The 144,179-nt window shown below is 41.9% G+C and overlaps 1 protein-coding gene across 2 annotated transcripts; it reads left to right on the plus strand.

The window, feature by feature from the left end:
* Positions 1-7,947: 7,947 nt before the first annotated feature.
* Positions 7,948-117,640, plus strand: PBX1 (PBX homeobox 1). Of its 2 annotated transcripts, none has more exons than XM_075287383.1 (10): positions 7,948-8,496; positions 28,236-28,309; positions 88,779-89,023; positions 91,310-91,500; positions 92,703-92,838; positions 93,728-93,887; positions 105,155-105,226; positions 108,055-108,167; positions 109,825-109,914; positions 115,504-117,640. In XM_075287383.1, exons 1-10 carry the CDS (start codon positions 8,306-8,308, stop codon positions 115,594-115,596), a joined length of 1,365 nt encoding a protein of 454 aa, XP_075143484.1. In that variant the 5' UTR covers positions 7,948-8,305; the 3' UTR covers positions 115,597-117,640. The 2 variants fall into 2 exon arrangements, with proteins under 2 accessions (XP_075143484.1, XP_075143485.1); XM_075287384.1 differs by having other exon boundaries at positions 93,728-93,776.
* The last annotated feature ends 26,539 nt before the right edge of the window (positions 117,641-144,179 follow it).

The following is a 144,179-nucleotide window of genomic DNA, read 5'->3' on the forward strand; positions in this document are numbered from 1 at the left end:
AGCAATGCAATGCAATAAGAGCAGATTGGCAGCCATTTACTATGACAGATTTCTATAATCCAGTTTGCTTCAAAAGCTTGCAGAATGTCTTGCAGTACCAGATACAGCCCATAGACAAAAGTGGCGCTGTGTGTTGAAAGAAATCACACTATTTTTTTTATAGCGTATAACTCCTTTAAGACTAAGGCCCCACATAAGGAAGACAAGCAAAAAAACACTGTGGAAAAAAACACTGAGCTTTTCAGTGCAATTTCACAGGATTCTCCTTTATGGACTTTCTGTCCTGATTATATCTATATGGAATACGCCAGAATTTCTACAGGTATAATTGACATGCTGCGATTTTCTGCTGCATGTTTTTTTTTTTTTGCAATGTATGGATTGGATTAACCAGAATCTCATCCAGTTTGCAGAAACTGTAAAACGCAGTGTTTTTGCAACGTGGAGCATCGGCCTAAGGGTAAAGTCCCACGTGGCATCCTGCAGCAAAAAAGCATTGCAGGAAAAACTGCTGCAGCAACGCATTGCGGTTTTTCCTGCAATGCTTTTTACAGAAAGTTCGTACAGGTTTCCTCAGTGTGTCCACTGTGCGTATATTCTCGCAAAGAGGGGATAAGAATTGCTAGAATCCCATTCACTTTGCTGTGACTATAAAACGACTTGTTTTCGTTTATACCACGTGGAGCCCTGGCCTAAAGGAGTATTCCAGCTACTATAAATTACTCCCTCCCTACAGCTTGCATTTCTGACCTACTACTCCATTGAAGCTGAAGTGCAAAACACTCCGTTTCTTGTGATCGATATTCCTAATATCCTATAGTCCTAATATTCAGGCCCTCACCAATCAGCTGTATTGTTCCTTATTAGTGGCGTACATTTGACATGGGCCCCCCCCCCCCGACCGACCACCCCCCGACCGGACTGACCATTCTCCCTGAAGTCCCTGACCGACCTCCACCCCCCGCATTCCTGCACACAGTATTATGTCCCATAGTGCCCTTACACAAAGTATTATACCCCATAGTGGCCACTGCACATAGTATTATGCTCCATAGTGGCCCCTTCACACAGTATTATGCTCCATAGTGGCCCCTTCACACAGTATTATGCTCCATAGTGGCCCCTGCACACATTATTACGCTCCATAGTGGCCCTTGCGCACAATATTATGCCCCATATTGGCCCCTGCACACATTATTACGCTCTATAGTGGCCCCTGCACACAGTATTATGCCCCATAGTGGCCCCTGCACACGGTATTATGCCCCATAGTGGCCCCTGCACACAGTATTATGCCCCAAAGTGGCCCCTGCACACAGTATTATGCCCCATAGTGGCCCCTGCGCACAGTATTACGCTCCATAGTGGCCCCTGCACACATTATTACGCTCCATAGTGGCCCCTGCACACAGTATTATGCCCCATAGTGGCCCCTGCACACAGTATTATGCCCCATAGTGGCCCCTGCACACAGTATTATGCCCCATAGTGGCCCCTGCACACAGTATTATGCACCATATTGGCCCCTTCACACAGTATTATGCCCCATAGTGGCCCCTGCACACATTATTATGCTCCATAGTGGCCCCTGTACACAGTATTATACACCATATTGGCCCCTGCACACAATATTATGCCCCATAGTGGCCCCTGCACACAGTATTATTCCCTATAGTGGCCCCTGCACACAGTATTATGCTCCATAGTAGCCCTGCACACAGGATTATGCCCCATAGGGGCCCCTGCACACAGTATTATCCCCCATAGTGGCCCCTGCACACAGTATTATGTCCCTTGTGGACGACTCATCCAAAAAAGTGCCTTATGCCAAATGTGCACTGCAATATTACTCCTCTACGCAGGGAAACTGATTGACAAGTCTCCTCTGGTGTCTTTCAATAGGTCTATGTTTGTAAATAATTTTCTGTTTAGTAAATACAATTAATAAATACAACACATATCTTCTTAGGAAATGTTTACACTGCATATAATACAACACAACCACAGTGGTCACCAATGCAGTTTGTGAAATGTACATATTCTGACTATGGTGGTAACTATACCCCAGTGGTAAAACCAATGTAAATGCAGCCTAGGGCTAAAGGCCCATGTTGCAGGGCGCAGCAAAAAAGCACTGCGGGAAAAACCACGGCAGCAACGCATCACGGTTTTCACCGCAACGCTTTTCACAGAAATTCTGCAGAGGTTTCCTCTGTGGTCTTTCTGCTTCCATTATACCTATTGGGAAACCGCCAGCAATTCCGTAGGTGTAATTGACATGCTGCGATTTCAAAAACCTGTATTTTTTCTACATGGTGTGGAACCTTGACTGCAAAACGCCACTTTTTTTTCTTGCTGTGGCCAAATCGCGGAGTATATATGCCAACATGGGGCCTCGTCTTAAAGGAGGATAGCACAAATATATGGAAATCGTATACAAATCAAATTTTCATTGAATTCTGCTGCTCTGACTAAGACTGTAAAAAAAATCACAGAAACTTGGCGATGGCGCAGAGAATCCCAGCTAATAGTAATGGTAATGATCGTAATATTAACAATAGCTATAACTGCTATCATATCAGTATTTATAATAATAGTAAGAATAAAAGTAATCATTATTATTTCATTGCTTTATGGTTTCTGCTGTGCTGCTAAAAAATCCCCATTGTGTAAGCCGGATTCCATAAGGTGTGATAAATATTATGTATAGACATCTGGACTATCTGTCCATAACCTGTAACAAGATGCAAATGACATGTAAATCAAAACAAATCTTTTATTCTACAATATCACACATGCTGTTTCTGTCACATAAATTATTTAGGCGGATGCATAGTTCCTACATCTTAGCACTGAGTCTTTTTATAGACTGAGCCTACAACAGACCTTACATAAACCTTTTTCATATTTCATTTCTGCACCTTCTGTAACTTTGCACAGCTCCCCTGTCTCATATGAGGTTCCCACCTCCATGTAGCTCCGCTTTTCTCATTTAAAGGGGTATCAAAGTCACAGCTAGTTTCCCCTTATCCACGGCTCAATGTATATTGGCTATCTCCAGAAGTCCCACTGAAATGAATGGAGCAGGACTGTGTATTTCCAACCACCCCTCCATACAAACTTGGGGTGCAAAACACGCCTGTTCTCATGTCCCATCAATCCAACCCCTACCAATCAGAAAATGATCTTATATGTGGTGGTTTAGGAATGACTGGTAGTGACTAGGGTTGAGCCGATCTTGAGATTTCAGGATCGTTTTTAAAATCCGATTTTCGATTATTTTCTAGCCGATCCGATCGTGAAATTTGCTCAATCGCCGATCGGGATCCGATCTTTCCCGATCGCTCAACCCTAGTTACTTTGTTTATGGAGTAGGGTTGAGCTGAACTTGAGATTTCAGGATCGTTTTTAAAATCTGAATTTCGATCATTTTCCAGCCGATCCTGAAATTTGCTTGATCGCTGATCAGGATCTGATCTTTCCGATCGCTCAACCCTAGTGGTGACTGTAATACCCCTTTAAAAATATAATGGAAGTAATTTAGTAAGTGCGGTGTTTCCTACTCCATCTTAATCAAATCCACATCTGATAGGAGATGTGGCCAAATTATTAAGAGGCTCTGGGCACTTAACAATTCAGGCATTCTGTTCATCAGAATAGAATACTCTTGGTATGACCATGCCAGCTTTCTGATGTGAGTTATAGTAAATTTTTCGGCGCAAGGCAACTCCACCTTGGTTTCGGGGCAGAAAGAAGAAAGTAGCGCATCTTTGGCACAAAAAGGGGCCATATTTACCAATATTCTGATGTAAAAGGAATAGTAAATTCTCTCCCCCCCACTGGGATAAATTTATTATTATTACTGTTTATTTATATAGCACCATTAATTCCATGGTGCTTTACATTTGGGGTTTACATACAATACACAAAATATACAGGTAGATATAATACTAACAGTGATAGGCTGGCACAGTGGGGTAGAGGGCCCTGCCTGCGAGGGCTTACAATCTATGGGACTATAAATAAATGTTGGCATATTTGGGCCAAAAAACTTGAATTTATGCTTTGCATCCTATATATTTTTGTTTTACACAGTTTTGTGCCCATTCTGACAAGGGTTGACTTAGGATGTGTCCATTTTGGCAATTTATAATACCCAACCAATAAGTGGTATAAACCTGGAACAGAGATGCATCTAAAGATATACCGGATTTATCCAGCATAAGATAAACCTGGCACACATGGCCTGCCTAAGTTTATACTAAATATTACACAGGATTAGTAAGTCTGCTCCAGTATCTAGGTCATATTAGGTGAATCGTCTAAGCTTACAATTAGGTATCTTATCCAGGGGAATTTTTGCTAAAGTAAGTGAACATTTTTAGTGGTGTCCCCTAAAGTGCAGAAAACTTTATGGGTCACTGGAATCTTTTTGCCATTATTGAGTACAAGATCCTCTAGATGTCTTTTTTCAACCTAAATCAAAGTCCTGATGTACAAAGAAGATCATCCATCCAATATCCTAACCTAACATTAAAGATTAGGCTCAGTTCACATCTGATTATTCATTTTCCTTATTCTGCTCTGTAGCCCTAGCTACAATGGGATGTCTCTGGGGTTTCCACCATCATGTCTGCCATTGTACAAAATAGTCCAGTGTTTTTGTCAGAATCTGTGATAGAGGCCCCTAATGGAAACTGAAATGCAGATGTGAACACAGGAATACAAACATGATGAATATAGTGTAGCTATGTCACATATCCATACTGTCGCTCATCCAAGCTGGAGCCGTGTAGAAATGGATACTTGTCTAGATGGGCTTTTCTCTATATTGCTCAATTACTTTATTCTATAACATTTAACAGTAGGGTTGAGCTGATCTTGTCATTTCACGATCGTTTTTAAAATCCGATTTTTGATCATTTTCCAGCCGATCTTGATCGCGATCGTGAAATTTGCTCCATCGCTGATCGGGATCTGATCTTTCCCGATCCCTCAACCCTAGTTACTTTATGGTTATGGAGTAGGGCTGAGCCGATCCTGAGATTTCAGGATCGTTTTTAAAATCTGATTTTCAATAATTTTCCAGTCGATCCTGATCGCGATCGTGAAGTTTGCTCGATCGCCGATCGGGATCCAATCTTTCCCGATCGCTCAACCCTACTTAACGGATATCAGCGATGTACATAGAGGATTGGAGGGAGAGGGTGGGGAGGATATAGCAATGAAGAAGCCCCTTTCAGGTAGTGACCCCCAACAGAAAGGTCTGGTGCCCTCATTATATTCTCATGACTCACTGCTTCCTTATCTGATAACATTGCCACATCTGTGGAGAACAATTCCCTGTGCAGGATAAAAACAGGGACAAGGCAAAGGCAAAATAAGACCATGTATGTGTGTGTGTATATATATATATATATATATATATATGGTGGTGCTGTAAACTAACCAGTCCTTGTGATATTGCTAACCATGCACTAAGCTTTTTCATATAGTGCCAACAAACAGTGTGATGCTGTACACAGACTAACCAGTCCTTGTGAGAACTCTAACCATCCACCTGACTGGTTCATATAGTGCTAACATACACTCACCGGCCACTTTATTAGGTACACCTGTCCAACTGCTCGTTAACACTTAATTTCTAATCAGCCAATCACATGGCGGCAGCTCAGTGCATTTAGGCATGTAGACATGGTCAAGACAATCTCCTGCAGTTCAAACCGAGCATCAGTATGGGGAAGAAAGGTGATTTGAGTGCCTTTGAACGTGGCATGGTTGTTGGTGCCAGAAGGGCTGGTCTGAGTATTTCAGAAACTGCTGATCTACTGGGATTTTCACGCACAACCATCTCTAGGGTTTACAGAGAATGGTCCGAAAAAGAAAAAACATCCAGTGAGCGGCAGTTCTGTGGGCGGAAATGCGTTGTTGATGCCAGAGGTCAGAGGAGAATGGCCAGACTGGTTCGAGCTGATAGAAAGGCAACAGTGACTCAAATAGCCACCCGTTACAACCAAGGTAGCCAGAAGAGCATCTCTGAACGCCGCACAGTACGTCGAACTTTGAGGCAGATGGGCTACAGCAGCAGAAGACCACACCGGGTGCCACTCCTTTCAGCTAAGAACAGGAAACTGAGGCTACAATTTGCACAAGCTCATCGAAATTGGACAATTGAAGACTGGAAAAACGTTGCCTGGTCTGATGAGTCTCGATTTCTGCTGCGACATTCGGATGGTAGGGTCAGAATTTGGCGTCAACAACATGAAAGCATGGATCCATCCTGCCTTGTATCAACGGTTCAGGCTGGTGGTGGTGGTGTCATGGTGTGGGGAATATTTTCTTGGCACTCTTTGGGCCCCTTGGTACCAATTGAGCATCGTTGCAACGTCAAAGTCTACCTGAGTATTGTTGCTGACCATGTCCATCCCTTTATGACCACAATGTACCCAACATCTGATGGCTACTTTCAGCAGGATAATGCAATGCCATGTCATAAAGCTGGAATCATCTCAGACTGGTTTCTTGAACATGACAATGAGTTCACTGTACTCCAATGGCCTCCACAGTCACCAGATCTCAATCCAATAGAGCATCTTTGGGATGTGGTGGAACGGGAGATTCGCATCATGGATGTGCAGCCGACAAATCTGCGGCAACTGTGTGATGCCATCATGTCAATATGGACCAAAATCTCTGAGGAATGCTTCCAGCACCTTGTTGAATCTATGCCACGAAGAATTGAGGCAGTTCTGAAGGCAAAAGGGGGTCCAACCCGTTACTAGCATGGTGTACCTAATAAAGTGGCCGGTGAGTGTATAGTGTAGCACAGTACACAGACTCACCCTTTATTGTCATGACTCTAAGCATGCACCTGGCTGGATGATATAGTGCCAACATATGGAGTAGCAAAGTACATACAGTAACCACTCATTGTGATTACTGTATTCATGCACCAGTGTAGCGCTGCACACAGACTAACCCAATATTGTGACTAGTATAAGCATGCACCTGGCTGGATCATATAGTGTATACATATAGTGCAGTGCTGCACACTCTAACCCATTATTGTGATGACTCTAAGCATGCACCTGGCTGGACCATATAGTGCCCACATATGGAGTAGTGCAGTACATACAATAACCAGTCATTACTCTAACTTTGCACTTGGCTTTTTCTATAGTGCCAACATATAGCGTAGCGCTGCACACAGACTAACCCATTATTGTGACTAGTATAAGCATGCACCTGGCTGGATCATATAGTACTAACATATAGTGTAACGCTGCGCAGAGAATAACCCATTATTGTGATGACTATGGAATTAATGGTGCTATATAAATAAACAATAATAATAATAATAATAATAATAATGATGACTATAAGCATGCACCTGGCTGGATTACATAGCACCAACATATGGAGTAGCGCAGTACATTTAGTAACCAGTCATTACTCTAACTATGCACTTGGATTTTTCTGTAGTGCCAACATATAGCGTAGCGCTGCACACAGACTAACCCATTATTGTCCTGACTCTAAGCATGCACCTGGCTGGACCATATAGTGCCCACATATGGAGTAGCGCAGTACATACAATAACCACTCATTACTCTAACTGTGCACATTTCTAATAACAAGAAAGGAAAGTGTGAGTAATGTGACTGGTAAATATGGCGCAGGTTAGAAGTAGGGGGATGCCGTCCTGTGGTAAGTTGCCCGGCTGCTCCTTTAAGACGCTGGCGGCCGCTGGCACCTTCTTTCTTCTTCTTCTCCTTCTCTCTTTCACATTCTCCACCTCTGAACCTCCGTGATTGACGGCAGAACGAGAGACGGGGGCGGGGCGTGACCCGTAAGGCCACCAATCCCGATGCGAGGTGGGCGGGGTCATGTCGGTCCGTCAGCCAGTGAGCGCGCGCGCGGGGCGGGCCCCGAGTCTCCATTCTGTGCTGTGTGTCAGCTCTAGAGGAGAGAGGGATAGACGCGGGAGGGAGGAGGAGAAGAAGCAGAGTCTGAGCCCCAAACAAAGCAGGACACCGAGCTGCTGTGCTACTGGAAGTTCCCTGCCCGGTGCAGACCCCACCCTCCGGGAGAGCTGCCGGTGTCAGCGCCTCTCGCCTCCGCTGCCTGGATCCTATTCTTCCTGGTCTGCTGGACTTGTCCGGATCTGGACGGATTCCTGCGCCCTGGGATTTAAAGGAGGGAGCCACAACAAAGGCAGGAGAGAGAGAGAGAGAAGAACAATAAGAGTTCCCTGTGCGCTGCAGGGTGCACGGAGGGTGCTGCAGAGCAGGGCTCGCTCCTGGAGATGGATGATCAGCCCAGGCTAATGCACAGCCACCCTGGGGTGGGGATGCCAGGTCACCCCAGCCTGTCCCAACACATGCAGGATGGCACTGGGGCTACCGAGGGGGAGGGGGGCAGGAAGCAGGACATCGGGGATATATTACAGCAAATTATGACCATCACTGACCAGAGTCTGGACGAAGCACAGGCCAGGTGAGCACACATGTAACATACATGTTCATCCTCCCCATCTACATGGACGAGGGCTTGGGTATGGAAAGTGCCCCAGGTGGCAAATCGCTCCTTAAATTACCCCCTTTACTTGCCCCATAAGCACTTACAAAGTCTGAGACCTTTCTCATTTTCATCAAAAACTTTTGTCGCGTCCTGTTTTTGTGCGCCATACACACACAACATCTTGTGACACTTTCAAGTAACCAAAAGTGACAGCAGAAAATAGGTCCCCTAAGTGTGTCGTGTGCGACCCCATCCTTGAGATGTTTCTGTACATGTGTCCCACAATCTGGGACCCCATAATATTCCTAAAAAAATAAAATAAAAGTGTATGGTTCATTTCATCCAGGACATGTAGGAGGAGGAAGGTAATCCTGACCCCCAGAGCTTGCACTCCACTGCTGAGCTGGACCATACCACCTACGGGCACATAGTTTGGTAATGACCTAGACATAAATAGTTCCATATGTTATTGGCGTGTACAGTGAGGTTACGTGTTCTATGTGTTACCTGCTAGAGACTCGTGTCAGACTTTTTTCCCTGGTAACTTTAGTAGAGATCTCCCAAAAATAAAGTTTAACGTGACCCTTGTACAGCCAGATGTAGAATATATGGGGCGTCATAAAGTTTTAGTGCACCAGTAGAAGTACCATAGAGGTCAAGTTTGCCGCCAGGCCTGTTTGTTATGTGGCATCAGAGTTAGGAAATGTGCTTGTCACACAATGTGAAGTGGACAGGGTGAGCTTGCCAGATATATGTGCCAGGGCAGATTGTATACACCACCGGCACTGCAGTTTTAGGATAGTCGGGTGCAAGGCATTATGGGGCTTTATACAACAACACTTATGTTTTTATTGTGGTGGAGATGAAATTGCGGGCAACTCGTCTGCTGGTATTTTATAGATCACATCTTAAAGGGAAGGGGGATAAACTTCTATGTGTAGGCCATATAGCACTGGCATAGAAATAATAAGATCAATAATGACACACAAATTCTGTTGCATCTGTGATGGCGAAAATGGCACCATACTTTAATATAGGGCATGTTATTTATAGCGTGAGCTCCTATAGCCTGTGTTCGCTCTATAGAAATCTATATAGTGGTGGGCATATAATTGGCACCTATTTTATACCAGGGTCATGTGACATTATAATAGAAATAAACTTCTAAATCCCCGTTATTTTTTTCCTTTTCATGTTGTCCTATTATAAGATACATTATGTTCTATTTCCTACCACCTTCGTCTCCATTGCTAGGCCTAGCTCAGGTACAGAACCAGCCATATGTATACTTCTTATTTATACTACTTGTCTCATGAAGCCGGAACATTGCAACGTTGTATCCGGTTAGTCCCAGATATATAATAATAAATATAAAAAATAAAACGAGAATATTATGGTATATAATAATACTATAAGCCCATGAATTGTATGGTGTCAGATGTTGGGTATTGGGTATAACCCCCAAAAAATGCTGTTATTTTCCATATCCTTTAAAAATATTATTAGTTACAATTTGATACATTGTATTTTCTATATGGAACTGATACATAGTAACGTATCCAAGGTACATGTAATATCAGCAGAAAAGTTGCATTGATCATATTCAGTAATAATTGATCCAGGGGAAGGGGCTGTGTCTGAAGTTTAGTAGAAATATAGTAACTTTTTATTAACAGCTGCTTTTTCACAGGGTGACTGCAACAGGCAAAACCTATGCTGCGGCCTATGATGCTACAACGTAGGCAGCCGAGCGACTGCTCTTTCATTTTTCATCCCAGTGACCGCTGGTTGTGGACTATGTTGTCACTGGCAGCTAAGTTAATTCCCTCACTTCCTCCTGTGTTATTTCTTAGGTCTGGAATGACAGTGACCTCAGAGCTCGGTGTCTTTAGACTAAATACAATGCAGATTTTATTGGGCAGGTAGTTTCCTATGACAATGTCGCCGGCTGTCATTGGAAATGGACGTATGGGCTGATCAGTATTCTATTAACGTGTATTTAGGGGGTGACGGGGTTTATGTCTGTGGTGTATAATCTATTAAATATTCAAGGGTTACTTTATATTATAGAGTGTAGTTTATATTTGTCATGCAGACCTGATATGGTGATGGATATCTTTAATAGAATTAATGGAGATAACCATTGTTGTCATTTATATAAACCAACCACGAGAAAATCTATTGTGATATCGCAACTATAATACCGTATGTTGTGTATATACTCACAGCTGTTTTATCGTGGATCTAGGACAGTGTTGTACATATCTAATATAAGATACAGTCCATTGTTGTGTAGGTTCTGAGATCTGGACGTATACACCAGTGTATACATTGAGTTCTAGGGGTCTCCTTTAGCATATATGACCTGTAGAACATATTGAGGTGCTTATATAAAAAAGTGTCAGAATTCAGTGCTTATAAACTATGTCGCTCATTGTCGGCATTGTCATATACATGATGTTATGAAATATTTTCATGTCATTTAAAGTCTTAGTCTAAAGGGAAATAACCACTGACCTCAGTGTTTACCTGCATTATATATGTCTGATCTATATGAGACAGATTATAGGGATTATACTTGAAATATATATATATATATATTGCAAGTATCTCTGTATGCAAAGCAAGTTCTATTGTAGAGTAGTTACATGACATCATAAGCTTCAGGGCTGACCATGATGTGGATAAAACACTGTTGCTGAGTGATGTTTGTAGTGAATCAGATCTACAGTGTGTATCTTGATATTTCCGCTAAATTTGCCCCATTATAATGCAACAAACATATCCCATAGTCTTACAAGTACTTTCACTTCTTGCTCTGCATTGGATACAACATATTCGGTCCCTATTATAATGCAGACCCCCATCTTTGTCATCTTTGACCTTAGCGATGGTGACGATGACTTGTGTATTTTTACCAAATGCAAGTGCACATTTCTTTACAATGAATTGTGCCGACACTTCAGCCTGGGCGCCATCCTCATTGATAGATCCTGTTGGATCCTCTGTAGGACGAGACCTAGGATTTGTACACGTGTTTCTTCTGATGTTTGGGAGGAGAACTGATCTATTTGCATAGCGGTTTACTAGCACCAGGTCTTGTAGAGGTGCTAATTCTTTTACTGTTTGGTGGTTTATGGTGAATTGGGGGACATAATGGTTTTACAGCTGAAGCAGATGGGGCAATGGTCTGAGGCTGTGTGCTATTGTCATGTGATACGTATTTACCTGTACGTTGCAACTTAGAAAGCTTATAGTGAAAATGAGTGGCTGAAAAAAGGTGAAGCCTGTATAAGTGGGTAGAAAGGCCGCTAAAGACCTGCTATATGAGGGTTAAAAATGGAGAAACGTGATGATTTTGCATATCCCTAAATAATACAGTGATGTGCAACATCGCATAGGGTTATGCCCATTTGGCTATGTGTTGCACTGGCTGTAAATATTTCCTGTCCTGAGATCTGACAGCTATTTGGCCTATCATTTATCGGGGACCCCCATTGCCAAAGCCATCACCGATGAGGAAAGAGGCAGCAGAAGAGTGTCTGTGTCTATTGAAATCATTAGGCCGCCCATGTAACACACGAATGTATGGGTTAATTCACACGTGGCCGATTTTGTTGCAAAATTTCAAATGGGTTTGCAGGAATCTGTACGTGCTCAAAACCGATCCCCTTCAGATAAACTGAACTGACGTTCAATAGCTGAAATTATTGCAAGAAATCTGCTGCGTGTGAAATATCCTCTATTGCACTGGCGCTCTGCTTTTTGTTATAGAACAAGACTGAGGACCTCACTCTGTTATCTCCCTAGGCTAGGCCGAGTTTACACCTGGCAGTAGTGTTTGCTCTACCCTGAATTAAAATACAGGGGTTTGTTTTAGAGGAAATTGTAAATGTTCCCAATGCTAGGCATATAAGATCTGTGATATTGGTTGTCTGTGTAAAGACTGTCACTACATCACATGTGCATTCTTAGGGTGTATCTTAAGGAAATGCTTGCATCAATGAAATCCCCTTTAACCACTGATTTTTGGGTTCGGGCACCTGTTTACAGTCAGCTTTGATGGCTTACTGAATGGAGCAACTGTATTTTACATACTGGACAAGTGAAGTGCAGGTAGATCTCTTGTTGTAACTTATATGAAGTTGCATTGTGTGTATGTGTCGTTCCAGTCATGTATACTCTACAATAGAATGAGCACAGTATGGAAAGTTGTGTTTCGTGAAGGGTCCAGCCTATATGGGAGTCTATCATCAGAACTCAGCATATCTCTTCATTCCCATTGACTCGCGTGACCTTAACATATCTATACGTGAGGCTGGGTTATAGTGACACTGTTAAATATCATATACATTGCATAGACCTGAAAAATTTGCAATGTCAACTTGTATGCTTATAGTGATAGCGGTTGGAAATCCTCCCAGTATATACCTTCAACAGGCACTGCACAGTGTAAAGACCTTATGCACACATCTGCATAGTATGTATATCTGTCAACCACATTTTTCACGGCCTCCAAACGTACTAATTCATTTCAGTGTGTTTATTCAGCGCATGCGGTTTTTTTATTCTTACCCCCAATCAATGAAAGTCTATGGGTCTGTGAAGAAAAAGATTTTTCATGGACCCGGAGATCTACAAACAATAGAAAATAAAACCTAAAAAAAATCTGCTTTTCACAGCTCCTTTGCAGATGGTGTGGTGTCCCTGAACATCATGGACTTCTGTATGAGGCCTTATTTACATAGTATATTGCCACCTACTGCTTAAAGTGTACAACACTGTCTACGTCCACCCAATGGTGGACACACATGCTCAGTCATGGCTCAAGATAGAGCAGCCAATAGGCCTGAGCCTCAGCAATAGCTGTCAGTGTAGCTCAGAACTAATAAATGATTGTATTGTCAGCTGCTAGAGGGGGAAGTAGACTGATTCTGTCCTCAGTCGGCCCTCAGCACCACACTTTAACATCAACAACGAGAGAGGCACAATATATGAAAAATATATGTATTTTGCAAGAAACACTGTAAATAGCTTTAATATAGGGCTTTGTGTTAGGATCACCCCTATGGAATAGAAGATGTAGGTCAGTCTGCTAAGCTCTCAATCACAATTTTTTTTTTTTTTTTTAATCTTATATCTTGCACAGTGTGTATTTACTGATAAGTATGCTGCAACCTTTCCACATTAGAATAAGCAGGTGATTGTTCTGGTTTATATGTGGTCCATTACTTCTCTTATAAATATTGACTTGTGGTTATTTCTGCACTTATTGAGAAGGTCATGGTGGTGAACCTGATGAACCTTCTCCTGGATGAACCTGACAACCTGTGACAAGTTTGTATCGTCTTCATTAGACTGTAAGGACACCATAGTTCTCTAAACTTTGGTCCCGGAATATGAAGCCAAAAGAATAGTAGCCATTACAATACGTACAGGGACAGTCTGTTACTATTACTTGAAATCCTACATACTTTGTGGGGCCTTTGTTACTTGGGTCGTGTTGTATTTCACGTGTGACTGCAAAGTGAAACTTTCATGCGAAAGTTATCCAAAAACATGACAGCCCTGTCTAGTCTTAGTAGCAAACTATAGGACTGAACGGGTTGAAATTGGATCTGTGCAATCCATCCTTTCCCTAATGGCAGATGTCAGAAGATGGTCGTCTAGACCTCATAGACATTAGATTGTCAGCGGATCCCTCTACTAAATTATCCAGTCTTTGACCAGCTTAATATATACTTTCGTGACTTGAGATACAATCTTGTTTGTTTAACTGGTACATGTTAATTCTGTGTCACTCTCATAATAGGACACAATGCTCAGATATGGGGAGTTGTTTGATGGGGTCCAGGGATGCTGGTGGTCATTAGTAAAATTTTCTGTGGTCTACAAAATAACAGCCTCCTATATCTCTGTTTTATGGATTTCTCCATGGGTAGGGAGTGGTATGTTGGTGTATAGGCCATAAATATTTGATGGGTGGAGGCCAGGAGCCATCCCCTGCACTGATCAGCTCTTCTGGGGTGTACCTAGCTTGTGCACTACACAGGAGATTGACTTCAATTGGAGAGGAGATGCAGTAACAGCACCTGGCCACTATAAAGGGCATGGCGTTATCTGTTTCTGACTCTGTACACTGTATAGTAGACATGTGTGAACACCAGATTTTTGTGAGGGCCAACTGCCCCCCCAATAAGAAAAAATCAGATATTTAGGGCTATAAATAGAAAAACAACTTATGGACAACTGCACCGATCTCCTGAACTATCTCCGATAACTGACTTTTCTAAGGATTTTAGTGTTTTTTTTGTTTTGTTTTTTCCAGGCATACATATAATTTTTATATTGAAAAAAAAATTGCCATTCCATACTTACAGGCTTTTATTTGTACACATAATGCAACTTTATTGTTTTAAGGGAATGCATTATTATTATTAATAATAATAATAATAATATCATCTATTATATATTTATTTTTTAAAGCAGATGATGTATATCACATGTTTTTGTTCCGTTTTTATTTTCTGTTTGTACATTTATTTTTATTTATTTTTTCATTCTATTCATGATTATGGGGCTTCCATCTTGCTTGAGCTTCTCCTCTGCTGTGCAAACAGCATTTAGTGATTTGCTTAACAGCATAGTCATGGCCATAGGCAGTAATAGGCTGGAGGTGACTTGCTGAGGTCTGATGGGGAGTTCTCTGTGCAGGAATGGGGAGTAAGATAAGCTGTGCTGTGACCTTATCCATTGTCGGTGGTGGCTGAGGTGTTATCTATAGAGGTGTTCTCTTCTATTGCAATCCTGTCTGTGATGTAAATACTGCTCAGCAACTAACAATCTATTGTTGGACAGATTGAAAATTGAGATTTTTTCTTAAGTACTAAATCTTAAACTTTTTTTTTGTAGTTTTTTTATTTATTTATTTATTTATTTTACTATACAGATGGCGACATGGAAAATATGAAAAAAAAAAAAATCAACATAAAAACTTGGTTTAACAATGGGTCACTTATGGTGACACAGTCCCTTTGTGTGGCTGCCATCGCCAACCTTCACCATTTTCACACGTCCCACATTGCGCTTCGGAGGTGACAGCAAATACTGGGTTTTATTTTCAAATCCTGGTGCGATAATATCTGGAGATTGTTCTTATTTGTATTGGTTTGTTTGCATGACCCCAGCTGGAGGTGACTCTTATTATAGCAAATCTACTGGCTGGTTTTCAGGAGACTGTACTTCTCATTGACGGCATTAAATATTCATCTGACATGGGAAGTTATAGCGCTCAGATATAATAATATAAATATAGTAACTACATTAAGGAAGGTTTCATTTTTGTAGTGGACGTTCCCAGGAGTCGAGCCCACTGTACCATTTTTTATTAACCTGTGTCTGGATGGCGAAACGTTATTACTCTGGCGCCCTGCTATATGGTGCTTATGGGGAATGCTCTATCAATAATCCTATTCTTAATCCAAGCCTGCAAATAAAATGTAAATACTGATTGACATTGCGTGGGGAAAAAAAAAATTAGGCAAAAAATGTTGGATTTAATTTTTATGGCTTTCCCGTCCAATAACCTTTTGGCATAGCCATAAAATATGGCATTGATGTTTGGCTGGTGGGCTGGCCGCTAGGACCCCCCATGAGAGCAGGAGTCCTGGAAGTCGGCCGCACCTATGCGGACTCTCATTTTGTAAATGGTAGAAGTTACAAAAGCTTCTATGTTGTATTAGTATGTGGTACAATGAGCCAGAAGAATATAAGATGGACCTACACAACAGAACGTATCTGTAAGATATGGGATCTCCACTTTATGTATAAAGAATAATGGTAAGTTCACACATGCCACGTTTATTGCAGAAATTTCTGTGACATATATCTAGTTAGAGTTGTTTCTCCGGCTCGTTCATAGATTTCAGAAAATTCCTTAATGAATAGGGTAGTCGCAGAAATCTCTGCAACAATGCTGCAGTGTATGAGTATACTCGAACAGTGAAACGGTTAACCCCTTCTCCATAATAGTTCCTGCACCATGTTCTATTATTATGAGACTGTCCTCCACCATACACACTTGTTAAAGGGATTCCGGCCTCTTAAAATTTTTGGTCAAAAATATCAAAATGAGAAGTACTTGGCTTATTGGTCACCCACCTCCAGGGTCCCCTGGCAATCACATGTTTTAATACAGACATGGCTGCTGCGTTCAGTCACTGGTCCAGTCACATGCCCATGTGGAAGTTTCTTATTTGGAGAGGAAGGTTGTGGCGGAACCAGGGTCAGTGGGTTAAAGTAATACAGTTTATTTTCAACTATTCTGAGCTTTGTTCAAAAACTTTGAGGGCCCAATTATAATGTTTTTTGCAAGCCCACCAGTGCCACACTACAGAGTCCTCCCAATATATTGATGGATGTTATGACAGCCATGTGACTGACAATGACTCCCAGGTCTACTATCTATGGTAGCTATTAAGTTCTGCCTCTGGGTTTATTATCCATAGTGTTGAGCGAATAGTATTCGTCGAATACTTCTCTCCCACAGGAATGCGTGTAAGTGCCCGAACACCAAGAGGTTAAGCGCAGTGAATTTTTGCCAGCCGCTTACACGCATTCCTATGGGAGCGAGGTATTCGACGGATACTATTTACTCAATGCTAAAAAATCCCAACTAAAAAAAAAACGAAAACTTTCTCCTATAAACAGTTGGGGGTGGATTTGCTAACTCCCATTGCGGTGTAAAATATGGCACGTATTTTGTACGTGGCTGGGTTTTTATGTAAGCATTCACCAAGTTGATGGTTCTGTACTTAGTATTTACTCGTCACTCTTTATGGAGACCAAGACAGACTTGACGGGATGCCTCGACCTTACCGTTTACCATAATCCATGCCAGAAAGTTGGCGTAGACGTAATTTCCTGTGCACAAGTCCACACCTGACTTTTTAGTAGACCTTAATAATTCAGGCCTACCTTGCACCATTTCAGAAATTAAGACTGTCGTAGGAAAGCCAGTCTGAATATATTTCCTCCTCCCCCCAATGTTTTATTAAAAAAATTTGTACACAGTGTGTTAAACTCAGTTACTGAATTGCAAGTGTTTTTCCTATGTGTATTTGATGGGGGGAAGAAACAAGTGCAGTAAAAACTCAAAGCAAAATGCTACGAAAAAATATGCAGCACGTTTTCACTTTTTTTTTTTTTTTTTTTTTTTTTTTTTTCTTTCTTCTGCTGCGTTTTTCTTTGCAGGGCCTTAGCCTAAGACAATTTTGATAAATGTGCCCCATTATTTATCCTGATTGATGAAAATAGACAGCTGAAAATCAACGCTAAAACAGCTTTGATTTTACTTCATACGACTATCAAGAAGAACGATAAAAAATTATCAAAAAGTTGTCCCACAAAAAAAAAAAAAAAAAAAGTTTTGTCACAGGTCTTGGAATACTAATAAATTAAAGGGGGACATTCAGAAATTGGAACATGTTGGGTGGAGGCAGGAGAAGGGTGTAAAATAAATTAATAAAAAAATTGTCCGCCAACTGTTTGTTGTCTTGTGCTGGGTCCTCATTTTTGGGAGTTCTGCACCTTGGTGGCCACTGGTTTCTGGTAAGGAACTGGTGATGTATGTGACTGGTCTTCAGTGGCCTCAGCCATTAGGGTCCATTCACACGGAGGAATTTGGTGTGGAATTTCAGCAATGAAAAAAAAGCCTCCCATTGACTTTATAATGGGTTCCGTTTAAAGGAACCCATTGAAGTCAATTGGAAGCTTTTTTTTTTTTTTTTTTTTTTTTTTTTTTTTTCAGGGCTGAAATTCCACACCAAATTCCTCACCATTTTCCTCCGTGTGAATGGACCCTTAATGAGGACCAATGATGTCGCTCACATAGGTCATTGGTTCCTTACCAGTGGTCACGTGAGATGCTGAATTTTTGGCGTCCAGCCCCTGACATGAAATCTAACGTGTGTGGTGTTTGTTTTATAACATCCAATGTCCACTCGTGTTTCTCCAATTTAAGATTTTTTTTTTTATTTCCCCCCAAACAATGGCAGATTTTTTACGTAGACATTGTGCTTCATTTTATGGTTTGACTGAACCTGATGGACCAGATTTTCATTTGCAGATCTCTGCACAACAAAACCTACATTTGTGAATTTATCCTTATAGAAACTCTTTTTGGGGTCATGGACTCGGGATTCTACAACACCTGATGTTCCTTTACTATAGGTCTGGTATAGTATTGCTGAATCACAGCAGATTTTTGCTGCGTTTAGACGTATTTCTAAGATTCTGGATAAATTGCGGCCTATTTGTAGTGCTTTTGAGTAGGTTTGTTAAGGTGTGTAGTGCAGGTTAGACTCTTGCCTGTCTTGTTAGGCTATTTAACCCTGCATCTGCTGGATCTCCAGCTCTATAAATTATGTGCAGTTTGTCTTGTGGAGGTCTAATGGAAATGTGCGAGGTGCTAATAACCACGGCGTGATTAATGATGATTCCTCTCTGTGTGAGATTTCCCCCTGGTATCATCTGCCAATGTCCTGGGGCACACAGCATTGAAAATCGGAAGCACTCTCCTTTCTGTATAACTATCCCTTCCCTGCCAGCCATCTTTCCTACAGTGATTTTCTTCCTCCTGCTTTTTTTTCTTTTCTTTTCTATTACCTATAAAGCTAATGTATAAAATCCAGAATTCCTTGCTTTATTGACATACACAAAGTTTAAGCTAAAATTTTTTTTTAGCAATGATTGCTATTTAACAATTTACGTGGATTTGTTTTTTCTGGAAGCCAAGTTTTTTTTTTTTATATATAGATAGATTAGATAGATAAAATAGCACATAAAAGGCTTCAAATGTCAAATACATAAAAATACCCAAGCCCCCAAAGGTTCCCAGACATTTGCAATAGGTGATGTTCCACCACTGCACTGTTATTCTTCCTGGTTCCCTCCCATATCCCAAATATTCATTGTGTCCAATTCTTAATTTCTCCAACATCATCAGTTGCGTGAAGTTCCTATATATGTAAGTCAACTAGCTGGCCCTGGTGAAATCTGGTTTGACCAACTTTTTCCACATTTTGTATGAGGTCTTTAAAAAAAAATTCTTGATACACTTGACGTTATATATACAGACTTGAGTTGGGTAACAGCTGTATTATAGGCACGCGTTGTAGACTTCCTTGCGGCGACGTTGGATGAAGATGTAACGGGGAACATTAAAACACTAAAAATTGTGATGTAGATGAAAAACCACAATTCGGGAGCTCAAGGGAGTGTATACCAGACCGGTATTCTGTGTGTCTTCTGGAGAGAGGATCCAGGCCAGATTGGTTGGTTGCGTATTTTAATGGGCAGTGATTACCTATGGGGGGACCCCTTGTCACATCCCCTGCAATATCAACAAGGAGAAAGAAAAATAATCAATGGAAGACTGAAGGGAGGTGTACAGGCCCCAAATCCTTCAGTCCAAATTGATTTAAAGGGGATATGCCAAATATATATATATATATATATATATATATATATATATATATATATATATATATATATAATCTTCTACCCATAGAGGATGCTGTTTTTGTTTTTCCCCCATGAATGCAAAGACTTTAATGGGCATCCAAAGTCTGTAAAATTGATGCATGCACGTGTCTGCGTTTTTAATTCTACTGGCTCATAGGACAGATTTACTAAGACTGGCATTTCACATGCCAGTCTTTAATAAAGGGCCTGACAGGCGTAAGGCACGACTAAATAAGAACCTCTGGCCTTTTAATAAATTAAGCCCAGGCCCTTGCCTCTGAATTGGGAAATCTATGCCAGTCAGGAACGATTGTAAATTTCCTGTATAACCATATATTTGGCCAAGGTTTGCCCGCCATGTTCTCTTCCTTGAGAGTCCACATTTGTGTCACATCTTTGTTGTCAAGAAAAGACCAAAGATGTGCTCACCCATGTAAGCCCCTCACACACAGTCCGTAAATCATAAAAGACCTGTTCTGTCCATAGAAAAAAAAATACTGCCCATGTACGGAAAATACGGATGTGTGAATAAGGCCTCATTGAATCCTGAAGATGTGAACGTACCACAACTCATGGGCCCTTACCACAACTGTCTGCTATAAAAATTGCATGTATCATAACCATGAACACTGCTGTATCTATGGCCGTCACTTTTCGGCAGCAGTCTACATAGATGCTTCCATACATGTTACAGGGCGGTGAGTAAACAGTTTTTTACAATGTGTGAATGTGTAATACGCTATGAAATCTGCTGTTGCTAAGCTTTCCTAAGCTCCGTGCAAATGAGTCCCGTATGAAGAAAAAAAAAATCCCGCTTCTGTGTAAAATCTAGTTTCATTTCAAAGCCACCACAGAAAAGTGCCGAGTGATTTTATTCTATTCTTCCTCGCACACATTTAGGAGGGAAAACTATCATTTTCTCTCAAATTGCAGCTGGGCTTTTTACCTCTGGGGGGATGAAATAAAAAAAACTTAATACATGCAGATCTAAATAGAAAAGAAAACTGGAATTTGTAAAACGCACCAGTTAATAGCCATGTTAACACATACCTGCTATATCTTATCATGCATTGGAACTGATCGCCTGTCTTCCGTAGAGATCTTCGTAGACGGCGAGCAGGATTTGTCGCCTGGTATTAAACCGTGCAAAATATAAAGCACGACATGCAGTTCAGTGTGCCACCATATTGTACTGGTGGCGTTGTTTTGGCGAATTTGTAGGGTGAGATTTATGGAATATCTGATCTTGTCCCTTGTGCGCTGGTATTGAATATTCTCATTTATTAAGAATTTGGTATTTTTGACTAGATGATCACATTGCTCTTCTGATTTTGGCTATTGTTGCATAGGATAAAGGTCTTTTGATGTAATATGCTCTGCTTTAAGAATTAGTCATGTATGTCATGAATAAAGATTTTTCTCCCTTTCATGCGCTATTAATAGTTACTATGTACTACTATTACTATATGCAGCGCTTTCATGTGGAAATTACATCCACAATGCATCACTGCCTGATAGATATTTGTATGAATTCACACATTTAAGGGGAGCCTGAGGTTCCGGAATATCGGAAAAAGAAACCTTCCATATATACGTAAAAATCTACTTTCTGTTGTACATCACTGTGCCCTAGTATCACACGGTCCTGTCCTACAGTGAAAAACACCATTGCCACCCGCGGGCAATGCATGATGCAGTTATGTCCATATACAATATACATGTAGTACTCTGCAAAAGTTTTAGACAGGTGTGGAAAAAATGCTGCACAAAAAAGTCGTATAAAAAAATCGAATCAACAAAAGAGAGAGAAATCTAAATCTTATCCATATTTTGTATGACCAAGTCCTGGAGGTGATGTTATGGCCCCTACAGTGTCCTGATCTCAATATCATCCAGTCTGTCTGGGACTATATGAAGAGACAGAAGGATTTGACCAAGCCTACATCCATAGAAGATCTGTGCTTGGTTCTCCAAGATGTTTGAGTTCCTTCAAAAACTGTCTGCAAGTGTACCTAGAACTGATGGAAGGTGAAGGGCAAAGGTCACTCCAATATTGATGGGATCTAGATTTCTCTTTAGGCTCATTCACCTAATAATTTTTGCTAATTGACTAAAATAAACTACCACTTCTATCTTTGAAAGCGGTTTTACTTTACAAAGGTTTTAGGAAACTGTGGGGATAAAAAAACAAAATGTGACACATTACTGCGTGTATGTATATGTTGGGGTGTGTGTGTGTGTGTGTATGTATGTATGTATGTATGTATATATATATATATATATATATATATATATATATATATATATATATATATATATATATATATATAGTCAGTGTATCCTCCAAGAATGTCAAAACATTCAGCAATTTTGATACTATAAATGTAATATTTTTGCTACTACTTATAACTGTAAATGTGCATTGAAATTACAGCTGACTCTAGGTTCACACCGGTGTTGGGGTTGCCATTCCTCGGGGCCACTTGGGGACTTGAAAAATGGAAACCCAATCCACTTTAAAAAGCAGTTCCCCACAGACTATATAATGGGGACTGCCAGGTTTCTGCCCGAAAAATGCAGAGAAAAGTCCTACTTGCAGGACTTCTCTCTGCCCGTTTCAAGCGGATTGGGAGACCGCGTCCCCGAACAATTACCAAATGCAGATGTGACCGAAGCCTGACGAATATACCAGTCAGATCCCAGGTCTCATTTCATCAGGGCTTGTTAGAATATGAAAGAAGACATCTGATTGGTTACTGAGGGCAACTTCTACACTTTGTAGCAATGCATGAACTGTTTTATGTGCACTTGCATGTTTGTGCTTTGGTAAGGTGCTTTTGGTGCGTACAACTATATGTAGGCCCCTGTTTACCTCATGGACATCTAAAGGATGTCCTTTTGGCCTCCATTTTGTGCACTACGTGAGTGCGCCTTTTTCCCGGTGTGTGGCAGTTTGGGTAAAGAGGTGTTTAAAAAAAAAAAAAAAAAAAAGGATCCTATGGTTGACAGATGCTGCTGTGTACCTATACAGTGGCATCTGTCTGAGTTGTACGTCAGGAAATCCCAACGTATACCTCCTATGGACACTACAAAAAGCAATATGAAAGCAGCCTAAGGCAATGTTCACACTGCTGTTCAGGGCTCTGTTGTCAGTCCTGTCAGGTGGTAGCGCTATTCTTGGAAACCACGGCGGGACCCATTATAAGTCAATTTGGTCCATCAGAGGCTACAGGTATCCATTGTACGACAGATCCGACACCGCGTTGTGGATTAAGTTGTGAACAGAAGCCACGGTGTGGCGGTGACGCGAGTAAAGTGTTAACATTGTGTAGCGGAGGCTTTTTTCCCCTCTTCCTCAGTCAGGGCGCCTCTAATACCGTGCTGTTTTAGAGAAGTGTTTTGGACTCCTTATCACACAAGGAATAATTTTCTGCTTGCACCTAATATAGGAATCTGCCTCTTCAATCTGACACTGATAGACAGAGAAAATGACTCCAAGGAGCAGTGTTCATGTCATCCAGGGATCAGCCGCCTCTTGAATAACTCTTTGTTGCTTCTTAGTACTGGTGCGTGTGATAAAACAGACTGTAAAGCCGGCCATACAAGGTTCGATTTCACAAAATTAGGTTTTTCAATAAATACACTACATTGTTTTCTATATCCGAATATTGACTAGCTTAGGGTCATCATATTGTGTGCCCCCACCCTCCGATAAGCTGAAGGGGCTACAGCTGTGAGTTGAGCATTGTGGCCTCTCAATGGTCACCTAGGTCTACCTACCTGGTAGCGGTGGTATTACATCTTCATTCCATTCTTGTGACTTTGCAATACCCTGCACCACCTTTGATATATATAATATGCAGGTAGGAAGGCCCATTTTAATGTAATCGCCACTGTGATCGTGGTGGTGCCTTAAGGCTGTGAAGCAACTCTTATTCCTGACTCCAACTCTGACACCTTCATAAATGGCTCACTGTCATGGTCAGAATCAGTAAAGCTCCTATACTGGTCAAAATAGGCAGTGATTCAATTCTTATGAAAGCAAATATGTAACAAACTATACACCTAATTATATAATATTGATATATAATATTATGATATATCATAAAATTCTACCCAAAACTGGCCCTGACTCCATAGTCCTGGGTGCCTAGAGTCGTACCCCCTTGGTGTGATTATGGTTTATCCAAACATTAGGCCGTCAGTATTCTAAGGCCTTGTTCACATCTGCTTTCCGGGCCATGAAAAATGCAGAGAGAAACACACTGCAATGGGAACCTATGGGTTCCGTGGGTTTCCTAAGGTAACCTCTTTATTATGTGGAATAGGTTCCTGTTTGCAGGGGTCCCCAAGTGGACTCCCTGAATGGAAACCCATGTGCAGATGTGAACTGAACCTAACCCAGAAACCCAGAGCTGTATTCACAATTCTGCTGGTTGTCATTGGAAACTATCAGCTGGTTTGTTTCCAGGTACATCTCTAGATTTATAATGCAGCCCTGAATTATTACAAGATCTGGAGCACAATATTGGTGGACTTCTAGTGAAAGGACCTGTGACGTCTTGGTTACCCCTCGTTCACATCTGCATTTGGTAATCCGTTCGGGTAGTCCACATGGGGACCCCTTCCCGAACGGAATACCAAACGCACTAGCAAGTGTTGTGCAGTGAAAGCGCGTGCTCCCCATAGACTATAATGGGGTCTGTGTGCTCCCCGCGCAGTGTCCGCATGGAGCATACGGACAGAAAAGTTGATCGTGATCTACTTTCTTGTCCACATGATTCGTGCAGAAAACACACTGACCCCATTATAGTCCACACGCTTGCCAATGCGTTCGGTAGTCCGTTCTGGGGGTCCCCATGCAGACTCCCTGAATGGATTACCAAACGCAGATGTGAACGAGAGGTTAGTTGTATGTTGCAGTCATCACTTTCCCAGGCCGAATGCCGTCTGTACACATTAGTCAATGTAAGTGTCTTCCCTCTTTATGTTCCGCTTTTGGGCATATTTTGGGATCTAAATGTTGTCATTGTTCTGTATATTACTATTATACTATAGTGATATTATGGATATAGTCTATGTATAACTTTTATTTAGTATTGAATACCCTGGGATTTCTGAGTGTTGTTCCTTGCGTCTGATCTTTGCATTACACGTTACATAGCAATGGATTAAACCACGCGTTTACTTCCCCCGGATTGTTCAGTATAACCCCTCTGTACCTCACATCTGCACAGTGTTTTTATTGGCCTATTGTGTGCCTTCCCGCTAATGCATTCCTTTTACATTAGCAATCGATAGTAGAGTGAGGGATAGTCAGTAATAGAAAGTCAGAGGGAAAATGCTGGATAATTCAGTGAGCGGGGAGGTTACATGCACCCAGGTTAGTTGCTCATGTAGGAGACTCCATGATCTGTTTAATGGTGACTTTGCTGTGACTAAGTCGCCGTAAACTTCACATGGGGTGACTTGCAAGGACATTTATACTTTTTGTTGCCTGTAGTGGGCATTTCCGGTTTTTCCATGTTAGTGGCCCCGGACAGGCTGGATTTCCCTATTTTCAGGTTACTAGAATAATCAAGTATTTACCTGGAATATAATTGTGTAATTGCCGTCGCTTCCTGTGTTCCTTCATGTAGTCTTTTATTGATGTGTGGAATGATATTGCAGACACCATCAAAATTACATAATTACCAAATAAACTGAGATAATGACAGAAGCCGTGCCAAGGGCAGAGTCGTGTGAAGCTGCTGTATATTATATATTATATATTGTATATTACCTAGCTCTGCTTTGTTCCCCTCTATGTAATCAGACCTACTACTGGTCTATGAGAAGTATAATAGTAACTATGGTAAATACTTGGTGTGTTTGGACTGATACTCAAAATCCTCTCCACTTTCTGGCCCTCCAGCTTTTACTCGCTGATCCGTTTCCAAAAACACGCCAGGTAATCCTTCTATAAGTAACAGGATAGTCATATGTTGCTCATAGACAACTATAAAAACTATGCAGATTATGTTACTTTCTACTACTGAGGGCCAATCCTGACCAGCTTTTGCGGGACAGTACGGCTCCTGGGTAATGTCCACCAAGCGTTGAGCTATACTGCTCACTTGCAGTTCGATTTGTAGCCTGGGTTTAGGTAGTGAAGTCTTTGGGGGCGGTAAACATTACTGGAAGCCTCGATGTCCTGAAACAGCTGATCGGCGGGGGGACTCATCGTGCATTCATATTCAATGTTAAAGAGGTTTTCCCATCTCCTGGTTTCAGCATTTTGCCTGCTGTCTCTTTTTCTTCCCTCCTCCCAGCTTGTTGAACAAGATACTATGAAGTATCACAATACTTACACAGATCAAATAATATGCACAGGCTTGTAGAGAATGGATAACAAACAGGGCTTTATCAGCAAACTGCTATTAGCTGAACTGATTGTCCTGCTGGTAGAGCTGTAGATAACCGTGAGAGCAGTGAGTGACATCACTTGTCCTATCACACAGGTCCAACTCTATGGAAATGCTGTGTAAACAATGGGAGGAATAATGTCACGTGGAAGGCAAACAAAGCAGCATTTCTAAAGCAATATATTTAAGAAAAGTCTTTACTTTACATAACCTATCAGTATAGATAGGATCTTTGAGATGGAAATACCCCTTTAAAGATAGGGCATCAATGATAGTATATAACCTCCAGAGCTTCATTCATAATACTGCAGACGTCTCAGGTGAAATGTCATGGCATAAGGCTAGGTTTACATTTGATGCCTCTGTTACAAATTTTGCATGCATTTCTATTCTTCCTGTGAAAACGATAGACACCACATGGTACCTGACCCCATTATAAATCAGTGGCTTGGGTCTGTCAGTTGCCAGTGATCTTCGTTGTATGACAGATGCGACGTTGATTTATGACGTTTGTTGTAGGTGAAATATTTTCTGCAGGCATGGGGTATATTCACATAATGCAGGTAAAACTAGTTTTTGGTGCAGTTTCTTAGTTTTGCAGGTGAAACGCATTGATCGAACATGTTTCTCAAGCTCTATCACAACTGCATAAGGTCATGGTCTCTTGAACACCTCTGCAGATGGTTATTTGGAGCTCTTTGAAAGCAAAACAATCTTAGATAAAGAGAACCATCCAGAGAACATTGCCCAGTGACCTATATGTTATTTATCTGATTCTTAAAGGGATTGTCCAGAATTAGAAAGTGTCTACTTTCTCATGGAAACAACGTAAGACCTGTCCATGGGTCACCTGGAATTTCAGGTCATTTTCCACTTATGGACAGATATGCTCCAGTTTCTGAAGAAAACTGTCATATTTTTGTATACCTGGCCACTCAAACAAATTGAGTGTTACCTTGACCCAAAAACCACTACAACAACTCCATTGTGTCTGTAGACAGATGTGTGAAGGTCTTTATTTGATCTGTCAGGTTTCACTTCTTCCATGGGTTTTCTCCTCTCAGGATTTCTTCTTCCTTCCGGTCTCCTCTCCCCTCCACTTCCTGGTTTTTAGTCCATTCATGCACTGAGCTGCTTCTTATTGTACAAAATGGTTATCTCTGAATTTACACCGATAACAAAAGAAACTTTACTGTCATTTATCAGTAGAGAAAACAATATATATGGTTGGGGACTGAATCCATATTCTGTCCTGAGTGCAGGTCTCTAACCTAGGCAACCAGCTGTGAAAACTGAGGAGAGATGTAGCAGTATCTCACAAATGAGTAAGGTACCTAAAGCAATGCAGTGGGTAAAACACTTAGCTTAAGCTACAAGTCTATATATGATACTTGAGATGGGACTACCCCTTTTAATGCACTTTCTGTACTGGAATCGTAGAATATACAGTAATAGTGATGCAGACGGGGCCCCCTACAGACAGCAATGGCTGCTACTACTGTATTGCTTATGGTACTACTACTTGAGCTCACTAGCGGAGCTGATTTTGAGAATTTGGCATACTTGCACTTGATATCAGTGTTTTTGTCATAGCAAATACTTTTTCTCACGAGTTACAGAACATCCTAAAAAGTTAATTCTATTGCAATATGTTATACAAGTTAAAGTGAAAAAAACTCATTTAAAAAAAAAAAAAAAAAAGTTTCAACTTAGAATTAGTGATCCTGCCTTCTATTCACATATGTTTGCCTCCAAGTCTCATCTCTTGTTTTTATGTCCAATTTTCAGAAAACATGCCCTGAACTGCCACAGAATGAAACCCGCCCTCTTCAATGTGCTCTGTGAAATCAAAGAAAAGACAGGTAAGAAGCGAATGCGAGCGCTACTCATATATCGGAGACCGCTGTCTATTGTCGCCGTTGAATGTTTTTCATTTTTAAGATATTTGCCCACGGACAATGATGGATTGACTGAGATATAGCATCTGGATGTTGGATGAAGTATGGTTCAACCTCAGACCTTGGAATCAGAGCCTTCATTTTACTTTGGCGATGATATTATAATAAATATTAAAAATAAATTACAAAAAAACCTCAATACCTGACAAATGACATAAAATATGTGTGTGACTATGCATGACATGAGACCTTAGTTTTGCATTGTTGTAGTCAAAATATACCTCCTCGGGTCCCTTTGCAATGCAGCTCTGTTTCTTCAGTTTGGCTTCCAAGTACCAGCACGAGCTCACCGTAGTTCTCATCACTTGTGGATACAGAATATTGTCAAATAACTGCCTCAATGCCCGCTGTAAATTTAGCCTAAAATAGAATTAGTAATGCAGTTTTTTGGGGAAAGAATTTCATAATGGGACACAATCCTGTTTTTGACCCGAACTGTAGTAAGCCCATGTAAATGCATTCTCATGCCCATATGTTTAGCTCCATGGACTGTATTGGAACTATAGGGTTAAGAGTATGGTTTGATATCTGGCTTTCTTGATCTAAAAGGAGGAGGTTCAATCCAGTCTGACACCTGGTGTATACTTGGAGATGGGATGCGGTCATGCACATGGCCTTATATTGAGTCTCTATAGGGGTTGAGGGATTCTGGAATTTCACTTTTTACCTCCTGTTCCAACTTGCCTTACTTTGTACATTCCTGGGTATAGTTGTACTCTCCCTTTTTTATGGGATTATCTGATTTTCCTTGTATTCTTGATCTGTGTTCGGGCTTACATCTTTATTGGTGGTTAGGTACCTATAGACCTCTGAGATGAAATCATACTTGTGTGTGTGTGTGTATAGACAGATTTGGGAAGCGTACTAGTGTTAAACCATGTTTTGTATTGTTTAAGCTAATATTATTTTTTCCTAGACATTTGTAGGAAACTGCCTTTGGCACGTGTCTTCCACCCTCTTCTCTAGGTCTCCGTTTCCATTCCGAGCTGGAGTATTCCTCCTCACTGCCGGCTGCATTTAACATATTTGGAAAGGTTATTTATGACAGAATATCACAGGCTCTGGGTTATAAGCTTCAATGACTATGTGTTCTAGCTCTGTTTAACCTCCAGCTGGGAGGTCACATTTTGTCCCAAATGTCAGGTCTCCCTGCTCCTCTAGTTAATCCTTGTCACAACCTTTAAGTGCGCATTTCCTGGCTTCTTATTATGTTAACCCAGTCAGTGTCAGTAGGTCATAGTAATCTAATGCCAACAAGTTGTCCTCGGCTAGTGATCCCTCTCCTGGTGTGACCAAAAGTGAGAACTGGTTCCATCCCATAGATACTTTCTTTATGGTCTGAATATTTATCAGACCTCCTTAGGTGTGCGGTCAGTGACAATACCAGTGATGGCGAACCTTTTAGAGACTGAGTGCACAAACTGCAAAACCCACTGATTTATCACAAAGTGACATCACGGCAATTTAACCTTAAAAATGTGCGGATCCCTAATTGTGCACAATTACAGATCTGCAAAATATGGTCATACGAAAGGGGCTTTATAGAGCTTTCTGCTCCGCTGTGACCCTCACACAGTATAATCAGCTCCACAGTGGTCCCCCACAGTATAATCTGCTGCACACTGGTCCCCACACAGTATAATGTGCTGCACACTGGTCCCCACACAGTATAATCTGCTGCACACTGGTCCCCACACAGTATAATCTGCTGCACACTGATCCCCACACAGTATAATGTGCTGCACACTGGTCCCCACACAGTATAATCTGCTGCACGCTGGTCCCCCACAGTATAATCTGCTGCACAGTGGTCCCCACACAGTATAATGTGCTGCACAGTGGTCCCCACACAGTACAATCAGCTCCACAGTGGTCCCCCACAGTATAATCTGCTGCACAGTGGTCCCCATACAGTATAATCTGCTGCACAGTAGTCCCCACACAGTACAATTTTCTCCATGGAGGACCCCACACAGTATAATCTGTTCCACAGATGGGTTCCCAAAGAGAGGGCTCCGAGTGCCACCTCGGGCACCCGTGCCATAGGTTCGCTATCACAGTACTATACCATCCTATCCCTTGACTATCGACTAAAGCTTTCCATTGTTAATTGGGCTACAAGACCATTTTAAAATGCATGAAGCCTATCCATCTAAATGGGAATTATTGTAGATTGAGATTGTAATATTAGTGATTTATCCTTAGGCACCCCATGATTGAAGGCACCTTGGCTTTGTGGCCTATACAAGTCAATGGACTGATCTGTAATATCAATCCTAGACCAAGTGCTGCAGCCGCTTATCAGTGGGGTTGGACCAATACTAGTCTCAGGAAGACCATTGTGTCATTGGCCCATGGTCCTTCTATAGGAAACAGGGTCACAGAGTGTTCTTTGTTTGTTGGCTAAAATTGGAACGTTAAATTTTTTAAAAATATAGATATTAATTTGGAAAATTAACAAGAAACAAAAATTCTTGTTAAACGCTTAACATAAAAATGTGATTTAAACTGCAGGGCATTTCTTGGCAACCCATTCCCTTTAAGTCAAAGATACATGGGGAAGGGCGGAGGTGGTGGTGGGGAGGGGGTTCATATATAAAATTTAATATTTTCCCCACAGATATTGGAGAATGGCAGTAGTGCTCCTCTACAGATTCCTTTGTTGCTCTGCACTGTATACTTGTTAAAGCTCCATTATCTGCACATACCTTCAGGCGGCCATATTGTGTCTCCTTTTTTTGTATTAGGACTTGATAGGACTGTAATACAGGTGTATTATCCCTATACTTTACGTCCTGTGTAATATGTTATACAGAAGATTTTTTGATTCTGTATCAAAATGTCTTGACGAAAGGTCCTTGTGTTCATCAGTCCCTGTAGGTGCGGAGGTGTTCTCCTCTAGGAACAGATTTTTTTTTATTTTTTTTTAAGTGTAGATTGTGAGCCCGATATAGGAATCACCATGTACATTTTTTTTTTTTCCCTCCCATTTAAGTTCGTCTTTTATAGAATGGTAGGAAATCCACGCGAACACGGGGAGAACATACAAACTCCTTGCAGATGTCATTCCTAGCCAGATTCGAACCCAGGACTCCAGCGCTGCAAGACCACAGTGCTAACCACTGAGCCACTGTGTTGCCCCTTCCTAGGAACAGATTTGTGACAAATGTCTGAATGTGAATTGGTGTTTGTTGGCCCATATCAACCAACCACAACACAGCTTTCATTTTTCAAACTCCCGATCAGAAATATAAGCTGCGCTGTGATTGGTTCCTGTGGGCAATAAAAGCAGAGGCCTAGTCGGGCTTTATGCTGATTTTGTGCACTTTTTGTCACCGTTCTGTGTTATGGACAAGTACTCTAAGTGTTATATACACTGTATATATATTTTATTTTACTTCACCCCTCTCACCCCAATGTTTATCCAGTCTCCTTTTTCTAGCACCTCATGCTATCCTATAATGCCTATCCCTCTCTTTCTCCCCATCCATCCTCTCCCCCTGCGATTGCTAATAGTACGGCCATCAGACCATTCACGTCAGGCATGAATTAGTGTGTGACAGGCAGCTTGCAGGAAATGTTACCTGTTCCTCTGCATTCCAGGCAATGGCTTCGCCTCCAGCATGGTTAACCCCTTTTCTGCCAGAACATTAAGCACTAATGACTAGTGCGAGTGTAATATGCTGAAATGTGTGCTTTAATATAAATGTAAATCGGAGCGACGCAACATGGTAATATGGTAAATTTGCTGAAGACTACTAAATCACACATGCCTTACATGGAAGAAAATAAATGCATTACTGCAGAATGTGTAATATGTCTTCTGCTCAGATCTGCAGCATATGTGAGGGCCTTGTAGTCACATAGAACACTACTGCCAGGGTGCAGATTATCCCAATTGTGATTTCCCTTTTCCATTGTATTATATGGAGTAGAGTTGCAGTAGTATGACATTGTAGACACAATTACTGTATATATGTTCTGTTAGTATTTATTATGCTAGGTTCATGACTCCGTCATTGGGGTCCACATGGACGGAGTCCCTGTCCACTTAAAAAGCGGTTACCTGCGGACCTCGTAGACTATAGATGGGTTACAGTACAAAACCGGTGGAGAGTACAGTCCTCCTACGGAGACTCCAATGCAGATGTGAACCCAGCCTGACCCTTGTTATTCTTTTATACTATTTGTACCTTTCCTAGGCAGCCTGTAGATTGGGTTCACACTAGCACTTGCTCTCCGTTGTTTGGTTCTATCATGGGAACGTGAACAATGGAGAGGTAGACCGCTAAAACAGTTACACATGGAGCCTGGTAGACCCCCTTTTTACTAAAACAACGGTCAGTTCGGTGTCCATCCATGCAGGACTCTGACACCGATGTGAACCAGATGTGAGCATGTGTTGTCCTTTTACTATAGTTCATTTGGAGGTTTCTTGCAAAGCCTTCTGTAGTAGGTTGAGTGACGGCACGCGGAGTCCCCTATGCCTCTGTGTGATATTGGGTGCGTGATGTTGGAAATACTTTTGGGGAGAATACATTGAGCATGCTATGGAGCGAAAAACTAGAGAAATTAATAAATCGTGATTTTGGATTTTCATTAGAATTGCAAAACCAATGTCAGCCCTGGCCCAGAGTCCGAAAGCCCATGCAGGCTTTCGTCCTCCCACTACAGACTATGATGGTTAGTTTCTTTACTGTAGTAAATGTTTTGGTGGTAGGACAAGGATGCCTGTATCAAAGATCTGGTGACTTCCCCCTGTGCCAGTTCTTTGAACTTTTTCATCTCCTTAAGCAAAAACTTGGAAATCGAGATAAAAATTGAGAAATGCCCATAATCTTGAATAAGTGAAGACACATCTCTTTTGTGACACATCAGCTGAGCCTTGTTACTTTGTCAGGAATAGACAAATATTTTGTCTGTAAGGGGGCCCTCAACACTCTCCTCAGATAATGTTGGGGGACAAAAAAATTTTGGATTTCTACTGCCATTTGAGCTGCTGGCAAAACCAATTGTACAAGTGTATGGGGGAGTTGGGAGAAATGGCTGTATGCTAACTGAACCATGTTGGCCGATGGCTGATGAAGGTGTATGGGCATGTTAAGGACGTCTACAGATGTCTAATTTGTAGACTGGGAAGTAAATCTACAGCTTACTCCTTGTCATGAATTAGGCGCCAAAAACAATATATATATATATATATATATATATATATATATATATATATATATATATATTTTTTTTTTTTATTTTTTTTTTTGCTGTAATTTATACCCCCAAATTGTCATAAATGATGATCAATGTGATGACCCTGACCACCATGTCTCTTCCACGGTCTGAAAAAAACCACCACTTATTACAATGTTGGTTGCATGTGACGTTAAATAGCAGCAAATCATCGCTTTCTGTTTTCCGCCCAAAAATTTGCTTAATGAATTCCCCCTACTGTTTCTCTCCTGCTTTCTCAGCAGCATATGTGTAGAAATCCTTTTTTTAAGGAAAAAAAATCAACTTTGTGAACTTGCCCTTATGCTATTGCCTTATTGTCCGTAACACTTCTCAGTGGACTACGACCCGGCTTTTCTTTAGGGTCAGTGACTCGTGCATATACTCAGCTCTTCATGATTATCTGTCTATTATTTTTTATTATTATTATTATTATTATTATTATTATTATTATTATTATTATTGCATTGTACATAGAAGGGTGCAAACTTTGCTACTTTTTTTTTTCTTTTGGCTTCTGTCTTGGTGCAGAACGTGTGTCCGATGTGTTATGCTTTGTATGTATAGTTGAAGCTTCAAAACAACACCTAAAAACAGACGTCAGATTTCATAACAGTACATAAATAATGCAAAACATGAAAGTACATTAAGGAAAAAACTACCGTAAATTGACGGTGTATTTTACTGTTATGTCCAATATTTTCCTGTGCTGTGTACACACTGTATACCTTGTTTTTTACCCCTTCTTTGCCGCCCCATGAGAGGGAGCTAACCGTCCATCTTCTACCCCCCAGCCGTGTAGTTTTACATATGGGGATGGGGAGAGATTTAGAAGCTGTTCTTTCCAAGCTCCCAGACTCTCCTCCTCTCCTAAGTTCATCCAAAGTTCACTTGTGGTGGTTTAGGCTTTTCCCTGACTTTTTCACCTTCTGTCATCATAACTCAAGGGCAGACAGAACTTCATCCAAAGGAGGAGGAGAAGGAGCCATTGCTGAGAACATTTACCCTGCACATAGTACCGGAGCAGTTCAGTCCCAGCATTGCTGGATGGAGAGGGCTTTCACTGTGTCCAGTGGTCTAATATGAATAACTACTAGAATAATATACACATACGCCGCTCATCACGAAATATTACAAAATTGCTTAAAGTAGATTAAACCAGCAACACAAAGTGTCCTGTGAAACTGAATGTCACACTTTTTACGCCAAGAAAATGTGTGCCTCTGTTGCTGAGATTCATTTATTTCACAATATGCAAGTGAGCAGTCTGGTGCACCAGTGTTGACTTGGTTGCGCCAAACTACTATTCTCATGTTACTTAGAAAGGAGCGGCGCTGCATGTGCTACCATCCATTTCTGCAGCACCTGGAGGCTGCCGGATCAACTGATCTGTTTGGGTTCTGGGTATCTGACCCCACAGATCACATACTGATGAACCATCCTGTGGATAGGTAATCAGTTTAAAAACACCATTTGGGACTTCAGGCAAGCTTCATACCTTTCTATACCTAGTGACACGTTTGGGTTGGTGGTACCATGCTACTCTCAAAACCTGCACCATGTATGTTCACATCTGCATTGGAATCCCCGTATGGAGACTCCATCGCAGTTTGTATCCAAAATTGCTCAACAAAAAAGTCCTGTAAGCCTGACTTTTTTTTGTCCGGTTTGTTTAAAACTATGGACACTGGATGGATCCCATTATAGTTAATGGGGTCCATTGGGCTTCGTATGTGACAGCTGTTGTAGATATCCTCCTATCTGTTGTTCTGATCCCCCGACAGACCAGAACTATGGGATTGCTAATGCGTGTGTACATCAGTAATAACCTTCTGCAATCATTTGCACGTTTCTAGTACCATTGCCTCTCAGGACCCTGGAATTTGCACAGCCCTCCAGGAGCCCTTTCTTTGTGATATAAGCCATGGAACCAAACTTCCCTGCATTGCTATAGCAGTCATGCATTGTGGCGCTGAGGAGTCTGCCTAACCCTTTCCTGAACTTCTCTGTCAAGATTTTATGACCAAATTTCAATTTATAGAGCAGACAAATTCCAAGGCAGCAACAGAAGGGATGCAGAACCCAAACCTCTCAAACTTTCCTTCAGACTCCCCCACATGGAGTCATCCCTTAACTCCTTCAGGCCCTTGCTTCCCGATATACATATTAAACACGTTTAACTGTGTTTACTGACAGTGAGTTCATGTTCACTATTCACACATGCAGCTTAAAAGTGGGTCAGAGCGAAATGTGCGAGTTTTAATCTGAACTGTAGTTTATACAATGGATGAGCAAACAGTTTATGTGCAGGCGCTGGTGATTGTAGCCCCTCCATTATATATGCAGTGGATGCCTTCCAGTATGTTTGGAAGAACCTTGTGAGCGCATTCTGCAAATAGTGTTTGTCGGAATGAGCTGAGTTACCTGAATTTGCTTCTCACCAATTACTAGGGTCTAGGTAAAAATATAATACATTTCTATTTCTATTTATTGCAGATAAGACTTCTTCTTGGTTCATATAAATATATTTATATAATATAATATATGTATATGTATATCATTATCATTCAGTGGGGCTGATCTGTGGGTTTTTCACATAAATAATGAACATTCAGTGAATATTGGAATCTATAATATGGTTATTATTTTCAGTTTTTTTTTTTTTAAAGGGGCTCTATCAGCAAAATCATACTGATAGAGCCCCACATATGCGTGAATAGCCTTTAAAAAGGCTATTCAGGCACCGTAAATGTTATATTAAGCTAACCCTCCCCCTCCCCCCATTTTAAAATAATACCCTAAAAAAGAATGTGATAAACTTACCCATCGTGCACGGTGGGCGGGCATTCAGGGTCCGCCGTCTTCTTCAGCCACGCCTCCTCTTCCTGCGATGTCCTTGGGTCCCGTCTTCCTTCTGCGCTCGCGAACTGACATTGCTAAAAAAAAAAATGGCCTGGGCGCATGCGCAGTAGCCGTAGTAGAAGCAGCATGCTACTGCGCATGCGCCCAGGCCATTTTTCTTTTAGCAATGTCAGTTCGTGAGCGCAGGAGGAAGACGGGACCCGAGGACATCGCAGGAAGAGGAGGCATGGCTGAAGAAGACGGCGGACCCTGAATGCCCGCCCACCGTGGACGATGGGTAAGTTTATCACATTCTTTTTTAGAGTATTATTTTAAAACTGGGTGGGGTGGGGGTGGTAGTTTAATATAACATTTACGGTGCCTGAATAGCTTTTTTTAAAAGGCTAATCATGCATATGAGGGGCTCTATCAGCATGATTTTGCTGATAGAGCCCCTTCAATCTTTACATGTCAATGGGGTATAAAATAATTCATTAGCTGCAAAAATCTGAACATGTGAACGTGGCCTCATATATTAGTCTGTAGAAAGGTGATGGATGACCCCTGTGTGCATGGTCATGGGTGCTACAGGGCTAAGGCTACACAGCAACTTTGGTCCAGACATGTATTGTTGACTAAAGATTGCCATACCGACTTGCAACTCCATCACCATTGCAAGTAAATGGAGTAGTATTGCAACGCCAAGGGGTTGTGACTTCTAGTCACAAAAAGATCAAGTGGATTGAAGTTGCAGTCGCAACGCCATGGGGCTTGCAATTCTACTCATAGTGACAAAGTAGTTACAATATGGCATGGAGCTCTTTGGTCATGTGATGCGTCATGGCTAAAGTTGCTACATAGCCATAGTGGTTGTGGTGAAGACCAAGATATTAATGTTCATGGCCCTGTCCATATGCATAAGACTGGGTTCTCTCCTTTAGGATGCCCCTTTATAAACCAGAGCGGAGAGCAACGGAGACAGGCCTGTACTGTCCCTGTAGCACATGAAAACCCATTAATTTAGCAGGAGGGTAAAAATGGGGTTAGATAAGTTATTGCGGCGTTTAAAGGGTGTTTATGTTCTTTTTAAAGGTGCCTATCCTAAGGATGGGTTATCAATATCAGATCAGTGGGTGGCCATTCTCATGTGGTGTGTTTGTGGCTCAGGTTCATTCAATTGATTGGAATTGAGTTGCAATACCAAGCACAGCCACTATGCAATGTGTGGCACTGTTCTTAATCCGTAATAGAGAGACAGAATCATTCATCAGAACACCCCAGTCTGGGGGGTTTCTGGTTATTTGAACCCCACGGATTTTATTGTAGAAGACCTGTCCTAAGATTAGGACATTGAATATTTTTTGTGTGCTGGAAAGTCTTCTAGAATAACTCATTTCTTTATATAGTGTTACATAAAGGATTATGCTTGTAAGCCTCTTGTATTTTGTGAGAGTACATGAACTTTTAAATACTTTTGTTAGTCAGACATTTTATTTCGGGTTTATTGACACAATGTCTTGCCCTTCTGTCCTTGAGCAGAATTGAATTGTTGGTCTTTTGGTTGACTGAGCCATCATTTGTCTGTCAGGAATTTGGAGCCTTCCATCATCCATCTGACCCCGCCAGGAACTGAGCTGTTATTCATCCTCTCTTCCCATGTCGGCCTTACGAACTTGTCTCCACTCTTTCCTCTCTTGTGAATTGGTCCCGCGTTCTTTCCCCTCGCAGTGTTAATAGGGTTGGCTGCGTTTTTACACTAATGATGAATATCTTACAAAGAAACCTTAGAAGGTCGTAAAACGAATGTTAAAAATTAACGAAGCCCCTTTTTGGTTATGAATCCATTGCTTTATCCCGCCAGCATGCTCCACAATTGGGAGGCCTAAGCCCGTCATTTAGTTCCTAGTCTGTGGTTAGGACTCAGTGGGAGTCATTGCCTTCGCTCACACACGATGTAATTCTGCAGATCAGGAGCAGAGCCTGATGTATAGAATGTGCTCGGATAATGGGGCTTGTGAGAGAGGCAGCTCCCGATGCTGCATTGTTATGCTAATAGGCTCTCTGCAACACTCATTGTGAGGGCTGAGTGTTTTATTAACACCATAATATTGTTATTAATACATGCAGAGAGCGGCCATGGAGAGGCTCGGATCCCTCAGGCATCAGATCAGTATTCCAGCTGTGCCAGCCACTGAGTGAAGGAACACAAAGGAGAACACATCTCCCATTTCTAAGATTCGGAAACTTCAATGCACTCAAGGGCCCGGTCCAGGGTGCTATGTACCTGCCTCCAGAGACCTCTGTATAATAGTCTATAGAATGACGCACAAGTAAATAAAATCTTGCACTTTTTGGCCTGTTTCTTCTTCCTTTTATTAAAGTTTTGATGCATGTGGCAACTGTGCCCAAAGTAGTATCACCCCAACCATGATAAAGGGGAAAGGGGTCGACCGGAGATGAAGATGAAAAACCAATAATGCCCAGAAGAATCTGCAACAAATGTATGGCACAATGCAAAACGCCATTGACACCTTGCAGATTTTTGGGATTGTAGTCTTGAAGGCATGCAGTTGATTTTTAAAGCCACAGTGTCCATTGTACAGGGTGTCCCATTCGGGAGTACAACTTTAAAAATGTGAATTGCTCACGAATGCATGAACATAAAGGCGAGCTGTAAGAACTGAACATACCTGTATTTGGTAGAAAACAAGTCTACATTACAAAAAGTGCTGAAAATGTCCTTAAACCCCCCCCCCCCACACACACACACACCCACACACACACACACACACAGTCCACACACAAGGAAATGTGACGCTCCATACTTGAGAATGTCCTCTGCAACATGTCACAGTCGATGGCAGCAATTTCAGATGTGACGCGGTATGGCTTGATTTTTCCCTTTCTTGGCGGCTCGGTGACAGGTCGACTTTGAGTACCCGGTTTCTTGAGCTAACCGACGTAATGATTTTGTTGGGGAATTTTTCAAATGGTCCGTAACATCTTGCACAGTCTCATTTGACCTCCAAGGTCATCCTCCAGAATGCTGATCAACCAGGCTTCCCATCGCCTCCAAATTTTTGTCCAACTTTGCGATTGTTTTGAAGGTAGGCGGGTTTCTCCCTCCAAATTTCTTCAAATATTCCCTCTGACACTGTTTTGCTGACTCGGTGACCCAGTTGGCCTTCACAATGAACACTCTTTTTGTGATACATATACTGCATGCTTGCTTTCGTCACTCCGGGCCACCATTGCGGCAACAGCTATAGTGCTCGCCTGTTTATGCTTTCTTCATTAAATAAGGAATATGTTGAACCTTGTTGCATGGGGATACTTGCACGCCTTGCAAAGTTGTAGTCCCGAGTGGGACACCCTGGTATTTTCTCTGTGGATTTCTCCCCATATGATCTTAAGGGTTAAATCCATAGGAAGTCCACATATCCTTTGTATGGGTTTAGCTGCAGATCTGACCCCAACTCTGGAAATAAATTATTTATTTGTGATCATTGGATTTGGCCCAGATTTTAGTGATTCCAAGTCAATTTAGCCTGATCCAAAACTATAGATATTAGTAAGACTCTGTTTTAGGACAAGTTTAACTTTTTTTTTTTTTCCCCCTCTGTAGAAGCCCAAATGTAACTAATAGGATAAGAGGGATAAGTTGCTGAGCGCATTGTGCGGGTCACTCTAGTGATAGTCTAACCATCTGCTCTATAAATAATACAAGTCTTAAACTGGTTGTATATACGTAATCTTTCATTGTTTACGACCCACCGCACACAGCAACTCTTTATGTAAGCCCATAATATTTCATTGTAGCATACCTCACATTGCAGTCTATCCAGATGATACTGTCCTTGTTCTCAGTCGTATTGTCATCCGTTTGGTTTCTCTGTACACGTAGCTCTCTAGGCAGCCCATATATCTCCAAAATGTGACTTGCTTAAATTGCTCTTCTTTTTCTTAGTGTTAGGTTTTCGTGACCTCTTAAACAGTTTTTATGTTTAAAAGTTGGGTTTTTGTTTGCTTCCTGATACGATTCGATAAGGCATGAAACGTAAGTTTTTTTTGATCTACTAGCTAACTGTATCCTGACTTTTTTATGGGATTTGGACATAGGTACACAAGCCGTACCTTCCATAAGGTCCCTACGCAGAACTGACGGGATATTCGCCCATTAAATCTGCTTTTCTCGCCATTATTCGCAGGATAAATCTTTTGTTCCCTTCACTTGTTTAAAGTTTGCTTTATTCCTGCTCACTTCTTATTGTTAAACATTCCAGGAATTCAGAAGGCAGAAGAGTCTGTCCTGGAATTATAAACCATCTGCTTCCAAGTTTCTGAAAGCATTTTTGGAAGAAACAGATGGGTGCGTGTGTATTGGTGTATGAGCGCGTGTAAATACCTAGCTAACTGAAGAGTCTTAGGCTGTTGACTGGGGCTAGGAGCTTTCTTTACACACACGGGTATTTATTCTGGACTTGCGCTGAGTCTGAAATAATGCATTGATGCTATAGTGATCTAGATCATACTCCAGAGTCTGTAACTTATAGATTTGGTGATGAAATCCATGCCATGATTCCTTTGTTACACTGGATAGCGTATAGCTTGCTTGTATAGTTGATATATTTTGTGTAAAGGAGTATACTTTTAGGATATAACTGGGAAAAGAGTGAGGAGACGAGAAGAAGCGCATGTTCATAATCTCCAAGATTATTATAGTCAAAACAAGGGTGTGGACAAAATGATCTAAATTTGTCTTAGTTGTGGATTTCGTAATACAATGTTTGTACTTTTGCATGTTGTCGTATCGGTGAAGGCAGCATATAGTCCAGGACATTATTAAAAGTGACCCTGTCCAGTGATTTCTGCTGTCCTGTCCCAGAGCAGGATATGATGGGGGGGAGGGGGAGATAAGCTGCGCTGCGTTCGGGTTTACCACCCCGAACGGAAACCTAATCCATTTAAAAGCGGATACCCGTACAAACCTGCTTACCCCATAGACTATAATTGGGTCCACTGGGTTTCTACTCAGTTTGCAGCACTTTTCTCTCCACGTTTTTAAAGTGGAATGGGGAGCGGAATCAGCCCGCGCAGGTGTGAACCTAACCTGATATGATTTGGAACAGAATATATGATTCGAAAAGTTGGGAATCCAGACAGGACTCCTAGGAGAGACATTGGGAGTCCTACTGGCCCTGCCCACACAGTGATTGACAGCCTGCTCAGTACACACCCTGATACAGAAAAAGATGTTATTCATTGTGGGTGGAGTAAGCAGGACTCCTTGTCTCATTTTAAGAGTCCTGTCAGGGTTTACTTTGCTTTTTAGTTAAAAATCCTGCTTTTAAGTCATTTAAACTTTTGTATCACCTCTCCCTCTATATTATATGCAGGTCTGAGATAGGAGATCAGAAGTCACCTGTGGAGTTTGTTTGGTACACCTGAGGATCAGAGATGTTACTTTCAAAGAGGAGAGAAAACAAGTGTAATCTCTTTAGGATAGAAGTGGTGTAGTACAGGCGTAGTATTATCTCCAATGTAAAGCCTTGTGTTGATTGTGGTGCTTGCTTTTAATAAGGGGTGTTCACAGTAACACTGTTGTCCACCCTTTGCGAGTCTGTCGAAAAGCCAGGCAAAACTGCCCGGGGACGGCTTGCCAGTGGTCAGATTTTTTAAAACTCATTCATTTCAATGGGTTTTTAAAGCAAACCGCCAGTGTCCGAATGCAGCCTCTCCGCGGTGACACCGTTGGACACAAAGTCGGACATGCAAGACTTTGTGTCCATGTAAAAAACAAAACAAAAAAAAACAAAACTGGTTTCACAGCGCAGAGGTTGCGATATGGATAGCAGAATGAATTTAACAGAAGGGAAACGTATAAGTACTTTCATTATGTTTCCTATTCCTTTTCAAGCCATTTGTGACCTTGGATCAAAAAACCTCAGCAAAATCTGCAGCAAAAATCTCTAGGTTTCCACAACGTGGGACCTTAGTCTAAGATGGGTTTTCCCACACAACATTTGATTAAAAGCCAAGTCGTCTGCCCTCACTTTGGACTGAGAGCACCTGAAGGCGCCCATATGAATTCATGGAAATATTCCAAATGCAAGTGGCTGACCAGTTTTCCCAAAGTAAATCGCGCTTTATATAATCCACAAAATTGCTGTAATTGCCTCCTACAAGGGTCCGCGTCTGCTATAATGCCACATTAGAGGTTTTTATATGGCTTAAGTAAAAGCCTGACTATCTCTTAAGTGTTGACTTTTTGTAATGGCTTTTTAACCCTTCAAATAACAACAACCCTTGATGACTCCTAGGCATGACGTGCAGTCACTGAGAGTTGGCATTTCTTGTGTTGACATACGGAGACGTCTGGCACTTTAAGATGCGTTTTCATGCAGTTGAAGGGAAGAAACACATGGAATATGATACTTGCTTTTAGTCTGCTTTTCCAATATCCAGTTATTTTGAAAACTAGGTCTACAAAAATGTGGTTCCCAATCACATAAGAAAAAAAAAAAACTAGCAGAACCAGACTTGGAGTTGGATCGGCATTGGATCTAATAAGTATGGGAGCCATGTGACCCTACTAAATCCCTTCTCATTATGTGCAGGAAAGCAGAATGGGACATGCTGGACTTTCAACAGGCTTGATCTTTTATTCACAAGAAATATCTGTCATTGACTAATTCCTTTCATCCGCATTGGGGAACTTTTTTTTTTTTTTTGCCAGGTTCATTCCAATGTTGCATGTTTATGGGAAAGTTGAGAAAAAATCCAGATGATAAATTTTCACGTGTTTACTATTCTTTTGTCAAGTAGATGCCCATTAGGACTATGTTTCTTTTTCTGTTTATTCTCCTAATGAATTTGCCATTGTTGACTTGACTTTGTCATATTAATATCTTCCAATGGTGGTCTGTGACTTTATGTAACTATAACTAGTCCTCTCAGCTTATGAATGGAGGCCTCTTGAAATATATAATGGGCTGCACGTGTCTTGGCATGATCAGGTACATTGGGACTCGGATAGTGGAGTTCTGCCAGTTCTTACCCCAAATCCATTGTGACTTTTCTGGTGTAATATACAAGAGAGGATTGCATAGCCTTGGGCTATATGGCTAAAGGTGCCCAAACATCTTTAATAGCTGTTGGCTAAACTCTTATTTGGCAGAAAGCTTTTCTTTTTGCAACATTTTTTCTTTAGCCAAGCATGCATGTCTTCTCAATGGGAAGAGGGGAGCAAGCCGCTGCTAGACACTTCTAACAGCAGCTTATCTCGCCCGAGAACAAAAGGATGGGGCGTTGAATTCAACATCCACAATCCTCCTTCCTCCCTTTAACATTTATTGGGTAGAGATAGGAGAACCCCATACACAGAGGGTAGTTGGCTCATCCCACCAGAATTGTTGGGTTCAAACAACTTTTATGTGTATGGGAAAGATAATGTAGATTAATTTGGTGGAAACTCAAAGCAAAACCTGTACACTAGTAATGTTCTTGAGTAAAAAAAAAAAAAAAAAAAAAAAAAAAAAAAAAAAATCGCTTATGGCGGGTTCACACCTGCGCCCGGTCTTCGCTTTTTTGTCTTCTGCCGAGACAATCTGGACAGGAGACAGGAAACCAGGCAGTCCGTTTTCATACCTATTCACTTGAATGGGTTTGCAAAGTGACTGCCCATGTGTGTCTTGTGCCTCTCCGTGGCGAAAGTTTTTTTTTTTTAACTGGACACAGTGTCGGACATGCAGTACTTTGTGTCCGGTTAAAAAAAACAAACTGTTTTGCCGCGGAGACCAGAAGACGCTCATGGGCAGTTACTTTGCAAACCCATTCAAGTGGATGGGTTTGAAAACTGACTGCTGGGTTTCCATCTTCTGTCCAGTTTCTCTCGGCAGAAGACGGAAACCCGAAAGCGGAGACCGGGCGCAGGCGTGAACCCGCCCTTAAATGGCTAGAAGTATTGGCTGGTATGCAGGGTTGGGCCTCATCCCATCAACAGCAGTCAAAGCAGGGTGGAAAGTAAGTTTTGTCATATTGCTGAGTATAGCAAGTTTTCTATTGCTTATTGACGCTCTCAAATTTGGAGCAAGGCCAAGTTTTCAGCCCAATGCGCCAACCTTTGAGAACCGAGAACTCGAGGAAGGCCCAAATAAAGCATGTAATGGCAGTTTACAAAAATTTCTGTCCAGATCAGAAAGAATATAAATGAAATGTATATTAATGGAAAGTAGCTACAAAGGATGGTGTGTGTGTGTGTGTGTGTGTGTGTGTGTGTGTGTGTGTGTTTTTTTTTTTTTTTTTTTTTAATACAAAGTACTAGCCAAATACAATATGTAAGCACATTTCCCAAACTCCCATTCTCTGGTTTAGTGTTGTATAATGGACCATTGGATTTTTTTTATTTTTTTTTAAATTTATTTATGGATTTATTTTTAATTTCCCACAGATGAGATTTTCCCAATGCCTAGGTTTCATCTCCGGAGATACAATGGCCACTTAATTCTGCCCATGTCCCTGTACACCCTGATCCCTGGTCATATAGTTGTAGGCTTTGTGTGCGGATCTGGCTCCATTAGATTGTAAGCTGCTCTGAGCAAGCTAGGACACGTGCCCTTGTGTTTTCACAGTGGTGTTGTGTTACACGCTGGGAGAGGGGGGTATGATATTCACTTAATCTGTAAGGGGCCCCTCTATTGAGCTCAAGGGGTTTTTCGTGTCCTATTAAACTGTCATCCAGGTTTTGACGCTATAAATGATCTAGCTGTCTCTCTATTACACACATGCATATGTATATATACGTATATATATATTTGCTGTTGGCCTCCGCTTTTCCACAGCAAACAAGATGGCATTATGAAACCGTTTTTCGCTTCTCGCAGTTGTCATAATTTACACTTTAATGTGCTACGTCTCCATACCATTCATTTCCTCTGTCATAGGTCTCGGGGTCCTGATGCATGTTGGGATTTTTGCAATCCCTCTGTCTGAATTTTCATTACCCACTTAACAAACTCAAGGCCTGTCTAACCAAGGACGCCTCATACATTATGCTAATGATCAAGAGACATGTTAATGATATTTTAGGAGCCTAATTAGTGGAATATATAACTATATGCAATTTGGTAATGGGCTGTGAAGCAGTTGAGAGGGCGGCAGGAATCTGTGAGGAACGCAGTGTGGGGGGATGGTAGGTGAGAATGTATTCTGGGTGTGTTCCAGGTCATGTTCAGTTTTAATACCTCTCTGCCCAAGATGCACGGCAGGGAATTGCTCGCAAGGTGAATAACTGGATTTTTTATAGGATTTTGTAGCGACACATTCTGTATTTGTGAGGAGCAGAACATGGCTCGCCATCTAAATTGTGGATCCAATTCTATTGTGATGTGTGTGTTCTGATCAGATAAAACGTTTGTGGATTTGGTCTAGAATTGAATTTATAGATGGAAATTTTGATGGTGCAAGTTTTAAGGTGAGCTCTAGACTAGAGATGAGCGAACACTAAAATGTCCGAGGTTCGAAATCCGATTCAAACAGCTGCACACTGTTTGACTGTTCGAACGGATTTCGAACCCCATTATAGTCTATGGGGGGAAATGCTCGTTTCAGGGGTACGCAAAATTTGATAAAATTATACTTACCAAGTCTACGAGTGACGGTCGGGCTGGCTTCTCCTTGAAGTCTTCTCCCGGCGCAGCATCTCCGCGTCTTCTTCCGGCTGGAATTCACTCTGCCTAGGCATTGGGGCCTAGGCAGAGCCGACTGCGCATGCACGGTCGGCTCTGCCCGTCCTGACGCCTGAGCAGAGCCGACTGCGCCTGCGAGGGCATGCCTGCGCATGCGCAGTCTGCTCTGCCTAGGCTGGATACCTAGGCAGAGTGAATTCCAGCCAGAAGACGCCGCGGGGATGCTGCACGGAGAAGACTTCTAAAGGTAAGAGAAGAACCAGCGTTGATTGACAGAATGTATAGCATTCTGCCAATCAACGCTGGTTCTGCATCGAACCTTAAACTTCGAACAGCTGGTAGTGTTCGATCAAGTACAAGTATTTCGAATACCGTAGTATTCGATCAAACACCTACTCGATCGAATACTACTCGCTCATCTCTACTCTAGACCAGTTTATTTGTAGTTTCCTTGTTTTTACTAGGGGGGGGGGGGACCTGATCCACTGATCTTATGTGTTATGACGCCCACTCAAATTTGAACAAGGTTGACCAAACCCATTGATTTTTAGTGCAACTGGCCAACTGTCTTAGGTGTATTGGGTCCTGCTGACTCTCCCCTAAGTAATGAAGTCGGGGAGATCAGGATGGCTACCTGTAAAAACTGCATGCAGCTTTGATCCCAGTTTTGATGCGGTTTCTTATTTTTACAGGTGAAATATGTTTCATGAATGTATTTCCCCTGTAAAATTTAAGAAACTACAAAAACCCTGCTTCAAAACAAGTCCGATTTTGCCCAATCCAGTTTTTGTCTGCACTCGGCCAAGCATGCATGTGTTGTCAGTGTGGAGAGCCAGACACCTGCAGCTCATCGACCAAATATTTTATTTTTTTTATTTTATGCTTACATGTATAGCGCCATTATATTCCACAGCGCTTTACAGACATTGACCGTCACTGTCCCACAAAGGGCTTACAATCTACATTCCCTATCAGTATGTTTTTGGAATGTGGGGGGAAACCGACACAAAAAAGACCAGTCACTTGAAATTCTTTGAAGAGGCTATTATGGAAACCCAGCTAAAAACGGTTGCGCAGAGGGAAAAAAATTGCACTTGTACATTCATTTCTGCAGTTTTTTCAAATGACACCCTGTGTTTTTGCTGCCTATTTTCCCTCTCCGTATAGTCAATGGTAAAAAATGGGTTTCTTTTAAAGGGGTATTCTAGTTAAAATAAGTTACCCCCTATCCAGAGCAACTTGATGATTGGTGGGTGTCCCACCACTGTGACTTGGATATCTATGTTCAAGTAAACCCACAATATAAAGCTTGTTGGATTCCAAGAACCACTTCTATGGCCTCTCAAAGGTCCGGTTCATATCTGTTTTCGGGCTATTGTGTTGCCCTTACGCATAAAAAATGCGGAGAAAAAAGTCCTGCAAGCAGCACTGAGTGGAAACCACACGGACCCCATTAAAGTCTATAGAGTCCGCGGGTTTCCTTAGGTAACCATTTTTTTATGCAGATTAGGTTTCCGTTCAGGGGTCCCCAAGCAGACTTTCCGACCGGTAACCCATGCGCAGAAGTGAACCCGGGCATAAAGGCGTATGACAAATCGCTTGGTCTGATAAGGTTGTTGTTTTGAAAGGAAACTCTTTACATGACATGGAAGTGACATCAATGCACTGACTGATGTCTGCCACTTCTGTGACCAAGGTGGAAGCGGCAACTGTTGATGAAGTCACAAGTGGAGCCTGCCCTTTGACATGAACGACTTTCCAGTTATTCCATCGCCTAACCCCAGTGACTATAAAAAGCCAACTAGTCAAACCAAGTTTTCCATAAATATCTATAGAGATTAGCGAGTAGGTATTCGATCGAATAGTCGAATATTGAGGGTCTATTCGAATCGAATTTTCGAATATTTCACTACTCGCTCACCTCTATTTTATACATTTTTTTTTTAATGCCTATGTTGTCCTAGCTCCTGTCCCACCTCTCCTGCATAGTTATTGGTGTAAAAAAAAGCGCCAGGGAAGGTGGGAAGGGAGTCGAATTTTTACCGTGTGGTATTCGACACAGTACGAGTACTTCGAATACCATAGTATCAAATACCTACTCGATCGAATACTACTCCCTCATCTCTAAATATCTACCATCAGTCCAAGGCTTTCGCTTCTACATGTCGCTCTGGCAGATTATGGCCTTAATGGCTATTTGGTTGTCTATATAACTAGTGTATGGCCGTCTTAAAGAGAGTCTAACACTTTGTACTAAGCATACAGCATGGCATTTTTGTTAACTGTATGCAAATAGCAACATTATTATAAGAATTCACCATATTCACCACTGTTTGTATTGGCACCCACTATATGAAATTAATGGCGTATAGTGATACACTATGGGCCCCATACTGGGTGCCATATTATGGTTCACTACAACTTGCATCCCTCATATTGTGAATGGGATTATTGAAAGCTTTATGCTGTGTTTATGCTTGATTTATATTGTCTCCCGCAAGAGTAAATCTGTGAAATTAAATGTTCCAGAGCATAAAAGAAATGTTCTTTTCCCCATTCACTGCTAGAACTGACTTCAAAGGATAAGAACACTCTGACTTCAGACTGCAGCAGAATGTGCATATATATCAGCACAGCTCCCCTGGAATGGCGCGACCTCCTCCTGGTACAGCACCTAGATGGTTAAACCGTAGCCATCCCAGAACCTAGAATCACAAGCGTTCAGGAATGTTTGCCATGCTAAGCCAGCCGCATGCTGTGCTTTTTTTTTTGTGTGCCGTTTTGTTCCTGTTTTGCAATACATAATGCTTGTGCGTACCCTTCATGGTGATGTCACATCTACTCAGGTTTAGAGTAGCAGGTTAGCAATAGGCTCACTGTAGCAGATAGATAGATAGATAGATAGATAGATAGATAGATAGATAGATAGATAGATAGATAGATAGATAGATAGATAGATAGATAGATACCTGTATGAACTGTATCTGGTAATTTTGATTCCAATCAGTAAAGATCCTCTAATTCATTACAAAGCTGGTGATTGAATTCCTATGAAAGTAACTATGTAACAAATCATGTATCTAATTAATTAATTAATTAGTTGTGAAATATAATTAAAAAAATAATCCCTTTATTTTGAAGCTGGAGACACTAACATGTCTCTGAGTTCAGCTCCGACTCCACAGCCCCGTGAACGGCAGTTTAATACACGATCATCTGGTGGCCAATTCCTTTCCAGATGTAGCCATACACATTTTAGGCCATAGCGGCCAATATAGCCTTTGAAATTGAGCCTACGTTTTCCATGCCATTGGGCAAAGGACGAATACTTATGCTGAGAACTTTCTTTCCAAGAGACTTTTTGTCTGCGTGAAAAGAATTGGTCCAGTTCTCAACTCTTGTGTTATCACAATCCTTTGTTGCTCAATTTCATCCAGTAAATGTTTGTTCTTGAATTCCTCCATTTTCATCAACTTTAGTATGAATGGACGGAGCTGAAGCATGGCCAACTGACCAATGGACGTGATACCACTGGTCCGAAAAGGGGATGTAGGACTTTGTATGGAAGTCTTGGGCAACCTCTTGACTCTAAAGACTTGTTCACATTTTTGCCGATGATTTCTGTTGCTCTGTGATGAGAGCAGAAAAATATAATGTTGGGAATCTTGGCTCTGTGACATGATGGATAGCAACAGTTCCAATGGGGACGGTTGGGTTTCGGTCATGGCGTCCATTAAGTTATCAGACAACACTCTGCTCTATTTTGTCTTAAACAGAATCTGAAATATGGGCAGATCAGTGGTTAGCATTGATGCCTTGCAGCACCGGAGTCCTGGGTATGTTCTCACCATGTTTGCATGGGTTTCCTCCAGGTTCTCTGGTTTCCTACCACACTCCAAAGACATATAGATATGGAATTTAGATTGTGAGTCCTACTCGGGACAATCTCTCTCTGTTGACCGTATCTCTGTAAAAGCGCTGTGGAATATGATGGCGCTATATAAGCAAAAATAAATAAAATATGGCATCTCCAACACAGAGGGCGTTGAGTCTGAAACATATTATGACTAAGAACATTGATAAATATGACGGAGATACAAAAAAAATGCACATTTACGTAGCTGAATAATGGTTTCAAAAACAGCGGCAAATGCCATCTGTAGTCTTGTCATTACAATTACGCCATTTTTGGAAACAAAGGCTGATGTAAGTGACTACGTATTATTTCCAGTATGCCCCCATATAGTTCCTGCTCCAGTCTATTCTGCGTGGTGTTTTTCTACGTAAATTGTCTGGTTCTTTTCCGTGGTCTTTCCTCTCCGTTGTCTTCTGTTCTCTCCTCTTCTTCTCTCATTCCCTCCTTTGTCGTCCTCTGTCCCCCACAACCCCCTCCTGTTGTTCAGTATCAGCGGCTCTTCTCCCTCTAGGCCTTTTATCTGCTGCTTCTTTTTGTTCCTTGTAAAGGAAATGTTAATTTCTTAATCACTGCGTCCCCCCTTTGCTCGTCGTTGCTATGCCAACACCCCGGGAGTGGATTTTGCTAATTCATGGGAGCTTTGTGTTGAGTCCTGAGCCCTCCTGCTGTTTCCATTTGAATATCCCCGTGGTCTGGATGCGGGAGGTGGGGGGTGTGTGTGGGGGGGGGGGAGCGGAGCAAGAGCGAATCTATAACCGTCTCCCTACGACTTAGTAAAAATGACACAAATTAATATACAGTATTTAAACCAGAGCGAGATTAATGGATCCCTTCACTGCATCTTAGCTTAACTGTCACTCGCTGGGTGTTTGAGCCCCTGGGTTTCAGAAGGCTGGGAATCCCTGCACACGAGCGGCAACACTGACCGCTTTTATATCTGACAGGAAATAGTATCAAGGCTCATATTTAAAGAAAAAAAACAAAAAACCCTACAAATTACCCTACTCTCCGCTTTATGCACGGCCTATCCAAACAACGATGTATATAATGTGTAACGCTGATGTATACAGTATTGCAGGCGCCCACTATGTCTGGCTCGTTGATGCCTAGGCCTCGTAATATATATTTATTATGTATATTGGTAGCGTTACAGTGCATCATATAAATAAAATATATATATTATAATTTATATGATACATTAGCTAATATAAGTCACTATTTTGTTATCTTTTTGTAGATTTGCACATTTTTTTTCTTTAATATGCAATTGTTTTACAATGCCTTTTTTGTTGGAAAAGTTTTCATATAGAATATTTAATAGGCAACTTATCCTAGCAGATGTTTGGCTTTTGTTCTCCATTTGGCGTACATGTTAAGTCACACTATGCTGTATGCGGAGTAATGACAGGGCCACACGGTCTTGGTACAGTTTGGTTTCCCAGGGCTCCAGTAGACAGGTTGCAGATGCAAACACCGTTGTCCTGGCATACTGGTGCTTCCAAAGATTTGCAAAGTGACTTCAAAGTTAACTTCCCCCTCAATCTTCTCCAGACTCCTACTCCTACTCTGACTCCTGACGTGATCAGACAGATACAGTAAAACTTTTCGATTCACAAAAAAATATAGTAGTTGCATTCCAATGAAAGTACACGTGAAACAAACTATACATCTAATTATATAATGATTGTATAATATAACTTAAAATAATGAATTTTGAGTATCTTTTTTTCCTGATTCAACCTAAAATGGGCCGATCCACATGTCTGACTCCATCTCCACAGTCCCGTTTTCAACCTTCATTCTTCAGCCTTTGTACACGATGGATACAATGAGACATCTCCAAAGATGTCTACCAGTGGTTTGTCTGCTCTCTATTCGGAGAATGGGCAGGGATAGCTATCGTCTGGAGCAACATTTGGCCGACGGCTATTGAATGTGTTGTCAGAACATTTAGAAGACAAATGCGTTAGTCTCGCCATACACATGTCAGTCAGGTCTAAAGATGGCTACACAAACTCATGGGTTAGTACAGGTCATGTAATCTGCCAGTATGCCCGGACATGATTAATGACCGAATATCTGCATGGGGGAGGGATATTGGGAATACACATGACTATGTGACCACTTGGTGACAATTGGTTTGACGTGTCCATGTTATACCTGCTTGGCTTAGTAGAATAGGGATGCCCTAGACTTTGTGCGTTCATTGGTGAGGTTATTAATCTTCCTATTAGACCAGTATGTTTCTTGCCACACTGCTTTCTTCTAATGCAAATGCTTGTATGGATACATAGTTATGTAATTCCTTGTACACAGTCCAGTCACATTAATGTGACCACCTGTCAAAATCCAGAATAACCCCCTTTGGCAGAGCGGACCGCTGCGAGACGTGCAGGAAGAGAGGGGATGTTGTGATGATGGTCACTGGGATGTTGAGCCATGCAAACTCCAGTGCCGTGGCCAGCTGCACCAGGTTACGCGGTTGAGCGTCCATGGCATGAACAACCCGATCGAGGTGATCCAACAGATTCTCGATTGGATTCAAATCCGGGGGATTTGGTGGCCAAGGGAGTACGGTAAACTCATCCTTGTGCTCCTTGAACCACGCACGTACACTGTGAGTTTTATGACACGTCGCATTGTCCTGCTGGTAGATGCCATCATCCTGAGGAAAAACAATTCGCATGTAGGGGTGAACATGGTCCGCAAGGATTGATGCATACTTGTGTTAATCCATCGTGCCTTCCACAATGATGAGTGCACCCAGATGGCTGACGACATGTGCCTTCTGCGATTGGTTATTTAACATTGACGTCAAAAGTAGGCGCTGGTCACATTACTATGACTGCACTAGTATATCATTTAATAACTTTTTGTCTTACCGAGTGTTACCCTATGCTTATCAATCCAGCCCCGCAGATAGGTTTGGGTCTCCGGTGTTGAAATATCGCCCATTTTATTAGTCGGCAAACGAGCTCTTCAGAACAAGCCTTGTTGTTCCAAGCAGTTAACTTGCATATGGACAGATCCAACCATGTCTCGTCAACAGAGGTACCGATTCACAAGCGAAAACTGTCTGATTCAGATGACCCTGGTTTAGGTTGGTATGCTAGGATCTGGTGACCCACTCCCTTTAACCTTTACCCAGATACTTCCCAGATGCTCTTAAAATTATTGGTTAGGTCATAAACTTCTAAAGAGGTTGATCATCTCTGGCTAGCTCTTTTTAAGTAGAGGGCTCCTGCTGGTTGGGGTCGTGGCAGTCAGCTGTTATTAGCAGGGGATATACTCGGCATATTGATGCTGTAAGGCCAATGAAGCATGGCACTGTGCCTATCGGAATCAATGAGCCATCTATATAAGGTACAAGTGTCCCAGGTTCTCAATGGGTAGTGCCATTTTGTACAGTGGTGCTCCTCTCTGGGTTGTATATCGGGATTCCTATTTTGTTGTACCTGCAGGTCCATATAGGCCATATGATTCCTTGCATAATTTCTATAATGGTGGAGAGGTCCAGACTCGCATTTTTTTTTTCGTTTTCTGCGCACTAAAGATGGTGTCGTTCTTCACTGTCCATGTAAAGAGGGTTGATGGTGGAACAACCATTAAAATATGTCAAGTATCTGTGGGAGAATGAAAGTCTTTCAGTCTAGTCTACTATATAATATTATTTTGGTGCTTTCACCGATGCGTTTCCCTGCCTCCATTCCTACCTCCTTATAGTCTTGGGGGATGGGAAAGGCTCCTCATTAAGCGGTACACATTTTGTGCTTTAATTTCCATCTATTATGCCTTTCTGGTCCTCAGGAGACTCCTGAATGTCCTGTCTTTACATATTCCTCAAAAGATGTATGTGCTAATACATCCCACAGAGCCTATTGCTTGTATATGCCAGGGAGCCGGCACAACATCATGGCATGTAGGGCACTTAGTGTATGCACACTGCTGGATTCTGGTAATGCATTGCCTTATGATGTGATCCCGTGTCAGTCTTGGCTCTGCTCAGCTACTATTCAGCCTAGGGCTGCAGGGACTTCTGACAATTTTTTTTCCCCCATAATTCCTTGCAGACTGTCAGGAGAGGTGATGTCCATGTCACCTACTGAGGGAAAGGAAAGTTGTGCTTCACCTATGGCAAATATTGAACAAGGTTTTGTTGTCAAGGTGTTAGTAACAATTCCATATACGCAGAGATTTATGAATTTGAGCATATACCTGTTCTTCTCCGGTTGGATTTCTGCGCACACTATTGATTATAGCAAAGAAAATAGCATCGTTTTTAGCGCCCCCACCATGTTTCTTACATACACTGGAACTTTTTGCAATATACTTAAAAAAATAAATTATATATATTATTATTATTATTATTATTATTATTATTATTATTATTATTAAATATATATCTATATATATATCTAGTGTGTGTGTGTGTGTATGTATGTATGTATATATATATATATATATATATATATATATATATATATATATATATATATATATATATATAATTTGCGCACATCATCATATTGGAGCCTATCCTTTATATACTTGAATCTATTCATTAGACCGTTAAAGGGGTATTCCCAGGAACATAGCCATATGTAAATTTTGTTAGCAATTAATAAACATTTTTTAAAAAATATAAAGAATTCAAATATTTTTTTTAGAATTTTAAAGATTTTTTTTTCTAACCACTATTATGGTTAGAGAAAATCTTTTACATGCTGCAGAATATTTAATTATATATTGTTTATAAATTTAATATATGGTTATGTTCAAGGGAAAATCTAGTTTGGAAATCTAGATTTAAATTTGTTCTCCTTTATTTGCATTGTTGTCCCCAGGGAGCATTATCGGTAAGGCTAGCCATACTCATTAGATAGCTGGTGGTCAGCAGCTATTTTTTCTGACCCCTCATCTTGCACATACATGCATGCATACATACATACATACATACATACATACATACATACATGCTTAGTAGGGGGAGGGCTGCCATATACCTCTAGTAGTTTGAGTGGGGTTAGGCTTGTTGAAATCCAGGTGCCCATTTCTTCTTTTCACCTTCATGTTCCAACAGGGCAGAGCCAGAAGACCCCAGTACACATTATAGGGTCAGTGGGTACGTTCAGCCAACTTTCATCTAGTATTAAACAATTCTTGATGTAACATCCACATTTTGGTATAGAGGGGCCAATTCATGTAATGCTAAAAGTGGTTGGAGCATATTTCCTGTGTCCTCTTCAGCTGCCTGTTATGGTCTGTGGTCTTCATGACCCACCAGGAACAAACTAATAACTAGGAACCCACCAGGAGCTACAGATAGAGCATGCTGCTGCCAAGGTCTGAGCATGAAGCTGGCTGTAGATGTAGCCTACAAGAAGACTCCAAAGGAAGTGGTGTTACTTGTAGATTGTAGGGCCCATGAAAATATGTATTCCCCCCCCCCCCTTTCGAAACATATACTTACCATGTGCTATGTATAATACTGTTGTCTCCTATTGTACAGGACCCTTTAGGCCCTCTGAGGCACCAGGGCCTAGTAGCTATTGCTACCTCTGCTTCCCCTACAGCTATGCCCCTGACTAAAGAATCCCGTGAATGGCAGGGACCAACATTGGCTCAGTGGGTCACTTTAAAGCGGCAATGTCAATGTCTTTTGAGATGGCAATGAATTCCAGACTTCAAGCTCTTGCAAATGGGTGTTCGCTTATGGTGCCATACAACCTGACTTGAATAACAAATAGGGTATTCCTGACTTGTTTATATAGCCTATCCACAGTTATATGGGTCCACCTCTATCCCCCTACCCATGGTCAGCTGGCCGCAGCATACAGATGGGGAATGAAAGGAGAGGCGACTGCGCATGTGCAGAGCTTTCACCATTCACTGCTATGGGAGTTGGGGAAACAGCCGAACACATACATCATAACTGTCAAAGATGCCGCTACTAAACACTGACGTGACGGGAGTAAATAGTTACGCATTTTGTCAATTTGGGTTTTAATAAGTGGTAAAAATGTACATCACGTTGCATAGTAGGTATCATAAATCCAGTCCCTGGGGTTGAATTCTTGCACATTGAATGAATGTGTTGCTACTGAAATAGTTAATGGGAGAGAAATGTGAGTTCTGCACAGTCTGGAAGTTGACATTTCTTAAGCAAGGGACCGTCGCTGGTCGATATGACTACTAATGCAGTGAGATTTCTGGTGCTGCTACGATTGTAGCCGTGAAATGCTGGAACAATAAATTTCTTAATGCAGGAGAATAGACTTCTTTAGCTGACTCCTACATTGCTTAATGTGCTCTTCCACTTGCTTAACCAGGCATTTTAATCCATACCCTTCTGTGTCTGATAAACAGTCCTCTGCACCCCTCCCTTCCAGACCTGTTGAACCCCCTCCCTCTCTTTTCTGTGGAATCCCTGCACCCTCCCCTCACCCTGGCACAGCACTGCTGCTCGTTAGAATGAAAGAATGCTCAGTTTTAATTAATGATATGTAAATATCCTTGAATGGGCCACATTTGCATATTAAGAGAGATTTGCCGAATCTGCGGAGTAATATATTTTAATTAAGGATTAATTAAAAATAATGTGGATTTCATTCTGCCTGGCAGGAGCATTTGGGCTGTGTGCATATGTGTGTCCCCCTAATTCTCTGGCTGGTGGGATGGTGAGTACACGCATGGTCCCTCTAATCCGGGATCGGTGCACTTATCCTCATGGGTATGTGATTTAGTGCTGGTTTGGGATTTAGTTTTGGTTTTAGTGTGATTTACCTTCTTATCTAGTAATGGGTATCTGAAGGATCTCTATGTGCTGGGCACTTGCTGAGTGAGGATTTGTAGGCATGGGGGCGCCTTGTATGCAAACTGAGCAGTAGCCTATGGTGACCTCTTACATCTGGTCTTCCTCAGAGTTTACCTTTAAGGAGAACCAGCTGATGTGTGTGTATATACAGGCAGTGCTTCATGGGAAAAACGATGCAAATTGGCTCTTGGCCAGAGTTAAGAAACTCAGCAGTGTCACCTATAGGTAGCTACGCTGTAAAGCAGCATTTGATCCATAATAGAGCCTCCGCTTACAGGGGAGCCCCCAATAGGTGGCACTAGAGAGTCAGTTTTCTTTCTAATTTGCATATCTTTGCTTTCTATAATATTTATACACACTTGCAACCATTTATTTTTTATTATTGCTCTAGCGTGTCTAAAATGCCAAAATGCAATATATTGTGATGTGCTTGGTTACAAAATAAGGTTCATGCAAACACATCCGGTGTGAGATATGATCCTGCAGTACCATATATTTGCTGGCACACACTACACAGGGTTTGTCTGTAGTCTGTTACCATGGCGAAACATATGACAAGGTTATCTATAACAAGAAACGGAAAACAAATATTCATATGTAAGTGGTCTGAGTCTCTAGACATGTTTCTGATGACCTCTTATGCAGGGCTGTGGAGTCCGTAGGACAAATAGTGGACTCTGGAGGGGCAAGACGGTGGCTCAGTGGTTTGCACTGCAGTCTTGCAGCACTGGAGTCCTGGGTTCGATTCCTGCCGGGAGCAACATCTGCAAGGAGTTTGTATGTTCTCCCCGTGTTTGTGTGGATTTCTTCCCATACTCCAAAGACATACTGATAGGGAAAAATGTACATTGTGAGCCCTATATGGGTCTCACAGTCTAAATAATTAAAAAATAGTCGACTGACTCCTCTATTTTTCCACAACCCGACTGACTCACTTCTTCATAAATGGCCACAATCAGTCAGAAACCATAAAGATCCGCTAATTTATTAAGAAGCCAGTCATTGAATTCCAATTAAATATGCAACAAAATATCCATCTAATGACACAATATTAAAATTTGTATAATTTGGTGAAAGATAACTAATTCATTTTATTTTGAAGCCTGAGCCAGTAACGTTTTTCCGGTTTCAACTCCACCCAAAATAGGCCTGGACTCCACAACCCAGCCCTTGCATCTCTTTAGCGAATGATTGACGCTTCCTGGACTTGGTTCTTGGCTTATGTAGGAAAACCAGAAAAAAATTCTCAAAAAAGAACACCTTTCTTTTGTTTTATCAATTCTTTATTTAACAAAGGCAAGCAACAAAAAGGATCATTTTATGTTTTTAGTGAATTGAATCCATGGAGTCCAAACGTTAATATAGCTACTACGTTTGCCTGAGACCCAAGCTGCAGGCTCCTTAAACCTACAAATTTGGTTAACTCTTGTGACCCATTCTGGGTGGGCGCAATGGTTTGCAACCACATTTGGGGAATGAGAAATTTCACTGCAGAAAGATGTGTCATCAGATCTTGTTTGGAGGGAGCCAGATGTGCATCAGGCAAAGCTAAGGGTAAGTTCACACAGAGTTTTTTTGGTCAGGATCTTGAGGCCGTAACCGCCTCAAAATCCTAACCAAAAAGACGTCTCCCATTGAAATCAATGGGAGCCACTCAGGAGTTTTTTCCGGGAGCTAGCTCCCAGAAAAAAGAATCGAGGTGCTCATTCTGCAGGTCGAGTCGCCTCGCGATTCGGCCTGAAGACACTCCCTCCTCTGGACTAGGCCCATTCATTGGGCCTAATCCGGAGTGTAGTGCACAGCTGAATGCGGCTACCCGGCTTTTGAAAAAACCCGTTGTGAACTTGCCCTAATACTAGTTGAGGCAAGGAAATCCTTAAGCTCGACTTGAGAATAGATCGAATGGAGGTTTCAACAGCTTCCCCAGTATGAGCTCAACACCGGGCAAGACCACCAAATATGAGAGAGAGAACCGACCTCCTGTCCACATCTCCAGCACAGGTTACTATCCACTAGATTATAGGCATGTAACCACTCTGGGGTCTTGTACCAGCGTGTCAGAAGCTTATAATGATTTTCATGTAACCTCACACAGGTAGAAAAACCATGAGATGTTGACGGGATACGCTTGATATGGTCATCTGTCAGGGACAGTCCAAGCTCTCGCTCCCAGGAAAGTATGAAAGTGGGCCTAGATGGTTCCTTATTCTCAACATATGCGTGAAGGACATGAGATACCTTCCTTAGCTTATGCAAAGGAGCCAAGATCAGCTTTTCAAAAAACAAAGAAAACTTTCAAAGTGTAGAAGTCCAGGAAAACTTGAATGTATAATTTTATATTCTTCATTTAATATGGAGGTGTCAAACAGCGCGTTTTTGGGAATGTACATCTCCTTTAAAGGGGCTGTATCAGCATAATTTTGCTGTATGAGACCTACATATGCGTGAATAGCCTTTAAAAAGGCTATTCAGGCACCGCTAATCTTATTTTAAACCCCCGTCCTGTTTAAAATAAAACTATAAAAACATATATGTAAATCATACCTGAACGTGCACAGTGGGCGGTCATGCACGATCCGACGTCATCTTCTGGCACGCCTACCTCTTCTTTCTTCTTGCAGCGACGTCCTCTGGTTCTTCCACACCTTCAGCGTTCTCTTCTTCCAGTGTGATGGCTTCAAATCCTGCACCTGCGTAGTAGTGCTTCCCTCCGGAGCTCTACTGCACAGGCTTCGGCGCCATTTTTAGCAATTGGCTGTACGCTCGTGAAGTTGTAAGGGGAACTGAGCATCCTGAGCGCTGAAGTCTGCGCAGTAGAGCTCCGGAGGGAAGCACTACTATGCAGTCGCAGGATTTGAAGCCATCCTGCCGGAAGAAGAAGCCGCTGAAGGCGTGGAGGAGCCAGGACCAGAGGGCGTCACTGCAAGAAGAAAGAAGAGGTAGGCGTGCCAGAAGAGGACGTCTGATCGTGCATGACCGCCCACCGTGCACGTTAAGGTATGATTTTACATATATGTTTTTATAGTTTTATTTTAAAACGGGACAGGAGTTTAAAATAAGATTTGCGGTGCCTGAATAGCCTTTTTAAAGGCTATTCACGCATATGTGGGGCTCATACAGCTAAATTTTGCTGACAGAGCCCCTTTAAGTTTGAGAGATGATGCATTCATTAATGCATTTTGGAGAATGTAGCCCCCTTTGTCAAATCTAATCTCTTGAACTTGACAAAGGGATTCTGGGGAATCTCCCCGAAACGTACTGTTTGCAACTTTCATATCAATAAAGAACATTTATTCTCCACCCACGTTGTCCTGGACGTCTGCGCCTGGAAGCCTGTATTTCATAGCAGAGAGACAGGTTAGCTTTGACTGTTTCCTTTGTAGTATGGCAATGCTAATGTTGGTAAACTAGAGATGTAGACCAAGTGGCCATGTTTGCAGTTTAGCCCTCATTGTTGTCATCGGGGAGACGATAATGACCTTGTTTAGTGGCGGTTTTTCCTTACGTTGCTTATTATTATGCCCTTTCTGCTTATTTTCCATTGTGTAATAACATCTCCAGCTCTTTGCCCTTTATTGTAGATTTCGCTCTCCCCTCCTGCTGACCTTTTCTTCCCATATATTGGCCCGCTTATTGCCTATACACTCCCTATAACCTCATCTAACCTTTCCTATTCCATCTTCATTGATTTTTAACTTCAATCTCTCGTTTTCTTTTACCTTAACCTGACTTTGTCCCCCTCCCCTCCCGTCTGTTTTTCTTGCCCCTGCTCCAGCTCTTTTGTGACTTGCCCGCGTCTTGCTGGCTGGCTCATTACATTAAGTGGCAATAAGATAATGACGGGGAGGTGATGCAGCGAGCACTGCTTTGGATTTGCATGGTTTTGATTAGCTGTGCGCAGAGGAATCTGTCTTATAAAATACAGGATGTTGACATTAAATATCACAGCTTTCTCCTTCTCCGTTTATTTATCTGATTTATGCAACATAAATCAGCGCTTTTGATTAATGGCGGAGATCAGAGCGGCTGCTCCAGACCCTCTTTCTCTGTCTTTGGTTACATATTGTGCCATGCAGATAATTCTTGTCAGGCTGAGTATGTGATATGTGAATAGACACGTGTCTTATAGTATACAGTCATTAGAATTTGGTAATAGAAAGTATAGGATTAACTGCACTGTCTTTTTTTTTTTTCTTCTTCTTCTTTAATGTGCCACAAAAATATCAAGATTTTGGGGGTTCCTTTTCAAATCCACACCTCTTCCCGCCCCCACTGGGCCATAAAAAAATTGTCTTGCTGAAACTGGTCCCTGGTGGAAAAAAGGTTGGGGACCACTGCTCCAATGTATATATCGGTATGTGTTTTTGTTAGTATTGAACAAAAGGACTGATAACCTGAGTCCCTATATATTTCCTATACAGTGGGCATAAAGCTACCCTCCACTTCTATGCAAAATGTTGACACAATGTGGAGAATGTATAGTTTAGAGTACATAACGCCTTCCTTTTAAAGGGTATGTGCAGGGAAATCTAACTCTTAACCGGTGCTGTCTTTGTAATATAGAACCATGTTCCCGAGAGTCCCATTTATTACCTTTACAGAGCGCAGCGGGTGAGGCCAGAGTCTTGTTCCTTTGTCTCCCATGCTGTTGCTCCATCTCTTGGTCACATGGCTGACTCCACTCTACTCGATAGTCCTGGAGTAGAGCAGAGTCAGATGCAACCTGTGCACACAAACTTTCAGCAAATGCTGCGCTCTGAGTAGGTGGTAATTGGAATTTTGTGGGACCTGGCTATTTAGTAGAAATAAAGCTCATCCAGAACAAGGAATGCACTGGTAGGCTTTGTTTCTCCCTGCATAACCCCTTTAAGACCTTCTACCACGTCTTCAGATTTCTAGTCAGTTCTGAATTCATCCACAATGGCCACCAGTTGCTCAGACTGCCCCATGCACATTGTGCTTTTGTAGTCTGTGACATTGCCCTGCTGATGTCACTGGCACCGACCAATCCAAGAGCAGTGGGAGTGTTTCAGACTCTTACTGAGGGAACTGGGGAATTTGCAGTAGACTAAATAGAGGGCATCCTGTTCCCCATGTTATGTTAAACTTTAATGGAGAAGTGGAGGATCACTGTAAGGGTTATTCCATGGTCAGGCAATGCAGATTGTGTATAGTGAGGGAAACATATGTTCCATTATACATATTATCCGTTATGTCACTCGGCGGAGTCATACCGCCATCTCCACCTCAGGGCGCACAGGTTTTTCTGGTCATTAACATGGCATACAAGCCGATAAGAAACCCCAGCCAGCAGTGGTGAAATGTTCGCAACCACCAGCTCTACTCTACCAGTGCTTGTTTGTCAGCTGAGAACAGATGCGTTCACGTTGCTACTTTTTAATATCTTTCCAAAAATCACTGCAGCATATCCAGCACAAAGACGGTATGGTTGTTATTGTCACTCTGTACACATGGACCACTGACTATTCTTCTTATGCACCCGCATCCCCCCTCTCTCTTCCTCCTCCCACACTGTCAATGTCTCTATTCCCATAAACCCCAAAGACAGTTAATATCCTGACTGAAGCACCTACAGTATGGCACCTGTCTGAAAAATAGGCACCCCACCAGGTCATACATGGCGAGGAACGCACCTTGGCATCTGTGTGCTTTATTGCATGACGGTGGCGATACCATATTGATACAGAACTGCTATATAGCCTTTGTATTGAATACATACTGTGCATTTCACTCCTTTACCTTATCTGACACTTTCTCCGCTCCGTAGGTTTTGTGTAATCTTCTCCCCCTCCCTTATTTTCATCCGCCAAATATTTCTTTCTGTTTTTATAATTTTTCTGTCTCCTTCCATCTTCTCCACTTACTCTCTCTGTCTTGTCATCTTTCTCCATTTCCCTGTTGCCTGCTCCTTCTACATTGTTGGCTGTGCTTTCACCGTTTCGAAGCTTTACCACCCCCGTTACCCTTCCTGCCCTGGCCTTGCCGGTCTATATTTCGCACCTCGTGGCCCCCTCTCACTCAACCTCTGGCTCTGCTTTAATGAGAATCCCTCCTAATTATTTCTTGGGCTGCTGCAGAGAAGCCGCAGAGCTTCAGATCCTGATATCGGGAACGTGACTGTGCTACTGATGGGGACGGGGGATCAATAATTTAGGACGCTGCTTTAATAGCAAAACTGACAGAGCTGGAGGAGGCAGCGATCAGACCCTGCCTGTGTCTCTGTTCTCAGTCTGAGGCTGCCTACTCTCTAAATAAATGTGTGTTCTCGTATACGTGTTGTCTTTGTGTGGATATAGATGGAAATATATCTGTGATTTGCGCTAGGCTGTGGTTCTCCTTCTCCTCCGGGCTGTTGATGGAATCTGTCCAACTGATATTATTCTAGATTACATCTTTACTCTGTGTGTGGAATTGATTCAATTATTATAATTCATACATTCGCCGCGCGTCTCGTGTTGTATTTGTAGGTGTAGACCTAGAAGTTATGTCAAATGATCTTGTCTCCATGAATTAGGCAGTTTGTCACGTTTTAGGGTTTGATGCCATTGTCATTTTGATGTCTCGTGACACGGCCTAGAGAATGGTGCCAGGTCGTTCTGACCGTTTTCGGCGCCGTCGTTTTAAAGTACATGTATTTAATAGCATGTGTCTGATGTTTATTTCCACTCTCTCCGGTGAGCGATGGGGAGTCGGTGACTGGTTAGCAGGCACAATTGAAATGAATGGGGTGCGAGGTCCAATGTGCTGACAGGACATTAAAAACAACACCCGTTCCAAGAGGAATGGATGGATCTAAAGACACATGGAATATTTATCACAAAGTGGGTGTAATGTGGAGGCCTAATGAAAACCGAGTGGAAGGGGAGGAACACCGCAGCTGGGGCAGGGAAGGGGCACCGGGTCACCATCGTGCCATTTATCAGCACTTAATATTTGTGAGAGACGTTACGCTTTTTATAAGCAATCTTTCCACCTGGAAGTGTGATTTTAAAAGTGTATTTTTGTATTTTTTTTAAAATGTTTTTGGCTTAAAATTTGTAATGTATTTGTAAGATTTAATAATTTAATTTTTTTTTATACTTCGATGGAATATCTTATGCAGTACCACGAGTTTTCCAAATGGTAACCATTTGGATTGTGATTTCCGAAGTTGGCAGTCAACATGAAATATATTGTTACAATCTAATACATTTTTGGGTATGACAAGCTAATGTTGGTATGACAAGCTAATGTTTCTCATACCCAAAACACAGGCTATCAATGGACCCCATTAAAATAGGCTTGTGGGCGGATTTTCCTTGCACCCACTTCACAGTATACAAAATAATCTACTTCTGGCCTTGTATGCTGTGCCAGCCTTAACATGTGGCCCCTGCTAACGGCTGACTGATGGGGTGGTGGGTGTCGGACCCCCACTGGTTTGATATTGGTGACCTATCCTTTTGGCACTCCCCTTAAGGATATGATCACATGGCGGAAATCTTTTCCGCTGTGTGAGTTCTCTGAATGAATGAGCCTAATCAGGAGGGAGTTTTGAGCCGCCGACATCGTGGCGGAATCCGTGGGAAGATAGGGCACGTCACTTTTTTTTTTTTTCTTTTTTTTTTTTTCCCCCGCTAGCTGAAAAAAATCGCTAGCGGGGGAAAAAAAACAAACAAGGGACTCCCATTGAAATGAATGGTAGTCATTTTTGTAGGCGGATTTTCAGGTGGTTTCCGCATCAAAAACTGTGTGAACCCTTGGTCTTAGAAATGGTTGGGTTGGGCCTCCTTGGATAACTTGTGTGTTGTGGTTTTTTTTTTTTTTTTTTTTTTTTAAAGCCCATCCACAAGTGCGAAAAAACAATTGAAATTTGGGAAATTTAGAAGCCAAGTCAACACCTTGAAGTTTTTGTTTTGTTTTTTACAGTATTCCCGGACATTTACTTTCAGCAATTTCTGCAACAGTAGCTTTTTGGTAGTATTGGTATAGACAGGCTAACTTTTGCTTTCCATGCACATCAATGAGTGTAGGGCATTGTGTTTCATTGGGCCATTGCATTTCAGGACCACCCCATAAGACTTGATGTTTTTGAGATTTTCTGACCCGCTCTTCTAGCTATCAGAATTTGGCTCTTGTCAAAGTCACTCAGATCCTTTGCCTGCCTTTTTTTTCACATATATATATATATATATATATATATATATATACTTCTTCCAAGACTTCAACCTCAAGACCTGACTGCTCGCTTGCTGCCTATTATATTGCACCCCTTGACAGGTGCCAGTGTCACCGGATAATCAATGTATTTCGCTTCACCTGCCAGTGGTTTTAATGTTATGGATGATTGGTGTCAATGTCTTTGAAACCTTTTTTGGTCATTTCTGCTAAAGATGCTAATACTGTGTATTAACTTTTTCAACTCTTCTGGTGCTGCTTGTAAATGGTTAAAGGGATTCTATCATTAAATTGCTATTTTTTTCTCACTAACATGTAGGAATAGTCTTAAAGGCTAGTCTTCTACCTTTAGTTGTCTCCTCCGCGCCGCCGTTCAGTAGAAATCCTGGTTTTCTTCGGTATGCAAATGAGTTATCTTGCAGCACTAGGGGCGGTCCCCAGCACTCAAACAGCACTGGGGGTGTCCCCAATGCTGCGAGAGAAATCTCCAGCACCGCCTCCATCTTAGTCTGGAATGGCCTCTCTCTGTGTCGTCTTCCGGCACTGGCTTCAAACATCTTCACATACGCAGTCGGCTCTGCCGACGGGGCTCAGGCAGAGCTGACTGCACAAGCGTGCGGCCATTTTTCTTGTGGCCGCTTACCCCAACTTACTGTGTAAGCGGCCACAAGAAAATAGCGCTTACACAAAGCGGGCATGTGCAGTCGGCTCTGCCCGAGGCAAGGCGGCAGAGCTGACTGCACATGCCTAGAAGTTTGAAGCCAGTGCCAGAAGAAGACGCAGGTTGAGGCCACTCCAGAAGAAGATGGAGACGGCACTGGAGATTTCTCTCACAGCATTGGGGACGCCCCCATTGCTGCGAGAGAACTCCTTTGCATACCGAAGAAAACCAGGATTTCTGCCGAACGGTGGCGCGGATAAGACATCTAAAGGTAGGAGAAGAATAGCCTTTCTTAAGGGTATTCCTACATGTTATCTAGGAAAAAATGTTGTTTTAATGATAGAATCCATTTAAGATCAAGCAGCAATAATCCACCATGCCCAAGGTAGAGGTCTACTGACTACTTGGGTCCCCTTCACATTACCGCAGTCGTTTGTTTGCTTTGTAATTTACGCAGTGTAACATGCCAAGCCTTGTGACCTGATCCTTGAAATGAAGGAATGTTATTGGAATATCTTGAGTAATTCCATTAATAATGCTCTATTTGAGAGTTACCATTTAAGCAATTATCTAATATGTCCATGTAGGTTCATTGAAGGTGACTATTTAGGTGTCCAAATGACTGTCTCTCTCCTAGCGCCTGCGTCACATGAATTCTTTGGGGAGTGTAAAAATTGACAACAGTCTAATTAGCCAAAGGCCACAATTTAATTAACTTTGTATCTAGGGAAACCTTGTTTCTGACTTGAATTGCTCTATACCTGGATTATAGAAGCTTTTCACTGTCTATTTAACCACACTTGATCCGAGAGCGTAAGGGCTCGTTCATATGGGGCAAGAGGGAGCGGATTTTGACGCTGAATCCACCTCAAAATCCTCCCCCTGACAATAGAGGTCTATGTAGACCGCTATCGTCTTTTTAAAAAAAATAAAATAAAAATAAGCGAGCTGCCCTTTCTTCAGGCGGCCCTTTCTTCTCGTGACTGCACCCTCCAGACTAGGACCATTCATTTGGGCCTACTCCGGAGCAGAAAGCTGCGACTGTTGGAAGCCGCGGCAGGTGCATTTTGGTCCTATTCTGACACGGCTTCCCGTGTCAAAATCAGGACCAAAATACACCGTCCCTAGCCCCGTGTGAACTAGCCCTAACATTTTCTCAATGCACTCATGCCCTAGACCGTATCTGGTAATGTGTCCTCCATACTGCAAATATAACTGACCACTGGAAAGAAAAGGGAAATCTATTGTTGGATGACCAGTGTGACAAGATCTCCTCTGTCCCCAATGGGCAAAGCACTGTTTGCATCGATATCCTCGGTCCCATATAGCTGTCATAGAGAGTCAAAATCATTTGCCATTCTTTAAAATGATTGTGATGAACATCTGAGGCTTTGGTCATATGGAAGTGTTTTCTTTAGATATGGTACGATTACCCGTAGTGTAGAAGATCTCCACCTAGGAAAATGTCACAATAAGAGGAATGGACTAAACCTTTGCTCCAGTTTTATGGTGTAGTTGGGTGTGAATGTGGCAAATCTTTGGCGCACAGCCCTATCTTCTGCCAAAGATGTCACATTCTTCCTTTTGCGCCATGTTCACCACTTTTTATGAGGGTGAATGATATGGAGATCAAGGTGTGGCAGGGCAGAGAAGCCTTGGCCTACAAGATTCTCTATAAGCTGGCCCCAGTTATACCTAAAATCTACACCAGATCCTGGCTGGCAAAGGCCTGAATTCTGGGAGTCCGTCTTAATTATTATGCGGTCGGAGTCTCTTTAGGCGCATCTTGTGCTAGCTATGGACTTCATTAAGACTGGTGTATGGAATGCCAGCCTTTATAAATCCCCTCATTGTGCATATTGCTTGGTATATATAGGCACGACTATATCACTATTGTAAGCAGGAGTATATAGGGGTCACGTGAAGCTTCCACTTGTGAGTCACTTTGTATCTGCACCCCTATAGCTCAAATTTGTTGAAATGTTCTCACTCAAAGTTGGTCTCTACCTTCTTTATTTTATTTTATTTTTTTTCATATTATAGACCTAAAAAAAAGTGGTCTCGAGACAGGTTGCAAATTTTGTGTTTCAGTATTTAGCCTTATATAGCGTGTTACTATTTTATGGTGGCCATACCATTGGCTGAACCTGCCAGTATTGATGGGACCAGTCAACCCTATGGAAATGTCCTGGGCATGTTCCAGTGCCAACCTACTTTAATTCTTTTGGTCTGCACCTGAGGTGTCTGGTATCTGCGTACTCCCTTCTTGTTAAATGAGACCTTATGCTGAGCCGCTAGGTCGGGCGTAGGTCGGAATAGCAAGTGTTAGGTCAACAGCTATGTATAGTGCGCGGACACTTTTTACAGGTTTAATGAAGTTTTTGTTTGTTATGGATTACGTGGTTTTCCTAATTGTGGTATTTTGCTGGTCGTCACACATTTTTATTACTACTTTTATAGACTTGGGTTAAAGGAGGGTGTTTTATGTATGGGGCCTTGTTATTTTTGTTTTCCTTGTTCCTTTTCTGTTTGCAGCACTTTGTCGCACCGTGTCTTCATCCGGTTTTGTTTTGAGACGCTTCTTCTCCATAAATGGTACTGTCTCTTTAAATACAAAAAAAGACTGCCTTTCTATGAATTGCAAAAATTGCATTCTATTTTGCGAGGATCTTTCCCTTTAAGGATTTGCAACCTAAGATGAAATGTGCTCGGTGACACTGGTGTTGTGTATTTTTATGTAGAGGTGTTATGCTGACTTTTCTGACTATTCTGGTCAGACCGATCACCGTTGCACAGGAGTGGGGTTCTGTTTGTACCGATGCCAGGGAAGAAAGGGAGGCACAAGGGCAGTTATGCTGTATTTATTTCCCTCCCTGCTTGTCTTGCTGATAACTCACAGTAAAGTGGGGAGGGGAGGGCCTGTAGTGGGGGTGCAAACTGCTGACAGCACAGAGGTGTCATGCGAGAGGAATTGACACTGGCCAAGGGGTCTTGTGGGGAATATGATAATAACAATAAAAGAGATATATCGCTCCCCCGCCACAGCCATTCAAACCTTTTTACAGTCAGTTCAAACATATAAAACTTTATTGCTCCTGCGGATAACGGGAAGACTTGGAGGCAGCGTAGAATCTCGGGGCTGGCTGGATACGCTCGCTCTTATAGCTCTGTAGTGGCATTTTAAACTTTATTGAACAAGACTTTTAGAATTGAAGGAAGTATATAAAACCGTAAATTTATTAGATTCTGTTTTTCCCCCCCCTCTCGCTCGCGCTCTCTCAAGCTCTTCTCTGGAAAGTGGTTGGTTTATCAGCGCTCAGATCCCAGAGCCGCCTGTTACTGAAGTGCTGACATTTTGGGTTCTTGAGTTAATGTGAAAGGAGGTGACAGACATTCCATTAGAGTCAAAGCTGTTTAAAGGGATCATGTAGCATTTACAACTAAACTATGGCGGAGATTCGGATTGAGCGAGGCGTGAATAAGACGTATTATTAACTGTTTATTTACATGGCCATTGTATAGGGATGATGGGGTTTCAGCGAAAACCGCTTGGCAGTGCTCCATCTTTTGTACATAGGTCACCAGCCATTGGAATAACGTTTTCATACATTTATCTATACATTTGACAAATCCAAAAATTATTTTTCTATACAACTTTACCAATTTCCCACCCGTCAACTTATTCATACAAAATTCTTACCAGGTCATTGCCTTTAATGGAAGGCCGGTCATATAAGCAAATGACATCTCCGAAAATAACAATCTGAAATAAAGTGATCCAATGAGAGCCAAAAAACGTTATGGGATCAGCATGTCGATTTGGAGGAGGGGTTCAACAACCTGCCAATGGCTGTTATATGTCAATTATGCGGATTAAAATAATGAAATCCGACTGATAATTGCTATAAAGTTACAAAATAATTAAAAACACCGCAGGTGTGCTGTCCAAGAAAGTAACCAAGCTGACTTGCAGAATGGCAGGAGTTCTAGTGGCGCTGCCTAATATCTGCGTGGTGTCGCCCAGCCCCCTCAGTACTTCATTTCATTCTATAGATTAGGCGTTTGGAAAGGAACATCTGCATCAGTTACAAGTAGTATTGGTGTAATAGTACAATGATATAATAATATAATAATTTATTATTATTATTTCATGTGTTAGATGGATGTGCACTTGCATGACCTGTTCTAGGTCCCCGTGACCTCTCGTAATAATTATCAATAAAATATTAAAAAAGGAAAAACGGAGATTTGGGTTGTTAGATTGTATATCATATGGCCGCTCAGTCATAAGAATAAGAACAGTCTGAACATGGATATCGGGGATATAATGTGAATAAAACGTGAGTATTAGTAGTGAAACACTGTATCTAGCTTTGGGAAAGTGGTTCATGTACCACGGAGAGGGGATTCAGAGAATATAATGGGAGCTGTGCCATCAGTACAAATGTAAATAAGTAAACTGATATAATGGCAGTAGGCAAACTGACTATACATTTTAAACTGGCTTCACATTACAGTTATTTAATGTTTATTGTTCTTATCCGTCACGGAATGAGAGCAGAGGACATTAAATATCAGATATAGACAGAGCCCACTCCATTGGCTGTCCATCTGTATTTTATTTTATTATTCTTGATACCCTAATGTAAAATAAGGCCCAGGGGGGGACGTAATCAAACATAATAAAAAAAAAAAAAATTCTTAGGCTGAGGCTCCATGTTGCGGAAACACAGCATTTTTTTGTTGCAGATTTTGTAGCGTTTTTTTGAGCCAGAGTCAGGAAAACATTGAACACAAGGGAAAGGTCTAAGAGCTCCCTATATATTTTCCATTCCTTTTCTGGCCATTCCTGGCTTTGGCTCAAAGAACCGCAGCAAAATCTGCAACAAAAAACGCTGAGTGTCCACAACGCGTGGCCTCGCCCTTTCTCTTCTCTCCTGGGCTTTGGTATGACTGCCTGATGTCTTCTACCTTAGCCAGTGCTCATATACTATGTGTCAAGAGGAACCAATGGGGGCAGCATTAAGTCAGGAGTGTCGAAGCGTTGTTGTGTTTTTTTGTTTTTTATTCTATTCTGAGCAGTTTCCAAGAATTGGACTCATTGATAATCCCTTTAAGTGTTTTATCTGCTAAGGATATATTGACCATTTTCACTGATAGACCGAGCACCATCTTTTCTCTATTCTGGTCATGATCTGGCACTGTATTGGTTATCAGGTTTATTATACTAGTTTGCAGCATTATTTTTTCTCTAGATATAATACATAAATGGTTTTTTAGTCTTGACTATCTGTACTACGCTAAAGGTATCTGTTGTCTTTCCTCCACATGCCTCTGTCTATTTTTTTCCCATTCCGACGCCTGCTGTCCCCTGATGGAGCGTTGTGTGCCACCTGGACGTATAAAGGCATGTGGCACACGCGGAGAGACGGATGTTTGTCTAATGAAATATAGTGTCTTGTTAGAAATGATGCGGCTGTCCTACTTCCCTGCACATGGTACCTATTTCATTCTCCATAAGGGTGATAGTGATTTTTTTTTCCCCTTGTTCGGGTGGTGGGCGCTGGCTCATTGGGCTGAGCGTAAACAACGCGTTTTAATGGCAGCCCTCGTTGGTAGTGGAAGAGTTAATGATGGTTATTGTCTTCAACTTATTAATATTCCCGTCTTTCTGTGTGTCCTGGGCTGACGCTCTGTCTCCTGGTCGGGTGAAAATCATTTCCTTGCCCAATTCCCTCCTGAGATTTATTTGTCTGACCCACACAGGAGCCAGAGCAAGGGAACAAAACAGAGAGAGAGAGGAAGGCGAAGCTGGAAACATGAACGGAATAGCAAAGAGGCTGATGGCACTGTAGAGCGACTTGTACCGTGGACTTTTCCTTCTCTCCCCGTGTAAAGCGAAGAGCGGGAGAGAGATTGTCTAGGGCAGAGGAAAAGTCAGTATGTGTTGAATGTTTCATGAGGTGGATATTCTCATTGCAGCTCCTCTGACAGTGAGATCAGAATACAGATTGTAAAATGGGTTTGCCTGTGACGTCCTCACCCATCTATATACTCCTTTCTTTGTCTCGATTCCCCCCATTTGTTTATGTGCTTCTGTAATCCAAGCCCAGGATGGGCCCTCCCTGCTCTCCTCCTGCTCTAGTGTCTTTCCACGGCACATAAATTATCCGTCTTCCCTATGTTTTATGATATAAACATTAGTCCACAGCAAACACTTGTGGGCTGTAGGTTGCCCAGTGGGAGTTTTAAAATGGCTACATCGTTTTTCAGTGAAGGAGAATTGGCTGCTCCATGTGGTCCCCTGCTTCTCTCTGGCATCCTCCATCATTATTCTCTCCTCTGTCCATAGTTCCGCTCAATATCTCCAGCCCCTGAGCTAATTTCCCATCCATAAACCTGCTGAATTACTCCCGGGAAGCTGTGTGAGTGGAGGCCTCTCTGCTGCATCTCAAGGCTTGGATTCCCATTCACCCAGCGGACACAATTACTGCAAACACTTACAGTGGCAGGGCACTGATTCCTAACCATTCCAGAGCGTGACCACTTACTCATTTATCACAGGAAATGGGGGGAGAGAAGGAAGAAAGACGACAAAAAAAAAAATCTGGATTACCAATAGATTGGTAGAAAACCTAAAAACAGGTTTAACGTAAAGGTAAAAGGTTATAACGTGATTAGGAGGTGACATTTTGTATCCAAGTAATGTAGGAGACCGGTAAACTAGTTGGTCCATCCTTGACTACAGCAAAAATTTGCAAAATAGGTTGGTATTCATGACTCTTTCCTATTCCATTTATTTATTACGTTTAGGGTTTCCATTTCTACGGTGTACAATGCAGCAACAAAAATCAGCATGGAAACTGTCAACAAGTTCCTGTTGACTGACCTGTTTGCTTTGTGTTGCCTTTTAGCGCTTTAAGTGCAAGTTCTGCTGGAGATGCTTTTTACAAATGGCCCAATAACTCATTAATTACGTCATCACTTGTACAAATTGTTACAACCTGTAGAGAATTAGAAAAAAATATATCGGTTTTGCCATTTACAAACTTTCAGAAGTCTTCATTCCCTCACTGTTGGCTTGTGTGACTGGCCACTGTCTCTGGACCTCTGTAGTGTTCGGTCTATGTAGTGTAATATCACCACATCTTCCAAGGTTGGACTGACTTATTTAATGATAATTGGAGGACAAAATCACTTGACATAATTTGGCTTGGATTAAGCATCACCGAGGTTAAGGGACTATATGGAGGCACAAACTTGTGGCAGGAGACCAGTGAAAAATTTCTAAAGGTGCAACCGGTTATGATTTTATTTTATTTTTTATTTATCTATTAGACCAGTAGATTAAAGGGAACTTGTCACCTTGATATAATGCCCCAAACACCATCAGCACCATAGTGCTTCTAATGTGCTGTTCCCTGGTGTCCTTTATAGTGCCCAATCATTGCCGCCATCTGCTGAAAAATAACTTCTTCTTTATGCAGATGAGGTCTTTCAGGTCAAGGGGGTGGAGCACTAACAAAAGAAGTCAAGCTCTTCACGCTTCAACCAGGCCCCACCGCCATGATTGACATCCCTCAACCCTTCTAACATCAGCACATTTCAGGACTAGGGCTGTGGGACATAGGGCGTCGTGTTCTGCTCCTGTATACAGAGGAGACATGCACCTCTGTCCAGGCTCACAAGTCCCAGTGAGAATGGCGTGAAAAGCAAAAAATAAAAAAAATTATCATTAGAATTGGTTTTCATATAGCAAAATAAATTTTAATTTCTTGCTTCTATCACTGGGGAATACAGCACCATGGGTATAGACCTGGCCACTGGTAGAAAAGGAGATGTATTTTTGAAGGGGTGGTCCACCATGTAGCTACATCCCACAATCCCACTCTACTTTCCAAGCTCTGTGACATCCATAGTTTCTCAAAATGGCAGCTGTTCCCTCTACTGGGCAGGCGATTGACACGGGGTTATAGCAGGTCTGTATCTGCGTCTCTGCGTTCTGTCACTGCCATATAGACACAGCGACCATCTTGAGACGCTATGGATGCTCCGACTGGTTTACATCAGTACCTATGATCACTGGCAGTGAGATGGTTGGTCTTCTCCATAGCTCCATAGGTAAGGCCTAAAACAATATAGCGATGATGTTGACGACCACTTCAATTTACGTTGCACAAATATAATACTTCACAATAACTGACACCTCATGGTGTTAGGAAGGTATATACCAGGATGATAAACTCGCTCAAGGCTTTATTTACAGTATTTGTAAGAATTATACATTGCTTTTTTTTATGGCTATGCGGTTATATATGTTTTTTAAAGAGAAAATGCACCCATAGGCTATTGCTAATGTCTCCTAGACCTCTCTCTGTTATGTAGATGTCTTCTGGCTAAAGGTAGGCATACTCATGTGGTTGTAATAATTTGGTGACCGTAGGTTATATTGTTTAGATGCAGCCCGTGTGGCCTTGGCTGCTTTACCATAGACAAATGCAGAATGCTTTTTCCGATGCCAATGCGTTGTGCTCATTTTGGAATGGGATTGTAGCCTCCACATTGTGGTCCCTGCGCTGATACCGGCTGGATTATTGTGTCACCGGGCCCCTGATAAGAGCTGTTTATAACCTTGGCTCAGACCATGGCCTAATCAGACAGCAGCACATTTCCAGTGAGCGGCTGATAAGAAGTCACTCTTATCGCTAGCACAGAGGCAGCATCAGAACAGCATTATTATGTGGAGATGCCCCTGTCCCTCCATCCCATCCCACCCCTTCTCCAGCTCCAGGGAGATCTTCCAAACATCATCAATCTGCTGGGACAGATGGGCTGTGAAGAGGATAGACCCATTCACAGCCAGAAATTCACAGCAGAAATGTATCTCCTGCATAAAACGTGCATAACATTGACCCCGGACCAGAATGGGTCACATGAGAATAGATTGCACAATACTGCATTAACCTGCAGCTGATTCACCGGCCATGGTTATTTATATGATCTGCTCTAAATATGACACATCACCGCTTATTATGCCACAGTACCAACGCTCTACATTCTTGCTGAAATGTACTTTGTAATATTATAATGTCCGGCGACTGATACAGAGACTGATAATAAAAGGGTTATTTATAAAGATGCAAGAAGGCTCTTACAGACAGATATCCCATCCTTATGAAAGAAGAAATACAGTTACCGGGGAATTTTGTGAATGAGGATTCATAGGCTTCTGTTTACTAGCGTGCGGCTGCCAAGGTAAAGCATAAAACCGATATGCCACAAAACCGTGCTGTAGTGCTAAATGGATCTGTATACCCATTCTCATATCTCGCGTCAATGTTTTTGGCCATATTGCAAAAACATATTCCTAGACCCATCTTGCATGGGATTATAAAATGGCGATATACAGTATATAGTAGACCAATCCATTAAAGCCTGAATACTATGTACATAGTGACATGTCAAGTGTTGGACCTTATGCACACTGTGCATCTGTAATGAAGTATGCAGTTTTACTTATTTTAAGAGTAAAGGCAGGGGTGTATAGATTTGCTGTGGTGTCAACTATGCCAATTTTTTCGACTTTTTTAGTCCTTACTTTTCCTTGCTTGGTTCCAGCTTGGACTCTTATAAGGCTCGTGCATAATAAATCATAATGCCAAATTTACTGCAATAATGTTAAATGTAATTTTTTTAAAAAATGATTGCAAGTCATTTTATTTAGACATATTGAAATGGTAATTTTTTTTTAATTTTCCCGTCTTTGTTGATGGAGCTTTTTCCCCACTCCATCCAGAACGGACTCCGACTCCTGTTACTCCAGGACTCCATTATGGCTACATGAGGTGTACTTCAGCCTGTATGCCAAATTTTGTGGGTTAAGAGCTACTGAAGCAAACTTTTTTGGGGGGTTTTGGGCCTAATTCATCTACTTGTGTCATAAGACACAAAAAGTAGTCATCCTGATTGTTATTTTACAAAAAGGATATCCATTATTAAAAAAAACTATAATAAAAAAATTGAAAAATCCAAGAAATGGAAAAATAAAAAGTACTGAGTTGTTGTTACCCCCACAATCCATAGTGCCTCAACTTTCCTCCTGGTCTTGGTTTACAAGTGTTTAGCATGTGGCCTCTACAGCCAATCTACTGGCATCCTGGCTTCCATTATGGATTGGTGACCATTACAGCTGCTGACTGGCAACAGTCATATGGCCATTTGTAAACATTGGTTGGGAGGACGGTGAAAGTGGCAGAGCTTGATCTGGTGGTGGGCGGGGGAAGAAGAGGTAAGTATTTTGGGGGTTTTTTGTTCCTCTCACAGATGTTTTTTTTTGTAAAAGATGGATAACCCTGGGCTCGTTCACATGGGCACGGAATCCACGTCATAATCCGCCCCCTCACAATAGAGGTCTAGGTAGACCGCTAGCGTTCTTTTTTCGGCTACCGGAAAAAAAAAAAGTGAGCTGCCCTTTGTTCAGGCGGATTCTGCGGCAGAATCAGTTGCGGCATCCTCCTTGCGGCAGCACCTTACGGGTTAAGCCTATTCATTTGGGCCTAATCCGGAGTGGAAAGCCGTGACAGAATGCCGTGCACTGCACCGGCATCGCGTTGCAGCTACCGCAACTGAATATGCACACGCGGATTTGCGTGTGAACTTTAAGCCTTGATCCGTCATGCATGTTGTGATTTGCGGTGGTGGGTTGACTATGGTCATTGTCCAGTATTCCATTTAGAATTTTTGTGAAATGTCACATTTCTTTTGATGATGACATGTTTGTCTGGTCTATCTATCTATCTATCTATCTATCTATCTATCTATCTATCTATCTATCTATCTATCTATCTATCTATCTATCACTATAAATTACATTAAGAAGCGGTCTTCTCAAGGAACATACCTAGTAGACTTAATAAATGGATGAAGGGATAGCTTTAAAATCCCAAAAGCTCGCAATATGTCATCATTTTTTAAGTTAGCCATTAATAAAGGTATCAACTACTGAGGACTTCTCTCAAACAATTTTTTTATTTTATAATAAATGGAGGAACTGGAAATCTCTCGCAGAAAATCAAGCCTGGATAAGTTTGGGGTTGGAGGGGGGCGTCTTTGGTCTTTTGGAGAGTTCTTACTCTATGTATAAACGGTATACATGAATTTTCGCTGACTACATGCTTCCTCAGTATGGTGACAGTCAGTGTCACTTTTCCTTCTCGTTGACTACTGACTGCTTTGTGTCTCGCTGCTGTGCAAGTTGGGTATGTTTTATGAGGAAACCTCAGTGACTTGGCATGTTCATGGCTACGTATATTTATTCGAGTCTGTGTATTCTTATAGAGATTTATATTGCTCTCCTAATTATTGCCTTAGTTGCCAACTAATTATTTTCACTTGAAATGAGCAATTAAAATTAGTAAGTAATTACATTTTGCGTGTAGTTAGCATGTATGTAAATCCCACTCTGGAGACACTTAAAGACAACTGCCGTTAATGTGTCATTATCAGACGTAATGCTGTTATGTAGTCTCGGCTGTAATCTGCACAGTCACAGTTTTGGACCTAAACTTGGCCACTTTCTTATGAATTTGTACCAGAATGAAAGAATATAAAAATATAAGGATTCAAGAGGCCGTCACGTTTTGGACGCAGTGCATGCTGACCACTTGTAGCTTTTATTTTCAGTAGGGTATTGTCTGTATATCTATATTCTAGAGTGTAAACCATCCCACATGACCAGTCCCAATATCCCAAATTGTAGCAAATCTTTTGCGATATCTTAAAAATTTAGATTGGAAAAGCATTTTTATTGCGGGATTTAACTTAAGGGGTACCTGAGTTTTTTTTTTGAAAAGTTGAAATATCTGCAGGGTCTTGTTGGGTAGTGTGTTCTCTGGCCTATAAGCCTTCGTACATTTTACCTTATAGTTGCAGCACATCCTGCATTTCTCTCTGAGGCAGGGGGTTTGCATAATACAGACCCCCCCCCCCCCCCATTTCAAATCCATTATTACTCTTGCTTAATTGGCATATACTTCAATAACTCAAGCAGCTAGGCAGAAGAAGATAGACTCTCCTTACACTCGCTGTAAGGTGCGGACTCCTCTCTGGGCAGTGTACGGGCACAGAGCAGCAAAGCTGTGTGTAAACCTGCAGAGACTATAAAGAGAGACTTGTCCTTAAACTTGAGCCTGTTTTTTTTAAAGACAGACCTTTCCTAGTAACAAAGAGTGAGTGGCAAACTAGGAAGGAGGGACACACCTTGTGGTGCAAATTTTAGAGCACTTTTTTAGGCAGAAAATGGAAACTTTTTTTAAAAAGTGCATTGCATTTAATCCAGAATCACACGCTTTATCAATGAGGCCAAGTTGTCCGAAAAGTTATTACCATTTAAGAAACCTGTTGGAGTCCCTCTTGGCTTACCTGCCACTGCCCACTGTATTGGTAAAAAGATTCTAAGATGTCCAAGCCCATTGACCAAAATTACCTTGTTCTGGAAAGCAGTGTCCTTGAAGGAACGTTCATATAGAGGTTGTTTGTACTTCTTTCGGTGTCCATGAACATGTATGGCCCTGTGAATGACTGGGAGTTCCAGTATGGGCTGAAATGTGGACGGCTAAATCTGCCAATCTGTAAATGTTTGCTCAACCATCAACATCCTTTTAGCTAAATGTTAATGGCTATCCTAAAGGGGTTGTCCAGGAGAACCATTTTTTTGCCAAGAGGTTGGGTGAGATGGAAAATTATAACAACCTATACTCTTCCCCAGTGCTCACAGATGACACATTCGAGTTTCATCCCATTCCTTTACTTAGGCTTCTGATTGGCCTCAGTGGTCACTTTTGAGGTGGACTTCCACCCAAACAAGACACCGGAGCAGCAGGACCAAACTGAGATGGGAGACTTCAGAGTACTGGGAACAGGTGAGCGTTTTTTTGGGTCACCTTTCCCGACTTCCTTGCAAAAAATAAATAGTTATCCTAGAGAACCCCTTTAAGGCTTGCCATTGTTGTGGCCACTATGTGAAAAAAAAATAATATATATATATTTTGATCTCCGATACCTTAAAGGGAGGGGGGATATGTTCAAGAAGGTATTTTCCCCATTACGAATGGTTTACAAAATGGGACCCATACTTCAGTTTGAGTATTATGGCCAGGGGGTAATGCAATCTCTGTATAGACAAACTTCCAAAGAGACAGGAAAGGGTACTGGGGATGATCGGAGCGCTCCCTACTTTAAACAAGTCTTAGGCCCTGTTTCCTATGCAGAAAAGGAGGGAGTGGCGCCTTCTAGTAGTGTCACCATTGGGCACTAGAATAATGGTTTTATTGCGATAGTAATACACCCTTTGTCAGTACTAGTTTGCACACCAGTCATTCTTCGAGGCCGTTAATAAACCAATAAATGCCATAAACTGTTCATGTGTTGCACCATATTTGTGTAAAGTGAAGAAGACTCTCATAACCATCGTCAGTCCTAACCAGTTTTCTTGCTCTGCTGATCCAGAAGAAGGATCTAGAATTTAGGTGGAGCTAGACAGGGATCATAAATCATTGGACCGGTCACACATATAAAGGTTTACAACGTTATAAAATGTGTCTATGCACTTTATTGGGCTGATGTAAAGTATATATTAGCATTGTGTTAATTCATACATGGAAACAGTCACAGAATAATAATGTGATTCACCTGCAGATCTTTTCAGGGTAACGCTGTATTTGGTCCTTTAGTAAATGTCCTCGGTATGTTTGTGCCAGAGTTTGTGTAAAGTGCACGGGTTCTCACGTTGCTGCACCATTATAGCCATAGCCACCCACCCCATTATGGCCTCTCCAACCAGAACAATAACATTGGCATCACTTTCTTCTGCGCTCTTCTAAATCACTGGGTCGTGATAAATGCAGAAGCTGTGCCAAGAGCCAAGCCTTCTACAGTAGTGGAAAAATTTCCATCAAGGAATTGTTGCATGTTTTTGTTCCGGTCGGGTTTTTTTTTTTTTTTTTTCCCTACTTTTGTAAATTTGAACGTTATTTATGTGTAAGCAGAACAAAGGCCGATTGTAAGGAGCTCATGGTCTACATCCACGGCTTAATGGTTTCCAATAAGGGTGTGTGAAGTCCATGTTGTCCCCAAGAGCTTACATGGTAACCCACCACTCATTTTCTCCTAGTCATCTTTGAAATGTCTGTATATGATTTGTGTAATGAGTATCCGCAGCCGCGTATCGAGTGAGAGCTGCATCCTCTTTGGGCTCTGACCTTTTCACAGCTAGTTATAATCAGACGTGGTTGTGTCAGTAACGCCTCCTCACGGGATGTCTCCTACTTTAATTGTGCTACTACCCCGAGGCTGGGATTATAGGGACGATTCATTCCACACCTCACATCCCAGGAGTCTCTACACGCTCGCAGTATCCTCAAAAGGATACACACCATGAAAGCCGCAGTGACACTTCCAACTTCGGCACTCCAATAGATTGCTAGCTTCTCTGCCTTTGGCTTGGATGACTTTAATAGGCTGTGACATAGTCTTGCTGAATAAAATGGGTCACCGCACAAGGTCACAGCAATTCTAGGGTCTCACATGACATCTGTCATTCCGGGCTATGGTGGTCTCTGAAGGCGGACGTGGCAAATGCAGATATTAACATATTTATGGGTTGTGGGCACATACTGGAGATAGCACTCTCCTGACCCGGGTCAATTCACAAGGACAATTAAGATATAGGATGGTTTAGACTGGAGCTGAAGGTTTTTATGTTTACCGAGTCGCTCCATAATACCCGTCCAGAATCGGGATGACTGGCCACAAGATGGCAAGTTGTTTAAGTTAGCCATACTCCTTACTGGAGATTGCTGTGTAAAGGAATAAGCGTAATAGGAGCATATTGTGTTATTGAGGCCTGTACTGGGTATTCTCTGCCAGGGAGATAATCTGATTATTGCTCTCACTATTTAATGCCGGTCTGGGAGGCAGCTGGTGATGTTTTAATGAAGCTGGAATTGTATAGTCGGCAGCGCAGGATAATCAGAAGCTGCAGAGTCAGAATCAAATTAATAATTCATGTCATTAAAGTGTGTAATTAATTCGAACAGTCCAGATGAGGGAAAACCTTTTCAGCTTTAGAAATGTATCCCGAGGGTTCGGAGAGATGTGCCAGGCGGACACGCAGTCTGTGCAGGGGTGGGGGTGTCTGGTGCTAAAAACACTAGCCCCACTCCTTTTGTTCTGGATGTTACTTCATAGATGGTACATTCCTTCAGTTTACAGGAACGGCTCCTGCGTTCACCTCTGCGAGCACTGTCCAGTGTCCTCTGGTGTGTCCTCTGTGTAGTAATGTGAAGCTTGTCGCCCGCCGCACGCTATTTCCTAATAAGCTCTACCACAATGGGGACCTGGAGGCACTCGGATTCTGCTGCGTTTTTCATTCAGAAATATCACAGGAAGGAAAGTTGGCATTGACGTGATTGGGATGTGTAGATCATAAAATAGATGGATCATATAGTTTTTTTTTGTTATTCATAATCCTTATCATATCAGAGCTCCATAGGGACCGGTCAAATATCGATTCATATAGTCCCAGGTTATAAGCCATGGCTGCTTTCTCTCGAGAACAGTGCCACACATGTTGATGGGTTGGATCTGTTATTGCCTCTCATCTCCTCTGTTGCGTATTGGATTGAGCTGCAATACCACACATGACCTGTGAATATCAGTGGCGTAGTTTTTGTAAGCAGTTATGTTTTCCCTTTTTACAGCCATCTACACTTATTTACATTGCGTATTTCAAGACATATGAACTAGTAAAGATTTCTGATCTGGTTTTGGTAGACCCAAAATATGTTTTCAGGCTTCGGAACCTACAGGTCAGGTATAGGTGGAACTTATAACCCTGAAACAGATGGCTACGTGTAATGCCTGATTTGGCTAGAGCCATGCATGGATTTTCTGCAGATGATCCACAGTAGAAATCGGCCGGGTTCCATTACAGGTTTAACCCATTGGATGGGTTGAAAAAAAGCTGCAAAATCTAAAACAATAATTTACAATAATGAACATCCTTTCTGCTACAGATCTTTATCTGCAGTGTGTGGATGAGATCTATTGAAATCCCATGCACTTCATTAGATCTGTAATTCAGGAGGGTTAACTAGTAGCGATTCCACCGGCAGCTAAGGGTGCATTCACACGATGTAACGTGCAGCGTGATCTGGCACGTATACGGCGTGTCAGAGTTTGCGCGCCGTAAAGGCTCTCATTCATTTCAATGGGAGTTAGGATCGTATACGGCGCGTTATTTTGTGACCATGATGTTGTGGCCGCAAAATCACGGCCGCAAAATAACGCGGCGTATACGATCCTAACTCCCATTGAAATGAATGGGAGCTTTTACGGCGCGCAAACTCTGACACACCATATACGTGCCAGATCATGCTGCACGTTACATCGTGTGAATGCACCATGCTGCAAATTCGCAACACGTGGCCCTCAGGGTGTATGTAGACTGTGCCTTTAAATCTATATTGGGTAGGAAAAAAAAAACGCCTCACTGTGGTCCAGTTTGGGTGGATTTTGGTTGTATAGGGGACATGTTAAATAAATGTTTCACAGTAAAAAGCTCAACGAAAAGATGTCGCCATTTAAATTGGTTTTATCTGCGCCATCTGAATACAATGAGTATAATGATACCATAGTGGAAAAGTTTTAGGCTTTGATCTTGCACCAAGGCCCAGCAGTGTGCAGCATGTGACGGCGGGGCTATTGTGTTGATATTTGGTGCATTTGCTACCCCCGGCAGCAGTAGGCATTATCACACTTTGCTGTAGTGTAGTAAAGTGGTCTCCGAGGAAACTGCAGCCTTGTTGACCAAACCGACCAATCACAGTTCAGGTTTTCATCACTTAAACCTCACTGGAAAATGAGACAAGAGCTATGATTGGCTACTGCAGGACTACTTTAGTCCCTGTTCCATGTTCATACGTGAGGTCCTTTGTGTATGGCAAATTCTGATTTTTGAGAAACCATGTGGATGATAAATCCGTCTTGTGCTTGTATAAATATTTTTGCCCACCTGTCAGATGATCTATGTACCTTCCGTAGTGTCAGCTCCTCCTGCTCCTTCCTGTGCTCCAGGCTACAAGGCTCCTTACTTCTCCTGATTCATATCTTCCTAGGCCGGCATTCCAGCAGCTCGCAACTGAGATCCCCTCCTCACCTAGCCTGTAGCATCCATGCCATTCGGAAGCCCTCATCTGCTCCAGATGTGGCTTAATTTACTGCGACTCTACTAATTACTGTAATTAAGGATTAATTACTGTTAATTACTTTCACATAAACTCAACGCCAGTCAAAAGTGCATAGCCTTGTGAAGCTGCCACACACACATACATACGAACACATGATGCTGCATATTACCCATAGCAGTAGAAAGGGTTCCGGCAGCTGGGACATGGTGTCACTTTACTGTCACCTCCACTTGTCTTGTGCAGTGACTGGTAACAAGAAGGCCTCCCCCAGTGTCTCCACTCAAATGCCAGGAAACTACCTTTGCTAACAAGGTGATTGGCATTAAAGAGCCCACACTGAAAGAGAAGACCCTGTGCGACACATGGCATAGGGGACTATAACCCATCACTAGATATGGAATGGAAAATATATAGATGCAGTTTTTCTTTGCTTATTTTGTATTGCACTGCACCTAACATTAGCACTACTTAACAATTTAGGGGGTGGGGGTACAACTTTTCAGGTCCTTATGCCATAGCCTTATGGTAGGAGATCACTGCGAACAACCGTCGGCATCAGAAAACATTTACTTTTTCAGATTTATGCATTTGTACATTTATACAGACAAGCAACAACAATCTCTAACTTCTCTCTATCCATGGACAGTGTTTGGATACCTGATGCAATAATTGTACGTTTGGGTGGTATCTGGTCATTTTATTAAAGTATTAGTGATTTCTATGGCTTCTGCTGAGAATCTCATGTGTGTGGCGATTGGCAGACCATCACATCGGTTGGGTTTCAACCCAATCTGTACATATTCTTTCAATCATAGGTGTCTTGCACATCATAGTGTCATGCCCATTCTATGCTGTAGGCATTCACTGTTGGCTATATATAATCAGTTGTGCCATCTTAAATGGGTTTTCCGAGACTATGATGCTGCTGACTAACCTTTGATATAGGTTGTCAGATCAATGAGGGTCTAACACCCGGTACCCCTGCCAATCAGTTATGTGAAGAGGCAGCAGAGCTCAGGTGGGTGCCGTTTCCTCTTCACAGGCTGGTGATATTGTGTCCACATGGAGCGGCAATGACAAGGGCAACCACTATATCAGGGGTAGGCAACCTTCAGTACGCCAGCTGTTGTAAAGCTACAACTGCCCACATGCATACTTGTTCTGCAATTCTTGGAACTCCCATGGAAGTGAATGGAACATGGTGGGAGTTGTAGTTTCACAGCATCTGGAGTGCCGGAGGTTGCTGACCCCTACACTATACTGGTGAGTGGTGACGAAGCCATAATTCTCATCCAAACGCTGCCATCTCTTCAAACAGCTGATCAGTGGGGGTGCCAAGTGTTGGACCCCTGCCTATAAGATACTAATGACCTATACTAAGGATAGGTCATCCATATCCCAGTCCTGGAAAACCCACTTTAAGGCTTACTCCACATGGTGACCCTACAGACCTACAAGAAGTGAAAGGGCTTGGGTTAATCACGATATCCGGATCTTCTGGTTTTCAGAAGCCCTTGGCCTATAGAAATGTTAGGTATGGCCACCTTAAGAATGAAATAAGGATATGACAAGAAATCGTATCACTTTAACAATAGGCTTCTCTAAGGCGACCATGTGAATAATGCGACCGCGTGTTTATCCTTTGCTCTAGGTGTCTGAAATTTCGGGCCTGCTGGTAGAGAGTTTTGTTGGTGATGGAAAGTATAGGAATATATCGTAACCTTGGTGTCTTTGTCTGTCCGTTCACGATCCATTTCCATATCTGTGTCCAGTGATCAGATCTATGTATACACCGCTAGGAGTCTGTGGTCGTTGGCTAAGCACATCACAGTTTGTTTGTCTTCTTTTTGTCTTCCACCGCTCTTCTCGCTCCATCTTTCTTTCTGTTTTTCCGTCTTTCCCCTCCTCTTTTATCTCCCTGCTAATCCCCCATCTCCCTCCCTCTTCCTTCTCCTCTGGCTGGATATTTTCCCAGCAGACGCCAGTAATACAGTATGTAGAGCTGTGCCCCAGCTCTCAGCATGCAGCAGACCAAATTATTCTCATGTATTCATGAAAAGCTGCCACCGATCCGTCCCTAACACAGAAATGGCCTTTGTTAGTGTTTCTCAAGTGGATTGGCACAGAGAGCGACCCATGCAATTTGGCTTCAAAAGAAAGAAAAGATTTAACCGCGTCACCTCAAGGAAATTTTATTCCTAACACGCAAAAAATACAGATATAGCAATTTGCCTAAATTGCTGGGCTTTTTTATTGTACAATTATGATTTTTTTTTTTTTTTTTCCTCCCTTTTGACACCAACACGAAGAGTTTCCTGCAGGCGGTGGCCGTTCTGTTCTGGTATGTTATTGTCTTCAGATACACGAATGAAGGAATGGATAATGACAGGAACAGAGCGGTGATACCGTTTGGGGGTGCGGCAGATTTCCATCCATTAAAGGACCTGCTTTCTAAAAGAAATAAACAAGCAGACGTGACGTATGTACATCTGGCGTGCGCTGTCTACCCTATAGTTAAAGGGAGATTAATATTAGAAACATTTCACACATACCCAGGAGTGCCAGCCCGCACCGTATTACCTCTAGTCATGTGATCAGAGCTTCCTCATGTGACTAGTAACATGATTATGTGAATCCCTGTCTATGTACACAGTGTCCTGAACGGACTGTAAAGGGTTACGCGAATACCGCCAGACCTTGTGACACAGGCCTGGTTTAGTTAACAATGGCAAACTTCAGCTTGGATACAAGTTTATATCTATACCTGCTACTAAGGGTTTGTGATCGTGTCCGTCAACCATATAGCGATGCGTTTATATGGAAGAACAATGGTATGATTCTGCAGAATTTGGAATGGCTTTGTGATCTCTTTAAGCCTTCTTACACCGCTGGTCTGGAGTATTTAAGGTTAGCTAGTGGGTATACTTTACACAAAGGGATGTATCGCCGAGAAATGATAATTCGTCAAGGACGTGACCCACGGACGTGACCCAGGTACATTGGTGATTAGAGATGAGCGAGTAGTATTCGATCGAATACCTCACCGCCATTGGAATGCGTGTAAGCGGCCGAACACCAAGGGGTTAAGTGCGTCGGATATTCGATACATTTGACCCCTTGGTGTTCGGCCGCTTACACGCATTCCTATGGCGGCAAGGTATTCGATCGAACACTGATAGAGATGAGTGAGTAGTATTCGATCGAATACCTCGCCTCCATAGGAATGCGTGTAAACGGCCGAACACAAAGGGGTTAAGTGCATCAGATATTCGATACATTTAACCCCTTGGTGTTCAGCCGCTTACACGCATTCCTATGGCGGCGAAGTATTTGATCGAATACTACTCGCTCATCTCTAATCACCGATGTACCTGGGTCACGTCCGCGGATGAGAGTTCAGTCCTCACCAATGTTTGGAAGTGGTAGAAACCAATACACTTGATGCAGTTTTTAAGCGTGCTTCTATTTAGCTTTCATGGCTCTCCAACCTCGCACCAGTTTTTAATGTCCATTGTCAGTGTCGCTTATTTTTTATGGCCTTATCTCAGTTTTTAACATTCATTCTGCATCCATTTTTAACTCTATGAAAAAACGGGTGCACTTCATTTGTTTTGTTTTGGGTTTTTTGGGAACTAACTCACTTTATCAATATTTAACGTCCGTGAAACTGATATATTGTCCAAAAAAAGGGCCCTAAAAACTGACCCCATAGATTTGTATTGAGGCCAAAATAATGGGCAAAGTCCTAATATCAAATTAGGCTTTACACCGTCAGTAAAAAAAAAAAAGTAGATGGAAATTTCCATGAACCCATTGACTTCTGTTGTTCTAAAAAGGCGCGTTATAGATTTCAGACTCTTTTTTGTTTGTTTTTTTCACGTGTACATGGGGACTTACTGAGGCTCATTTTGTATGTTAGTTTTGGGTTTTTTGGCACTGTTGGTTTATAACAAAGTAGACAATGGCTTACTGGCTAGGTAGTAGGTCTGTGCTTTTGCATAGCAGCCCATGTAAAGAAGCAGAGCCGCAGTGTAAAGCATGTAGTCTTGAGATTACAGCATTAGTAAGTAGTGGAAGTAAACTGTCAACCGACAAACCTGATAGAATAGTGTCACTCTAAGCATTATAATACATCCCACATTGATGGTATATAATACTACGATATATAGTCATATCCGATAATGCTGCACAAATGTATTAAAGGGGCTCTATCACTAGAATAAAGGCTTATGTGCTAAAGATATGTGCTAAAGGCTATTCAGGTGCTGCTATTAGTTTGTAAAAAGACCCCCTGTTTTTTGTTTCTTAACATGTAAATCGATATGCAAATGAACTCAATCATGCACGGTCATAGCTTCGGGACGCCCACCGCTGCCTCCAAGCCCCCTCCTCCTGCTCCATCTTCGGCGGTTTATATTAAAATCATGCATGTGCGCAGTAGCGCTCCCTCCGGCACGCTACTACGCATTCTCCAGCGCCAGCTCGCAGTGTTCTCTACGGGAAAATGGCGCTGGAGCATGCGCCGGAGGGAGCATAACTTGTACACCTAGTGATAGAGTCCCTTTAAATCCATGAAGAGTTTATACTTCTAGATTGGGGCGATTCCGTTCCCCTCTCCGCATTAAAAATTCAGCAAGTCGCACTTTCCTCTCCGTTTTTTTTTTTTTTTTGTGCGGTAACCAAACAGACCCCATTACATCTATAGGGTCCACGGATTTCCTTAGGTAACCGCTTTTTTATGTGGATTAGTGAGGTTGCGGGTACTCAGATGTGAACTGGGCCTAACAGCTGACACTGTGATATAGTTGGATCCAAACTGATGTCGGTCCTGTCTGATCTTTATACTTTGTTTCATTACTTGGTTAAAAAAAAAAACCTATAACAATAAGCATCATAATCCATCCTACATTTATAATATTATATGATATAATAATAATATAATAGTAATAATAATAATAAAAAATAATTATTATATTATATATATATATATATATATATTTATAATATCCAACAATACTGCTCATAGTGATGCCATAGAAAGGATTTATTCATGAGCATATATATTAATATGGACAGTAATGATAATGAACAATTACAATAAAATCCATATGTTGGGCTCGTTGTATTTTGTTCAGTATAGTTTGTGTTGCTTTTATGATCTTTGTAAGAAAAATTCCTGTATAAATAAGTTTCTCCTGCTGTGTTTACAACTATGGTGGATAAGATTTTCGGTGTGTTCCGTCATCCAGTAGCAGAGGGGACCCCTAGTGGATACACGTGGCATAGACTTAACCATATGTTTTCGTATCTCGCCACACAAATACCATTATTAGCATCTATTCTTTTCATGGTAATTCTTTGCGCTTTGTTCAGTAGAGGTGTGTACTCCTAGTAATTGTGTGACTGCCTAGAAAATCTAATGCATGGAACAATGCCTATTTTCCTATGGAAAACATACTGTGTGTAATAAAAGGTGTATCAGAATTTTTTGCAGAATAGTTTTATATCATTTTTAACAAACAAACATTTATGTTTTATATTTTAGTTATTTAATCTATAAGAATACCTGCCGGAAACATGGTGTGATTTTTTTTTTTTCTGTATGTAAATGAGTTGTATTGAATGAGCAGAATACGTGTAACTATTTATTGTCTTTTGTTTCCAAGCAATTGAAAAATTTTACACTTAAGTGGATGAAATATTTTTGAAAATTGGCCCCACGAGAACAATAAATTTGATTTATTGATGCTACATCCATTAATTAAAAAAAAAAAAAATCCTTACTCGTGTGTTTGTTTCTTTCAGTACTCAGTATTCGGGGAGCACAAGAGGAGGAGCCCGCAGACCCTCAGTTGATGCGATTGGATAACATGTTACTGGCTGAGGGGGTAGCAGGTCCAGAAAAAGGAGGAGGTTCCGCAGCAGCTGCAGCAGCGGCCGCCGCGTCAGGTGGAGCTGGGTCCGACAACTCAGTGGAACATTCAGATTACAGAGCCAAATTATCCCAAATCCGACAAATCTACCACACAGAGCTAGAGAAATATGAACAGGTAAGGGGAATTAAAGAATAACCAGAAACGCTATCTGATAAAGTGGAGTTAAGGGTTTTGACATTCTCTGAGTTCATGGTGAAGCCCAACATTTTGGGTGTGCACTGTAGAGAACTGTAACCTGGATCAAGGAAATTTTCCAGTTATAGAAATTTAAATTTTAAGCTTTTTTATTTTTATTTTTCACATTATTAACGTATCACTTATTCTTTGGAGGGTACCAGATACCCAGAGGACAAAGCATGAGGGCATAGGAAAAGAGTGGTAGTCATGATACACTCTGATACAACCGTGGTCAGGCTGTATAATCAACCTCAGGCTAAGTGAAGATCACTCCACACAGAGAACTAAATGATCCTGAGTCTTTCTTTTTTCTTTTTGGTTGCTATGACTGCTAGTATCTTTTCTATCTGCTATGCTGAGCTTGTATGTGTTCTTTCTTGTAATTTATTACTGTATTATCCAGGCTGCTGTAACACACTGAATTTCCCCATGGTGGGACTATTAAAGGATTATCTTATTTTATCTTATCTTATCTATACAAGATCTGTGGGGCTGATGAAGATAGCCAAGTAATGTAATTGGTTATTTCCATTAGTCCCATAGATACTGAATGGAGCCATAGTGTGCATGTGTGACTGCTGCCCCATTCAATCAGGGGAATAGAGAGAACCCATTATTGTGATCAGTGGATTTTAGTGGTGGATGGGTAATATGTTACTTTAAAAAACTTCTGACGTGTCAGAGGTTTTGGTTGGTGGGGGTTACGGGTACAGAATCGCCCACTTAGTACTGAAATGAAAGCAGTGAAGGCCCCTGTCCCTGTTTTTCTTCCAAGTACAATGTATCCAGTTGAGTCCAGAGTAGAGTACTGCCTAGTCTGGATACAGCTGTATGGAACTCTTATTGGTTCACACCTGCGCTGGGCTTTGTTGTTCAGGTTCTCCAGCAGACGTGAACAACTGAAAGCCCAGAACTGGACTGATGAAACACCCGCACACCCCATATATTGAAACCAGCAGAAAGAAAAGTTCTCCGTGCAGGACTTTCGTAGGTTTCTGCTTTGGAGACTCTGGCACACATGTGAACCTAGCCTTACCTGTGAGAAATATTCGGCTTGTTTGGGCATTCACTCAGGAGATCTAAGGCTCTGTGCACACTACCCTTGAGGTTTCTGTTTGTAATGGAAGCCACAGCATTCTACCTGATTTGCCTTATGACATTATACAGACCTCACAGACTGATATCACTGTACATTGTGGTTTTGTATGCAGCGCTATTCTTTCTTTTGAGGTAGACTACAAATGGAGCCTCTGACAGCGGTGTGAACAGAACCTAAATTTAAGTTATTTAACCATCTACAGGCATCAAAAAAAAAAACAAAAAAAAAAACACAAGGGGGAATGTAACATAAGTGTATTCTGAAGTCTGTTCTGCTGGAGGCAATGTTGCAGTTATTTGCAACAAATGTATCAGAATGTCACATAATGTTGATAAATTTACTGTTTTTTTTTGTTTTTTCTTAATGTCTGTATATTTATTCAAATAGTAAACCACCCACTTACTGGTGTGAGAGACAATTCATAAATGCCCACATCTTACTCCATTTTGTAACAAATGGTTAATAAACATGTCCTATAGCAGATTAAACCCCATCATGGAGTAGGACAGCAGAAAAGAACTGCAACTATATTAATAAATGTGGACCAAAATTTATCACAAAACTTTTCCTAAATTAGTGTTACTTATAACCATGTGGTTATTGGGTCTCCTGTAGTTAAAAATAAAAAAATTTGTATTGGGGGTCTGTGTACATATCCAGATATAAGAGGATGATCGGTGCTTGTTTAAGGGGAGTCTGTCAACAGGGTAAGGCATATTAAACCAGCAACACAGGTCACACTCACCTGAATGTTACCTTTTTGCTCCCAAAAATTCATGCCCCCATTGCCAAGGTATTTGTTTATTTCAGAATATGCAAATGAGCAGTCTGGGGCACAGAAGGCAGTTCCATTGCTCCAAACCGCTATGCCTCATACTACTCTATTACGCATGGTGCGTGTAACTTACATGTTATGCCACATAATGGTCATGGGAAACAAGACTTGAGGTCATCTGAGATTTAGTCAAAACTTTTGCACATGGTAAAAAAACAAACAAAAAAACCTGCATTTTAATGTGTAGTATTTCAACTTAAGAGGACAGGTATGAAGTAACACGATGAATAAATCTATGTGAGATGGCAGAGAACAGACTCTAAATTTTAGCACTCTCTTTCACTTCTAGGCCTGTAATGAATTTACAACACATGTGATGAATCTGCTGCGGGAGCAGAGCCGGACCAGACCCATCTCCCCCAAAGAGATTGAACGCATGGTCGGAATTATCCACAGAAAGTTTAGTTCTATCCAGATGCAGCTCAAGCAAAGCACATGTGAAGCAGTCATGATCTTGCGGTCCCGCTTTTTAGATGCACGGTAAGGCCACGTTTTCCCTTGATCTGTTACATAAGTGGACGTAACTTGGCATAATCATTGTCTGAGCTTCTAAAGAAAGTTTCAATCTGCGTACTGGTCTCTATTTACTCCTTAGAAATCTCATGTGTCTCTTCATCTTCATCATGGATAATCCACTTTCTGTGTTTAGATCCATTGTCTCCAGCCTAGTTCTAGGATTTATGGTCCCATGATTTGGAGACTATTCACCCCACAACTACAATTCCAGTAGGCTGAGGTGTGAGGACCTTGGTGGCTCCTCCACTGGACCATAGCGACCAGTCTTGGGTGCTTGGAACTACTGTTCTACTAGAGACTTTTTATCTTTGCATTTTCTTGATGGTTAAAATGTTGAAGATAAGAAACCAGACTTGCTATAGATTAGAGGGGGTACCGATTCCCCCAAGGATTCTGGTTTTAATTTCAGTCCCAGATGAACTCAAACTTCTAAACCCTCCAATATCGAACTGAAATTGAAGTGATGCAAAAATTGTGCAGGTTTTAGTTTAGTAATATATACGGGTTATATTGGTTTAATATTGCACTTTGCTTAGATCTTCAAATATGTAAATTATTTACTTATGTAAATTACTGTGACTGATAACTTTTACATTAATGAGTCTCGATATTCCTGGACAATCCTAAAGTACGTCCTATAAATATAGAGATGTGACTCCTTCTCCGTGCCATAAGGAAATTTTTTCCAGCGATTAAAAGTTCTATAGTATTGTAGATTTAGGGCAGGTTCACATCTACGCCCGGTCTCCGCTTTAGCCAATCCGACGGGTTTCTGTCTTCTGCCCCGGGAAACTGGACAGGGGACAGAAACCTGGCAATCAGTTTTCAAACCCATTCACTTGAATGGGTTTGCAAAGTGACCGCCTGTGAGCGTCTTCTGCCTGTCCACAGCGAAACCGTTTTTTTTTTAACCAGACACAAAGTCTGCGGATTTCGTCGCGGACAGGCAGAAGACGCACATGGGCGGTCACTTTGCAAATCCATTCAAGTGAATGGGTTTGAAAACTGACCGCTGGGTTTCCGTCTCCTGTCAGTTTCTCAGGGCAGAAGATGAAACCCACCGGATTGGCTAAAGCGGAGACCGGGTGCAGATGTGAACCCGCTCTTATGCTACATTTTAATAGTGGAATTTTATATATTTCTTACTACTTTTTTTTATTTTCTAGACGGAAGAGAAGAAATTTCAACAAGCAAGCTACAGAAATTTTGAACGAGTATTTCTATTCACACCTCAGCAACCCATACCCCAGTGAAGAGGCCAAAGAGGAGCTAGCCAAGAAGTGTGGCATCACCGTATCACAGGTAGAGTATGTCAGACACATCAAAAGTGGTTAGTCCCTCTGACTCACAGCTTTATCATAGCTTGTACTATTTGGTACTGGACAATTTGTTACATGGTTTATGTCGTATACGATGCTTGATAATCCCACTGTTAAAAATCCAAGAAGACACAGCGTACGTATAAATGGGTCTTCCGGAACCACAATTCATCCTCCTTTAGGCTATATTCACATGACCTTGCAGATTTTCAGCCATGTTTTTTATGGCTGATTTGCACAAAGTGTGGAATTTATTTTTTCATATACCCATTCACATCAATGGTTAAATGCGATCTATGAAAATGGTCCTATGAAACTGAACCATGAAAAAAAAATTAATTTTTATTTTTTTTGGATCATGCACCCCACAAAGCTAAACTAAGTTGTGTGAATATAGCCTAAGTTAAAGCCAGGAGTTATGTCAACACCAGTTGACTGGTATCCATTAAAAATAATGGCCAGTCATTGACTTTAGTTTGGCCAGTACTGTTTCATTATACCTGCAGTGGAGCAAATCTGTAACCACTCCTTTGATAGTGGTAGGTAGAGGTGACACAATATTCCCAGAAAGTCTTGTTGCCCTGATAGGAAAATCCTCCATTGAATAAAATTTAAAGGAATCCGGCATTAAGAGAACGAGGTTGGGGAGTCCAATGTACTCCTTTGAACAGATCAATGTATGCTCTGGCTTGCTGCGGCTTTATTCATGTGCAAACGCGCATGCGCAAAGTTGCCCATATCCCTTAAACACCGGCACGTGGAAGGCTTAGTTACCACTGTTTTATTGAAGGATCCCATCTATACAGTATGTATGTTAAACTTTACAAACTTCTCTTAAACTTGTCTCCCTGTCTCTGTTGCACATACTGCAGGTATCAAACTGGTTTGGAAATAAGCGAATCCGCTACAAGAAGAACATAGGTAAATTTCAAGAGGAAGCCAATATATATGCTGCCAAAACAGCTGTGACTGCTACCAATGTGTCAGTTCACGGAAGTCAAGCCAATTCGCCCTCAACTCCCAGTTCTGCTGGTTAGTTTATGTTTTTTTGTTTTCTTTTCTTTTTTTCTTCTTTTTGTTTGTCGCTATTTTAGTTTTCTCCTTTACCTCCAGCGTTTCTTTACTATAGTCTTTGTTCACTTTATCCTCTCCCCCCCATCTTGTCTTGATGCCATTGTGGTTCTCGTCTTACCTTCTGTCTTGTTCGTGCCCTCTCTTTACTCTTCTATGTCGTCTCTGTGTTATTTTCCCCGTTTTGTTTTGCTTTCCCTCGCTTATTTTCTAGATTAGCTTCCCGCTGTCTGTGTTCAGATATTACCATATTCTCTGATGTCTTTTTTCACACCTATAATTACCTCAGTAATATTGGGATTTGAGTTATTAAAGCCTCTTGAAATAGCCCTCAGCAGCTGCCATTTTGTGTACAAAGTTCTTCTTACACGCTAAAGATCCTGATAACTTGCACCTTCCGATATTGTGGCCTGTATGAAATGGCTGGTCTACCGTCTCTAAAGGGTGGCAGCACGTATTACTTATATAAAAGGGTTGAAAGTCGAAGAGGTAATCGCACCGTGAATCACTATGCCGATACATCCTATTGTTGCAATTGTTCTGAAATCTTCCTTCTTTTATAGTGTTGTAGGACCATCGGGACCTTACCCAAATTTTGCGGCCTTATTCATGTTTGTTGATCTAATGTATTTGCTGGTTGAACGTCGTAATTCACTTTTTATTTGTTTTCTAATTGGGTTATGTGATTTCATTTTTTATTGTGTGTGTTTGCCTGGACACTTTAAAGGGTTTGCTACTGGTTTTACCATTGGATTTACGAAGGTCAAATCCGTAGCAGGTTACAATACAAGGCAAGAGGATGAGATTTTAGAATGATTTCATCACCTTCAATGTAGCAAAGGTTAAATCCAAGGTAAATCCGCAGCAGAAACTAAATTATGTTGTGGAAACGGCACAGAATTATTCTGCAGCCTTTGGATGTACCATTAACTAACATGTATTGGTTTTTGGCTACTTTATTTTAGCTTTGAATTGAAAGGCCCCGTTGACACGGGGCACAGGACCGCGTATTTTGGTCCTGATTTTGACGTGGGAAGCCTCGTCAGAATAGGACCAAAATGCGACTGTTGCGGCTTCCAACAGTCGCGGCTTCAAATGAATGGGCCTAGTCCGGAGGATGCTGACGCGAGGCGGAAGCCGTGGCTGAAGCAGCCATGGAATCCGCCTCAAGAAAAGGCAGCTCGCTTCTTTTTTCCGTGAGCTGGAACATAACGCTCACGGAAAAAAAGAAGCTAGCGGTCTACGTAGACCTCTATTGTGAGGGGACGGATTTTGAGGTGGATTCAGCGCCAAAATCCGCCCCCTCTTGAACGATCCCAAAGAGGATCTAGTAAGATCTCCTATCACAATCAAAACCATAAAAACATATTGAACAGGAATATTTTTTTGCTTCGCCATTGAGTGCAAATGAAGTGGGGCGTCCCAGAAAACGGGATATTTGGCTACACCACTGGTGGCCATACACATTAGGCTAAAGTTGATGAAGATGGCCGATTTCCACCATAAGAAATATTTATAGGGTGAGAATTAACAATGAACGGTAACTTTAGCCAACCTGTGACTCAACGTTATCGTCTGGAAAGGAGTTGGCAGAGTTTGAAATTTTTACTTAGTAGTCGAGCAAAGATTCTTTTTCTTGAAGAGGACCTTTCACCACCTCCAACAACTACAACGTATTGCATCCTTCAATAGCTGCTGCTTCACAGAGTCTGTCACAGTTGGAATTTTTTCTGTAGCCCCCAACCATTCCCAAGTAATCCATTTGTTAGTTTCGGTTCAGTTATATTCTGTCAGGTGGGCAGTCCTAGGCTGGAGCAGAAAGACAAGGACCACCCATGTGACAGTAGAGAGCTTACCTGTGCTGAGACTACAGGAGGGGGCCAGTATAAAGATTTTAACTGTGCCGGAATCCGGGAAGCAGCACCTAATGGTGGTTGCAAACCGGTGGAGGTGTTGAAAGATCCCCTGTCTGTTATGAACAATCTTTGCTTGAAAGAATATTCTTAGTGAGATTGTTCATCCCTCACCCGGTGTCTTGAACATGTATGGCCAATTTGTAAAACTTTTAACGGCCAATATGGACTTCAATGCCTGTAAAATGACCGATGACTAAATGCTGGTTTGGTCAACAGTTGTTCCAACTTGATCCTACTTCTGTCTAATGTGTATGGTCACCTAAAGCTTAAAGGTTTTTTTTTTTCTCCTGAACATAACTATATTTAAATTTGTAGACAATCAAATTTAAACATTTTTGAAAATCTAAATTATTACAAATTTTGTTGAGTTTTAAAGATTTTCTCTAACCATCATAGTGGTCAGGGGATAGTCTCTTACTCTGCCAAATCAGTATCCCTGCGCTATGCTGAGGAGGTCCAAAAGACCGAAACAGCGCTGTCCATAGCTGGGAATCTGTCCCTTTTGGAATAGAAATACTAATTTGGCAATTAAATCCGCATCATGATAGTAGACTTATTAACGGAGTCATGCATGATGTTAAGGAGGCTGCCCTCTAGAGGGTGGCATACAGAGTGCACTGTTCTCCTAATTATATCCTGGAGAATAGATTTGCATATTTTTTTACCCATCATAGTGGTGACAGTCTGTTGTCTTGATCAGTTGACAAGGTGTACAACCATGAAAGCATGAACTTTATACAGTATACTCTGAAACTCAGCCATGAGTTCCTTATTGTGGTCATATTATCTTCTCGTCTGTAGAGAGAGCGAATACTATTCGAAACAGCTGTTTCGAATAGCACGCTCCCATAGGAATGAATGGACGCAGCCGGCGCACAAGGGGTTAAGCGGCCGGCGCCGGCTGCATCCATTCATTCCTATGGGCCGTTTCGAATAGTATTGGTTCATCTTTATGTAGTAACTGTCCACAATAAGGAAATCAATGCTAGGTTTCTGACCAGTGCCAGATCATAGAAAGTTTGTTTCCATTGGCAAAAGATTGTGACCACAAAGATAGTTGGAGAAAATCTTTGATCGTCAAAATTTTTAATGAACTTATTTTTATAAAGGTGTTTACGGTAGTTTTTAATTGTCTATATATTTAAATATGGTTAAGTTCATAAGAAAACCCCTTTTAACTCAGTCTTTTAGTCCCCCCCACTCAGTTGGAGGGGGCAGGGCTTACAGAGAGACCCAAACCTGCATTATATGCATTCTACTTCAGATATGGTTATGTTTTATAGTGACTTTTTTTTTTTATGACCACCATTTTCTGTACATTGGCGAGACCCCGTTGTCTGATCACAAACTCATTCTTCCAATACAGAGTTATTTTCCCATATCCACTAATGAGTTTAAGAACCAAGAATGAAGGGTGATATTACAGAATCCTCCATAAGATGATCTTTTATTGTTTTGCCACATACTCCATTGGAATGATCTGTATAATTTATTGCCATGGGCTGTGCAATAATTAGATCTCTGTAGTTGATCACTTGTTGATGTCATCATTAAGTCATTTGGCTAATGAAATCTCCAGGAATTGATTCAGGGATAGTTGGCAACACTCCAGGAAAGAGATTAAGGATGAAGCAATGGGGAATTGAGCAGAAGAGGGATAGAGGTTAAGAATGATAGACGAAGAGGAATGGAGATTGGGGCAGAGCTAAGGGAAAACCGTATAATGACAGCATGGAATAAAATAGATCAAAAATTAAAACCTTAGTAAGATGAGGCTTGATAACCTTTGTTCCGGTCCATGCCTACAAGACTATAAATTCATTGCCGTCTGCCACTTCATTATGGGTTTGATCCAATGACTAGTTTTGTCACGTTACGTAACCTAATGACAGGTGGGAGGAGGATATTCCTTTTATTATTCTCTTTGTGATCATTAATTAAACTTGTAGATTGTGTAAAATATTTGTCATCTTGCTTGTGAGACTATAAAATAATATGATCAATGTAAAATTTTATGCAGCTATGTTCTCTCAATTCCCATCAACAGAAGGAAACGTCCATAAATTTTATTTTTTTTCTTTATTGCTTTACACGTACGGCGTTGGTAGCTGATACATTTTAGACTACGGTGTTCTAGCGTTACTAAGATTGGCCATACACATTAGATATTGGTTGAGTGCTTGCTTGGATGACTATTTTTCCTGACCCTACAAGCAAGTAGCGAGTAAATGGCTCGAGACATTTGGGACAAAAGATCAGGCATGTTGGAATCCAACAGCCTGATCCGTATCTCTCCCAAGGTTAGCCATCCGGGAAGAGTTGGGAAGGCAACATATACATTGCATAGGCAGCTGGTCCCAATGAAGTTGACATGTTCAGCTGATAACCATCTAATATGTATGGTCAGCTTGAAAACTGATGTCTAAACTTGACCGTGACCTCAAATCTTAAGGAAAGTTTTTTGTTTTTTTCTAGCCTTATGTATGCAACGTGAGTCCACTTCCTGGCCTGTTGCCCCCTGCATTCCCCCTGCAGGTAGTCTCCGATCCTTTTCTGTGAGCAGTCTTTCTTTGAGTCGGATGGTATTTAACTTTACGGGCACATTTCATGTCTTCATTTCTTTCCGAGGAATAAACATATGCTGTTTGCAATATTCCGTTGTGTTTGTTAGCTGGATGACAGGTATATGGTACTTTAATAAACATAAAGTGGAATTTCCTTCTCTGAAAGCGCTTACATTGTAATTAGGAGCATAGACAAATAAAAGAAACAGGAGGGATGTATTTAAATACACATTTCTGCTTCACATGAGCCAGCCTGTTCTAGAAGCTTTTCTTTGTCATTGGAATGGTTGGTATGAGACATTGGCAGTGCGAGGGGGGATTGATATTGTGAGGACAGAACAATCGGAAGTTGTACTTTTGGCAAAAGTGTTGACACAAGATAAGGAGAAAGACCACAAGGAGGAAATGTCTGGAGTGGAGTGTTGGCGTTGTGTCAGGTCTGGATGACTATCTTATATTTGTGGGGTTTCCAAATAGAAGAATTGGGCACGTTACATTTTAATGGTCCGTTCTTTTGTTTTCAGGGAAAGTGTTAGACAGGCTCCTACTTCCCTCTCCTCATTGACAACAAATTCATGTTCATCAAAATAGGCTGTACATGTGTATGGGAGAATTTGGGGGACAAAAGAGCAATCCGTTGACCTCTATTGAAGGTGTATAGTCTATATACCGACCAAAGATGGCTGCTTTGGTGGATCATGTCTCTTCATGGTTGGTCATTTATTTTAAGACCAATGGGGGCTAGACAAACCCAATAGCAGTGTAGTCTTTTATTACATTATATGTGCGCAGGACTATTCCTTCTGTATCCAGTTCCTCTCTTGTTTAGTTTGTTATATAGTTGTTACCCATCTTATCACATTGTAACCATCACAGAAGATGGTACCACTATATACAAATATAATATAAATGTTAGCTTAAGGTTCTTATGTGTATTTGTAGGGCATATGTTCCTAACCACTTTGGGTTTTTTGGTTTTTTTTGGAAGGTGTGCTATAAGGATAAATGGGTTGTGCTCTTTGGACACTACATCTCAATATGCTCCATTAGATATTTTCCACCAAAGGGGAAGAATGGGAACTTTTCCATGATTGGCCTTTGTGGGCTTTTTATGGCTATTCAATGTTATTGAGTTGACTGTCTTCCTAAACTAAAGCTAGCCATACAAATTAGATGTATGTTGGCTGACCCTACAGATTATCTGATGCGTATAAGGTCCTCCAACTCTCCCCATTGACAGATGTCAGTATCGAGCAGTTGTATTTTCGACTGATCCTGTTCTCTTGACAAAGGATTCCGGCACTGGCTTTTACCCTATACAGCAGGGGTAGGCAACCTTTTCTGTTCGGTGTGCCGATTTAAATTAAAAAATCAAAGATGAGGTCCTCGGAGTGCCGGGCAATAAGTGTAAAGCTGACGACACCTACACTAAAGTCATATAGCACAAACCGCAACATAGGGGTGCTGTCATACTGCGCTCCCAGCCACATGCGCTTACCGCTATTTGCCTGGATACACATGTGCTTTTCCTTTAGAAGCAATGTAAGTACATGCGTAACCCACAATTAGTGGTAATGTATGTGATTGGGAGCAGAGTAAGGTCATACCTGTAAAGAGCTGACACACAATGTACCTGGATGCTCCATCCAGTCCTTGGCCGTTAGTAACTTCAATTTTCTGTAAGGGAGCGTTCACACTACCGTCGATGTCCGACAGCTAGTGTCCGCTGCTAATGTCCGTTCAAAATCTTGTGCGGATATTAGTATCGGACACTAGCTGTGTCCGTGACATTTTGCATTGATTTAAACGGACACCGGGTGCGTTCTTTTACTGTTCGTGGGTGTCCTTAAGTGTCCGTTCCCAAAGATGTCCGACTTTTCAAGCGGACAGCAAAACCCGACATGTAGGTTTTTCTGTCCGCTTGAAAAGTCGGACATCTTTGGGAACGGACACTTAAGGACACCCACGAACAGTAAACGAATGCACCCGATGTCCATTTAAATCAATGCAAAATGTCACAGACACAGCTAGTGTCCGCTGCTAATGTCCACACAAGATTTTGAACAGACATTAGCAGCGGACACTAGCTGTCGGACACCAACGGTAGTGTGAACGCTCCCTAAGTGAAACGCAGATTAATTTCAGTCACTTTTAGTTCCTGGCGATGCAGTAACAGCAAAACCCCAGCCAGAAATAAATGGGTGTCACACTTTCAACAAAGTGGCCGCACTGGTGCCCAGGAACTGGATTTGGCTATAATTGCATCTAGTTACAGTGTCACCACCCAATAGAATCACACGAAGGCTGAGGCCCCACATTACAAAAATGCAGCTTTTTTATTGCAGATTTGGCTGCGTTTTTCTTTCCGTCAAAGCCAAGAATGGCTAGAAAAGGAAAGGGAAATATATAGGAAGCTTCTTATATGTCTCCCTCCTGCTCAATCTACTCCTGGCTTCGGCTCAAAAAAACCAGCAAAATCCGCAACGAAAAAAAGCTGTTTCTGCAACGTGGGGCTTTAGCCTAAGGGTGCATTCAGACTACGTAACGCCGGGCGTGTATGAGAGCCGTACACGCCGGCATTACGGCAGACTGCCGAACACTTCCCATTCACTTCAATGGGAGCGCTCGTAAACGCCGCTGTTACGAGCGCTCCCATTGAAGTGAATGGGAAGTGTTCGGCAGTCTGCCGTAATGCCGGCGTGTACGGCTCTCATACACGCCCGGCGTTACGTAGTCTGAATGCACCCTAAGGCCCCCACGTTGTTGGAACACAGCTTTTTTTGTTACATATTTTGCTGTGTTTTTCTGAGCCTAAACCAGGAGTGGATTGAGCAGAAGGGAGACGTATAAGAATCTCCCTATATATTTCCCATTCCTTCTGTAGCCATTTTTAGCTTTGGTTGAAATAAACCGCATCAAAATCTGCAACAAAAATGCTGCGTTTCTGCAACGTGGGGCCTCAGCCTTAGGCCTCCTGCATACAAATGGCACGCATGTGGTTTTCACTGACCTACATGTTAAAAATGAATTGACAGGGCTGCAAATGCAGACAGATATACGGGATGTATAGGACACATATAGGAGATGTATAGGACAGATATAGGGGATGTATAGGACACATATAGGACCTGCTCCATAGTTTTCAGTTCTTCAATTTGGCCCAGATACACAGACACAAAAAGAATGGCTGTATATATGGGTCAATTGAAATATATAGGTCTGTACTTTATCCACAGTTGTAGATAAAGAGTCTGGTCATGTATATTGCAGGTTAACAACTCAATGTGCCTCATATTAATAGCAGTTAACCCCATCATGTCCCTCACATTAAGCCCCTGTGTGCTTTACATAAGGGACACGGATATGTGAGACATATGGAGGTAATAAGTGAATATCTTCATTATATAGGTCCCTTATTAGTACCTCCATATCTCTCACATATCAGTAACCCTTATGTGAGCCACACAGGGTTAATGTGAGGGACATGATGGGGTTAACTGCTATTAATGTGAGGCACATGGAGTTACTAAAACTAAAGTAATAACCCCAAATGCCTGACATTAATGAGAATATTTAGTAACACACACGTACCTGGTGTTTTTACTTTCACTTTGCTCCTCTCCTCCTCAGGGCTGCAGACGGCAGGAGCCTCTCACATGTAACAGCAGGTCCAGGGAGCCCTTATCCTGTGCAGTGAGAGGCTCACCTCTGATTGGTGGGCAGTGAGAGAAGGGGGCGTGTCCTACACCTCAGCTCTACCAGAGCACTGAAGGGACGCTCTCTCTCTAAATTTAGTGTGAAGTCTCAGGCTGGCTGCCGTGCCAGCAAAATATGCCTCGCGTGCCAGTCTTGGCACGCGTGCCAGGGGTTGCCGACCCCTGCTATACAGGATACGGGCACTTCTTAGCCTTATGTACATGTGAATGGAGATGTTGGGAGAGATGGCTTTTGCTAATTTGTGCATGTCTAAAGCTGGTCAAACAACTAAGATGGCCATCACCAAGCAAGTGTTCGGTTGAGACCTATGCACGCTCAACCCCTTAACCCATTTATGCCGGAGGTTATATATTTTTCAGTTCCAATATTGGAACTCTAGGCATAAATGGGTTAAAGGAGAAAATGGAAAAAAACTGCTGCCAAAGTTATCTTCCCTAGAACAAAAGCATTGGGCAATCCTTAATTTCCCAAGCATCTGTCATCTGAGGAGAGTCAGGAGGATCCAATACACATTGGCCGCCAAGTTCCAAGGCTCTAATGTGTATGGCTAGCGTAAATGATACTAGAGATGGATAAATTAAATACTGAGACAAGGACCTGTATATGTAAACCATATGTACAACGCTATAACTTATGTTGGCGCTATGATAGAGTAAGAAATGGAGGCAAATGAGATACCGTACTAAGAAATCAAATCAAGCCTAAAAAGAGAAGTTGGATAAAGACATCTCCTTCAGCGAGGGGATAAGTTAGTTGCGACCATTCTCTGTCTTTGATTTATTTTATTTTTTTTGATCACAAAATCTTTGACATAAGATGTTTTTGAAGAAAATTTTAGCGAACTCCAGTGATGAAAGCCAATAGAATAAAGACCCGCTCGAGTTTTCCAACAATAAGATTTAAAGGATTATTCCTTTATCTGTCACATGCATCAGCCAATGACTCATAATCATTTATTAATACGGAACTTTCCAGAGTTAAGTTTGCCACCTGGAGATGTAAGATGAGAGACCTGTCTGAGAAAGAAGAGAGAAAAAAGAAAGTTTTAAGTGTGTAGTGTTTGAAGAGAGGTCCAGTCACTTTTAATATCCTACTCTAGTTGAAGTCTATGGCATGCAGACTACAAACATAAAATAAAATGTTAATGTTCAAAAAAAAAAAAAACTTCAATCCTCCATGATCCATGGTGTGTGTTCTGGTGGACCCTGGTGACCTTTCGTTACGATCTATCGCGATCATGTGCGGTATGTCATGTACATCACTATTGGCTGCGATAGTCATAGGTTTGCAGAGACCACTTGGGAATCCACAGTGGATCAGCGGAGGAATGAAGAGTTGAGTATTATGTTGTGGGTGGTTTTTTTTTTTTCTTCTTTTTAGAAACTGCATACCCCATTAAAATCTCTGTGCTGATTTTATGTTTTTTTTTTTTGTTTTTTTTGACTTATTCGGACATTTACTTAAAGGGATTCTATCATTAAAATCACATTTTTTTTTTTCTCGATCACATGTAGGAATAGCCTTAAGAAAGGCTATTCTTCTCTTACCTTTAGAAGTCTTAACCGCGCTGCCGTTCAGTAGAAATCCCGGTTTTCCTCTGTATGCAAATGAGTTATCTCGCAGCACAGGGGGCGGTCCCCAGCGCTCAAACAGCACTGGGGGCATCCCCAATGCTGCAAGAGACATCTCCAGCTTCTTCAGGAACGGCCTCTCCATGCGTCTTCTTCCGGAGCTGGGTTCAAACTTCTACGCATGTGCATTCGGCTCTGCCACTGGGCCTCGGGCAGAGCCGACTGCGAATGCCCACCTGGTGTAAGCATCTATTTTCTTGTGGCGCTTACACAGTAAGCTGGGGTAAGCGGCCACATGAAAAATGGCTGCGCGCATGCACAGTCGGCTCTACCAGAGTCCCGATGCCAGAGCCGACTGCGCATGTGTAGAAGTTTGATCCCAGTTCCGGAAGAAGACGCACAGAGAGGCCATTCTTGAAGAAGATGGAGGCGGCAATGGAGAGTTCTCTCGCAGCATTGGGGACACCCCCAAGTGCTGTTTGAGCGCTAGGGACCGCTCCCAGTGCTGCGATAGAACTCATTTGCATACCGAAGAAAACTGGGATTTCTACCGAACGGCGGCGCGGAGAAGACATCTAAAGGTAGGAGAAGAATAGCCTTTCTTAAGACTATTCCTACGTGTGATCAAGAAAAAAATGTGATCATAGAATCCCTTTAAAGGATTGAGACTGTATCCGAGATGCCTTCCAAACCAAGAATAGTAATAATAGTACTGTGTAGGGGCCTTAAATAGGAGCAGAAGTAGACTTTTGTGCCCACAAACCGATGAAGCCATGCAGGGATGATCATCTTTTTGTGGATAGGTAACATCAAGTGTGTCAGGGCTGGGACCTTATTTACCCAATTTAACTACAGACTAAAAATGTCATACATGGGTAAAGGGACCGCGTTGGACAGTGATTCCAAGGAGATATGGAGCACTTGTGACTGTCTATAGATAACTCTGGCAAACCAGGCCCGTACATGATCGGTAAATGACCACCAGTATATGTTTGTGTTCCTATTATAGGTCCATACATGGCTATATTATTGCATTGGGAGGCATTTTAGACCTCACGGGATCTCTTTAGAGCTATATAACATCTATATGAGATTGCTAATTATTACAGCCCTTTATGAACCTTTTTTTTTTTTTCCTGCCATTTTTAAGTATTCTCCATTTTGAAAATCTAGCTTTTGTATGTATGACTCTTGTTGACCTTCTGCTGTGCTAAGCTGTATGAAGTAACCACGGGTCTGCTCATTGAAATGGAAGATAGGATGAACATGTCTCATCCATATCGCTCCTAATTTACACTGACTGAAGATCACATAAGGTTCATGTAAAGCCATTTGGTCAACCAGTCTCCAGCTGCACACATCGCTCGCTAACCCTGCAGTTAAATGCTTCTCTCTATGCCGAAGACAAGCTAAGGGCTGATATCCTTGAAATTGCTGGTTTTGTGTTGTGTTTCATTCAGGAAGCAAACAGACGGAACGCGGGGCAATGGCACCACAAAACAAAATGCAGTTCCTGTCACCACAGAACCTCGGTTAGTACGCATGGTCCTCCGGACGCGTGCACGTGACTTTGGCTATAGTCTTGTGGTTGTTTTGTGGTATCTATTATTGGTGGTGTTCTTATTTTATTTATTTTTTTCCTTTAGGTGCTTATTAGTTTGATCTTTTCATTCATTTGTCTCCATGATTCTGCCTTTGTATTAGGAGGATACGTGTTTGTGGTGGGCTTCTGGTGTTACACTTTCCTTATCCCTCGGTGACTCTGTGCTAGTGACATTGATCTGCCTATATGGTCCACAAGAATATATAACAAAAGTCATCAAGGGTCAGTCAGGTTTTACTAGCTATACTGTAATTCCAGGTAAATACATTGTAAGGAACTTAATCTGCCATGTATATGGCAACACTGCAGACAGAGTGACTGAAGGGGGGGGGCAGCTCCTGCTGCAGTCAGATCTCTTCTATCCAGTTACAGAATTGTGATTATAGGAAAAATTGGGTAGAGGAGGCGGAGGTTTTTTTTTTTGTTTGTTTGTTTTTTTGCAACATTTTGCTTTTTTTTTTTTTTTTTTTTTTTGTTATGTTGTAACATGTATGTTTCTTTTTTAGAATTGTGATCTAGAGGTGCAGCAGAAAGTAGTTAAAAAAAAAAAAAATCCCTTTAAGGTAATGTGCCACTTCTGACTCCTTAAAGTTGCTGACAGAACTACATAGAAAATGGGGAGGACCGTGCAAACCTGCCCTCTTGTCTGAGTGATGGCTCTAGCATCCACCAATGAATGGATTTTGGAATGGATATTGATCTATTTTCCTACCATACTTGTAAACCCTTACAATGGCAGATACTGTACAGTCACATAACCTGTAGATATCTGGTCTTGCACTCCATGAAGGACTTGATGTAGTGTACGGCACTGTAGAATGTGTACTCTTCACACTCACTCCCGTTGTATTAAATGATTTGTGTGCACGCTGACCGACCACCATTCATTCACAATGGCTGACATCCCTCCATTCTTCAATAAATAGGGAACAACTTGCCCATATGGAAATACCCCTTTTAAGGCTAAAGCTCAACTGCATTGACTGTGCTAAACCGTGTAATTACTGTGCCACTATTTTTCCTTATGGCTGAAAAATTGCAAGGTGGCGGCAGTATTTTTTTATTTTTACTTTCTATAAATAGAAACACTATTGCTATGCACGGACAATGCTGTTCAGCCAAGACCATAAGATTATTTAAGAAAAAAAAAAGTGACATAAGAGCAGATGTAGGACTATAAAAACATAACTTCCATTGTCCTATTCTCTTTAGTGGAGCTGCACTGCAACACCGGATACAAGTCATTGACTATATACACAACCTTTTGTAGGAATAATATAATGGCCCATCACAAATATGGGCGGGCTCACACCTGCACCGGTCACCGCTTTGCGGGTTTCCGTCTTCTGCCCTAGAAACTGGACAGGAGACGGAAACCCGGGGGTCAGTTTTCAAACACATTCACTTGAATGGGTTTGCAAAGTGACCACCTGTGAGCATCTTGTGCCTCTCTGCGGCGAAACCGTTTTTTTGTTTTTTTTGTTTTTTTTTAATCTGACAGTCCTGCATGTCCGACTTTGTGTCCAGTTAAAAAAAAGTGATTTCACTGCGGAGAGGCAGAAGACGCTCACGGGCGGTCTCTTTACAAACCCATTCCAGTGAATGGGTTTGAAAACTGACCACCGGGTTTCCGTCTCCTTTTCAGTTTCTGCCCACTAGATTGCCTAAAGAGGAGACCGGGCGCAGGTGTGAACCTGCCCTATCTGACAACTACATGTTTTATAAAAACCTGATATGCATCCAGTGTACTGCCAGCCTTCCAGTATGTGATGTCTATACTATAAAGTCTCTTCTGAGGTTTATGGTTATAGTTTATCAGTTGTCGGCCATGGGTGTAATCTTTTGCTATGTGAAGTGAGAGCGGCCACACTAAAGCCATTGAACAAAGTAGGTTTTAAGTTGACTTTAAGAACCTGGAAGCATTGACCCCGGATTTTTATAATCCACTTATTCTCCAGATTGTTTTATGGTAATATTATTCCTTATTGGATTTTTGGCATTTTTAATGTAACTTCATCTTTCTCACTTGGATTCACTGTTAATGGCCGTGTACATTGAGATGTTATAGCTCTGGTATTGTATAAATGTTCTGACACCAGGAGTGGATTTATTGGATATGTAACACATTTTTAGGTTCTCTTTATAACTACGGTAATAAGTTACAGTGTCATCGATCATATAATATATATATACCTATGTCCTAATGCAGTTGCTGAGCCTTTTCAGCAGTCGCGCGTTCTGTCATTGCACGGGTAGATACTTTTTGGCCTTATTTCTCCATTGTTTGACGTTGTGATCAGTAACTAAATTGTGTCCAAAATTTAGTATCAGAATATAGTCAGATAATAGAGTGATGACTTTGTGGTCCTTCACACCGGTCTTTGTGACACACAAGTCGGCCGTATACCATGTTGGCATTTCTAATTCCGGCACACAGAAACCAGACCTGTACACCAATATGTGATGCATATGCAGTGAACAAATCCTTCCTACTAACCTAGCTCAGATCACCCAGATAATAACTTATCCTCCTCGTACTAAACATGGGCTCTCTCCACTCGTTGCTTCCTCTTTCCTAACGCTGCAAGTTTCTTTTTTCTCATTCGAATTTCCTTTATTATTATTAGATATTTAATCTTTTTGTACTAACTTCTTCATCTGCCTGTCTCGCCATTTAACTATGCATGTCAGACCTCCTCTCCGGGGTTTGAGCTTCCTTCTTTCTTTGATTCAGGTGCCTCACTCTTTCCTTTCCAGGTTCTTCCAGTTCTTTTAACATGTCAAACTCTGGAGATTTGTTCATGAGCGTGCAGTCTCTCAATGGAGATTCTTACCAAGGTGCCCAGGTTGGAGCCAACGTACAGTCACAGGTAGGGACCTTCAGATGGTGACATATTCATTTATGGAAGAAGCTGCTGCTATGCCAACTTATGGAAGGTTCTAGATGATGGGTAAAAAAAAGACTGAAAAGAGGTGTTTGTGATATTCCAAAAGACTGTTGATGGTCTTATGACTTGGTCAAACCCAAAGTTGTCATATTCTTGGAGAATGGTGGTATCTCTAGCAGCCACATACAAGAGACTGTTTCCTGGGAAGTCTTAACCTGCATTTGTTTGGACTGTTTGAAAAAAAATGCAAGTGTCTGAAGGAACTTGAGCAAATTTGGGGGAATATTAAACCAAGGTATGGTTGAAATAAAAGAATAAATCCATTGCCTTGGGCTCTATTTCGATGTAAAGGTGGCCATACACGTTGGACTAAAGTCAACCACAGTTGAACATCGTAGTAGTGACCAATGACACACATAATAATCGTTTGGAAAGAAGTCAGCCATCTTTAAAAAAAAAATTAAAAAAATTCCTCTAAGGAAGGGTGGAAAGATCTATATTCTTGTAGGAATGCTCCTATGAGGAATTGGTCCTCCCCATGGTGTCATTGAAAATGGTATGGCCAGTCTAAACAACTATAATGGCCAAAGTAAACTCAAACGTGTACGACTGTGTCAACTAAATGAACATCCGCACAAAAATTATCCAGTCAACAGATATTCACATATCTAAGTATCTAACCATCTACCATCTATCTAATGTGTATAAGCCACCTTTAGACATGAAGTGCTGTTTTTCCCCAGCGTGGCAGCACCTTTAAAGAACCACCACATAACGCGAGACGTTAATGGTCCTTACCAAGGTGAAAGGACCTGCAAAGTAGGAATTCTAGCTCAATGTGTTAACCAAAACTTAGACCACAAACATCCTGGTCAAAAACCAAAGTGGGTTGTGACTGTTTGGAGGACTCTTTGGGATTGAGTTGTCCTGATGTTTGGAGATGGTCATATAATCTTATAGGACTCTGATAGTACGACTGTCCGATCTGCGTGCTTTTTTTTTTTTTTTGTCAATTTCCTCGAGGAAGCCTAACTCTTCATTTCCACATTGTGAAGTCTTAATAGACTACGTTGTTCTTATGGGATTGACCTGTATACAAGACTGTCATTAATCCGATGCTTCTACAATGATCGCCTCTCTCCTGCTGAACAAAAATGACAAATCTGCAAAAACCTCCAAGTTGGTAATCCACCCCTGCAGGAGCGATCCCATCTAACTGCCCATTTGATAGGGTCTGACAGATTGGTTGCTGCTGTTGGCTGCTTACAGAGGACGAATGAAAATCTTAGTTTAACCCTTTCTCATTTTAAGCAGTTTAGTTCCTTGGTTTCAGCATATCCATATATTGTTTCTATATATATTTTAATGGTTCTGCATTGGTTTTATTTTCAGTATTTCCCTTCCCCCCACTTATTTCTGACTATACCTTCTACTTCACCCGTTTTCCTTCTTCTTCAATGGCTGAATTCCTTGTTTTACTTGATCATTTTGTTTCATCTCTTCCACACTTGTCCTTTCAGTGTCCCTACCATTTCCAGAGTATTTTCTATGTCTACTCTATGTCCCACTCTATGTTGTGTCTCTATCCTCATATTGTCATGGTACCTTCTCTTCACCATTAGTATTGTCTGTCTTCCAGGTGGATACCCTTCGCCATGTTATCAGTCAGACAGGCGGATACAGTGAGACTCTGTCAGCGAATCAGATGTACAGTCCGCAGGGCATCAGTGTAAGCAAAGAAACCTCTTGTTCTCTCTGTCTGTTTCCCAATTATTTCAAGTCCACAGGGCCCCGACTGCCACATTGCACACACTTCTCTCCCTTTCATGGTCACCTATTCTGCTTTGTGCCGGTGAAGCCAGCGGCCAACGCTCTACCCACAAATGATGCTCGGTGTAGGCAGCTGGAGCCCAAGCCTGTCACACGAAATCAACTTCCTTGTGCCACCTGCGGCCACTTACAGTCAGCCGAGGGAAGCGGCCAAACAGGTGACACGTAGCATGGCCACAGCAGAACAAGTGTGGAATCCATCTGTGTTAACCAATTCTGTGCTCGGCAGACACGTCTCCATTTGTAAAGCCGGACAGGAGTACGGGGGGGGGAATGAACTACAAGACCCGTTGTCCGATATGGAACATGGCACTAGAGCCAAATGTGAAATATTCTCCGCTCGCTATATTGTTCCATTGTTGCAGTATATTTTACAGCCGCAGCCGTACATGCATGGACATATTTGTGTGTTTGTTGGAGGGCGGCAGAGAGGAGCAAACATTCCTGGCAGTGCTTGCGGCTGGGAATGACATGTAAATTCATAGCGACAAGCCGTGTCGTATGGAGTGAAATCAATAAGACAGACACAGGGAGAGCGGCTGCAGATTTGGGACAGCAATCCAAATACATTTCTCAGATCAGCCATCCACCATCCAAAGGCCGTGACAGAGGAAGGGAGGAGGGGGTGAGATCTGACATAAACACAGAAATAACACAAGATGCACACAGTGCTGTGGGAGGGGAGAGCCGCAGGCTCACATAGGTATACAATTGTTTTGTTATTTTCAGTGTTACAATTGCTTGGTGGAGGATATATCCACGCCGTAACGACTCCGGATTTAATTATACACATATCGCAACATGAGGCTCTCTCCGCGCATTTGCATCAGAGCGTGCAAGCCTTGTGACATTCTCAATAAGCAGAGAGCTCCGGTAACAGGTATTGATTCATTCCATCTGTTATCAGAGCCCGTTTACTTCTCCGATACCTTGAAACTGCAAATCTTTCTTAATAACAGAGAAAAAAAAATGTCCAATTTTGTAAGTAAAACATTCAGTTTTCGCAAGTACTGTTCATTTCTATCATAGCACAATCCCTGCTATTGCCTAAAGTAAGTTCTTCATTGTGATCAGGGTTTACTGGCTGCAATTGTGGAGATAATGGCAATGGTTATTACTGAAAAAATAACAGGTCAGATCATTAGCCTCCAGCCCCCGCAGCCCACCCTTCACCCCCACCCCCGATGGATGCAGCAGTTTTGTTCATGTATATACAGAAATCGCCATTTGAGTTTTCAGAGAATAATCTGTAAATGTACCAATAATCTATAACTCTGCTCTATTCATCTTCTCTCTGGTTATTAATTCTTACTACATTTTTAGCAGTTATGCCACCTAATCTATAAATTTATCATCTGACCTATTTAACGCTTCCTTATATAAGATTAGTCAAAGACTAAACCCATATTCAACGTTTACCATGGTGGTGGTATAGTATCTAAGGCCCTGTTCATACTAGCGTTTTTGACCGAAAAATAAACTGAAGAATACAGTCAAAGCTTGCTGGACCCCCATGTGCAGAGAACATAAACCAGATTTGCTGTCAGGGCTTATTCACATACACGCTTTTTTCTGAGTGATCTAATAACTCTTAAAAGAACACCATGAATTCAAAGCATTTTTTTTTACATATTTAATTCTCTATTTTTTTCTCTGCATGCATTTTTCTGAAGTTTTTGAAGTTCTATAAAGAAGTATATGGGGGAAACAGCAAAAATGCAGAGTATGCTTCTGTGCTGGAAGAAAAATGACCACAGACCACAAAACTTTGTATGTAGTGTGTTTTATATTTTACAATAGAATAGTGTAACATCTGACTCCAGAGCTCAAAGCCAAAAATAGTTTCTTAGCATATATATATATATATATATATATAGATATATACTGTATATATGCTATTATATATAACACCTACTAGATCTGAATGAATGAAATATTCTCATTGAATAATTTGTTCTGTACAAACTTGAATGTGATAACAAAATCACACAAAAATCATCAATGGAAATCAAATTTATTAACCAATGGAGGTCTGGATTTGAAGTCACCCCCAAACTTAGTGGAAAAACACCCTACGGGCTGATCCAACTTTGATGGAATGTCCTTAAAACATGTCAAAATGAGGCTGAGTAGTGTGTGTGGCCCCCACGTGTCTGTATGACCTCCCTACAACGCCTGGGCATGCTCCTGATGATGTTGTGGATGATGATCTGAGGGATCTCCTCCCAGACCTGGACTAAAGCATCTCATTTTGACATGTTTTAAAGGGATCCTATCATTAAAACTCAATATTTTTTTTCACTAAAACAGAATAGCCTTAAGAAAGGCTATTCTCTTACCTTTAGATGTCTTCTCTGCGCCGCCGTTCGGTATAAATCCGGTTTTCGCCGGTATGCAAATGAGTTCTCTCGCAGCACTGGGGGCGTCCCCAATGCTACGAGAGAACTCTCCGGCGCCACCTCCATCATCTTCACGCGTCTTCTTCCAGTGCAGGCTTCAAACTTCTAGGCCGACTGCGCATGCCGTGGCCACAAGAAAATGGCTGCTTACACAGTATTTTTTTGGTGACTAGAAGTCAGTGTTGTGGCACCCTCAGGATTGCCTGTAAAATTCACTTACATTAGTGAAGTAATCACAGGGCGACATGGCAATCTTTGGTCACACTATGGGCCTTTCCAACAAACCATATTTGTCACTATATCATATATTACTAAGGAACCCCCTGCTGATCACTAGCACAAGAATTCTCCATTCTCCTTTACTGCACAAGTGTAGTACTCTGCTCTGTCTGTCAGTCCCTTAGACATTACATAGAGCAACATGGCACATGCTCAACCATCGATTCATTCAACTCCTGACCCATGATAAATGTGGTCCCCAGTGACCAGACTGTTCTCACCTGTCCTATGTAAAAATTTTAAATATGGGGAACTGTGTTGAAAAACCCCTTCAAAGGTCTGTTTTAAGTTGATACCCTCGATCTATATGTTCTTTTCAGGCCTATTGACATTATTGAGGTGGGTTCCCTGAATGGATCTTCTCTATTTCTGCTAGAACAGAATGCCACCTTGTCTAAGCAGCTTCTTTTCTGGCAGACCTATGCATTACATGGATTTAAATGTCTACCATGCAATGCTACAATACATTGTTGAAATACAGTATATGCCAGCATTATGGTTACATCTTAAGATCATAGTAAAACAGGTTCATGGAAGGTCCATGGGTGCAATGGTTGGTCCCAACCCTATATAATGCTAGAAGTCCACTCTCCTGTAAATGCTGCTCATTCAGAGTTTTCTTAAAGGGCCTGTCCATGATCATTTATTATTGATTCATGAGGTTGGGTGAAAGTGAAAAATGAGTGTCCCAGGCCACTGACTGGTCGTCATACACGTGACCACTGAGCTTAATCCTAGGCCTAAGGAAAGGACACGGGACATCACAGACATTGTGGTTCCTTTCTTTAGTCCAGTGATTTTCTTTTTTCTTTCCCGTCCTCCTGCCACAATGCTAAAATACTGGACAACCCCTATGACGTCAGTCCAAGTTTTGACATTTTAGTCCTTTTGCACTACAGACCGTAAACAGAATTGGGAAACAATCACATACCAAAATCCCATCATGTATTACCTATAACCAGCACAGATTTCCTGTTGTATGGTGCACAGGGTGTAAGGGTATAGCTCCCTGGTCTACTAATATTACAGATATGTAAATTGCAGGCCTGGAAGCACAAAAAGCTGCATATAATTATGGATGACCTATAACAACTTGTAATGCTCTTGAATACTTTCTGGTTCTCTGGCGTCCCTAGCCATCACTTTGTTTGTTCACAGTGACCCCACATAACATGAAGTGTCATTTGTGTGCATTAAAGAGATGCCGAAGGGACAGGAACAGATGATCTTGTGACATGGCAATTACAGTTCTGAGATAGATTGGACGCAAGAGAGGAGGGGACAAGACCGGGCCACTGTGATTACAGAGAGGCCGCCACAAAATCATAGGCTGGGAAATAAAAGGCTGCCAGGTTCTGCTTAGAGGTGGATCCAGAAATTCAAGCAGTGTCCTTGAATCAAGGAACAGACAGCATTAAGAAGAGGGTCACACCTTCTATACAGCCTGGATGGCATAAAAGACTTGCTGGATTCAGAGTTCAGAGAGGACAAGCCGTGCTGCGTCGTGCATGTGTAAAATGCTAGATCTCATCCTAGAATCTGAAATGCATCATGTCGTGTACCGCACGGGTCTAGTGTGCGTTCATTGGCGGTTGTGGTTCTAGTGTCACTAGATGTGACTGATCGGTCCACACTGTAGATCCATTACATCCATTAGTTTGATCATTGCAATGTATGGCCCCTGGAAAGAGAATCTGCCAGGTTCCCAATGTTTCCTAAACCAATAATAGTGGCTAGAAAGAAATTTGTCATGGTATTTTTATAATGGTATGAAGAAAAAAAATATTCAAATCCAGTTCTATTGCGTGAAGATTTAGATTTGTTCTGGATATCTGTCAAAGGATTTTCCAAGAACCCATCTGCAGCAAAACATGTACAGATATCTCCATTGGATACTAGAAAGAAGCAAAGCTCCTTCTTGAAAGCATTTATTATTTTGATCAATAGTAAAGAACATTTCTTAGCTGGTTTGTTGAAGGAATCAATAAAGAAGTGCTACAATGTATTGTCCTCTTCTCCACACTCCTCCAATATCTCTCGTATTTCCCATTGTCTGACTATTCTTAGCATAGGCCGGCAACGTTTGATAGGTTGAATTATGATGTTTGGGGTCCCATAGATCTACAGTTGTTCCTACAACCACTATGCATTGTTTATACAGTAGCTTTCACCATACTGCAATTCACCTCATTTAGGTGGTATCCACACTTGCACCCGGTGTTTGCTCTGTGCCACACTGCCAAATTTCCATCCTCAGCCCCGGGAAACTGGACTAGGGACGGCTTCCGGAGGTCAGCTTTAAAATCCATTCATTTAAATGGGTTTTTAAAGGTGACCGCCGGTGTCCGGCTGCGACCTCTCCGCCAAGGAACAGTTTTTTCGGTCGGACATGCATGACTTTGTGTCTGAACGAAAAAAACGGTTTCCCCGCAGAGAGGCTTCAGGCAGTTACCCTTAAAAACCGATTCAAATGAATGGGTTTTAAAGCTGACCGCCAGGAAGCCGTTGCCTATCCAGTTTCTTGGGGCTGAGGACGGAAACCCAGTGGAGTGGCACAGGGTGGACATTGGGCGCACGTGTGAGCGCCCCCTTACCTGGTTGAGACTGAGCTGCAATGCCAATTTGAATGGAACAGTTGTTGTGCCCATGGAAAAATAAAATGTTGAGGTCTCCATTGTGCATACCAGCAGAGAGAGACGGCTATTTCTGTAAGAGTAAACGTTCTCGCTTCACTTTCCTACTTAATTATTGCCACCTTTATTGAGCAACTTGGTAAAAGGTGTAAAACATTGTTTTATGTTTTGTTTCAGGCTAACGGAGGGTGGCAGGATGCGGCCACTCCTTCGTCTGTGACTTCCCCTACGGAAGGACCTGGCAGCGTCCATTCTGATACCTCCAACTGAGCAGCCGGCTCCTGAATTTCTACTCTTGAAAGCCAGAATCCATCCCTTCCCTCTCACTCCAGATGGCCACTGTGGGAATGCAGCGAACAAAGCAACCTCTTTTGGCATATCCATTAGAATCTCTCCAGTCCTTCATTAATACATTGACTCTTTAATCCATACCTACATTTCCGTCATCAATTACGGTTATGTAGGTTGTAGTCTTCGCATATTTTTTTTTTTTTTTTTACCAGTTAAAAAAAATTAGTTTGGGATGAGCAGGACCTAGCTGCCAGTATGAAGCATTACTTATACCATTGATTTAAACATGGCTGCACCAATGCACACAAACAGCCATTTTTAAATGATCCAGAAAAATGCTTTTGCAAACCTATAACTGATTGTGGATGTTCCATCAATTGCATTCGGCTTCTTGCCCACTCTGAACAAGCTCAAATTTTAGCCAAAAATCTTGACATTCATTGCTCCCTCCTATAGAAATGTTTTTTTTGCAGCATGGGACTAAACCATGGCTACTGCCACACACGTGACCCTCAGTTTCTTCAGTATGTCCTGCTTTGGTGACATCTATCCATCAAACTTCTGGTTAACTTGTTCCTATCTTTGAGAAAGAGACCATCTTCAGAAATTCCTAGAAATACAGGAACACAAGGAATCCCTTAATAGATGTGGATTAAGTATACTAACCAAAGGCTGTACATTTTAAAAGACAATAAACTGGAATACGTTGTCCATGATGTGGTTCCAGCTACGTATATCGTTAAAATGTCCTTCAGCATTGACCTTAGTTCTACTCTTCAGACAGCGGTTCTTCTCCAAGCACAGAAGCAGATCATCCGTACAACAAATATCCGTAAGCCTTGTTATCAAACCAGGGCTCCGTCCATTGCCTGTAGACTTGGATCTGGGCATTGTTCGATAATAGTCTTCGGTATTACAGATTCATGAGGATCCATTTGTAGCCATCACTCAACAGATATGAAGTCCACGGTTCTCCAATCGTTCAATGGTCCTTTGGTCACCTGCTACCGGTTTTTCCACATGGATACTAATTCTCACCATGAATTGACTTTATCAAGACAGAATAATTTCGTAATGCCTATCCGTCCCAGATATATGGCTGCTTTTGACCTCAGACCTTCCTTTCGTCCTGTAAACTATGATTTGTCCCAAGGAATTGTTTTGCCCAACATTGGTCACCATCCTGGACGTCATTTCATTACCCATAAATCTTGTCTGGCAGTTCTACCACAAGCACCTGCACAGGGTGTCATCAATCCACGTTTGATACCAAAAATCCGCATGTACTCGCACAGAGGAAAGACGGACACAGAGGGAAGTGCTCAGCTTTATTAACATTCACTGCAGTTTCACATAACTTGTGTATCGTCGATTGTTATATTTGAGATAAACATTTGATGCTGGATGTTCTTGTATATTCTGAAGAAAACAAAAAAAAAAGACACGATAAAAAAAAGACAGAAGAAAAAAAAAAAAAGACATCAAACAGCCAAAAAAGTTGTCCTGGGTTTAATAATCTTTATTACTAAAAACGTAAAAAAAAAAATCTTTAAAAAAAAAAGTCCTGTTACAGAGATCACACCCGTTTAGCATGGAAATAGGTTGCTGATTTCTATTTTATGTCTTTCATATTTCTTGCTTAGTTTTAACACAAAAAAAAAACAAAACTACCTACATGTGATTTTTATTTTATTTTATTTTTTTTTAATTTTTATTTTTTTTTAATTCTTTTTAACACCGCGCGTTTGTGAGTTATAACGCAATGCTAGATAAATGTAGTTGGGCACCTTTTTAGTTATTGTTTTAATTTTTTTCTAAGGGATGGGGTGAGTGGGCGGGAACAGGGTTTGGGGCAAATTCGGGATTGTTTCAGGGGAAAGGGTGGGGGCATTTTCCACATATGACCCCCTTTATGGCCAGAGTAGTCTGACATATATGCTGTTATTTGCCCCTCTGGCAGAAACGGGAGGTTAAACAGGCAGACTCAAAGATTCTGCTGGATAAACCCATTTTGTAAACTAAAGTTAAAAATAAAAAGCAAAAAAATTATGAAAAAAAAATGTTGGAAAAAAAGTTGGAATAGTTAAACCTTAATAGGTACATCATAAAATGTACATTTAATAACTTTTCTGAGAACCAGAAATAAATTCTTTTTTTCCTGTTTTCAGTTCTTATTTGTTTCATACCACGTGCGATTATTGAATGTGACAAAGTGGCAAACCTTTCACTGCTGAGGCCAATGACCATCCTAGGGAAATCAGAGGTGTAAGGCAATTTAGGTAATTTATAGGTTTATTCAACCCTACTTACAAAATTTTTACAAAATGGTAAGAGGAAAATTTGCCCATCCCCATCTTCATAGTTATCGGTATTACGTTTTGTTGCGTATCCCAATAGTCTTTAACAATTCATATTTCCTTTTGTTTACTGTGTCCATAATCCAGATACAGCAGAGTTAACCTAAACTTTTGCATATTGGTTAAACTAATCTTGGCACAGAAGACGAAAAAAAATTGCAGAAATTTGGGTTAACGCTGCTACATCTGTACCTCCAATACTATGGACAGCATGCACGGCTAGAGTAAGAAGTGTCCCCGGGCTAGCTCAGCTCTGGCCTTTAGCTAACTGGCTAGGTCTGTCTACTGGTATATATGGAGAGCACATGTCTGGGTTATCTTCAGGTAACCTTTATAAACCCGTACATTTATTTTAAAAGGTTCTTTACTTTGTACACACCCTACCGGGCTAGTTCACACTGGGCTAGTGACTGCGTATTTTGGCCCTGATTTTGATGCGGGAAGAATCAGGATCAAAATGCGCCTGCTGCGGCTAGCCACGACTGTCATGGCTTCCGGCAGTCACGGCTTCCCGCTATGGAGTAGGCCCAAATAAATGGGCCTAGTCCGGAGGTATTGACGCGGACGTGCCATGGCGTTCCACCTTAAGAAAGGGCAGTTTGCTGCTTTTTTTTTTTTTCCGCGAGCGGGAACAGACCGCTCGCAGAAAAAAGATCGCTAGCGGGCTACATAGACCTCTATTGTGAGGGGGTGGATTCTGTGCCAAAATCCGCCCCCTCTTGCCCCGTGTGAACTAGCCCTTAGAGTTCCTTCTGTGAATCGTTGCCTGTATCGCCAATATATTGTGATGGTGCCACTTACCTCTTTGGAGCAATGGCAGCACTACTATTGCTCCAAATAGCTCATTGCACAAAAAGGCCAATATCTTGCCAATAGAGGCGCGGATTCACAAGGGGAAAACAGCTTTTGATTCAGGTGATCCTAACCTATCTGTGAAACTGGGTTGTGTGGATTGAATCCCTTTTAACCTCTGTCAAAACTTGGCAGTAAAATAGTGTGTGCAAGTTCCTTGTCGTGCCGCCACAGAGGAAACCGTGCTTGTTGAAGTCAATGGCTTGTCTGTTATACAGGACAGATCCTTGAGAGTGGGAAGATCCTACAGAGTGGGAAACTTTGTAACTACTATCAACTGTAACAGAGATGAGGATTCTGAACAAGAGACTCCTCTATTATCTCATGCTCCTAATGGGGTATAAGAAAATGGATTGACACGACAATGGGGCAGATTTGTTAAAATTGTGCAAAAGCAAAACTGTCTTGGTATTCTGCTCCTGAAAAATGAAAGCTGCATTCTGGTTGGTTGATTAGGGCAAATAAGATTCTTTTGCTTTTAGACTATTTTAATAAATCTACCCCAGTGCCTTTAGGTTCAGATTGTTCGGCGTGCCCGAGATACACTCATAGGAAATCAGTTCAATGGCAGAGATGTACAAAATGTGGGACAATTCTGGTGTAATTGGCATCAAAAATTGCCTAAAATGTTTTTGTTTCTACATTTAGGGAAAAAGCAGGTGTGGTCTAAATGGCTGGTGTGGTGAAATGTCCCTGAAGGCTTATATCTTCAATGGCAGTGTGTAGGATCAGACCAGTGATCTTATTAATATGTATGAAAATAAGTGTTCTCAACAGAGGCGTAACTTAACGGGGTGCAGACACACCTGGGACCAGGAGTTATAGGGGGCTCATAAGGTGTGTCTTCCCAATATGAGGAGACCAGTCCTATAACTGATACATTATACAGGGTGTCCCACTCAGTAGAACAATTTTAAAAATGTGAATTACCCGTGAACGTAAAGGCGGGCTGTAAGAACTGAACATACCTGTATTTAGTGGAAAACAAGTCCACATTATAAAAGGTGCTGAAAATGTCCTCCCCCCAACGTCCGTGCACAAGGAAACGCGATGATCCATATTTGAGAGTGTCCTCTGCAACATGTCACTGTTGATGGCAGCAATTTCATGCTTGATGTTTGCTTTCGGTTGCCTCCAACTTTTTGGCCAATATTGTGAAAATTTTGAAGGTAGGTTGGTTTCTCCCTCCAAATTCCTTCAAATATTCCCTCTGACACTGTTTGCTGACCCAGTAGGTCTGCACAATGGACACTTTGTGGTACAATATACCGCATGCTTGCTTTCGCCACTCCGGGCTGCCATAGCGTGCCAGCTGTAGTGCTCGCCTCTTTATGGCACAGGATCAATTCTTCATTAAATAAGGAATATTTTGAACCTTGTTGTATGATGATACATGCACGCCCTGTAGAGTAATTCACATTTAAGTTGTACTCCTGAGTGGTACACCCTGTAGTAGGGGTCCTAGTATACATTTTGCACTGGGGCCATAGAGCTTCATGTTAAATCTCTGGATGTCAGTACAATATATTAATTTCTAGAACTGTCCAAACAACCAGGACACATTTCTACAGCTTATGTATTGTCTGGTGAAAGTGAAGGTTAAGAGGTCCCATACACAACGCACAAATTGTTTTTACTCTGACGAACAAAAGGGTAACAATGTTTTTGAACTTTTGACTTTCAGGCTCCATATCTCACTATCCACTACAGCTTCGAACAAGAGACTACAATCATGGTATAGACAATCATTTTGGCTGTCCCATACATAAATGTGACTTGTCCTGTAACTGCATTGTTACTGATTTGCTCTGGTGGTGGAAAAATATTGTATACTACACATTACAGCCTGTTCTCACATTCCCTAATAGCTCAGTGTATTATTATTGAGGATTTATCAAATTGAGGATCAGCCATGAAGATTTCCCAAGAAAAGAGAAACCTCATCATCCACCTCATCAATGTCAGTCTCTATGCCAAGAAAATTGCCCAACTGAATAATCCGAGTGTCATGATTGCTGGAAGAATATGAAATGAAGTCCGTCCATCCATTCAAAAGCCAAGAGGTGGATGTCCAGACAAAATATCGGAGTCAACAAGACGGCTCATCATAAGGTCTATCAGTTCTGGCACTGTAAACACAGCAAAGGAAGTGGCTTGTATGCTTCGTAATAATGAGATCACAGACGTCCATGCAAGCACTGTGCGATCGGCGTTACAAAAGTCTGGAATGGGTGCCCAAAAAAAATGAAGAAGAAGCCTCGACCTGCAATATCGTCGTAAGAAGCGTCAGTTCAAGTTTGCAAAAATAAACAAAAAGTGGACAGTAGAAGATTGGAAATGGGAGATTTGCAGGAGATGAAAGTCAATAGATTGGGCTTTGATAAGATAAAATGGGTCTGGAAGAAATTCGGGAAAATGGAGCTAATGGATTGAGAAATTGAAGGAACTGCCAAGTTTGGAGGAAGCCTGATGATATGGAGTGGTTTCACAGCTGTTTCAAAGATGTTGGATACTTGACTAGGATCAATGGTGGTCTCAATGCTGCGTTCTGTGAGTATCCTACAAGATGTTATTTTGTACACTCAAGTACTATGGGTATGAAGAGGACAACATAGTGTTCCAGCAGGACAATCACCCAAAACAAACGTTGAGCTTAGCAAACAAATGGGTCAATGACAATGAAGTAGAGGTGCTGGATTGGTCCCCACACCTCAACCTAATTGGACAATTGAGGTAGAGTTGAAGAAGCGGCATTCGTACCCATATGAATCGACCAGTATGCACCAATATTGTGAGCCTGTAAAAGAGACCTGGGATCAGATTTTAGTAAGGACTTGCTTGAATCTGATCGAGAGCATGCCCAGAAGGATTCAGGCCGTATTGAAAGCCAAAGGTGGATTTGCAAAATAATTATAATTCAAATTTAGATTTTTAGGAGCAAATTGGTAACACAGTTATGCAGTTACATAACAAGAATCTGCAGAACTAATCATATGCTAAATAGTTGCAAGTCAAATTTATGAATGAGGTAGAATTGTCTATAAAATGATGGTCTCCTGGTTGAAGCTGTAGTGGATGGTGAAATATGGAGCCTGAAAGTGAAAAGTTCAAAACATTGTTACCCTTTTGCTTGTCAGTGTAGCTCTGAAATATGAACCTGTTGAGATCCCATGTACTACCACACAGGGTCCATGCGCATAGTATTGTGCTGTACTATTTTGGGTAGCTGTCTTAATTTTTAATATTTTGACTTGACCATGACATAATGTCATACTTTGATCCTACTAAACTACACAAGTGAACATTTCTATATGTACACACCAGCCATTGTTCAAAGTTAAGACTTTTGTGAATATGGAGGAAATGGAAAACATCCTAACTATTGAATACAATCATGGGTGACTTTCAATATAAAGCACCTACACCTAAACTACAAGAATGAACACACATCTGTATATAGCAGAACAGGCCACCTATGAGAATAGGACCATGAGAATTCAACAAAGTACATTTTCCTTAAAGTGAACTTGACTCTTTGTGCAGGTTTTTGTTTTTATGGATAGAGTATTACATAGTGATGTTATTATGACATTGTGAGTGATAAAATATTTGCCTTCTTACCATGTACCTCTGATGAAAGGCTCCATGAAAAAAACACACACACTCTGCAATGCTTCTGGTTTAAGTCTACAGTCAACGGACATTGTTTTGGCCCCCATCAGGAGAATGGAGGTTGTGGGTGTTTGATATATATTTTAGTTTTCCTGTTGCCTGTGACAAATGTAAAGGGGGAATGGGGGAAAGTTAACGCTTCCACTTGCCATACACCTGTGGTTGGTTGATGAAGATTGTTGTTTGCCTCTGCCCATGATCTTTGGCCCAGGACGGTCTTACGTTGATGGGAGACAGACAAAGGAACGACCAACATCACCTTGGGATACTTGGATAACCAGAGGGTGAACCAAAATGGCCTGATGCACAAACACCGCTCTCACCAGTTGTGTGGTTTTTTTGGGTACCAATAAAGTTCCAAGTTTGACTATGTTTTGGTGGGCGCAGTGTTTGTGCATCAGACCATCCTGGTTAACCGTCTGGTTGTCCCAGGATCCCAAGGTACTGTTGGTCATTCCTTTCTCAGTTTCATACACTGTCGTGGAGATGTCAGATATTTGACACCACCTGCTCCAAAGCCCTGTACCCCCCCCCCCCCCCCGAGATAGGGTATCTACAATAAGTTTAAGGATGTTGCGTTCCTCGCACGACCGTATAAGGTGAGATCTCTACGATTTTTCTTGTTGTTCTGTGATGCTATGCACAGCTCGGTGCTCTCTTTTATATTTCTTTAGTGTATTGATGGGATACAGATCAGTCTTTGGCACCAGTGGCTTTCGAAAAAAAATCAACATGGCAGGTAAATTTTTCCACAGATATCTTCCTTTGATTTTTAGCAAAAATATCTCATATTTTGGCAGCTTTAGAAACCAAAAAATAAATTTTGCAGCCATGACTTGTGAGCCAACGAGTACAAAATGTCGCCTACCTTTACTAGTAAAGAATCCGATCTACCAGTACACTCCAATCCTGCAGTCTACAGGAACATTAATATCACAGAAGCAATAAGTTCTAATCTCTAAAAATATTCCGTCCTGTAACTCCATTGTCGGGGTCCTTCTTATGAATGGCTATTTCCTGCCACTGCTAAGTCCGACCTATAAATCACCACCAACCCTATAGGTGATCCAGTTACAACGGACTCCGGCTTTAATAATGTCATTAATATGGACCTTGTTGTTCCAGATGAAAAAATCATTCATGCAAGGTTACAAATGACAAAAACAAAAATTTGTATTATTTAAGACTTAATGGAGAAACCTGAAGGTAAATGTAATGCACTGCTGTTTTGGTAACTAACACGACTATAAATATCATTAGAGATGTCCTCTTCAAGCGCGGGGATAGATCAATATTTCTGCTCGATTCATTAGGAATGAGCTTTGTACGGAGACCAGATACTTACGACATTACGGCCAACTTTATAAAGTGATGTAATGACCATCCAGTCTGTCCTGTGTCCGATAGATCAGCTCTAGGCGTAAATAACTCCAGACTTGTTTACTCCTCGCCATCTTGTGGTCTGAAGCATGCCGACATGTTTGTAATATTCTTTTCCACTGGCTTAAAAAGTACAACTGTGGTTTTTACATGCCGTTCTACAAAGTGGTTTCCAATAGGAACATACTGAAACATTTCCTACATTTATTTTCCAAATAGAGTAATTTTTGGTAGAAAAATCCATTTAATTCAACCTGAACGTTTACAGAGTTGATCTCCCCCTCCCCCATCCCTTCCTGAAGCAGAAACAATTTTTTTCTCATGTTAGGGACTTAAAATTCCTTCTCGACTTCAAATATGAAAAGAATAAATTCCTGACTTGTTGAACCATCTTCATTCATTTAGTAACCTTGACACGTATTGTTCATTTCAAGAAAAGCTTCCAGACCCCTTTTTAAATGTCGTGTGAAGTTCATGGTCTCGCTGCTCTTACAGTAAAGAACTCCCTTCTTTGGTAATGTAGGAATTAGAGATGAGCGAGTAGTACTCGATCAAGTAGGCATTCGATCAAATACTACAGTATTTGAAATACTCGTACTCGATCGAGTACCACTCGCTATTCAAAAGGAAAAGTTCGATGCAGAACCAGCGTTGATTGGCCGAATGCTATACAGTCGGCCAATCAACGCTGGTTCTTCTCCTACTTTTAGAAGTCTTCTCCGTGCAGCTTCCCCGCGGCGTCTTCCGGCTCTGAATTCACTCTGCCAGGCATCAGGCCTGGGCAGAGCCGACTGCGCATGTCTGCTTGTAGTGCGAGCATGCGCAGTCGGCTCTGATCAGGCTCGATGCCTGGCAGAGTGAATTCGGAGCCGGAAGACGCCGCGGGGACGCTGCACGGAGAAGACTTCTTGGAGGATCCAGCCCAACCCTCACTCATGGACTTGGTAAGTGTAATTTGATCGAACATTGCCTACCCCTGAAACGAGCATTTCCCCCCATAGAGTATAATAGGATTCGAGTAGTCGAATATTGAGGGGCTACTCGAAGCGAATATTGAATCTTGAACATTTTACTGTTCGCTCATCTCTAATAGGAATCTTTCCCCTCTCGATGTGTTGGATGTCACTTTGTCATGGGCAAAATAAAATTATTTCACATCTCTGTATTATTCTTTGATATATATATATATACAGAATTATTAGGGCCCCCTAAACCTCCACTCCAATATAACCCCAGTTTTGGGTACTAGTTCACCTATTCCATGTTTTACATTGGTAGCCCACCTTCAATCCACTCGTACTCCATCATGTCTGTTTTGTGCACTGGTTCCACACACTGTGCACAATGTTCCATATGTGGTCTGAATAGAGATTTTTTTAGAACTATTTTATCATCATGATAAACTTTTCCTCTTCTGGGGAATCTCTAGATATTTGCCATGGCAGTGGCTGCTTGACACTGGCTACTATGGTGATAGCTAAGTCTATGAATATTCATGAATTTTGAGACTTGGCATATGCAGTTCGATCAGTTAGAATTTTTTTCTCTTGGCCCCACCATTCCTGAGCAATCAGTGTTGTTAGCTTCAGCACCCAATATGCTCTTTCCTGTCAGGTGGGCTGTGTTGGGCTAGAGCAGGTGGACAGAGAGCCAAAACGGCATATTGGAAGGTGAAACCAAGTGCACTGGTGGGGGCTAGAGAAAAAATTCCAGTGGCTCCAAAATCAGTGGTGTGGAGCCTATTTAAAAGTTGGGGATGGTGAAAGGTGCTTGGAGCGATGTCTATGTATTGCAGGACAGAAAAGGTTCTTCAGAGCAAGTGGTAGTCTTTGCAACTACTCTTCTATGTTAGGCCCGTGTGTATCTGTGTTCGGTATTCTGTTCGGGGAGTTTGCTTGGGGATCCCTTGAACGGAATACCGAACGCATTAAAAAGCGGTTAGCAAAGAAAGCACACGGGCCCCATAGATTGTAATGGGGTCTGTGTGTTTTCTGTGTTGTGCCCGCACGAATCATATGGAGAGAAAAGTACTTCAAGCCGTATGAATACCCTAATAGGATTGTCAACCAGACAACCCCTTCTTTAAAGCTGGTGCCTCCTACATGTCATACTTTTATAAAATACAGGTGTAAAATAAAGATGGTGGTTCCCCCAATTTAATACCATATTATGTCAAATAAAATACTATTCAGTGGCTCAAACGAAAAGAACCTCTATGTGTATGTCTGTATCCATAGAGGATAAAGTAATGTGAATTGAAGAATAGGTAAAAACCAAAAAAAATGTACTGCAAAGACAATAAAGTGCTCAGAGTTAAAAGTCAAAGAGAAGAGAGGCTCTTGGATTGTAACTGAATGACAGGCGTCAGCCAAGTTTATGTCCAAGTGTGTACAAAATACTTGCTGCGGATCTGCTAAAAGGTGATAGAAGCCAGACATTGAACTTCACTGAACCCAATTTTCCAGCCTTTCTATTTAAGACACTAAAATTTATAGCAGAAGAAGCTTCTTTCTAGAAGAGGGACTTGAAAGGTACTTTTAAAAGCACAGTGAACAGACGACGGCTTCTAAGGCAGAGTAGTGGCTTCATGGATGGAGGAGAAATACTCATATCATTGGGAAGCTTGGGCTGCTTATGCTGCTATAGCTATATATTGTATAAGAAAGATAATATTCCAGAATATTTTTTTAATAGAGAACATATACTGACCAAGATGGCACGGACTTCTGGTGCACATCCCGCTCTCCACATTTATAAAGTGTTTTCGGGCCGAGCTTGACAAGAGGGCATTGCGTAAGGTGCACCAACTTGGGCCAAAATTTTGATGGCAAAAAAAATTGGTCTGCACTAAGCCAAGCAAGAGGTAGCATAAAATAAAGTTAGACAAATGTCTCTAAACGTATGAAAAATTCATCATCCAGCAGGAGTCGCCACGATAGGCGCATCTAGCCTTGTTCTAGGTTGTCTATATTTAAGACTGTAAATCTTCTGCATATATTGTATCTGCTATGCTAAAAAATAGCACCCTAAGAGAAGGCCTAGTAGGGATAATATGGTGTACCCATAGTTTCTAGCCAATCATAACATGGTGGATGCTGGATATTAGCACAATTATTATTATATTATTATTTATATATAGATATATATTATTATATTAGCACAATTTATTCCACAAACATTAAGCCCTCATATGGCTCTGAATGGAAAACTAAAAAAGTTATGTTGTTTGGAAGGTGGGGAGACAAAATGGGAAGGTATTAAAGGGGTGTTCCCATGACGCTTGTTCACTAACCAGCAGGCTGTTGTGCTCTCTTCACTTCCTGCTTTGCTCGGCACATAGGTGGGCGGGGTTTCACTTGCACGGGATTGGTTGTAAATGAATTACCACAGTGTGAAGCTGATGTAGCAGAGCTGGATTTGAGTCAGTTTGCATTACATACAGAGGTAACGGACTCCCTATCTCAGCCCTTATCAGCCAAATTCAATTAAACCGACTGATAAGACCTCAGAAATCCTGAAGCTCTCTGAGAAGCTCCGCTACTTAAAAGACACAAACAGCTCAGAGCTGCTCCCAGCCCCTCCCTCCCCCTCTGAGAGCAGGCAGCTACATCACTTGACAAATGATCAGATAATCCCAAGGGCCGTAGAAACGGAGTGTAAACAATGAAGTGAATAAATTAAGATAGCGGCCAAACAAAGCAGTTTTGATAAAGCAATGCATTTAGGAAAACTCTTAAATCCACATAAACTAGCAGTCTAGATAGGATCCTTGTGATGGGACTACCCCTTTAACGTTAATGCTACATAGCATTGTGTGGCCATGTCTATAACTCCTGCTGCCACCACTTAGTGCCCCTTGGCAACTTAGCGGCTCTTACATGAACGTGCCTGTGACTATTTTTGTTGGTCCAGTCCCCCTCTATGGCTGCATATACTGTGGAGTACCTTACAGTATATATTCCTTTACAATTGTAGACCATGGAGAATGCACGCCATTGTATCGTCTTCTGTCAGAGATATACATGACAAAAACTTCCCAAGTAAACACTGAGATGCAGTCTGCTCATCTTTTAGGCCCCACATTGCAAAATCACTGCGTTTTACAGTACCTTCAAAACGGATGGAATCCTGACTTTTCCCATGCACACATTAACAATGCATGGTTATGTTAACTGCGCTCCAGGTGCAATGACTAGACTGTGGATACTGTGGTAGACCCCAGACTGTAGCACCAGCAAAAACAGAATAAACCTGCCTTCACACGGAGTTTACGCTCCGCTCATTCTGAACATAAACTTGTTCAGAGTGAGCGGCGTAAAAAACAGATCCCATTGACTTCAATGGGTGGCGGCATACACGCGTATGACATTGAAAGCAATATGTAAAAAAAAAAAAAAAAGCCTCCCATTGATTTCAATGGGTAGCGCATGTATACCAGTCCAGTCAATGGGATCTGTTTTTTACACCACTCACTCTGAACGAGTTTATGTTCAGAATGAGCGGAGCGTAAACTCCGTGTGAAGGATCCGTAACAATGTAAATTGAGAAATCAGATATAACATGGACGTGAAGGGAGAAAAAAAAGTCTCAGCTGTGATATTTCAAGAGATTCAAGCACAGGGGCTCAATACTACTGACCTATGGTAAGGGTAGACCATGGAACGACGAAACAAAGGCTTGTGCTAAACCACAGAAGAGATGATGAAAGACAAGTGAGAGATGGTAATAGGGAAAAAAGGGGTATGACTTGGACTCCTCTGATTCTGCCCCACCAGGCAGTGGTATAACACATCACAGGGTATAGTGCAGGGGTAGGCAACCTTCGGCTCTCCAGGTGTTGTAAAACTACAACTCCCAGCATGCATACTTGCTCTGCTGTCCTAGGAATGCCCATGGAAGTGAATGGAACATGTTGGGAGTTGTAGTTTCATAGAAGCTGGAGAGCCAAAGGTTGCTGACTAGTGTTGAGCAAGTAGTATTCGATCGCTGCCATAGGAATGCATGTAAGCGGCTGATCACCAAGGGGTAAGCGCAGTGAATATTTGATGCGCTTAACCCCTTGGTGATCGGCCGCTTACACGCATTCCCATGGCAGCGCATACTACTCATCTCTATGGCTGACCCCTGGTACAGTGGATACCTATCAGTTCTTTCTTTCTGTCCACAGTGACTACAGGCTACACGTACATGTTAGTGGTGTAAAATGGCCGAGAAAAATTTCCATTGCACCCAAGAGCACCGGTTTCCCTCATGCATTACAGTTTATGGATCATGAAGATGGACTATACTAAACCATGACCTATATTTTGACTGTCAAAATATCAGTCATGTGAATAGGCCCCTTTATAGACAGTTATATTATTAATAAAAAATAATAAAAACATCCGTCACATGGTCAATTTTCATTATAGTGTAAATACAGCTTAAGACCTGGTGTCTTGACTCCTTCAATGTTGGGGAAGGAAATTTTTAGCTGAATTTTGAGCAAATACTTGTATTTAGGTATGGTATCATAAAACAACTTTATATGGAGCCATTGTATGCTGACTTAAGGAAAGTCCACATGCTTGTAAGCAATTTTACATATATATCAGAATGGCTCCTCATTCCATAATTGAGCTTCTACCAGTGGATCCAACTGAGTTACCAGACTCCTAAATTCCTAATGTTTTTTTCACAGACCTGGCAAGAGATTCCATGCTACATCACCGTCAATAGGCTGTGTCTAGGGTTGAGTTGATTTTGAGATTTCAGGATCGTTTTTAAAATCCGATTTTCAATCATTTTCAAGCCGATCGCGATCGTGAAATTTACTCGATCGTCGATCGAGATCTGATTTTTCCTGGTCCCGATCGCTCAGCCCTATTAATAATATATACATGAATATGGTTGAGCCGATCTTGAGATTTCAGGATCGTTTTTAAAATCCGATTTTTGATCATTTTCCAGCCAATCACAATCGTTAAATTTGCTCGATCGGGATCCGATCTTTCCTGATTGCTCACCCCTAGCTGTGTCCTAATCTCATGCTATAGACTTCTATAGACATGGACCTTCTGCTTATGTGATGGGATCTTTGATGAGTCTGATCTTTGGTTGGCTCGGAGTAACTTTGTGTATCACAATGTATGTAGCAATCGCTAAAACCAGATGTACGATAAATGTTACAGATTATTAGAGGACACTTCATTGTACTCCTAGAAGAACAAAGTAAATGAAGGAATGAGATTCTGGATCTCAAGACATAAAATTTACATTCCCCTCAGAATTCGTCAATTCTTCTTTAATATCATTCCTGACCTTTCCTTTCTAAATAACACGGTGGTATCGCAAAGACCAGCCACACCTGCTGCAGGAAATGAACTGTATCGGTCAGGAAAACCAGAGGGAAAAAAAATCAGCATTGGGCATTATCTGTGTCCAACACGCCCCATCTAATACCAGTCTAAATATCACATAGATCCCAGCTGCTCCGTCCTCATAAGCGTTCATCTATTCTGCTACAAGACAAATGTTACATCTCTGGTGGCATTATTGCTTGTTTAAAGCAAGACAGCAAGAGCCACTGTAAATGCACCAAAGATCCCGGCACAAGGAACATTTAGTAAGACAGCGATTTGTGAGAAGACAAAAATCATTACATCAGGACAGCGATTTCCGTAGAAATGTGTAGGATGATACGTTTCTATAATGGCCACAAAACACAATAAAGAGCCCAAAAGTATAAAATGAGACGGTAAATAACTGTATATTTCTGACTATAAGCATCAATCCTTACACAGATACATAAATGTTACTATATCTAATCATCTTCATTTTAAGACTCTACTTTAAGATGACCCTCCAGATCTTATATATCCATATGAATGTGTCCAAATACATATAGCATCCGATGACCACCAATGTATTTTTTTGGTGTTCTGAGTCTAGACAATGTAAAACTCTATATCACATATACCTTCCTGGTAGTCTATTGGGGCCAGGGAGAGATGGTGTTACCTTTGGTCTATGGTAGTGAAGGGAATTGTTATAACATCATTGAGGTCTATTGTAGCAACTGAGTTCAAGTCTCCATCCTTGATGAACGAGAGTAGTGAAGGGGTTAATGTCCGCTGCTCTAAAGTTGTGAAAGAGTTTAAGCTCAAGTTATCTAAATGTCTAGGATAGTATAAGAGTTATATAGAGTCTATCACCAGAACCCATCATATCAATCCAGCCACGCAGATAGGTTATTATTAGAGATGAGCGAGTAGTATTCGATCGAATACCTCACCGCCATAGGAATGCGTGTAAGCGGCTGAACACCAAGGGGAATATTCACTGCGCTTAACCCCTTGGTGTTCAGCCGCTTACACGCATTCCTATGGCGGCGAGGTATTTGATCGAATACTACTTGCTCATCTCTTGTTATTATGGTCTACTGCAGGGATAGGGAACCTTCAGCTCTCCAGCTGTTGCAAAACTACAACTCCCAGCATGCACACTTGCTCTGCTGTTCTTGGATCTCCCATGGAAGTGAATGGAGCATGTTGGGAGTTGTAGTTTCACAGCAGCTGGAGAGCCGAAGGTTCCCTATCCCCAGGATAATACACAGTAATATATTACAGACGTAGACACACATAAGCTGAGAGGAGAAGATATACTAGGAGTCCAGAGCAGCTAAGGAACGGAAGAGAAAGAAGGAAGACTTCATAATCATTATTAGTTCTCTGTGTGGAGTGATTTTCGCTTGGTCTGATGTAGATTATGTAGCCTGATCGCGGTTGGAAGGAAGGGCTTGCGATAGCTCCTTCTCACACTTGGGGTGAAGCAGACGGTCATTTACAGTGCTGCCAAGTGCCATCAAGGTCTCATACATGGGGTGGGATTTGTTCTCCCGCATGTAGGTCACCACAGACAGTATCCTTCTGTCACCCACCACCTGTACTGGATCCAAGGGGCTCCCCAGGACAGAGCTGGCCTCCTGATCAGCCTGTCAAGTCTATTTCTGTCCCTGGTTGATATACTGCTCCCCCAGCAGGCCACACCGAAAAAGATGGCTGAAGCAACCACAGAGTTGAAGAAGGCCCTAAGAAGTGTCCCCTGGACTCCGAAGGCCCTCAGCCTCCTGAGCAGGTAGAGTCTGCTGTGGCTCTTTCTGTGCAGCGCCTCCAGGTGATCAGCCCAGTCTAGTTTATTATTGAGGATCACGCCCAGGTACTTATAGGTCCAGACTATCTCAATACATGTTCATGGGACAGGTTATGGGTTCAGTGATTGTATTATAAACATATAGTCACACTTACAAATGTTGGTAATCCATTCGGGGAGTCTGCATGGGGATCCCCTGAACAGAATACCGAACGCATTGGCAAGCAGTGAAAGCACACGGACCCCAAAGACTATAATGGGGTCCATGTGCTTTTCACACGGTGTCCACATGACTCATGCGGACAGGAAAGTAGATCATGAAGTAATTTTCTGTCCGCATGTTCTGTGCGGACACTGCGCGGAAAGCACACGGACCCCATTATAGTCTATGGGGTCTGTGTGCTTTCATAAGGTCACCGCTTGCCACTGTGTTTGGTATTCCATTCAGGGGGGGCCCCATGTAGATTACTGAATGCAGTAGCAAGCCATACACAGGTGTGTGAAAGTGGCCTAAGGGTTGCTTCCTGTTTTCAGGGTAGGGTTAGACAACCATCATGCTACTTCCCAGGAGATCCAGTGATGTAACTATAGGGGTTATGATCAGACTACATAGTCTAGAGTTCCTACAAGTCACACATGTATCTATATGTCAGAACTTTAGCAGGAAATAGGAGTGGCGGCGGACCGTGCTTGGAAGAGGATTGGTGAGGTTGTCAAATATCTTATTCTTTCATTCATATGATTGTCTACCCTGCTCTTGGGTTAAAGGATGAATGGAGTAGTTACATACAAGAACCCGATCGCTTTCATTTTAAAAAAGTCGTCTATGAAATGAGAATTGAAATTCCCCATAATCTGCCCTCTTAATATGAGAGCCGGGATGTGTCACTCCCCATATAGAAATACACTATGCTCCAGCATATCTTAATAAATTGAGTAAAGAAAAGGTGTTCATAAAATCCCACCTGCAATAGAATAACGGGATGATATTTAGCCGCTAAGCGCCCCATCATCTGTAACCGAACTGAATCACTGGTGTGATCCATCTAATTAAATGAGTCTGCTGTAATTAACTTAATAAAAGTAAGGTGCTTATTGAAATCCACTTAATTGTAATGTCCAAAAACTGCTATTATGACATTGTAAGTCCATTTACTGTAGTTGAAACATTCTTGACAAATGCATTTCCAGTTAATTAACATTCAATAAATGACTCGTATGCCAATTAAATAGTTTGTGCTTCCTCAGCCCCATCCCTAAGGATTGTTTTTTTTGTTTTGTGGATTGACATGTAATGTCAGTACAATCTCCTGGGTTTATTCATTAAAGCCCCACATAATTAGCGGCCACGAGATTATGCTAATTGTCTGTTTTGTTAACCAGTGTTGTGAAATGTGATGGGCAAGGGTATCACTGGCGCTCGGAAGCTTTCAGGAGAACAGATTTCAGATGGGTTGTGGTTTTCGGTTTAGTTTGTTGCCTATTTTTGTCGTTAAATAATATTGGTGATGTTTTTTATCCTGTCTAGTGGTCTATAGTGAATGGACACTTTATTAGAGACACCTACTCTTTCATAATTGGAGCATCCCTGTATGGAAATGAAACATGTGACTCCAGAATGCAGCAGAAAATCAAGTGAACAAGTGTTGGAAAATGAACAAATCTGAGCGTTTTTGAACAAGGCATGGTGGTCAGTGATAGAGTAATTAATAGGGCCGTTATTCATAGATATGGCAAGCTTGTGCCGTATTGTCAACGGTATCCAGAGTATACCAAGCATAGTGTGACCAAGGGAAAACATCCAGCATGAGATCCACTCATGAAAAGCATGAGTTCAGTGGTCGAAAGAGTGAAAAATTGGAACATTGAGCATTGGAAAAATATGGCTAGGTCAGATTAATCCATATTGTCTATAGTTTCAAGCTGGTAGAGGTGGAGTAATGGTGTGGAAAATGATTTCTTGGCAAACCTGGGTCCACTTGTACCTGAGGTTGGAAATTTGAACAGTAGGGTTTACCTAAGCATTGTGGCCAACTGAGCTTACTTTTTGGTATAAGGACAATGGACCATGTCAGAAGAGTTGTATAGTCATTGGATAGTGACAACAAGTTTTCCTTGATTTCCTGGCCCTTATAATCCTATAGACCATCTCTCGCATTAGATAAAACATGTTCACAACTCGTCAATACCTCTACCTTATTTGTGGCAACCGTGAAAAGCTATCCAGTTTGCACAAGAGAACTTTATCAATACCTAGTGGCATCTATGCCACAATGGATTGTGGTTCTGAACACCAAAGGTCCAATATACTATAAATCTATAAATTTGATATTTGCATTGTATTATATGGGATTATGCCATGTCTGTCTCCATAGAATTTATGTTATAGAGAGAGCAGGATCCAACATGGCTGCGATGCCCATGATAGATGCAGAGTCTGGGCTCATGCAAATGGCATACCAGAGCCGGAGCACGCTATTCCACAATATTACGTACAGAACAACGTTCTCACCTGAAAGTATTGACTGGGAAGATCTGTTTCATTTGCATCTTATCTGTGCCAGCTCTTATCCCATCTTGGTACTAAGGAATTCACTATCCACGTGTGTACCAATTGTAAAGGTGGCATCACAGTTATTTTGGGTGCTTGATATGAATGGGAAATATGGTGGCTCAGGCGGAGGCGGAGAAGGTCAGAAGATCAAAATCCCATCCCCTTATAGGCTCTGTCCCAAGACCACCCACTTATCAGTAGATGGCCAAAGTATCATATCTAGCTGCACAGATTACTTGGGAATGTTGAGGGCTAAAAAATATAACTCCATGCCAGTATCATCGGAACGGTGCCTACTAAAAGATGTGCCTACTAAGGAACCGGAGGTAGTGGAAGCAAATGGTCCTCTTTAAGGTAGATAGGCCACCACTAGAGAAGTTTGGCAGCAGCTCATACCCTTCTCCCCATTGAGAACACATGCACAGCCGAGATGAGCGTTCACACATATGGGGGTAGAAAGTAATAGCTCTATGCACAGATGTATAATATCTGCTTGTCTTGAACTGTTTCTTAGCATGGCTGGTCCCTTGTGGTCTCTAGACTGTAATCCATAGTGTTGGATCTTGCTCGTTCAGGGTCTTCTGACAGAATGGCATAAACACAAGTAATTTTAATACAGAGCGTGTTGTTTCCAGGCCGTGATTTATCTAATGTTAAGGACGAGCTGGCCAGTGGTGCGGCCAATTAGTTATTGGATAAAGGAGATTTTGGCACAGCTATAAGAATGAAAGTAGAGGTCTGTGGAGAGGAGATTCCTTCACTGTGTACCCTTGAATTATCCTGGGTAAGACATGCTTTCCAATTGTCTGCAGATAAGTATGATTAGCAATTCTGTAATGTAACATTAAGCAGCTAGTAAACCAAATTTAGCTGGAGCTGGCTGTGGTTCAGACCAGCTAATTGAATTAGCTATTGTTGCATTACCGATAAGGGCACTTTGGGGAGAGAAAAAGAAGCACAGGCTTCGTAACACAGACGAAACCGTGAAATGGGATCAACAGGAAATGTGCAAATAAAGCGCAGGAATTCTCAGACCCCCTCTTGAAATCTTAAGGGGAGACACCGCGTCTAAGCTCATATTGAGTGGATTCATTCTATTACACACACATTTAACCACTCGTCCATATTAAAGTGATGTCCCTTTCCGAGAAATTACTGCAACATTCTATTAAACACTCACACAACTGGTTCACACACAGATGCAAGTAGAAGCCAAACCCTGCTGCCTGTTGTAATGATCACATATATGCAACTGTTAGCAGAAAAGTATATCATAGTAAGGGGGCGTTCACACTACAGTCGGTGTCCGATAGCTAGCGTCCGCTGCTAATGTCCGTTCAAAATCTTGCACGGACATTAGCATTGGACATCGGGTGCGTTCTTTTACTGTCCGTGGGTGTCCTTAACTGTGGGTTCCCAAAGATGTCCGACTTTTCAAGCGGACAGCAAAACCCGACATGTAGGTAGTGTGAACGCCCCGTAACATGCACACGACAGAATCATCCACGAATACAGATTCATTTGTAAATATATGCTGTATATTTAGGGGGCGTTCACACTACCGTTGGTATTTGCTCAGCAGTGTCCGTGGCTATTGTCCGTACAAGATTTTAGCAACGGACACTAGCTGGTCCGTTTGCAATTTTCATTCGTTTCAATGGGATTTTTTCCTGTGTCCTTTAGTGTCCGTTTACAACCATGTCCGTTTTTTCAAGCGGACAAAACAATCTCACATAATTGTTATGTTTTTAACATTGAGGTCTATGGGCAACGGACATATAACGGACAGTAACTGATAGCCATCAGTTACTGTCAGTTTGTGTCCGTTATGATAGGTGTCCGTATTTTGTTTAAAAACGAACACCTTCTTTGCGGACACCAATGGTAGTGTGAACCTTACCTTACAGGGCAAGTATGGATTAATAATATATTTAATAAAAAAAATTATATATATATATATATATATATATATATATATATATATATATATAATATTTATTTATTTAAGCAAAAACTTTGTGGATATAAAATAATATAGTCCAACAACCAATACAGAAACCATAAAAAATGATTACACTAATATAAGAAGTTGTTAACATGTAACCTTATATCATGTATGTTCCCTGGAATCCATCTGCGCTTATCCTGTGTGCACCTAAGCATAAGTTTACACAGAGTTTTTTGGTCAGGATTTTGAGGCCGTATCCACCTCAAAATCCTGACCATAAAGACGGCTCCTATTGAAATCAATGGGAGCTGGTCAGTTCTTTTTTCCGGGAGTGGTTTCTTCTGGCTCCCGGAAAAAGAAGTGAGATGTTCATTCTTCAGGCCAAGTCACCTCATGAATCGGTCTGAAGACACTCCCTTCTGACTTCATTCACTGGGCTTAATCCGGAGCGGAGTGCTACCCGTTTTTTCGTCCGGAACCTGAGGCGGCCTTTACATGAAGCAAATCACAATTTCAGACATTGTTTTATTTGTTTAAGCAGACTACATGTCATTGAAGCCATGCCATAATCTCTGCAGCAATGGCGTACCGTCATAGTACATGGTGACCATTGAAGCCAATGTCACTAGAATATCAGAACCAGAGATGGACCAAGAGGACCTGGACCAGGTGAGTTACCTCTGAAGGTTCGATAAGGTCTCAGTATCCCTGCAAGCTCTAAAACATGATAAAGGAGTCAGAGGGATGCCGTAAGGTCCTCTTTGTATGTCTTCCACTTTGCAAACCCAGTGTGCCAACGTAGGAGGAGTGGGAGACTTCTAGAGAGCAGGTGTAGTGGCACTTACAAAGTGTTTAGGTAAGACTTATGCTAGGCTCCTAGGGAGAAAAAGAAAAATGCAACAGGAAAAAGGTGAGGAGTTTGGTATGGAGAGTTGAAAGAATCTTGTGAGTATACGGTATACTCCATCTCAGTAGGACCTTAATAGGGGACACAGCCAGAAGATGTGGAGAAAGGATTACTTGGTTCTCGAGATCCTTACGAAACCTCCAATGATCTGACTTTCGGGATATGATTACATATATTCCTATGATCCTGCAGTGATGTGAACTAAGCTCCTGAGATTGCGTCCATTATTCTTTACAAATCCTCTTTAAATCGCTCTATGTAAATAAGCGGCCTATAACTTGTACATAGGATCTCCGAACAATCTCTTCATCGCCATTTATTCCGCACTTAATTCTCACAAGACAAAGGGATATAGAGTTACATTATTGTAATCTCCTCTCCATATGGGCAGAATTAATGAAAGTCTTTAACAAATGGCCCCAAAGCTACAGCTTTTGTTTCAGGAACACTGGTTTTCTAATGTAGACTTTCTTGTCTGGAACAATCATTGAGAAATGTCACTTTATATGTTAGAAAGATTAAACAGGCTAGCTGTGGATAGAAATTGTCAGTATAGAGTAGTAGGATGTTGTTTTTACACTGTCAGGAAGAGGTTTTTTTTAGATTTTTAGATAATAAATCTATATTATAGAATTAAAAGGAAATAAACCTGAAATCTCTTTTTCGTTTGCATTGATACCAAGTGAGCGGCATGCTGTGAACTTCTCTTCTATGTCGTTCAGGCTGCAGAAAACATGAAGACCAACTTGTACAAATTCTAATTCATGTCCGGTGTATAGATCCCCAATGATGTATCTGCCCTTTTAACCACAAAGTGGGAAACAATCCTTCCAGTCTCCATGTATGGTAATTGGCAATTGATACCTATAACTACTGGAATCGTTCCTTGTAAGGAAGATGACTATTTTTTTTAATCCTGTACGTCTTGTGATTCTTCCATTACTGCATCGCTTGGCAGGTCGTCCTACAGTGTAAAATTCATTGTTATTCGGAGAAGGTTGGTTTCTAATGGTTGAGTAAAAATCTTCTCCCTGACACTAAAGGTTGTTATGTTACCCTAGACAAGGCAGTGTATTCTTTACGCATATGTATCATTTCAGGTGACTTTTCAGAATAATCTGCCGTGTGTGTACTTGAGGACTAACTCTATTTCTGGTCATTATAGGACTTATATTCAGTAGATTTTAGCAGATTTTCCCTCGGCATGCTATAAATATGGTTTGCATCCATGAGCTGGTGGTTGGAAACTACACAGTCCAGTCATATTAATGTCACCACCGCCTACTATTGACGTCAGAGTTAAATAACCAATTGCAGAAGGCACGTGTCATCAGCCATTTGGGTGCACTCATCATTGTGGAAGGCACGATGGATCAACACAAGTATGCATCTATCCTTGTGGACCATGTTCACCCCCTAGATGCAAATTGTTTTTCCTCAGGATGATGGCATCTACTAGCAGGACAATGCGACATATTATAAAGCTCGCAGTGTACGTGTGTGGTTCGAGGAGCACCAGGATGAGTTTACCGTACTCCCTTGGCCAGCAAATTCCCCAGACTTGAACCCAATCGAGAACCTGTGGGATCACCTCGATCGGGTTGTTCGCGCCATGGATGCTCAACCGCGTAACCTAGCACAGCTGGCCACGGCATTGGAGTCGGCATGGCTCAACATCCCAGTGACCATCATCACAACATCCCCTCTCTTCCTGCACGTCTCACAGCGGTCCGCTCTGCCAAAGGTGGTTATTCTGGATTTTGACAGGTGGCCACATTAATGGGACTGGACTGTGTAGATGTCATAAAATGCACACAGTTAGTACAGGAGAATCTGCTCTATAACTGTCTCTCTGGCTCCACAGCCTAAAAACCATGCAGAACATATAAAGAGAAGTGCATATGTACCGTATTTTACGGACTATAAGGCGCACTGGACTATAAGCCGCATTGCCCATGAGCGCCTTATAGTCCGTCTCGGTTCATCTATAAGGCGCACCGGACTATAAGCCGCAGTCCGGTGCGCATTATATGTTATTGAAAGCGGCGGCAGGCAGACTTTGCCAGCGGCCGCTTAACCCCCCGCGTGCCAGCCGCTTCTATTGGAAGCGCTCGGCAGGCGAGGAGGGGCTCTATCAGCAAAATCATGCTGATAGAGCCCAACCGTAAAAGTTAGATTAAACTACCCCCCCACCCCCGTTTTAAAATAAAAGCCTGAAACTGAATGTGAAACTTACCGAGCGGTGCAGGGTGGGCGGGCATTCAGGCCTCCTCTTCCTCCGATGTTCCGTCCTCCTCCTCCGCCGCTCGCTAACTGATAATGGCCTGGGCGCATGCGCAGTAGCCATAGAAGCATTATGATATTGCGCATGCGCCCAGGCCATTATCAGTTCGCGAGCGCCGGAGGAAGTGGTCAGGACATCGGAGGAAGAGGAAGCCTGAATGCCCGACCGCCCTGCACTGCTCGGTAAGTTTCACGTTCTGTTTCAGGCCGGCGTGACAGCAGGGCTGCCGGACACTTCCCATTCATTTCTATGGGAGCCGGCATGCGAGCGCTCCCCATAGAAATGAATGGACTGCTTTTTTCCATTCATTTCTATGAGGAGTGCTCGCATGCCGGCTCCCATAGAAATGAATGGGAAGTGTCTGTCCATTCATTTCTATGGGGAGCGCTCGCATGCCGGCTCCCATAGAAATGAATAGGAAGTGTCCGGTAGCCCTGCTGTAACGCCGGCGTGTACGGCTGTGATACACGCCGGTGTTCCGTAGTATGAATGCACCCTTACGGTGCCTTTTATGTATGTATGGAAGCGGCACGCAGACTTTGCCGCCGCTTCCATCCATATATAAGGTGCACCGGACTATAAGCCGCACTTACGATTTCTGAGGAAATCGTAGGTTTTTATGTGCGCCTTATAGTCCGGAAAATACGGTAAATAAAGTGCATTGATTGTGATAGAAAGCATCTTTCTCCTCTCATCTTACTGCACTTACTGTTCACGTCTCGCCACTCCATAGACATGTGATCTACATCCCGGGTTTGAATTTCCTGCTACATTTTGCAGTTCCGTAATTCAGAATCAGCAGAAAAAAATCTCCATGTGATCTCCTAGTTCTACTCTTAATCCCTACAAGAAGGTAATACATTTGCTTCTGCATAGAAAAGCGGTGTGTAAAAACAAGATCCAGATCAAGGGTATGGAACATGAGCATAGCAAAGGATGGGATTCAGATTCCAGACAAGGGTCGGCATGAAGAGTGCGGTTAAGAAACTATACATACTATCCAAGGGTCAAGGCAGTCAGGAATATCCCAGAGTCAAGTAGTATTACAAGTGCAGGAAGAATGTCTTGAAATAGATGTGGAACAAGGATGCTTGAGACAGGGTCCATAAGAATAAAGGGTGGACCGAACTGTGAACTGCTCTGTGAATTATACACCAGCAGATCCTGCTGATGTCGTCAGAAGTAGTAGAGACTCCTAAATGTCGCACAACAGATACTTTTGAGAGTCTGATCATGTAGGTCACAAAAATGATCCAAAATGGCGTTTGATCACTCAACTGTATTAAGCCTATTACTTTGACTTAGAACTTCTTGTGGGTTTGAACCATGTAAGCAGTCTGTCCAGTCTGTTCTTGTTTTTAATATTTTCTCACCCGCAGTCTTTTCTTGTCCGGTAGCGCAGTAGAAGAAAGCCAGTTGTGAGTATTTGTTGGTCAGTAATTGGCTCACACTGGCTCTAATGCAGGTCTGGTGCAGTGAAGATGGGGCCTACACTGTGGAAGATGGTGGTAGTAATATTCTCCAGGGCATTTCCCTGTAGTGAGCCTTGCTGAGCCTGCTGGTGGGTGGAGTGCCCTTCATGGTGAATGCAGGATAGAGGACCCAGGAGATAATGTTGAATGGTGCAAAAACATACCGTATAATTTACATGAAAAAAGTCAGATAACATATAATGAGGGCACAGTTCTTAGGAACACAACAAGGCTGAGTGATGGTACTCCCTGGGGTCAGTCGGTGTCTACCTTGGTAGGGCAGTCATTTCCAAAATGTTTGCTTCAAGTCTCTCACAAAACACTCTAAATTACCTGCAATGGCCAAGCTGCGGGGTACAGGTTCCAAACAGGGTGTCCAATCTGGTGTGTGGTTCAAAGGATGAATGGTAGATATGAGGTCTGTCCAGAATCAGCCACATTCTTACCCACACAAAGTTCTATAAGGCTAAGGCCCCGTGGGACGTTCCACAGCTCTAAAGGGCTGCGGGAAAAACTGCAGCAGGAACGCATCACGGTTCTTCCTGCAAAGCTTTGAATAGAAAGTTCGAGGAGTTTTCCTCTGTGGATGTCTGGACTAAAAGTGAGCAGGGTCAAAACACTTCAGTTTACTCCGTCACCCTGGCTAGGGAAGGTGAAAAGTGACTAGTCTTCTGTTTTTAAATAGAATGTCCTTAGTCAAGGGCTGCACCACCTGATCAACTGCAGACAAGCAGATTTGCCCCACTTATAATAACATAGCTGTTATTCACCTATAAAATGTGCAAAGTGCAAGTTCACATAATATGATAGTATATAAGTGCAGATACAGCTGTTCTTTTCCAAGTCTTTCTTTGGGATGCTACACATACGCCAGTGAATAATCCCACTGCTAAACCAATCGTTCCCGTCTGCAGCACATCCCTTATCAGACAGGGCAAGGTGTTGTCTATGAGCAATGATTTCATTGGTCTTCCAAAATCAGCACATCGCCCAGTAAACAGAGCAAACAGTGGGGTTCATTGGGTGATTGTCGATGCTATTAGACAGGCTGAGTTTGGGGAAGGAACGTTCGTACATGAATCTTATGCGAGATCCTTTGTTACACCTGATAGTTCTCCCTATTATATGTCCTGCCAAGCTAAGCAGCCATCAGAAGTGTCTGGCAGTGGTTACTCTGCTGTCACTTTGGAAAAGTCATGCATCCTCAGCTAAACCAAGCATGCATGTGTGGCGCACGTAGCGCGCCACAGCAAATTTAGCTCCACCTACTTTTATGTTGACTCCTCCCATTCTCATTCATTTTTCATGTGACCCCACACAGTATAATCCTCCTACAGTCACCCGTAAATTATATGTTCCCCCTCTATCTCTCCCCCAGTTTCATATACACCTTCCATCTGCCCCCAGTTTCATGTCCCCTCCATCTCTGTCCCAGATTCATGTCCCCCATCTATACCCCCAGATTCATGTCCCCCCAACGCTACCCCCAGATTCATGTCCCCCATCTCTGCTCCCAGATTTATGTCCCCCCTTCTCTGCCCCCAGATTCATGTCCCCCATCTCTGCCCCCAGATTCATGTCCCCCCATCTCTGCCCCCAGATTCATGTCTCCCCCATCTCTGCCCCCAGATTCATGTCCCCACCTCTTAGCACCCAAATTTATGTCCCCCATCTCTGCCCCCAGATTTATGTCTCCCCCATCTCTGCCCCCAGATTCATGTCCCCACCTCTCAGCCCCCAAATTTATGTCCCCCATCTCTGCCCCCAGATTCATGTCTCCCCATCTCTGCCCCCAGATTCATGTCCCCTCATCTCTGCCCCCAGATTCTTGTCCCCCCATCTCTGCCCCCAGTGTCATGCCCTCCAGACGCAGATCTGAGTTGAAATCGGGACATACCTCCCTCCAACCGGGACCACGGGACACATCACTGAAATCGTGAATGTCCCGCGGAAATCGGGACGGTTGGGAGGTATGTGTATGGGCAATAGAGGGTCTGGAGGAATGGCTAGTCACCTAACAGCAATAACTCTGTAACCCTGTGGCCATATAGAAGATCTAGAACGGGTAAATGTAACTGAGTGCAGAGACCTGCAAAAGAAGCCACAATGGGTTAAAAATTCCTACCCCATCCCAAATAGAAAAAACATTCTGACCTTTGCCACGGTTCACTTTTGATCTTATAGGTACACACAGGTACTCAGCTGTCAGTACAAAAGTGTAGAAAATCATAAAGCACGATAGATGATGATGATGATAGATCCCCTGTAACCCATATGTCATGGCTGAGCTGTGCCCTGTTGGCATCCTGGCATCTCTTCCCGCAGTGTAATATTCTAATACGCAGGTGATCGGGCCTTTGCTATGAATCCTGGTTTGATTAGCTTGGTCAAAATTATGTTACTCAGTCCTCATGTTCAGCATATGCTCCGAGCCCTGTTCCTCTCATTACCTGCACAACGTATGCTTCAGCTCTGGCACACTGTATGCCATATGGTTAATGGGGGTTACACAGTCCCAAATTACAGACTATTCTGGTGAAAACGGCTTTCATCCTCCTCTGCCAAGAGTGTTTATGGCTTTGCATTCACAGAACTGCTATCTAGCAGTGCAGCTGCCCTTGTACATCAGCGGCTTTTCATTCCTATGGCTTTCAGTCCAGAGTATTCTCACCCTCCAACAGGCAGGATAAACATCGCACCTCTCGGAGTGTGAATTTTCATGCCATAGAGTGAAACTTTTCGTCGCAAAATAACACAACTCGACACAGAAGTTGGTGACTTGTTCAGTCTGCAGCACTTCAGGGCAATCTGTAGTATTGCAGAATCTGCTCCGCTCATAATCAGCCCTGATTTGTTGTGTCATTAAAACCCGCCGCATCTGTCAGGGTTCTGTGGATCTATGGATGAGCAGGTTCGTGTTTCAGGGACGTAAGTGGCTTAATTTGCAAATGTGGCAGCTTAAATACACACCGCACAAAAAAACAGAAAGTCAAGCCATCTCATTTT

This window comes from Leptodactylus fuscus, chromosome 9 (assembly GCF_031893055.1).
Source record: "Leptodactylus fuscus isolate aLepFus1 chromosome 9, aLepFus1.hap2, whole genome shotgun sequence".
Lineage (NCBI taxonomy): Eukaryota > Metazoa > Chordata > Amphibia > Anura > Leptodactylidae > Leptodactylus > Leptodactylus fuscus.

What these genes read in the sequence shown, in the direction of transcription:
- PBX1 (XM_075287383.1), top strand. Translation starts at nt 8,306, where the DNA reads ATGGATGATCAGCCCAGGCTAATGCACAGCCACCCTGGGGTGGGGATG. An exon ending in AGCTAGAGAAATATGAACAG is followed by an intron (nt 89,024 to 91,309) that starts GTAAGGGGAATT and finishes TTTCACTTCTAG; the next exon opens with GCCTGTAATGAATTTACAAC. An exon ending in ACAGTCCGCAGGGCATCAGT is followed by an intron (nt 109,915 to 115,503) that starts GTAAGCAAAGAA and finishes GTTTTGTTTCAG; the next exon opens with GCTAACGGAGGGTGGCAGGA.